This window comes from Haemorhous mexicanus, chromosome 6, assembly GCF_027477595.1.
Source record: "Haemorhous mexicanus isolate bHaeMex1 chromosome 6, bHaeMex1.pri, whole genome shotgun sequence".
In the NCBI taxonomy this organism is placed as follows: Eukaryota; Metazoa; Chordata; class Aves; order Passeriformes; family Fringillidae; genus Haemorhous; species Haemorhous mexicanus.
The window spans coordinates 63,701,347-63,829,048 of NC_082346.1; the positions used below are offsets into that span (position 1 = coordinate 63,701,347).

General features: G+C 47.5%; 1 protein-coding gene and 1 long non-coding RNA gene across 3 annotated transcripts; one reads left to right on the forward strand and one right to left on the reverse strand.

The window, feature by feature from the left end:
- Window positions 1-49,316: 49,316 nt before the first annotated feature.
- On the reverse strand, window positions 49,317-50,472 carry LOC132329471 (uncharacterized). Its single transcript, XR_009487073.1, has 2 exons — window positions 50,439-50,472; window positions 49,317-49,825 (listed from the first exon to the last, which is right to left on the reverse strand). It is a non-coding gene; the product is annotated as an uncharacterized LOC132329471 (long non-coding RNA).
- A 6,384-nt stretch (window positions 50,473-56,856) lies between these two features.
- On the forward strand, window positions 56,857-120,264 carry DDHD1 (DDHD domain containing 1). 2 transcript variants are annotated; one of them, XM_059850633.1, is made up of 13 exons: window positions 56,857-57,572; window positions 69,369-69,542; window positions 74,421-74,522; window positions 81,187-81,315; window positions 83,233-83,380; window positions 94,384-94,490; window positions 94,771-94,877; window positions 105,970-106,232; window positions 107,568-107,643; window positions 111,809-111,958; window positions 113,633-113,885; window positions 116,919-117,098; window positions 119,180-120,264. In XM_059850633.1, the coding sequence occupies exons 1-13, from the start codon at window positions 56,888-56,890 to the stop codon at window positions 119,359-119,361; spliced, it is 2,556 nt and encodes an 851-aa protein (XP_059706616.1). In that variant the 5' UTR covers window positions 56,857-56,887; the 3' UTR covers window positions 119,362-120,264. The 2 variants fall into 2 exon arrangements, with proteins under 2 accessions (XP_059706616.1, XP_059706617.1); XM_059850634.1 differs by lacking the exon at window positions 74,421-74,522 and having other exon boundaries at window positions 56,859-57,572.
- Window positions 120,265-127,702: the final 7,438 nt, after the last annotated feature.

Here is a 127,702-nt window from a genome sequence, read left to right on the forward strand (position 1 = left end):
CAAGCTCCCTTGGTAGCCCCACTGAAAGCCTTGTCTCTCTCCTCCTGCAGACCATGGCAAACAGACTGCTCCTGGCTGTGATTGTGCTGCTCATCTTCCCATTCCCACATTGCGTGGTGAACCGATTTCGTGGGGAAGTGCAGCAGCATGCAGAGGAGATGAAACCAGCCCCCCCAGAGCCACCTGAGCCCCCACAGAGTACCCCTGGCTGGGGACCCTGGCTCCTGGCTGTGTTGCAGCAGCTGAAGACATGCTGGGAAATTGCTCAGCCACCGCTACTGGTTTTGGGGTGGTGGCTGAGGCGCAGAAGGGCAGCCGCGAGGCAGAGAGCCGCAGCCCAGCGAGCTGAAGAAGAGGCCAGAAGGAGGAAGATGGTCATCGAGCAGAGAAGGCGCCTCCTTATAAAGAGATTCAAAGACATGGAGCAAATGCGCCTGACCATCATAGAACTGAACAAGCAAATGGCCAGGCTGATTCAAATGAATAGGGATACAAACAGGATGCTGAAGGTAGGCTGGGCAGGCTTTTGGAGGAGCACAGGCAGTGGCCTGGGTGAAGAAAAGCTTCCTGCTGGAGATGCTCCTTGGGCTGGCCAAGGCGAGCCGCACATCTTTGGGAGCAGCCAGCGCTCAGAGCTGCGCTTGCTGCCCAGCACAGCCCTGCGCTGGGGCAGAGGCTCAGGGCTCCTGCCACATCCTGCCCCTCTTCCCTCTGTCTCTAAACTATATCTATATTAACTATATCTTTTTTAACCCTTTTCCTTGCAGAGGGCTTGCATTTGCTCCAGGGCAGAGCCGTTTAAGAAAAATTGGCCGATTGAATGAAAATTGATATACTTTTTAAAATAGTTTAGAAGTATTTTCAGTATTTTAAATATTTTCCTTTTAAATAACTATTTTAGGCAATATTTTCCTATTTTAATAGAGAATTATAGTCAAGTAAAATATCATTATAATTGTAATAGAGGAATTGATAAGTAACAGAAGCAATTATTCTCTTTTTAAATTATTTAATAGTAAGCAAAATTATAGGAATTATACTAATTAAGCATAATTGATATATGCTAAATCCTTGCCTTAACATTATATTTCACATAGTCTTCCAGATAAAATAATTTTTTGTTGTAATATTAATATAAAAGTGTTTATACTTTGCAGTTAAGGTATAATTGACTATAATCACTATTCATTAATTTGAAGTTTAAAATTCGTTCTTGAGTTTTGAAAATGACCATGACTGCCCTCCTGTCCTGGGAGAGTGTCTTCCCTCTGGGAGCTGCAGTCAGCGCAAAGATCCAATAAAGGCGCTGCCTGAACAAACTCTGTGTCTGTGAGTGTCCAGAGTCACCTCCAAGGCCATCCAGTTCTACCCCTCTGCCATGGGCTGGGACACCTCTGGCTAGGCCACGTTGCTCCAAGGCCCATCCAGCCAGGACTGGAACACTTGCAGGGACGGGGCAGCCACAGCTGCTCTGAGCACCCTGCGCCAGGGCCTCAGAGCCCTCACGGCCAAGGCTTCCTTCCCCACAGCCCAGCTCAGCCTGCCCTGAGGCAGTGGGAAGCCATTGGCCCTGGCGCTGGCCCTCCAGGCCCTGGCCAACAGCCCCTCTGCTGGTCTCTGCTGGGCCTCGTGCAGGGACTGAAAGGCCGCAGGAAGGTGCCCCTGGAGAAGCCCTTGGAGAGCACTGGGGCCAGGAGTGCCACCGTGAGGGCAGCAAGCAGGGCCTGGCCTGGCCTGGCCGGCCGTGCAGGAGGGCACAGGGCGGGCGCTGAGGCCCTGCCAGCTGGAGCACATGGATGCGCTCCGACATGAGATTCCTGCACCTTGCTCTGCTGTTCCGGAACAGCACGAGTGGTCCATTTGGGCCACTTTTCTATAAAACAGATGACATTTTCTGCCAGAACCAGCAAATCTGTAGATTCTTGATCTCGAGGAGCCTGGTGGTAGTCTGGCTCCCGTTCCTTCTTAGTGATGCCCGAGAATGGGAACATTTCACAGAGCTCTTGGAGGGGCAGTGATATGGGAAGACTCAAGGAGGAAAACCTGAGCCACCTTCTCCTACTCCACTCAGAGAAACACAAGCGTCATCACAAAAGAAACTCAGGTCCTCTCATAGTGGATATTATGTATCATATTCAACATTGTCAGTTATATTCTTTTCCCTTCCACAGAAAAAGTCCCGGGTCCTTCTGCTGGCATTGTGAAGGGAGCCCCTGGGCCCATTCCCTCCCAGAGGGGCTGCACTTGCTGGGTGCCGGGGCTTTCATTGCTGGGCCCACTCAGAGCCCCTGAGCTGGGCTGGGGACCAAGGGCGGGGCTGGCCTAGCTGTGATGCCTCTGGCCCGTGTGACATCAGGGCGAGTGTGTCACAATGGGGGCAACTAGAAAAGGCCCCCGCAGGTGACGCTGGCCCAGTACAGCCTGGGCAAACGGTGAGTGTGCACGTGGGGGGGCCGGGCTGGGCCAGGGCGGGGGCACAAGCGCCTCAGCCGGGCCTGCAATGTCCCCCTGCATCCAGGTCCAGTCGCTCAGGCCAGCGCCTTGGCCACGGCATGGGGCTGCTGCTGGCCCACTGGGACAGGCCCTGCTGCCAGCCAGCTGCCTGGGGCCCTCTGCTTGCTGCCCTCACATCCCTGAGTCTCAGGGCCTCACTTCAGCCCCCACTAGCTCCCTTGGTCGTCCCACTGAAACTTTTGCCTCTCTCCTCCTGCAGACCATGGCGAACAGACTGCTCCTGGCTGTGGTTGTGCTGCTCATCTTCCCATTCCCACATTGCGTGGTGAATCGATTTCGTGGGGATGTGCAGCACCGTGTTGAGGAGGTGACACCAGCCCCCCCAGCGCCACCTGAGCCCCTACAGAGTACCCCTGGCTGGGGACCCTGGCTCCTGGCTGTCTTGCAGCAGCTGAAGACATGCTGGGAAATTGCTCAGCCGCTGATCCTGGCTTTGGGGTGGTGGCTGGGGCGCAGAAGGGCAGCTGCGAGGCAGAGAGCAGCAGCCCTGAGAGCTCAGGAAGAGGCCAGACGGAGGAAGATGGTCACTGAGCGGAGAAGGCGGCTCCTTAAAAAGAGATACCAAGAGATGGAGCAAATGCGCCGGACCATCATAGAGCTGAACAAGCAAATGGCCAGTTTGATTCGAATGAATAGGGATACAAACAGGATGCTGAAGGTAGGCTGGGCAGGCTTTTGGAGGAGCACAGGCAGTGGCCTGGGTGAAGAAAAGCTGCCTGCTGGAGATGCTCCTTGGGCTGGCCAAGGCGAGCCGCACATCTTTGGGAGCAGCCAGCGCACAGAGCTGCGCTTGCTGCCCAGCACAGCCCTGCACCCGGGCAGAGGCTCAGGGCTCCTGCCACACCCTGCCCCTCTTCCCTCTGTCCCCTCACTGTATCTATATTAACTGTTGCTATATTAATGTCTCTCTTTCCACTTTTCCATGCAGAAACAGCTTTGCATTTGATCGAAGGCTGAGCCATTTCAAGGAGGACCACGCCAACCTTGAGATTGATCCAAATCTATCAATACCTTAGCAATACTTTAAATATCTTACACATTGTTAAAAAAATCTTTTTTAAGAAGTTAATACCTGGATTGTAGAATAATATAGTTAGATATATAACAATTTAGTCAAATATCAGTATTATATAAGTAAGTATCAATTAAAAAATGACACTTAAGCTTTATATTATATAATTGTTATCATTCATCAAAATTTGCATTAATTTTATTTTTTTAAAAATTGAAGTCCGCAATTTTTTTATCTTAAGCAGTGAAATTTACAATATTTCATTAATAAAACACCAATTTATATAATTTTAATAAATACCAGTATAAGAGATAATTCCTTAGATGAGACTGACTACAATCACAATTTGTTAATTGAAAATGACAATGACTGCCCTCCTGTCTTGGGAGAGCGACTTCCCTCTGGGAGCTGCAGTCAGTGCAAAGATCCAATAAAGGCGGTGCCTGAACAAACTCTGTGTGTGTGAGTGTCCAGAGTCACCTCCAAGGCCATCCAGTTCTACCCCTCTGCCATGGGCTGGGACACCTCTGGCTAGGCCACGTTGCTCCAAGGCCCATCCAGCCAGGACTGGAACACTTGCAGGGACGGGGCAGCCACAGCTGCTCTGAGCACCCTGCGCCAGGGCCTCAGAGCCCTCACGGCCAAGGCTTCCTTCCCCACAGCCCAGCTCAGCCTGCCCTGAGGCAGTGGGAAGCCATTGGCCCTGGCGCTGGCCCTCCAGGCCCTGGCCAACAGCCCCTCTGCTGGTCTCTGCTGGGCCTCGTGCAGGGACTGAAAGGCCGCAGGAAGGTGCCCCTGGAGAAGCCCTTGGAGAGCGCTGGGGCCAGGAGTGCCACCGTGAGGGCAGCAAGCAGGGCCTGGCCTGGCCTGGCCGGCCGTGCAGGAGGGCACAGGGCGGGCGCTGAGGCCCTGCCAGCTGGAGCACATGGATGCGCTCCGACATGAGATTCCTGCACCTTGCTCTGCTGTTCCGGAACAGCACGAGTGGTCCATTTGGGCCACTTTTCTATAAAACAGATGACATTTTCTGCCAGAACCAGCAAATCTGTAGATTCTTGATCTCGAGGAGCCTGGTGGTAGTCTGGCTCCCGTTCCTTCTTAGTGATGCCCGAGAATGGGAACATTTCACAGAGCTCTTGGAGGGGCAGTGATATGGGAAGACTCAAGGAGGAAAACCTGAGCCACCTTCTCCTACTCCACTCAGAGAAACACAAGCGTCATCACAAAAGAAACTCAGGTCCTCTCATAGTGGATATTATGTATCATATTCAACATTGTCAGTTATATTCTTTTCCCTTCCACAGAAAAAGTCCCGGGTCCTTCTGCTGGCATTGTGAAGGGAGCCCCTGGGCCCATTCCCTCCCAGAGGGGCTGCACTTGCTGGGTGCCGGGGCTTTCATTGCTGGGCCCACTCAGAGCCCCTGAGCTGGGCTGGGGACCAAGGGCGGGGCTGGCCTAGCTGTGATGCCTCTGGCCCGTGTGACATCAGGGCGAGTGTGTCACAATGGGGGCAACTAGAAAAGGCCCCCGCAGGTGACGCTGGCCCAGTACAGCCTGGGCAAACGGTGAGTGTGCACGTGGGGGGGCCGGGCTGGGCCAGGGCGGGGGCACAAGCGCCTCAGCCGGGCCTGCAATGTCCCCCTGCATCCAGGTCCAGTCGCTCAGGCCAGCGCCTTGGCCACGGCATGGGGCTGCTGCTGGCCCACTGGGACAGGCCCTGCTGCCAGCCAGCTGCCTGGGGCCCTCTGCTTGCTGCCCTCACATCCCTGAGTCTCAGGGCCTCACTTCAGCCCCCACTAGCTCCCTTGGTCGTCCCACTGAAACTTTTGCCTCTCTCCTCCTGCAGACCATGGCGAACAGACTGCTCCTGGCTGTGGTTGTGCTGCTCATCTTCCCATTCCCACATTGCGTGGTGAACAGATTTCGTGGGGATGTGCAGCACCGTGTTGAGGAGGTGACACCAGCCCCCCCAGCGCCACCTGAGCCCCTACAGAGTACCCCTGGCTGGGGACCCTGGCTCCTGGCTGTCTTGCAGCAGCTGAAGACATGCTGGGAAATTGCTCAGCCGCTGATCCTGGCTTTGGGGTGGTGGCTGGGGCGCAGAAGGGCAGCTGCGAGGCAGAGAGCAGCAGCCCTGAGAGCTCAGGAAGAGGCCAGACGGAGGAAGATGGTCACTGAGCGGAGAAGGCGGCTCCTTAAAAAGAGATACCAAGAGATGGAGCAAATGCGCCGGACCATCATAGAGCTGAACAAGCAAATGGCCAGTTTGATTCGAATGAATAGGGATACAAACAGGATGCTGAAGGTAGGCTGGGCAGGCTTTTGGAGGAGCACAGGCAGTGGCCTGGGTGAAGAAAAGCTGCCTGCTGGAGATGCTCCTTGGGCTGGCCAAGGCGAGCCGCACATCTTTGGGAGCAGCCAGCGCACAGAGCTGCGCTTGCTGCCCAGCACAGCCCTGCACCCGGGCAGAGGCTCAGGGCTCCTGCCACACCCTGCCCCTCTTCCCTCTGTCCCCTCACTGTATCTATATTAACTGTTGCTATATTAATGTCTCTCTTTCCACTTTTCCATGCAGAAACAGCTTTGCATTTGATCGAAGGCTGAGCCATTTCAAGGAGGACCACGCCAACCTTGAGATTGATCCAAATCTATCAATACCTTAGCAATACTTTAAATATCTTACACATTGTTAAAAAAATCTTTTTTAAGAAGTTAATACCTGGATTGTAGAATAATATAGTTAGATATATAACAATTTAGTCAAATATCAGTATTATATAAGTAAGTATCAATTAAAAAATGACACTTACGCTTTATATTATATAATTGTTATCATTCATCAAAATTTGCATTAATTTTATTTTTTTAAAAATTGAAGTCCGCAATTTTTTTATCTTAAGCAGTGAAATTTACAATATTTCATTAATAAAACACCAATTTATATAATTTTAATAAATACCAGTATAAGAGATAATTCCTTAGATGAGACTGACTACAATCACAATTTGTTAATTGAAAATGACAATGACTGCCCTCCTGTCTTGGGAGAGCGACTTCCCTCTGGGAGCTGCAGTCAGTGCAAAGATCCAATAAAGGCGGTGCCTGAACAAACTCTGTGTCTGTGAGTGTCCAGAGTCACCTCCAAGGCCATCCAGTTCTACCCCTCTGCCATGGGCTGGGACACCTCTGGCTAGGCCACGTTGCTCCAAGGCCCATCCAGCCAGGACTGGAACACTTGCAGGGACGGGGCAGCCACAGCTGCTCTGAGCACCCTGCGCCAGGGCCTCAGAGCCCTCACGGCCAAGGCTTCCTTCCCCACAGCCCAGCTCAGCCTGCCCTGAGGCAGTGGGAAGCCATTGGCCCTGGCGCTGGCCCTCCAGGCCCTGGCCAACAGCCCCTCTGCTGGTCTCTGCTGGGCCTCGTGCAGGGACTGAAAGGCCGCAGGAAGGTGCCCCTGGAGAAGCCCTTGGAGAGCGCTGGGGCCAGGAGTGCCACCGTGAGGGCAGCAAGCAGGGCCTGGCCTGGCCTGGCCGGCCGTGCAGGAGGGCACAGGGCGGGCGCTGAGGCCCTGCCAGCTGGAGCACATGGATGCGCTCTGACATGAGATTCCTGCACCTTGCTCTGCTGTTCCGGAACAGCACGAGTGGTCCATTTGGGCCACTTTTCTATAAAACAGATGACATTTTCTGCCAGAACCAGCAAATCTGCAGATTCTTGATCTCGAGGAGCCTGGTGGTAGTCTTGCTACTGTTCCTTCTTAGTGATGCCCAATAATAGGAACATTTCACAGAGCTCTTGGAGGGGCAGTGATATGGGAAGACTCAAGGAGGAAAACCTGAGCCACCTTCTCCTACTCCACTCAGAGAAACACAAGCGTCATCACAAAAGAAACTCAGGTCCTCTCATAGTGGATATTGTGTATCATATTCAACATTGTCAGTTATATTCTTTTCCCTTCCACAGAAAAAGTCCCGGGTCCTTCTGCCGGCATTGTGAAGGGAGCCCCTGGGCCCATTCCCTCCCAGAGGGGCTGCACTTGCTGGGTGCCGGGGCTTTTGTTGCTGGGCCCACTCAGAGACCCTGAGCTGGGCTGGGGACCATGGGCGGGGCTGGCCCGGCTGTGATGCCTCTGGACCGTGTGACATCAGGGCGAGCGTGTCACAATGGGGGCAGCTGGAAAAGGCCCACGCAGGTGACGCTGGCCCAGTACAGCCTGGGCAAGCGGTGAGTGCGCACGTGGTGGGGAGGGGCTGGGCCAGGGTCGGGGCAAGAGCGCCGCAGCCGGGCCTGCATTGTCCCCCTGCATCCAGGGCCAGCCCCTCAGGCCAGCGCCTTGGCCACGGCATGGGGCTGCTGCTGGCCCACTGGGACAGGCCCTGCTGCCTGCCAGCTGCCTGGGGCCCACTGCTTCCTGCCCTCACATCCCTGAGTCTCTGGGCCTCACTTAAACCCCCACAAGCTCCCTTGGTAGCCCCACTGAAACCCTTGCCTCTCTCCTCCTGCAGACCATGGCGAACAGACTGCTCCTGGCTGTGGTTGTGCTGCTCATCTTCCCATTCCCACATTGCGTGGTGAACAGATTTCGTGGGGATGTGCAGCACCGTGTTGAGGAGGTGACACCAGCCCCCCCAGCGCCACCTGAGCCCCCACAGAGTACCCCTGGCTGGGGACCCTGGCTCCTGGCTGTCTTTCAGCAGCTGAAGACATGCTGGGAAATTGCTCAGCCGCTGATCCTGGCTTTGGGGTGGTGGCTGAGGCGCAGAAGGGCAGCAGCAAGGCAGAGAGCAGCAGCCCTGAGAGCTCAGGAAGAGGCCAGAAGGAGGAAGATGGTCACTGAGCGGAGAAGGCGGCTCCTTAAAAAGAGATACCAAGAGATGGAGCAAATGCGCCGGACCATCATCGAACTGAACAAGCAAATGGCCTGGCTGGTTCGAATGAGTAGGGATACAAACAGGATGCTGAAGGTAGGCTGGGCAGGCTTTTGGAGGAGCACAGGCAGTGGCCTGGGTGAAGAAAAGCTTCCTGCTGGAGATGCTCTTTGGGATGGCCAAGGCGAGCCGCACATCTTTGGGAGCAGCCAGCGCACAGAGCTGCGCTTGCTGCCCAGCACAGCCCTGCACCCGGGCAGAGGCTCAGGGCTCCTGACACACCCTGCCCCTCTACCCTCTGTCTCCTCACTGTATCTTTATTAACTGTTGCTATATTAATGTCTCTCTTTCCACTTTTCCATGCAGAAACAGCTTTGCATTTCATCGAAGGCTGAGCCATTTCAAGGATGACCACGCCAACCTTAAGATTGATTCAAGTTTTTAAATAGCTTAGCAATATTTTAAATATCCTTCGAATTTTTTAAAAAATATTTTTCAAGAAGTTAATACTGGGATTGTAGAATAATAGAGTTAGATATATAACAATTTCGTCAAATATCCATATTATATAAGTAAGTATTAATTAATTAATGACACTTAATCTTTACATTATATTATTATTATCATCCATCAAAATTTGCATTAATTTTCTTATTTTAAAAATTGAAGTCGGCAATTTTTTTATCTTAAGCAGTGAAATTTACAATATTTAATTAATAAAACACCAATTTAATAATTTTAATAAATACCAGTATATAAGATAATTCCTTAGATGAGACTGACTACAATCACAATTTGTTCATTGAAAATGACACTGACTGCCCTCCTGTCTTGGGAGAGTGACTTCCCTCTGGGAGCTGCAGTCAGCGCAAAGATCCAATAAAGGCAATGCCTGAACAAACGCTGTGTCTGTGAGTGTCCACGTTGGACTCAGGTGTCACCTGTGGGGAATTCCTCACAGAGAAGCACCACAGCAACCCCTTGGCCATGCAGAGGCTCCTTTCTTCCCCTCCAGCAGCTGTTTCTTTGCTGCTGTGATCCACCCTCTGCTCTGCGGCATGCCAAATGCTCGAAAACCAGGAGTGCCACCACTCACACTGTCACTTAGGTCCCTACAGAGTTCAGGAGACACCATGGCTATGTAGGGTGTGGAATACTGCAGCAGGCCATGACAGCAGGGACAGCAGGGACAGCAGGGACAGGGGGACACTGGACAGGAATCACAGCACGGCTGCCCTGGGACAGGCCCGACAGGCAGAAAGGACATGGGGCAGGCAGGAGTCCCCATCCTCTCTGCGCCCTCCTGAACACAGGGGCATAAGGGACTGGGGAAATGGGAACACAGCCGGACCCTCTCCTCTGGGAATATCCCACCTGCCCAGGGGCCCTGACAGAACGCAGGGGCTGAGGCTCTGCAAGGGGAACCCAAGGATGAGAAGCTGTAAGGCGCTTGACCTCATGTGATGATGTCGCTGACATTACATCAGGCCATACTGTGCACACAAACAGTGCCATGAAAGGGAAAACCAGATGAGTCCTTGCCTCAGCAGATCCCTTCTGAGGGAAAGGTGATCTTAAATACAGCACCAGGGAGCCCACTGTGCCCTGGACCACATGAATGCACATTGACTGGACATTCTTGTTCCTTGCCTTGGTGTTCCAGGACAACACCAGAACCTGAGTGGCCAGTTTGTGCTACGCTAATGCAAAGCATCTCAAACTGTCTGCCGGAACCACCTATCTGCTGCTTCTGGGTCTAGAGGAGCCAGGAGATGTCTGGCTACAGTTCCTCATTTCTGATATCCGATAATAGGAAGGTTTCACAAAGCTCTTGAAGGAGCTGCACCTCGGGGGACTCAAGCAGGAAAAATTGAGCCATGCTCCCCAACTCCAGTCCTTGAAAACGAGCGCCATCACAAAAGAATCTCTGTTGCTTGCATAATTGATATTATTGTTATACTCAACAGTATGGATGATGTTTGTTTCTCTTTGACAAGAGCTTGGGGGATCACCTTCCTGCTTTGTGAAGAGACCCCCTTGAGGCCATTCCCTCCCAGAGGGGCTGCACTTGCTGGGTGCCGGGCCTTTCATTGCTGGGCCCACTCAGAGCCCCTGAGCTGGGCTGGGGACCAAGGGCGGGGCTGGCCCGGCTGTCATGCCTCTGGCCCGTGTGACATCAGGGCGAGCGTGTCACAATGGGGGCAGCTGGAAAAGGCCCCCGCAGGTGACGCTGGCCCAGTACAGCCTGGGCAAGCGGTGAGTGTGCACGTGGCGGCACAGGGCTGAGCCAGGGCCGGGGCACAAGCGGTGCAGCCGGGCCTGCATTGTCCCCCTGCATCCAGGGCCAGCCCCTCAGGCTGCGCCCAGTCCAGGGCACGGGGCTGCTGCTGGCCCACTGGGACAGGCCCTGCTGCCTGCCAGCTGCCTGGGGCCCTCTGCTTCCTGCCCTCCCATCCCTGCACCTCAGGACCTCACTTCAGCCCCCACAAGCTCCCTTGGTAGCCCCACTGAAACCCTTGTCTCTCTCCTCCTGCAGACCATGGCGAACAGACTGCTCCTGGCTGTGATTGTGCTGCTCATCTTCCCGTTCCCACATTGCGTGGTGAACCGATTTCGTGGGGAAGTGCAGCAGCATGCAGAGGAGATGAAACCAGCCCCCCCAGAGCCACCTGAGCCCCCACAGAGTACCCCTGGCTGGGGACCCTGGCTCCTGGCTGTGTTGCAGCAGCTGAAGACATGCTGGGAAATTGCTCAGCCACCGCTACTGGTTTTGGGGTGGTGGCTGAGGCGCAGAAGGGCAGCCGCGAGGCAGAGAGCCGCAGCCCAGCGAGCTGAAGAAAAGGCCAGAAGGAGGAAGATGGTCATCGAGCAGAGAAGGCGCCTCCTTATAAAGAGATTCAAAGACATGGAGCAAATGCGCCGGACCATCATCGAACTGAACAAGCAAATGGCCAGTTTGATTCGAATGAATAGGGATACAAACAGGATGCTGAAGGTAGGCTGGGCAGGCTTTTGGAGGAGCACAGGCAGTGGCCTGGGTGAAGAAAAGCTTCCTGCTGGAGATGCTCCTTGGGCTGGCCAAGGCGAGCCGCACATCTTTGGGAGCAGCCAGCGCTCAGAGCTGCGCTTGCTGCCCAGCACAGCCCTGCGCTGGGGCAGAGGCTCAGGGCTCCTGCCACATCCTGCCCCTCTTCCCTCTGTCTCTAAACTATATCTATATTAACTATATCTTTTTTAACCCTTTTCCTTGCAGAGGGCTTGCATTTGCTCCAGGGCTGAGCCGTTTGAAGAAAAATTGGCCGATTGAATGAAAATTGATATACTTTTTAAAATAGTTTAGAAGTATTTTCAGTATTTTAAATATTTTCCTTTTAAATAACTATTTTAGGCAATATTTTCCTATTTTAATAGAGAATTATAGTCAAGTAAAATATCATTATAATTGTAATAGAGGAATTGATAAGTAACAGAAGCAATTATTCTCTTTTTAAATTATTTAATAGTAAGCAAAATTATAGGAATTATACTAATTAAGCATAATTGATATATGCTAAATCCTTGCCTTAACATTATATTTCACATAGTCTTCGCGATAAAATAATTTTTTGTTGTAATATTAATATAAAAGTGTTTATACTTTGCAGTTAAGGTATAATTGACTATAATTTCTATTCATTAATTTGAAGTTTAAAATTCGTTCTTGAGTTTTGAAAATGACCATGACTGCCCTCCTGTCTTGGGAGAGTGTCTTCCCTCTGGGAGCTGCAGTCAGCACAAAGATCCAATAAAGGCGGTGCTTGAACAAACTCTGTGTCTGTGAGTGTCCAGAGTCACCTCCAAGGCCATCCAGTTCTACCCCTCTGCCATGGGCTGGGACACCTCTGGCTAGGCCACGTTGCTCCAAGGCCCATCCAGCCAGGACTGGAACACTTGCAGGGACGGTGCAGCCACAGCTGCTCTGAGCACCCTGCGCCAGGGCCTCAGAGCCCTCACGGCCAAGGCTTCCTTCCCCACAGCCCAGCTCAGCCTGCCCTGAGGCAGTGGGAAGCCATTGGCCCTGGCGCTGGCCCTCCAGGCCCTGGCCAACAGCCCCTCTGCTGGTCTCTGCTGGGCCTCGTGCAGGGACTGAAAGGCCGCAGGAAGGTGCCCCTGGAGAAGCCCTTGGAGAGCGCTGGGGCCAGGAGTGCCACCGTGAGGGCAGCAAGCAGGGCCTGGCCTGGCCTGGCCGGCCGTGCGGGAGGGCACAGGGCGGGCGCTGAGGCCCTGCCAGCTGGAGCACATGGATGCGCTCTGACATGAGATTCCTGCACCTTGCTCAGCTGTTCCGGAAGAGCACGAGTGGTCCATTTGCGCCACTTTTCTATAAAACAGATGACATTTTCTGCCAGAACCAGCAATCTGCAGATTCTTGATCTAGAGGAGCCTGGTGGTAGTCTGGCTACCGTTCCTTCTTAGTGATGCCCGAGAATGGGAACATTTCACAGAGCTCTTGGAGGGGCAGGGTTATGGGAAGACTCAAGGAGGAAAACCTGAGCCAACCTCTCCTACGCCACTCAGAGAAACACAAGCGTCATCACAAAAGAAACTCAGGTCCTCTCATAGTGGATATTATGTATCATATTCAACATTGTCTGTTATATTCTTTTCCCTTCCACAGAAAAAGTCCCGGGTCTTTCTGCCGGCATTGTGAAGGGAGCCCCTGGGCCCATTCCCTCCCAGAGGGGCTGCACTTGCTGGGTGCCGGGGCTTTCGTTGCTGGGCCCACTCAGAGCCCCTGAGGTGAGCTGGGGACCAAGGGCGGGGCTGGCCCGGCTGTGATGCCTCTGGCCCGTGTGACATCAGGGCGAGCGTGTCACAATGGAGGCAGCTGGAAAAGGCCCCCTCAGGTGACGCTGGCCCAGTACAGCCTGGGCAAGCGGTGAGTGTGCACGTGGCGGGGTCGGGCTGGGCCAGGGCCGGGGCACAAGCGCAGCAGACGGGCCTGCATTGTCCCCCTGCATCCAGGGCCAGCCCCTCGGGCCGGCGCCCAGTCCAGGGCACGGGGCTGCTGCTGGCCCACTGGGACAGGCCCTGCTGCCTGCCAGCTGCCTGGGGCCCTCTGCTTCCTGCCCTCACATCCCTGAGTCTCTGGGCCTCACTTCAGCCCCCACAAGCTCCATTGGTAGCCCCACTGAAACCCTTGTCTCTCTCCTCCTGCAGACCATGGCGAACAGACTGCTCCTGGCTGTGGTTGTGCTGCTCATCTTCCCATTCCCACATTGCGTTGTGAATCGATTTCGTGGGGATGTGCAGCACCGTGTTGAGGAGGTGACACCAGCCCCCCCAGCGCCACCTGAGCCCCCACAGAGTACCCCTGGCTGGGGACCCTGGCTCCTGGCGGTCTTGCAACAGCTGAAGACATGCTGGGAAATTGCTCAGCCGCTGATCCTGGCTTTGGGGTGGTGGCTGAGGCGCAGAAGGGCAGCCGCGAGGCAGAGAGCAGCAGCCCTGAGAGCTCAGGAAGAGGCCAGAAGGAGGAAGATGGTCACTGAGCGGAGAAGGCGCCTCCATAAAAAGAGATACCAAGAGATGGAGCAAATGCGCCGGACCATCATAGAACTGAACAAGCAAATGGCCTGGCTGGTTCGAATGAGTAGGGATACAAACAGGATGCTGAAGGTAGGCTGGGCAGGCTTTTGGAGGAGCACAGGCAGTGGCCTGGGTGAAGAAAAGCTTCCTGCTGGAGATGCTCTTTGGGATGGCCAAGGCGAGCCGCACATCTTTGGGAGCAGCCAGCGCACAGAGCTGCGCTTGCTGCCCAGCACAGCCCTGCACCCGGGCAGAGGCTCAGGGCTCCTGCCACAACCTGCCCCGCTTCCCTGTGTCTATAAACTCTGTCTCTCTTAACAATATCTGTATTACTGTTTCTCTTTCCACTTTTTCATGCAGAAACAACTTCACATTTGATCAAGGACAGAGTGATTCGAAGGAGGATCAAGCCAGCATTGAGATTTCTTCCAACCTATCACTAGTTTAGCTCCATTTTTAATATCTTGAAAATTTTATTTAAAAATATTTTTCAGGGAAATAATCCTGTTAATATAGAATAACAATATAGTTAGATATAAAAACTATAGGAATAGGTATTAATATTATATTGACACTTATTTTTTATTATTATAAAATTATTTTCATTCATCCAAATTATATTAATATATTATTAAATAATATTGAAGTATGCTATATTTTGATCTTGAGCAGTGAATTATGCATCACTTCATTATAAATTATATAAATAATAATTTTAATAAATGCACGTATTTAAGGTAGTTGCTTAGGTGAGATTGACTACAATCACAATTTGTTAATTGAAAATGAAACTGACTGCCCTCCTGTCTTTCGAGAGTGACTTCCCTCTGCAGTCAGTGCAAAGATCCAATAAAGGCAATGCCTGAACAAACGCTGTGTCTGTGAGTGTCCACATTGGACTCAGGTGTCAGCTGTGGGGAATTCCTGACAGAGGGGCACCACAGCAACCCTTGGCCATGCAGAGGCTCCTTTCCTCCCCTCCAGCAGCTCTTCCTTTGCTGCTGTGATCCACCCTCTGCTCTGCAGGATGCCAAATGCTAGAAAACCAGGAGTGCCACCATTCAGACTGTCACTTAGGTCCCTGCAGAGCTCATGAGACACCATGGCTATGTAGGTTGTGGAACCCTGCAGTAGGCCATGACAGCAGGGACAGCAGGGACAGCAGGGACAGGGGGACACAGCACAGGAACCACAGCCAGGCTGCCCCGGAACAGGCCCAACAGGCAGACAGGACGTGGGGCAGGCAGCAGTCCCCATCCTCTCTGTGCCCTCCTGGACACAGGGACATAAGGGACTGGGGGAATGAAGAAACAGCTCACCCCTCTCCTCTGGGATTATCCCACCTGCCCAGGGTCCCTGAAAAAACGCAAGGGCTGTGGATCTGCAAGGGCAACACAATGATGAGGAGGATGATGCTGAGCTTATATCGGCCCACACTCTGCATGCAAACTGCTCCATGGAGGAGAAAACCAAACCAGAGGGGTCCTTGTCTCAGCAGATCCCTTCTGAGGGAAGTTGTTCTGTATTTCTGAGCATGGGTGTCCTGTGCAACATGGAGCATACCAAAGCACTTGGACACCAGATTCTCAGCCCTGCTCGAGCGTTCTGGCAAAACAGGAGCGGGCATTCCCTAATCACACGAGTGGAACTCTTGTGCAAAGCCACTCAGATTGTCTGCCAGAACCTTGCCTAAAGTTCATTATCTCTTTTATCCAATGAAGAGAAAATTTCTAAGAGACCTTGGAGGGGCTGGATCCAGCAATGGTGAAGCAAGATAAAAAAAGGCTAAACCACACTAAATCTGTCTAAGTGAAGCACCATGAGGAAAGCACATCTGGCGCTTTCATAGTTGATATTATGACACATATTCATCGTTACTGGTTTTATTTTTTCTCTTTGACAAGAGGTCAGCCGGGGCTTCTGCCTGCATTGTGAAGGGAGCCCCTGGGCAGTTCCCTCCCAGAGGGGCTGCACTTGCTGGGTGCCGGGCCTTTCATTGCTGGGCCCACTTAGAGCCCCTGAGCTGAGCTGGGGACCAAGGGCGGGGCTGGCCCGGCTGTGATGCCTCTGGCCCGTGTGACATCAGGGCGAGTGTGTCACAATGGAGGCAGCTGGAAAAGGCCCCCTCAGGTGACGCTGGCCCAGTACAGCCTGGGCAAGCGGTGAGTGTGCACGTGGGGGGGCCGGGCTGGGACAGGGTCGGGGCACAAGCGCCGCAGCTGGGCCTGCATTGTCCCCCTGCATCCAGGGCCAGCCCCTCAGGCCAGCACCTTGGCCAGGGCATGGGGCTGCTGCTGGCCCACTGGGACAGGCCCTGCTGCCTGCCAGCTGCCTGGGGCCCTCTGCTTCCTGCCCTCCCATCCCTGAGTCTCTGGGCCTCACTTCAGCCCCCACAAGCTCCCTTGGTAGCCCCACTGAAACCCTTGTCTCTCTCCTCCTGCAGACCATGGCGAACAGATTGCTCCTGGCTGTGGCCGTGCTGCTCATCTTCCCATTCCCACATTGCGTGGTGAACCGATTTCGTGGGGATGTGCAGCACCGTGTTGAGGAGGTGACAGCAGCCCCCCCAGCGCCACCTGAGCCCCCACAGAGTACCCCTGGCTGGGGACCCTGGCTCCTGGCGGTCTTGCAACAGCTGAAGACATGCTGGGAAATTGCTCAGCCGCTGATCCTGGCTTTGGAGTGGTGGCTGAGGCGCAGAAGGGCAGCCGCGAGGCAGAGAGCCGCAGCCCTGAGAGCTCAGGAAGAGGCCAGAAGGAGGAAGATGGTCATCGAGCAGAGAAGGCGCCTCCATAAAAAGAGATACCAAGAGATGGAGCAAATGCGCCGGACCATCATAGAACTGGAAAAGCAAATGGCCTGGCTCATTCGAATGAATAGGGATACAAACAGGATGCTGAAGGTAGGCTGGGCAGGCTTTTGGAGGAGCACAGGCAGTGGCCTGGGTGAAGAAAAGCTTCCTGCTGGAGATGCTCCTTGGGCTGGCCAAGGCGAGCTGCACATCTTTGGGAGCAGCCAGCGCTCAGAGCTGCGCTTGCTGCCCAGCACAGCCCTGCACCCAGGCAGAGGCTCAGGGCTCCTGCCAGAACCTGCCCTGCTTCCCTGTGTCTATAAACTCTGTCTCTATTAACAATATCTGTATTACTGTTTCTCTTTCCACTTTTTCATGCAGAAACAACTTCACATTTGATCAAGGACAGAGCGATTCGAAGGAGGATCGAGCCTGCCTTGAGATTTCTTCAAACCTATCACTCGTTTAGCCGCTTTTTTAATATCTTGAAAATTTTATTTAAAAATATTTTTCAGGGAAATAATCCTGTTAATATAGAATAACAATATAGTTAGATATCAAAACTATAAGAATAGGTATTAATTTTATATTGACACTTATTTTTTATTATTATATAATTATTTTCATTCATCCAAATTTGTATTAATATATTATTAAATAATATTGAAGTATGCTATATTTTTATCTTAAGCAGTGAATTATACATCACTTCATTATAAATTAAATAACTAATAATTTTAATAAATGCCCGTATATAAGATAGTTGCTTAGGTGAGATTGACTACAATCACAATTTGTTAATTGAAAATGACAATGACTGCCCTCCTGTCTTGGGAGAGTGACTTCCCTCTGGGAGCTGCAGTCAGTGCAAAGATCCAATAAAGGCACTGTCTGAACAAACGCCGTGCCTGTGAGTGTCCACGTTGGACTCACGTGTCACCTGTGGGCAATTCCTGACAGAGGGGCACCACAGCAACCCCTTGGCCATGCAGAGGCTCCTTTCCTCCCCTCCAGCAGCTCTCCCTTTGCTGCTGTGATCCACCCTCTGCTCTGCGGCATGCCAAATGCAAGAAAACAAGGAGTGCCACCACTCAGACTGTCACTTAGGTCCCTGCAGAGCTCAGGAGACACCATGGCTATGTAGGGTGTGGAACGCTGCAGTAGGCCATGACAGCAGGGACAGCAGGGACAGCAGGGACAGGGGGACACAGGACATGAATCGCAGCCAGGCTGCCCTGGGACAGGCCCGACAGGCAGAAAGAACATGGGGCAGGCAGGAGTCCCCATCCTCTCTGCGCCCTCCTGAACATACGGACATAAGGGACTGGGGGAATGGGAACACAGCCGGACCCTCTCCTCTGGGAATATCCCACCTGCCCAGGGGCTCTGACAGAACGCAGGGGCTGAGGCTCTGCAAGGGGAACCCAAGGATGAGAAGCTGTAAGGCGCTTGACCTCATGTGATGATGTCGCTGACATTACATCAGGCCATACTGTGCACACAAACAGTGCCATGAAAGGGAAAACCAGATGAGTCCTTGCCTCAGCAGATCCCTTCTGAGGGAAAGGTGATCTTAAATACAGCACCAGGGAGCCCACTGTGCCCTGGACCACATGAATGCACATTGACTGGACATTCTTGTTCCTTGCCTTGGTGTTCCAGGACAACACCAGAACCTGAGAGGCCAGTTTGTGCTACGCTAATGCAAAGCATCTCAAACTGTCTGCCGGAACCACCTATCTGCTGCTTCTGGGTCTAGAGGAGCCAGGAGATGTCTGGCTACAGTTCCTCGTTTCTGATATCCGATAATAGGAAGGTTTCACAAAGCTCTTGAAGGAGCTGCATCTCGGGGGACTCAAGCAGGAAAAACTGAGCCATGCTCCCCAACTCCAGTTCTTGAAAACGAGCGCCATCACAAAAGAATCTCTGTTGCTTGCATAATTGATATTATTGTTATACTCAACAGTATGGATGATGTTTGTTTCTCTTTGACAAGAGCTTGGGGGATCACCTTCCGGCTTTGTGAAGAGACGCCCTTGAGGCCATTCCCTCCCAGAGGGGCTGCACTTGCTGGGTGCCGGGCCTTTCATTGCTGGGCCCACTCAGAGCCCCTGAGCTGGGCTGGGGACCATGGGCGGGGCTGGCCCGGCTGTGATGCCTCTGGCCCGTGTGACATCAGGGCGAGCGTGTCACAATGGGGGCAGCTGGAAAAGGCCCCCTCAGGTAACACTGGCCCAGTACAGCCTGGGCAAGCGGTGAGTGCGCACGTGGCGGCACAGGGCTGGGCCAGGGCCGGGGCACAAGCGCCGCAGCCGGGCCTGCATTGTCCCCCTGCATCCAGGGCCAGCCCCTCAGGCTGCGCCCAATCCAGGGCACGGGGCTGCTGCTGGCCCACTGGGACAGGCCCTGCTGCCTGCCAGCTGCCTGGGGCCCTCTGCTTCCTGCCCTCACATCCCTGAGTCTCTGGGCCTCACTTCAGCCCCCACAAGCTCCCTTGGTAGCCCCACTGAAAGCCTTGTCTCTCTCCTCCTGCAGACCATGGCAAACAGACTGCTCCTGGCTGTGATTGTGCTGCTCATCTTCCCATTCCCACATTGCGTGGTGAACCGATTTCGTGGGGAAGTGCAGCAGCATGCAGAGGAGATGAAACCGGCCCCACCAGAGCCACCTGAGCCCCCACAGAGTAACCCTGGCTGGGGACCCTGGCTCCTGGCTTCCTTGCAGCAGCTGAAGACATGCTGGGAAATTGCTCAGCCACCGCTACTGGCTTTGGGGTGGTGGCTGAGGCGCAGAAGGGCAGCCGCGAGGCAGAGAGCCGCAGCCCAGCGAGCTGAAGAAAAGGCCAGAAGGAGGAAGATGGTCATCGAGCGGAGAAGGCGCCTCCTTATAAAGAGATACAAAGACATGGAGCAAATGCGCCGGACCATCATCGAACTGAACAAGCAAATGGCCTGGCTGGTTCGAATGAATAGGGATACAAACAGGATGCTGAAGGTAAGCTGGGCAGGCTTTTGGAGGAGCACAGGCAGTGGCCTGGGTGAAGAAAAGCTTCCTGCTGGAGATGCTCCTTGGGCTGGCCAAGGCGAGCCGCACATCTTTGGGAGCAGCCAGTGCACAGAGCTGCCCTTGCTGCCCAGCACAGCCCTGCACCCGGGCAGAGGCTCAGGGCTCCTGCCAAATCCTGCCCCTCTTACCTCTGTCTCTAAACTATATCTATATTAACTATATCTATTTTAACCCTTTTCCTTGCAGAGGGCTTGCATTTGCTCCAGGGCAGAGGTGTTTGAAGAAAAATTGGCCGATTGATTGAAAATTGATATACTTTTTAAAATAGTTTAGAAGTATTTTCAGTATTTTAAATATTTTCCTCTTAAATAACTATTTTAGGCAATATTTTCCTATTTTAATAGAGAATTATAGTCAAGTAAAATATCATTATAATTGTAATAGAGGAATTGATAAGTAACAGAAGCAATTATTCTCTTTTTAAATTATTTAATATTAAGCAAAATTATAGGAATTATACTAATTAAGCGTAATTGATATATGCTAAATCCTTGCCTTAACATTATATTTCACATAGTCTTCGTGATAAAATAATTTTTTGTTGTAATATTAATATAAAAGTGTTTACACTTTGCAGTTAAGGTATAATTGACTATAATCACTATTCATTAATTTGAAGTTTAAAATTCATTCTTGAGTTTTGAAAATGACCATGACTGCCCTCCTGTCCTGGGAGAGTGTCTTCCCTCTGGGAGCTGCAGTCAGCACAAAGATCCAATAAAGGCGGTGCTTGAACAAACTCTGTGTCTGTGAGTGTCCAGAGTCACCTCCAAGGCCATCCAGTTCTACCCCTCTGCCATGGGCTGGGACACCTCTGGCTAGGCCACGTTGCTCCAAGGCCCATCCAGCCAGGACTGGAACACTTGCAGGGACGGGGCAGCCACAGCTGCTCTGAGCACCCTGCGCCAGGGCCTCAGAGCCCTCACGGCCAAGGCTTCCTTCCCCACAGCCCAGCTCAGCCTGCCCTGAGGCAGTGGGAAGCCATTGGCCCTGGCGCTGGCCCTCCAGGCCCTGGCCAACAGCCCCTCTGCTGGTCTCTGCTGGGCCTCGTGCAGGGACTGAAAGGCCGCAGGAAGGTGCCCCTGGAGAAGCCCTTGGAGAGCGCTGGGGCCAGGAGTGCCACCGTGAGGGCAGCAAGCAGGGCCTGGCCTGGCCTGGCAGGCCGTGCGGGAGGGCACAGGGCGGGCGCTGAGGCCCTGCCAGCTGGAGCACATGGATGCGCTCTGACATGAGATTCCTGCACCTTGCTCAGCTGTTCCGGAACAGCACGAGTGGTCCATTTGCACCACTTTTCTATAAAACAGATGACATTTTCTGCCAGAACCAGCAATCTGCAGATTCTTGATCTAGAGGAGCCTGGTGGTAGTCTGGCTACCGTTCCTTCTTAGTGACGCCCGAGAATGGGAACATTTCACAGAGCTCTTGGAGGGGCAGGGTTATGGGAAGACTCAAGGAGGAAAACCTGAGCCACCCTCTCCTACGCCACTCAGAGAAACACAAGCGTCATCACAAAAGAAACTCAGGTCCTCTCATAGTGGATATTATGTATCATATTCAACATTGTCAGTTATATTCTTTTCCCTCCCACAGAAAAAGTCCCGGGTCTTTCTGCCGGCATTGTGAAGGGAGCCCCTGGGCCCATTCCCTCCCAGAGGGGCTGCACTTGCTGGGTGCCGGGGCTTTCATTGCTGGGCCCACTCAGAGCCCCTGAGCTGAGCTGGGGAGCAAGGGCGGGGCTGGCCCGGCTGTGATGCCTCTGGCCCGTGTGACATCAGGGCGAGTGTGTCACAATGGAGGCAGCTGGAAAAGGCCCACGCAGGTGACGCTGGCCCAGTACAGCCTGGGCAAGCGGTGAGTGTGCACGTGGGGGGGCCGGGCTGGGACAGGGTCGGGGCACAAGCGCCGCAGCTGGGCCTGCATTGTCCCCCTGCATCCAGGGCCAGCCCCTCAGGCCAGCACCTTGGCCAGGGCATGGGGCTGCTGCTGGCCCATTGGGACAGGCCCTGCTGCCAGCCAGCTGCCTGGGGCCCTCTGCTTCCTGCCCTCCCATCCCTGCGCCTCTGGGCCTCTCTTCAGCCCCCACAAACTCCATTGGTAGCCCCAGTGACACCCTTGTCTCTCTCCTCCTGCAGACCATGGAGAACAGACTGCTCCTGGCTGTGATTGTGCTGCTCATCTTCCCATTCCCACAAGGCGTGGTGAACCGATTTCGTGGGGATGGGCAGCACCATGCAGAGGAGGTGAAACCGGCCCCCCCAGAGCCACCTGAGCCCCCACAGAGTACCCCTGGCTGGGGACCCTGGCTCCTGGCTGTCTTTCAACAGCTGAAGACATGCTGGGAAATTGCTCAGCCACCGCTACTGGCTTTGGGGTGGTGGCTGAGGCGCAGAAGGGCAGCCGCGAGACAGAGAGCAGCAGCCCTGAGAGCTCAGGAAGAGGCCAGAAGGAGGAAGATGGTCACTGAGCGGAGAAGGCGCCTCCATAAAAAGAGATACCAAGAGATGGAGCAAATGCGCCGGACCATCATAGAACTGGAAAAGCAAATGGCCAGGCTCATTCGAATGAATAGGGATACAAACAGGATGCTGAAGGTAGGCTGGGCAGGCTTTTGGAGGAGCACAGGCAGTGGCCTGGGTGAAGAAAAGCTGCCTGCTGGAGATGCTCCTTGGGCTGGCCAAGGCGAGCCGCACATCTTTGGGAGCAGCCAGTGCACAGAGCTGCGCTTGCTGCCCAGCACAGCCCTGCACCCAGGCAGAGGCTCAGGGCTCCTGCCACATCCTGCCCCTCTTCCCTCTGTCTCCTCACTGTATCTATATTAACTGTATCTATATTAATGTCTCTCTTTCCACTTTTCCATGCAGAAACAGCTTTGCATTTCATCGAAGGCTGAGCCATTTCAAGGATGACCACGCCAACCTTGAGATTGTTTCCAGTTTTTAAATAGCTTAGCAAGATTTTAAATATCCTTCGAATTTTTTAAAAAATATTTTTCAAGAAGTTAATTCTGGGATTGTACAATAATAGAGTTAGATATATAACAATTTAGTCAAATATCTATATTATATAAGTAAGTATTAATTAATTAATGACACAATCTTTACATTATATTATTATTATCATTCATAAAAATTTGCATTAATTTTCTTATTTTAAAAATTGAAGTCGGCAATTTTTTTATCTTAAGCAGTGAAATTTACAATATTTAATTAATAAAACACCAATTTAACAATTTTAATAAATACCAGTATAAGAGATAATTCCTTAGATGAGACTGACTACAATCACAATTTGTTAATTGAAAATGACACTGACTGCCCTCCTGTCTTGGGAGAGTGACTTCCCTCTGGGAGCAGCAGTCAGTGCAAAGATCCAATAAAGGCAATGCCTGAACAAACGTTGTGTCTGTGAGTGTCCACATTGGACTCAGGTGTCAGCTGTGGGGAATTCCTCACAGAGAAGCACTACAGCAACCCTTGGCCATGCAGAGGCTCCTTTCTTCCCCTCCAGCAGCTCTTCCTTTGCTGCTGTGATCCACCCTCTGCTCTGTGGCATGCCAAATGCTAGAAAACCAGGAGTGCCACCACTCAGACTGTCACTTTGGTCCCTGCAAAGCTCAGGAGACACCATGGCTATGTAGGTTGTGGAACGCTGCAGCAGGCCATGACAGCAGGGACAGCAGGGACAGCAGGGACAGCAGGGACAGCAGGGACAGGGGGACCCTGGACCGGAATTACAGCCAGGCTGCCCTGGGACAGGCCCAACAGGCAGACAGGACGTGGGCCAGGCAGGAGTCCCCATCCTCTCTGTGCCCTCCTGAACACAGGGGCATAAGGGACTGGGGGAATGGGGACACAGCCGGACCCTCTCCTCTGGGAATATCCCACCTGCCCAGGAGCCTGACAGAATGCAGGGGCTGAGGCTCTGCATGGCAAACCCAGGGATGAGGAGGATGATGCTGAGCTTATATCGGCCCACACTCTGCATGCAAACTGCTCCATGGAGGAGAAAACCAAACCAGAGGGGTCCTTGTCTCAGCAGATCCCTTCTGAGGGAAGTTGTTCTGTATTTCTGCACATGGGTGTCCTGTGCAACATGGAGCACACCAGTGCACTTGGACACCAGATTCTCAGCCCTGCTCGAGCGTTCTTGGCAAAACAGGAGCGGGCATTCCCTAATAACACACGAGTGGAACTCTTGTGCAAAGCCACTCAGATTGTCTGCCAGAACCCTGCCTAAAGTTCCTTATCTCTTTTATCCAATGAAGAGAAAATTTCTGAGAGACCTTGGAGGGGCTGGATCCAGCAATAGTGAAGCAAGATAAAAAAAGGCTAAACCACACTGAATCGGTCTCAGAGAAGCACCATGAGGAAAGCACATCTGGCGCCTTCATAGTTCATATTATGCCACATATTCATCGTTACTGGTTTTATTTTTTCTCTTTGACAAGAGGTCAGCCGGGGCTTCTGCCTGCATTGTGAAGGGAGCCCCTGGGCAATTCCCTCCCAGAGGGGCTGCACTTGCTGGGTGCCGGGGCTTTCATTGCTGGGCCCACTTAGAGTCCCTGAGCTGAGGTGGGGACCAAGGGCGGGGCTGGCCCGGCTGTGATGCCTCTGGCCCGTGTGACATCAGGGCGAGCGTGTCACAATGGGGGCAACTAGAAAAGGCCCACGCAGGTAACGCTGGCCCAGCACAGCCTGAGAAGCGGTGAGTGTGCACGTGGCGGGGCCGAGCTGGGCCAGGGCCGGGGCACAAGCGCCGCAGCCAGGCCTGCATTGTCCCCCTGCATCCAGGGCCAGCCCCTCGGCCTGCGCCTGGTCCAGGGCATGGGGCTGCTGCTGGCCCACTGGGACAGGCCCTGCTGCCTGCCAGCTGCCTGGTGCCCTCTGCTTCCTGCCCTCCCATCCCTGAGTCTCTGGGCCTCTCTTCAGCCCCCACAAGCTCCCTTGGTAGCCCCACTGAAACCCTTGTCTCTCTCCTCCTGCAGACCATGGCGAACAGACTGCTCCTGGCTGTGATTGTGCTGCTCATCTTCCCATTCCCACAATGCGTGGTGAACCGATTTCGTGGGGATGTGCAGCACCATGTGGAGGCGGTGAAATCGGACCCCCCAGCGCCACCTGAGCCCACACAGAGTACCCCTGGCTGGGGACCCTGGCTCCTGGCTTCCTTGCAGCAGCTGAAGACATGCTGGGAAATTGCTCAGCCACCTCTACTGGCTTTGGGGTGGTGGCTGAGGCGCAGAAGGGCAGCCGCGAGACAGAGAGCAGCAGCCCAGCGAGCTGAAGAAGAGGCCAGAAGGAGGAAGATGGTCATCGAGCGGAGAAGGCGCCTCCTTATAAAGAGATTCAAAGACATGGAGCAAATGCGCCGGACCATCATCGAACTGAACAAGCAAATGGCCTGGCTGGTTCGAATGAATAGGGATACAAACAGGATGCTGAAGGTAAGCTGGGCAGGCTTTTGGAGGAGCACAGGCAGTGGCCTGGGTGAAGAAAAGCTTCCTGCTGGAGATGCTCCTTGGGCTGGCCAAGGCGAGCCGCACATCTTTGGGAGCAGCCAGCGCACAGAGCTGCGCTTGCTGCCCAGCACAGCCCTGCGCTGGGGCAGAGGCTCAGGGCTCCTGCCACATCCTGCCCCTCTTACCTCTGTCTCTAAACTATATCTATATTAACTATATCTATTTTAACCCTTTTCCTTGCAGAGGGCTTGCATTTGCTCCAGGGCAGAGGTGTTTGAAGAAAAATTGGCCGATTGATTGAAAATTGATATACTTTTTAAAATAGTTTAGAAGTATTTTCAGTATTTTAAATATTTTCCTCTTAAATAACTATTTTAGGCAATATTTTCCTATTTTAATAGAGAATTATAGTCAAGTAAAATATCATTATAATTGTAATAGAGGAATTGATAAGTAACAGAAGCAATTATTCTCTTTTTAAATTATTTAATATTAAGCAAAATTATAGGAATTATACTAATTAAGCATAATTGATATATGCTAAATCCTTGCCTTAACATTATATTTCACATAGTCTTCGTGATAAAATAATTTTTTGTTGTAATATTAATATAAAAGTGTTTATACTTTGCAGTTAAGGTATAATTGACTATAATCACTATTCATTAATTTGAAGTTTAAAATTCATTCTTGAGTTTTGAAAATGACCATGACTGCCCTCCTGTCCTGGGAGAGTGTCTTCCCTCTGGGAGCTGCAGTCAGCACAAAGATCCAATAAAGGCGGTGCTTGAACAAACTCTGTGTCTGTGAGTGTCCAGAGTCACCTCCAAGGCCATCCAGTTCTACCCCTCTGCCATGGGCTGGGACACCTCTGGCTAGGCCACGTTGCTCCAAGGCCCATCCAGCCAGGACTGGAACACTTGCAGGGACGGGGCAGCCACAGCTGCTCTGAGCACCCTGCGCCAGGGCCTCAGAGCCCTCACGGCCAAGGCTTCCTTCCCCACAGCCCAGCTCAGCCTGCCCTGAGGCAGTGGGAAGCCATTGGCCCTGGCGCTGGCCCTCCAGGCCCTGGCCAACAGCCCCTCTGCTGGTCTCTGCTGGGCCTCGTGCAGGGACTGAAAGGCCGCAGGAAGGTGCCCCTGGAGAAGCCCTTGGAGAGCGCTGGGGCCAGGAGTGCCACCGTGAGGGCAGCAAGCAGGGCCTGGCCTGGCCTGGCCGGCCGTGCGGGAGGGCACAGGGCAGGCGCTGAGGCCCTGCCAGCTGGAGCACATGGATGCGCTCTGACATGAGATTCCTGCACCTTGCTCAGCTGTTCCGGAACAGCACGAGTGGTCCATTTGCACCACTTTTCTATAAAACAGATGACATTTTCTGTCAGAACCATCAGTCTGCAGATTCTTGATCTAGAGGAGCCTGGTGGTAGTCTGGCTACCGTTCCTTCTTAGTGATGCCCGATAATAGGAACATTTCACAGAGCTCTTGGAGGGGCAGTGATATGGGAAGACACAAGGAGGAAAACCTGAGCCACCTTCTCCTACTCCACTCAGAGAAACACAAGCGTCATCACAAAAGAAACTCAGGTCCTCTCATAGTGGATATTATGTATCATATTCAACATTGTCTGTTATATTCTTTTCCCTTCCACAGAAAAAGTCCCAGGTCCTTCTGCGAGCTTTGTGAAGGGAGCCCCTGGGGCCCATTCCCTCCCAGAGGGGCTGCACTTGCTGGGTGCCGGGGCTTTCGTTGCTGGGCCCACTCAGAGACCCTGAGCTGAGGTGGGGACCAAGGGCGGGGCTGGCCCGGCTGTGATGCCTCTGGCCCGTGTGACATCAGGGGGAGCGTGTCACAATGGGGGCAACTAGAAAAGGCCCACGCAGGTGACGCTGGCCCAGCACAGCCTGGGCAAGCGGTGAGTGCGCACGTGGAGGGGTCGGGCTGGGCCAGGGCCGGGGCACAAGCACAGCAGCCCGGCCTGCATTGTCCCCCTGCATCCAGGGCCAGCTCCTCGGGGTGGCGCCTTGACTATGGCACAGGGCTGCTGCTGGCACACTGGGACAGGCCCTGCTGCCTGCCAGGTGCCTGGGGTCCTCTGCTTCCTGCCCTCCCATCCCTGCGCCTCTGGGCCTCACTTCAGCCCCCACAAGCTCACTTGGTAGCCCCACTGAAACCCTTGTCTCTCTCCTCCTGCAGACCATGGCGGACAGATTGCTGCTAGCTGTGATTGTGCTGCTCATCTTCCCGTTCCCACAATGCATGGTGAACAGATTTCGTGGGGATGGGCAGCACCATGCGGAGGAGGTGAAACCGGCCCCCCCAGCGCCACCTGAGCCCCCACAGAGTACCCCGGGCTGGGGTCCCTGGCTCCTCTCTGGCTTGCAACAGCTGAAGACATGCTGGGAAATTGCTCAGCCACCGCTACTGGCTTTGGGGTGGTGGCTGAGGCGCAGAAGGGCAGCCGCGAGGCAGAGAGCAGCAGCCCAGCGAGCTGAACAAAAGGCCAGAAGGAGGAAGATGGTCATCGAGCGAAGAAGGCGCCTCCTTATAAAGAGATTCAAAGACATGGAGCAAATGCGCCGGACCATCATAGAACTGGAAAAGCAAATGGCCAGGCTCATTCGAATGAATAGGGATACAAACAGGATGCTGAAGGTAAGCTGGGCAGGCTTTTGGAGGAGCACAGGCAGTGGCCTGGGTGAAGAAAAGCTTCCTGCTGGAGATGCTCCTTGGGCTGGCCAAGGCGAGCCGCACATCTTTGGGAGCAGCCAGCGCTCAGAGCTGCGCTTGCTGCCCAGCACAGCCCTGCACCCGGGCAGAGGCTCAGGGCTCCTGCCAGACACTGCCCCTCTTCCCTCTGTCTCTAAACTGTATCTATATTAACTGTATCTACATTAATGTCTCTCTTTCCTCTTTTCCATGCAGAAACAGCTTTGCATTTGATGGAGGACAGAGCCATTTGAAGGAGGATCAAGCCAAAATTGAGTTTCATTCAAACCTATCACTAGTTTTGCAATATTTTTTAATATCTTTAAAAGTTTGTTTAAAAATATTTTTGAAGAAATTAATACTGTTACTGTAGCATAACAATATAGTTAGATGGCAAAATTATATTAATGGATATTATTAAATATTCACACTTAAGCTTTAAAATATTTAATTATTATCATTCATCAAAATTTATATTATTTATATTATTAGATAATATTGAAGTATGCTATATTTTTATCTTAAGCAGTGAATTTTACATTTTTTCATTAGTAAATACATAACTATTTATAATTAATTATAAATACCAGTATATAACAAAGTTCCTTAGTTGAGATTGACTATAATCACAAGTTGTTAATTTAAAGGGCGCTGACTGCCCTCCTGTCTTGGGAGAGTGACTTCCCTCTGGGAGCTGCAGTCAGCGCAAAGATCCAATAAAGGCAATGCCTGAACAAACGCTGTGTCTGTGAGTGTCCACGTTGGACTCAGGTGTCAGCTGTGGGGAATTCCTGACAGAGGGGCACCACAGCACCCCTTGGCCATGCAGAGGCTCCTTTCTTCCCCTCCAGCAGCTCTTCCTTTGCTGCTGTGATCCACCCTCTGCTCTGCGGCATGCCAAATGCTAGAAAACCAGGAGTGCCACCACTCAGACTGTCACTTAGGTCCCTGCAGAGCTCAGGAGCCACCATGGCTGTGTAGGGTGTGGAACGCTACAGCAGGCCATGACAGCAGGGACAGCTGGGACAGCAGGGTCAGCAGGGACAGGGGGACACAGGACAGGAATCACAGCACGGCTGCCCTGGGACAGGCCCGACAGGCAGTCAGGACGCGGGGCAGGCAGGAGTCCCCATCCTCTCTGTGCCCTCCTGAACACAGGGACATAAGGGACTGGGGGAATGGGGACACAGCTGGCCCCTCTCCTCTGGGAATATCCCTCCTCTTCAGGGGCCCTGACAGAACACAGGGGCTGAGGCTCTGCAAGGGAAACCCAAGGATGATGAGGGAATTGCCAAGGTTACATCTGCCCCTACTCTGCACACAGACAGCTCCATCACAGCAAAAACCAGAGGGGTCCTTGCCACAGCAGATCTCTTCTCAGTGAAAGGTTTTTTTAATTCATGCACAGAGGTGTCCCTTCTGGACTTCTGCTGACATGTTTCTCCTGCTCTCAGTGCTGTGGTGTATCTACACATCAGATGCAATTAGGCAGAGAGCAGAGTCCAGGAGAGCTGAAGCAGAGGACCCGAGACCTCAAGCAGAGGCTTACAGTAGGAAGTATGAAAGAGAAGTGAAAGGAATTTTGCTAAATAATAACTAACTATATAGGGTGTAAATGTTTAGGTATAGGCCAGAAATTGGGCAGAAGGCCTAATTTCTAAATCAAACTTTAGGCAAGTTATTGAGAAAAAGACTACAAAAAAGAAGAAAACCATCTTTCCTTGTCGGTTTCTCAAATGTGCTCTTCCAGAATCTAGATTGTGCAAGTTCTTCCTGAAGTCAACCATACCTTCAGTGCTGAATTGCTTCTGATCCAAAGTTAAGCCAATTTGCACCCAGCCCTTCTGCTCCCTGAAGAGCAGAAAAACAATTGGGCAAAGGAAGGTGGAAGAGGGACCATGCTGCCACTCTTCTGAAAACTAGGAGAAGGTTTTTCTGGAGGAATCCCTGAGGTGAGCACACTCTATCTGTGCTCGCTCTAGTGACAGCAAACCAGCAACAAGCAAGTGTAACCTGAACAAAGCACCTTATCTCTGTGACACCTGGAAGGCGATTTTCGAGACATTATCACTGAGCAATACTTTGATCTACCAGGTGGGAGCAAAATGAAATGATGCCACTTGTTTTTCAAGAGACCTTCATTCCAAGCTCTCCTGGCCCACCCGAGCCCACCTGCAACATCCAGCTCTGTCTCAGATTCCCTTCCCAGCCAAGCAGCTGTGGAGCTGAAATCTACCTTGAAAAACAGCTGAAATAAACTCAAGCTGAAGAAGAAACTTTGTGGCAGACGGAGAGGTTTGGCCAGACAGCAGAGCCCTCTTCAGTCCAGTGATGGGTAGTGAAGAGCTGGGTGAACCAACGTGACCTTGCAGGCACTGGCAAGTTCCCAGCTGGGCCAAACTGGGGTTTATCTGGTATAAACTGGGTACAGCAGGCACCAGACAAATGCACCCAGTCATTGCAGCTCTCACTGTAGGTAGAAGAAAAGGATCAGTGAAAGCCAGAGCGTGGGAAATGCATCATATAATTACAGATAGCAATTCTTGGAAGAAGGATTTTTGCACGGAGAAATTTGGGGTGGGGAAGGAAAAAGAGGGAGGGAAGGGAGGGAACTCACACTCTAAAGCTAATAAATAAAAAATTTTTTTAAGTGATTTGGCAAAACACGTCATCATGTGACAAGGTAGTTTCTCTTGCAAACAGGTGCACCACAGTTTTAGAAATATTAAATCTTAAGAGGTTTGCATTGCACAATAGATGGCAGCCAGAAAGCATGTTGATGTTTTTTGGCAGTGTTTCAGATGTCATGGTATTTTTTTTTTCTTTAAAGCTTCCATCAGCAGGAGGCAAAGCCGTGCCAAGGAAAAGGAATCAAATCTGGATGCAGCAAGTCTCACATTCAGACAGAGGCTCCCTGCCAGATGCTACAGGGCCAAATCGGAAACAACCACACTGAGTTCATTATGAAAACTGCATAATCAAAAGCCTGCAAAAAGGCAAAAAAAAAATTAATCTATTTAATACTTAGCTAAATTCTCAACTGTTGAAACAGATTTGAAGAAAAATTCATCATAATCCCCTCTTCCTTTTGAGGAATTCCTCCCAGTTCATGAAATGTCCATGAGATGGCAGGAGTGCACTGTCCTCTGGAGGTCGAAGGCCCATCACAGTGGTGATGTTTCAACACCAAGAATTTCACTCTGCCTGTGGGCACTGCAGACAAAACACTGATTTATCTTTCTATTTATTGCTTATGGAAAGAGATAAGGAAGTGGCATCAATGGGCACATCTTCGTAGAAGAAATCGACTGGCCTGATTTCCTGAGGGTGAGAATGACTCTGTTTCACAGAAAGATTTGAATATTGGAAGGGACCTTGAATATTGGAAGGGACCTTAAAGCTTATCTCATTCCGAGTGAAAGGGGCATCTTCCACTAGCCCAGGTTGCTCCAAGCCCCATCCAGCCTGGCCTTTCACTCCTCTTGCTTTCAGCAGCCTCCTGCTTTGCTTGACAAACCCCTGCTCACTGCAGGTCCTGGGTCTACAAACTCATCCCATGCTGTGCACAGGAATTTGTGACCAGGCGCTTCAAAAAGTGCACTGAAAGAGTGTAATGAGAAAAGGACCCAGACATCTGACAGAAAGAAATCTGGAGGATGGGATTTAGAAATCACAGCCCTCATATTTATGGCTGGGGATGACTGTGGAAACAAACCCTCAGGGGTGTCCCAGTTTTCAGCTCTTTTTATGATCCTGAGTTCTCCACACAACTGGGGCACAGCTGTGAGCCTGCTCCTGGTCAGACGGGATCCATGGCAGCCCCAGTTCTGTGAGCTGGGCCAAGGGATGAGCTGGCAAGTTGTGCAAGTGCTTCCCTGAGCCAGGCTGCAGAAGCAACATCCCAACAAGAGATGGATGCTTGGGTCTGAAGAGACCTCAGCTGCCCCAGCAGCTTCAGGAGAGCAGGTTACATGATGGAGCTACTCTTTGCATGCTCCTGGTCTTAAGCCAGGACATCTTCCAAGTCTTTGTCCATACTGCCCAGACAGGAAAGCAAAAATAATCAGAATGGTTTGGGTCTAAAGAGATGTTAAAGATCACCTAGTTCTGACCCCACTTCCATGAAGCACTCCATCAGTCTCACACTGGATCCTCTCTAGCAGAGGGTAAAATTGGGATGTTACAGCCCACAGCTCTTCCCACTGATCCTCTCACTCCCTCTGCCCTGGAGGAGCAGAAGTGGAGCAGTTTTGCTGTGCTGGGAGCTCCCTGTGCACCTGTGAGCTCTCAGCTGCAGGCACTGCTGTGATGGAACAGGTCTGCCTCGTACTGAGCAGGAGAGGGGGGCTTAGGAGCTGCTGAGGGACACCCCAAAGTGTCGCTTGGTCTGTTTGTTTTAGCGCAGCAAAGGCTCATTCCCTTTCCAGTGTCCCATCCCACAGCAAGCCAGGCATTCCCAGTGACATCACTGGAGCCTGCAAACAGCTCTGCTGCAGGGAGACACTGCCCTCTGCAATGACCCAGGCATGATGTTGGTTAACTTTTCTCAATGCATCCTTTCAATTTCTTGTACATGTGGCACTTGGGGACATGGGTTAGTGGTGGCCTTGGCAGTGCTGGGGGGACTGTGGGACTAAACAATCTTAGAGGGATTTTCAAACTTAAATGATTCAATGATTTGTTACTTTCAAATTTTCAAAGCTTACCTGGCTTTCAGATTCTGCAGTTCACAATCCCTGATATGATCTATAAGGTTGCTTTCCTGTTTTTTAATTACCTCCTCCTGCATGGGACATCAAGTGGTATCCCAGCTCCTGGCTGCAAAAGCACTTTCACATCAAGACACACAGACCCAATGCATTCCATTGCACAAGTGAACCATCTCCAGAAGCTGAGGTTTGTCTGCATCCATGGGCAGCTGATGGCTATGGACAATGCTCTGAAAGTAGTGGGACAGGAACAGTATGAATCCATCAGTGTGAGACCTGATTAGGAAGAAATTCTTCCCTGTGAGGGTGGTGAGGCCCTGCCACAGGGTGCCCAATGAAGCTGTGGCTGCTCCATCCCTGGAAATGTTCAATGCCTAGCTGGAGGCACCTGGGATAGTGGGAGGTGTCCCTGACTATGGCAGAGGGTTGGAATGAGATGGTCTTTAAAGTCCCTTCCAACTCAAACCATCCCATGATTCTATGATCTGTCTTCTGAAAGCCCACAAAGCCCCAGGGACAGCAAAAGGATGTCACTGGGATACAGAAGCTTTGAAGATGAGGGGAGAATGGGATGGGACTTGTCCCTTCCTCCTGAGGACTGTACCATTCCCAGGGTTAGTGCCCCATTTCCAAACTACATGCAAATCCACGGGTCTTGGCATTCTTCTTGAGGGCTAATCTTAAACCCTCAGCCTAACTTGAATCACTGCTGCTCTCTCCAGTGTTTAAATAAATTATTAGAAAACCTCTCCCAAATAAATCCCATCCTAATGCCCTCTGATGTCAGAGAGAAGGTGCCTGGTAACGTAGCTGGTCCTTGGATCAGGCCTCAGAAAGGCAGCTGTAAAATATAAACCCACAGGCTCCTAAATTCATCTTTGCTTTAAATTGGTCTAAACTTTGTAAATTATTCACTATGGGTTAGGGAAAAGAGAATTGAACAGCCCTGATCTGGCTGTGTTCCCCTGTCCCATAAAATCAGCTTACACCCTTTGGAAGGAGGAAAGCTCACTAAAATTCACCCACAGCAGTGGCAGCTTCCATCCCACAAACCAAACTGTTTGAGAAGTGCAGAAATCATTGTGATGTTTCTCCACCTTTTTCCAGGGCTCATAACAATTTCTTCCTTGTTCTGCTCAGCATTCCCCCTGCAGCTCCTTCCTACCACCTGCCAACTGCCAAGAAATCCCTTCTGCTGTTGTGAGAAACATGACAGATCCTAGGAAATATCTCCTTGTGGCATGTGAAAGCAAGGGGGAAGAGGAGCAGGGATGTTTTCTTCTAGCAGGAGATATTATGGGCAACGTGGTCAACTTGGGGGGTACCAGGCTTTAGGGGCTGGGTCTGTCCTAGCTTGGGATGTGGGTAAATCATTCCATCTTCCTCTAGCTCCAGTTGTGCCAACCAGCACAATAACAGGGATTGCAAACTGAATACCATTCTCCTTTGTTCTTTAAGATGGTTCTGAAGTGGCAGGTGCTGTTACCTGGCTCAGCTGAAAAATTGCTCAGCTTTTGTCATGATTATCTACTCCCCAGCTGGGACAACAACAGCTCAGCAGGGAATTACAGAGCTGGATGGGAGTAAAGATGGGCAGTGATGGCTGAACACCGCGTGAAGATTTCCCACAGGCAGAAATATGGAAATTTTATCATGTTTTCCATTATGCAAAGGGCAGAATTCCTATGCAGCATTGGCATGTGCAGAACAGCTGGGGAAGGTGGGGATGGAGTGTACCAAGCTGTCACTTCTGGGGAAAGCAGCCAAGTGCATTGACACTCCTCACGTAGGCTGACTCCAAACCAAATGGCTTCACAGCAGGATTTCCAAATTACTACCTTGACTACTCCACGTGCTTCTTCCACAGTCTTAAAATCCACCTATGGAAGTGATCATTCCTTCCTTCTTCCAGGATGAATAATTTCTGTCCTAAAGCACCACTTTCCAGTTCACATTTCTCTGGTCTCTGTGAGGACTTTAACAAGGCTGAGAAACCTCAGGCCTCGCACTGCCTTCATCCAAGTGTTGTTCAACTGCTTGTGAATCCTCTGTCAAATCTTGGTGGGGCATCTCCACCAGAGCTTTGCAGAGCCCGATCCCAAGCAAATTGCAGGGATGAAGGACATCCAAGGGCCTGCTTAAACTGCTGCTGAAATGTGGCCACACATAATCAGCCATATAAAGTCCAGCTCCAGAAGAAATTGCAGGCAGGAGTGGTGGTGGCACGAGGTGGGCAGAGCGTCGGGCTCCAGGTCTCTGTTGAATTAGGTGTCAGAGCAGGCTGGAGCCTAACAGCAGTGTTAGACCAGATGTGCTGCTGTTTTCATATCAGCAGGGATTACTTTGCTTAAAACCATTTATTTGATACTGACTAATGGAGGAAGGCTCAGAGGAGCAGGGAAATGAAAGGGGTAATCAGATATTCCAGACCTCGGAGCACACATGCAAAATGTTCAAAGCCAGCACAGTGCAGGTGCGTATTCCCAAATGTGGGCTGGGTTGGCAGATGACTTGGTTTTCCAGAGGAGCTACTGTGTCTGCAAAGGACTTCCCAGGCTCTGGCTGCCATCTCGTGGTCATACCAGACATCTGCCTAATTTTTTTTCCTCCAAGTGCCGCCATTCATGGCTCAATAAATACTTTTCCAAGATTAGGAACGTCCAACATTTCAGGGAAATGTTTTCCCCAGGAAAGCCCTGGTGGGAAGTATTATATTCCCAAAATGCAGTGGGTTTGACCTTTTCACCACGCATTAGAGAGGATACTTTATTTTCCATTGTGAGGAAAATAGTGCTGTTTGGAAAAGGGAGACTTCAGGATGTTTGACATCCCTCCTCATCCTCGAAATCTCCAGGGAATTTCAAGCAGTGTTCAGCAACACTTTCAGGTTTGAATTTTGCTGCTGTGTCCCTCTGCTTCCTGATGGATTCCCTCTTGCCCACCCCCCAGGCAGGAGGGCTCTGGAGGGATTTAGGATCTGCAAAGCCAGTGGGCAGCCACAGCAGCCCCTCTGAGCTGCACTGGCTGTTTGTTGGCTCCTTCCTCTGAGCACTTGCTCCATCCCCGCTCCAGCAGCAGATCCCAGAGCCATCTGCAGCCCCAGGAAAACCAGAAGAGCTTTGAAGAAGATCAGAGGTGCATCTGCATGGAACAGCTTGCAGTATGGAGAGTCCCAGGGTGACATCCTGGCTTTGGGGAAGATGATGGGAGATTGGCTGTGTTTGCAGCAGGACCAAGATGATTTTTTTTTCCAGCCTTGTTCAGTGTGACTCAGAGTGTCAGCAGGACCTACAGCTGCTCTGGGCATAAAGCAAGGCACGTTCCAAAAGCTGCTCTGGTCCAGAAATTACCTAGTGTGAGTAAACACCACGTGGTACTCTGCTTCCTTGTCATGGAGTCACAGAATGGCTAGATTGCAAGGAACCTTTAAAATCCATCCCATTCCACCCCTGCCATGGCAGGGACACCTTCCACTATCCCAGTCGGCTCCAAGCCCTGTCCAACCTGGCCTGGAACATTTCCAGGGATCCAGGGACAGCCACAGCTTCTCTGGGCAATCTGTGCCAAGGCCTCACCACCCTCAGAGCCAAGAATTCCTTCTCAAAAGCCAAGCCAGGATCATGTCCTGGCAGGACCCCTGGAGCAGCTGTTGTTACAAAATGTTCATGGCTTGTTGTGCAAGGTCCTCGGATCAGAAAAGGCCACTTTCTTTTTTTACAGTATTCTTGTTCAGAGTAGATTTTGTGTCAAACCCTCACAGCATATGATAACAATAAAATCCAAACATTTTCCCCTGTAAAACTGGGATCTGAAAACAATAAAAATAATGGGACCTACTGGTTGAAATGAGGAAGTAAATATGTAAGGAGAGAAGAGGTCACTTAAACTGACTTCTAATGCCCCAGAGAGCTGGACTGGGTTAGATGTCTTCAGAACTGGGTCAAATTTCTTCACACAGAGGGTGGTTGGGCACTGAACAGGCTCCCCAGGGAAGTGGTCATAGCCCCAAAGCTGCCAGAGCTCCAGGAGCATTTGGACAACACTCAGGCACATGATGTGGCACTTGGGGTGCCCTGTGTGGGGCCAGGAGTTGGACTCGATGATCCCTGAGTGTCCCTTCCAAGTCAGGACATTCTGTTTTTCTAGGAAATTTCATTGTCCAGCTGATGGGGGCTGGAACAGGGCAAATAATGGGGTATTTTTTGTTGATTTTATTTTGGTATTTTGTGTGTAACCAAAATATACACCAAAAAATGAAATTTAAAAAAAAAAAAAAAAAGCCAGAGACTTGGTCCCATCAAAATTCACATCAGGTGCACCAGATATTCTGAGGTGAGCCCGATCATTGTTTCTCACAGGCTTCATAAGCCACCTTGTTTGTGCAGGAGTGATGCAAACTTCCTGTAATCTCCTTTGCATCTCACTGGCCAGCCAGTTCCTTCTTATCTCTTCTTATCCTTCTTACCTGCTTCCCAAGCAGATGAAATCATATTTCATGTGCTTTGCTCAACTCAGAGATAAGAATCACCAGTAAGAAAGGAGGTCAGATGCCAGGTAAGCAAGGTTTGCTGCAGGAATGGCTGAAAAAGCCCTCATGACACCACCAGTGAATTTGGCTTCAAGAAAATACCTGCAGGGGTGAGCTTCAAAACACAAAATATCAGCAAAAATATTTTGCAGGGCATTTCTGCCCTGTGAGTTTTTTGTTCTGCCATTGGTCTTGACCATGAGACCTCATCCTCTCCTGATTTCCAACTAATACAACAGCTCCAACAATTTCTGAGCTGCCCTCCTGCAGAGCTGAGGGGCTGATGAGCTGTGAGGAACCTCTTGGAAAGCAGCATCATGGACTCATTGGGATTGGAAAAGCCCTCTAACATCATGGAGTCCAACCATTCCCCCAGCACTGCCAAGGCCACCATTGACTCATGTCCCCAAGTGCCACATCCACATAGTTTTTAAATCCCTCCAGGGATGGGGACTCCACCACTGCCCTGCACATGCCCTTCCAATGCCTGACCACCCTTCCCATGAGGAAATTTTCCCTAATATCCAATTTAAACCTCCCCGGTGCAATTTGGGGTCTTTCCTCCTGTCCCTGTTCCCTGGGAGCACAGCCCTAACCCCCAGCTGTCCCCTCCTGGCAGGAGCTGTGCAGAGCCACAAGGTCCCCCCTGAGCCTCATTTTCTCCAGGCTGAGCCCCTTCCCAGCTCCCTCAGCCTCTCCTGGTGCTCCAGACCCTTCCCCAGCTCCATTACCTTCCTTGGACATGCTCCATCCCCTCAATGTCTTGTTCCAAGAGACCCAAAACTGCCCCCAGTGCTGGAGGTGCCTCAGCAGCACCAGCACAGTGGGAATATGTGGGTGCACATCCCATCAGCATGTTTGGCTTTGTGCATCTTGATTTTGGAGCTTGAACAGGTGGCAGAGGGAAAATCTGCCTTTTTCCATTCTCTGTCTGGACTTGGTGTGAAGGTTTAACCAAGCTCAACTCTCTTGCAGAGCTCTCCAGGTCCATGCCAAGGCTGGGCATTGCTGGGAACCTCGGCCCATTTCCCAGCAGGGTTGGGCAAAGACACTCATGTTTTCCAACACCAAAAATTGGTGGGGAATCTCCCCCTTTCTCTGGGCAAAATAGACTTTCCAGAGACACTGTAGTATTCAGCATGACCCCCATGGCAGGGAGAAATGATGAGGAGAACTCCATTGATATCAGAAGCCTAATTAATTACTTTATTGTACTATATTATTCTGTATTACATTACATCTAAACTGAATCTGCACAAGCACTCAACTGCCCAGAATCTCGTGACTGTCAGCTGACAGTCCTGACACACACACACCTGGATTCAACTGGTCACTGAATCAAAACACACCACAATCCAATTACCAATTCCCTTCAGCTAAACAATCTTCCACCACACATTCCACTTGTGAACAACACAGCAGCACCAAATGAGATAAGAATTGTTTTGATAACTCTTTTCTCTGCTTCTCTCAGGTTCAGAGACTGTGAATCCCACAAGACACAACCCAAGATTTTATTGTAAAACCACGGGTTTTACCATTTTATTGTAAACCCGTGTGATGGGGGCTGTATGAATGAAATTCCAGCCTGGAAAAGCTCAGGCTGCACATTCCCCATGCTGATTAATGAGCTCCCCCCACCATGATCCCAGTGCTGGCTCCTGCTGGCCAAGGCCACAGCCAGTTCACTGCACCAGCCCCTGGCAGGCAATTCCCTTCCTTTCCAAAGAGGTTTTTACAGCAAGCTTCATCTTGCCAGGTGCCACACACTCCCAGTTCCCAGGAATTTCAGAGGCAGCTCTCGGCAGCCTGCAGGGCTTGGCTCATGCCTTCTGAAGGAATGTTTCAGCATCTCTGGCACTTGGATTAACGGGTTCTGTGCTGCCAAAGCTGACTCCTCACACCTTTGATTAGACCAGCCTCAGTCTGATTAGTGTTGCCTAATAAAATAATTTCTATCTGTGATCATTGGCCTTCAAGAAATTCCACTTTTTGCACTGAAATACTTCTACATGCCTTTTGCAGAGCAAGGATTCAGCAATTCCAATTCCTCAGGACTACATTTTCAATGTATTTTATTTTCAGTGTATTTTATTTTACATTTTCAATGTATTTCATGCTGTACACGATGTCTTTAGGATGGATTACTTTAGGAAAAAACCTCCACAAAAAGAAGGGTTCCAATTGCTTGTATATTTATTTTCTTTCACTAAAGACTCAGACTCCTGCAGAGACAAAAGGCACATCTAAAAAGCTCAGATTTGTATGTGAGGCCCAGAAAAGTGGCAATATTTTCTAATTAGCCCTACTATTACAATTTCTATATGGATTTCTAAAGGCTGTAATATTTCCTGTTTCACTGAAGCTTCATGGCATGAAAAAAATCAGCATTTTACCAGCAGTGACGCAGGACTGTCTTTCCATGAGCACTTCTTTCTGCCAAAGGGCAGATGTGGAAATGAAAATGTGGAGATTGGATGGGGTAAAAGCAGTGTCTCATCATCAGAGGGTAAGTTTGAAAAGCCTGCTTTTAATGACTCTTGTAAGGAGCCACAGGGGATAGGAAGTTTAAAACTCTGGTCCCTCCATCACATCCTTTTAGACAATGTTGGATGTGCAGTGGCTGCAGATGGGTTCCAAATGCTTGGGATGGTCTTGCTGCAGAAAAACTAGCAAACTCCAATACCAAAAAACAAGAAATTAAATAAAACAAAAATAAAATAGACTCCCATGGCAGTTATTTAAACAGCTGGCAGCTTTTTATCAATCACTATTTATCTAGCATGGAAGTGCAGCCAGCTCAGCTGTACTGACACAGGTCTGAGCTTGCTTTTCATGGGGCAAGGACACAGTTCCAACCAAAACCAACCAAAGCTCCAGCCTGAGCTGGTTGGAAGGTCTCTGCATGCATCTCCTGCCTCCCCAGCACTAATGTTCTCCTCCTGCCTTTGCCTCAGCCCTTTCCTGCAGTGGTGTTTTCACCATGGTGATTTTTCCCTAATCCTTCTCTAAGAGGGGCCCTGAAGACAGATGTGAGAGGGAGAGCAGCTATTACTTGGCTTGGGGATACCTTCTGATCTGGGTTTACATCCAGACTCTGTCAGAGCCCCATGTGCCCTCCCACAGACCATTTGATCATTCAGTGTTTTGCTTTGCTCTCTGCCAATGTGTTTAAACATTTCCTTTTTCTTGATTTTTTTTCAGTTTCTCCTTGGAGTTTGCACACTTTGGGGAGCAAACATGGCTACACTTCTTTGTTTGGCCAGAGATTCTCTGTCTTGGTTAAGGCCTTTAAATTATACATAATTATATTTATTAAGAGCTATTAAAGCCTTCTGAACATTCTAGATATGTTATAATTTGAGCAGGTATATCTGGATCACCAGCTATACTGTTGCCAAAAAGAGGGATAAAAGAAGGATGTGAAATAACTAAAGATCACCTGACAAATCAGATTTGACACAAAAGCTATTTTAGATATTAAAGAAGAGTTAATCCAGGCTGAAATCAGGCCAGAAGGAAGCTGAATTTCCAAAATTTACTGCCTTGAGCCATCCTTGTGGTTGTGGTGGGTTGCTGTGGGGTTAAGGAGGAGTGGGCTGTGTGGGGATGGTTTGGGTGATCTGTGCTGCTCTGCAGCATCAAAGGGCTTGTTTTCAGGGTGGCTGTTCTTGCTCTTTGCACTTTCCTGTCCTTCTGGCCCCTGGCTCCAAGGATGGTCCCTGCCAGCCCCCAGGGGAGCCCTCCTTCCTCCAGGAGTGGGGGTGGGAGAGGGTTGGGTGCTTGTGGGGCAATCAATCCTTCCTCCATCAGGGGAGAGGGCTGGGTGCTTGTGGGGCAATCAATTCTTCCTCCAGCAGGGGAGAGGGCTGGGTGCTTGTGGGGCAATCAATTCTTCCTCCAGCAGGGGAGAGGGCTGGGTGCTTGTGGGGCAATCCTTCCTCCACCAGTTTCGTGCCTCCAGGGCGCTGGATGGGGAATGGCTGCAAAGGGCCAGCTCTGACTTTTGAAGTGGGTGTGGAGGGAAACCCACAGCTAGCTTGGGTGAAGGCAAAAGAAAAGACCCCCATGTCACCTTCCTATCCCTGGAAGTGTTTCAGGCCAGGATGGCTGGGGCTTGGAGCAGCCTGGGATAGTGCAAGGTGTCCCTGCCCATGGCAGGGGTTGGAATGAGATGGTTTTTCAAGGTCCCTTCCAGCCCAAACCATTCTGTGGTTCTTTGATTCTGTATTGCTAAGATTCTGTGATTCTCTCTTCAGGGTGCCTTAGGTACCAACAGCTGAGTAAAATAAAATAAAGCAAGAGAACACAGAAGCTCCTGGAGGGACTCCTGCTTCCCTGACTGAATCAAACCCTCAGAGAAGCTCACTGATGGATCCACCTCAAGCCAAAGCATCTTTCCACTCGAGCTCTATCAGGCACAGTGGTGACAATGAGATTCTCCTGTCTGCTGTGAGCAAAATGTTTCAAACTGAGCCAACAGAGTGGCTCCAGAGGGGATGAGCTTCTTGTCAGAGGATGAGGCCACCCCCAAAAGCAGGAGCAGCAGAGCTGTGGGGAGCATTTTGTTGATGATGAGCAGACACAGAGATGGTTTTTGTTCTCCGATACATCCATGAGCTGAACAATCCACAGGCCACAGAGAGAGGAAAAGCTGGATGTGAGGGAAAGGGATGCAGCATGGCCCTTGGGGAAAGTCACAAGGCAGAGGGATGTTTTCTCTAAGCATAATGTTTAGTTTGGATGAAATAAATGAGCTTGAGCAGACCAAGAAAATGAGGAAAAATTAATTGTCAAAGGCCTTTTGCACCTGTGCTTGCCATGAAGTGACCAATGAAGGAGGAGAGAATAAATAAAGTTTCCTTGTGTAACTGAGAGAGGATCCATGGAAAAAAGCCCAGATCCCTGCCTTTCCCCAGAGAGTCCTTGCAATAGGCTCTTCCTTTCTTTCTACAAAAAGATTTGGTGAAAGCAAGGTAAAGTAAAGAGTATCAATCAAAATCACTTCTTGATATCAACTGTCATTCATGATTTGCTGCTGGGGAAACAGAACCTTTCCCCATCTTTCAGCAGCCCTGAAACCTGACATATTTTTGCTAGCTTTGGCCTCTTTCCTGGGGTATTGCTTTTCCAGCATCCAAAACAGTTACAAGAGCTACAACAGTTGCAAAATGTGGATTCTTGGCTGGCTTTGCCTGGGCCTTCAGAAAGGAGAGAAGGGAAGCATATGGAATTGATGGAGAACTTAAAAAAATTCACAAGACTAGTAGCAATCCCAGAATTTGACAATGGTGGGGCTTAAAGCCCATCTTGTTCCAAGCCCCCACCATGGGCAGGGACACCTTCCACTATCCCAGGTGGCTCTAATCCCTGTCCAGCCTGGCCTTGGACACTTCCAGGGATCCAGGGGCAGCCACAGCTTCTCTGGGCACCCTGTGCCAGACCCTCCCCACCCTCACAGCCAAGAATTTCTTCCCAATCTCCCATCCATCCCTGCCCTCTGGCACTGGGAGCAATTCCCTGGGTCCTGTCACTCCATCCCTTGTCCCCAGTCCCTCTCCAGCTCTCCTGGAGCTGCTGGGAGAGGCTCTAAGATCTCCCTGGAGCCTTTTCCTCTCCTGGGATCAACAATCCCAGTTCTCCCAGCCTTTCTTTTATAGGAGAGGTGCTCCATCCTATTGTGTTTAGGTTGCCCCCAGATGAAGGAAGGAATGATGAATCTGACTCCATGTTCTCAGATGGCTGATCTATTTATTATTTCATGATACTATATTATATTAAAGAATGCTATACTAAACTATACTAAGGATACAGACAGAAGTCTAAAGAGATAATAATGAAAACTCCTGACTCTGGAAAGAGTCCCAGCCCTGATTGGCCATTGAGTCAAAACAATTCACAGAAAACCAATGAAACAATCACCTGTGGGTAAACAATCTCCAAACACATTCCACATGTGAGCACAACACAGGAGAAGCAAATGAGATAAGAATTGTTCTCCTTTTCTCTGAGGCTTCACAGCTTCCCAGGAGAAAAATCCTGGGTGAAGGGATTTTTCAGAAAATATGAATGTGACCCCATCCCTTTGGTCCTCCTTGGTGGACTCACTCCAAGATCTCTGTGTCCTTCCTGTACTGGGGACCCCAGAGCTGGACACAGCACTGCCCAGGAGGGGGGAAGGGCTCTCCTCGAGCAAGAGAAGTTGTGCCTCTCACTTTGAGCCACGTTCAGGTCACAGAAAAGCAGCAGAAAGGGCAGAACCTTGTGCTGGGTGACTCTTACTGGGCTCTGGCTCAGGCCTGAGGCAGTGAAAGGTCAAATCTTCTCTCCATTTCCTTGAGGAGCTGAGCAGAAAGTGATGGACAAACAGACCCTCTGCTCTGGGTTTTCTCTGCCCACAGAGCTCTACCTGCCCCGTATCCACCTTGTCTGACTCTGTTTTTCCTCCCCAAGCCACAGCCTGTCACCCTGGCTGCCCACTCAGGCCAGGAGGGCTGGGAATACACAATGTAATTTTGGTTTTATTCTCTCCCCATGCAGAACTGTTGATTTAAAATCAGTGTGAAAGGAGAGCGAGGCACAGGATACCATGGCCTGATGTCCATTTTTAGTTTTTTCTTATAGAAAAAAATCTTCTCTCCCTAAGTAAACTAAAAACCAAATTATTTTAAAAGTAATAAACAGACTAGAAATTTTACGTTTTGTTTCTTTACATTGTCAGTAAAAATAAAAACTTATACAGAGAGAAAAAAAGTATTCTAAAGAGTTTGTTTTAATTCCTATTACTTCTTTCTTGTAGTTCCTGTTAATAAAAGTTTCTTTATACCCTTTTAAAATTTTAAACCTACTTTACCTTTCCCCTAATCTTATCTCACAACAAGAAGTGAGTACACTAATAATTAACCAGCACTAAACCCACCCCACTAATTAATGCATTAGCTAGAAAATAAAAAAAAAAAAAAATCTCTACTTAACAGACCAAAACCACAACACCTGGATAAGGATGTTCACTTCACTAAACCTGTCCTTGCTGGTGCTGCTCATCAGGCTGATGGCAGTGCTGACACCAGCTCTGGATGTGACACCATGTCACCAGAACCTCCCTCCTGAAACACAAATCCCAGGTAACCACCCAGGGATAAAAGTCCCGTGGCACAAACAAAGCCTCAGATCAGGGTGTGAGATCAGGTGCAGTGAGAGTGACACCAAACACGTGCTCCTCCCTCACCCACCTGAAATTCCACACCTGCTCTGAGTCAATCTGAGAGGGCAGGTGCCTGTTTTCCTGAGCAAGCAGCTCTTTGGGGAGCAGGGCAATGATCATGGTTTGCAGACCCACCCTGCTGAACAAACATGATTATTGCCCTGCAGGGAGAGGGCTACTGTGACCTGGGACTAAAATAAACAACCAGCCTTTCCTTGGCAACCTTTGGGATACTTTGGGGTATGATTCAACCCACTGAAGAAGGGAGAATACTCTGAAAGGTTTTGGGCACTGCATTTGTGCCAGCCCAGGACCAGATCCACGGGCCAGGAGCAGGAAGAACTCAATCCTCTGAGTGGCCCCAACCCTGGCACTCAGACAGGAGGTGTTAGAAATACTTTGTATGTCAGTATCAATTATATAAATGAGAAATTCTGGGACTGTACATGGATGGAAGTGAATGCAAGTTGATGGGAAGCAAAAGGTTTGTTTCATGGTGAGATGATTGTCTGCCTCTGCAAAGAAACAGGGAGGAAATATCCTCAAATGGCCTTTTCCACAATCCAGGTCCTTGGAAGTTTTCCACCACAGTCAGGTTTCCTACCAGAGTCATATTTTCTACCCAGGAGGATTTTCCACATCAGATGTTTGTTCTTTCTCTCTCTTTTTTTATTTTTTTTTTTTCCCTTTTTGGTCCCTCTGTACCATATGAGCACAGACTGCCCCAATTCAGCCCATAGGATCTTGGAAAATGTGAAAGTTAAATGTATTTAACTGAAGGAGTTTGCCTCTCCTGACTTCCCTTGCCAGGTTCTTCACTACTTGCTAAAATAGAACTTCCACTATAAATAGAAAGGAGATCTCCTGCCTGCCCCACTGGCCTGGCTGAAGGAGCTCTTGGCCTTTAGTCCCTCTCAAAACTACAGCTCAATCCACCTTCCAGCTATGACATAAAAGAGGGAACCTCTTAACAGGGGAGGAGAATTAATAAATTGGCACTGGAGGCAGAACAAAGCAGCTGGAATATTCATCAAAGAGCAAGACTGGAGGGTCCTGTAGGAGTTGGAGGCTTCTGTAGGAGCTGGAGGCTTTTGATGGAAGCATTTCCATGTAACAAGTGAAATATTTATAGCTGGAATGTGGTCCCAGCCACCACCTGACAGTCCAGCAGCTCAGGAGAGATGACAGCACGGTGGCTTTGGCTGCACAACCCTCCTGCACGGTGGCACACAGGCAGGAAAAGGTCCCCCTCTAAAGCAGGAGTCACGAGGCCATTCCCTCGGGGCAGCGTGACAGTGTCAGATGATCCAGGGTCACTCACCTGCTGTCAGGTGACACCTCCCAGAGACTGCAACCTCTTCATCTCTGCAGATCCCTGCAGGCTTAAAGGGCTTCTCAATCAGGGGCTATTTCAGTCAGAATTTAAGTGATACCTGGCTGTATGTGAGGATTTCCAGTGCTGGTCTCATGCTGGGAGACATTTCCCTCAGTGCCTCCATGGAGGATGGGATGATGAGCATTGCTGCCATGCTTTCCTGGAACAGAGTGCCATGAGGGCTGGGTAATACATTTAATATCTCTCATGATTCATTGTGCATAACAGTCATGGCAGGCTTGAGCCAGAAATACTTCCAGTGAGTTGGGATTGACAATAATAAACCTTTGGGAAGGGAAAGGATGAACCCCAGAGAGAAGGTGAATTTTTAACCCTGCTGAAATCAGTGGAAAGTCTCACACCAGGGGCAGCAAAGCCAGGATTTCACACATGATCACGCCATCAGTGACCTCAAAGTCACTTCTAGTGCCAAGTGTTCCCAGGGTCCTGCAGCACCACTTTGGGGTGTTACTGTGAGACAAACCATTCGTGTGTGACCTTCCAGGCCTTGTGACTCCAGCCCTGAGGGCATTGAAATGTCATTTTTCCTCATCTGGCTCTCAAGATCCTCAGCTGTGAGCTCTGGCACAGCCCCACACCCCTACAAAACCCTCCTCACCCTGTCCCTGTGTATTCCAACCCTGTTCCAAGGGAATGAGGGAGGAATTTTTGTTTGTTCCTTTTTAAATCTCTGTGTGCAGGAGCTTTTCACAACTTGTAAGCGTGTCTTGTTCTTGGCTTCTCAGCCACTCATCAGACAGAGGGTTTTGTGCAGAATAAAAGGGGGTTTATTCTCCCTCGTGGTGCTTCCAGCTCTTGCTCTGTGAGTTGTGTCCTTTCAGATGCCCAACAAGCAACGTGTGTGGGAGAGACAGTGACCTCTTACTCTTTACTTCAGCATCTTCAGAAAGGAGCCAGCTTCCCATTTTCCCAAAGCTCTGGGATGGTTTCCTCTGGAGGATCTCAGTGCTTTGTCTCCTGGCTTAGTGGTTGGCACGGTGAAAATGCAGAGCCTTTGATTCCAGCCTTGATCCCTTCAAGTCCACAGGCAACACTGACTGGAACCCACTACCTCTCCCTTTGTCCCTAAAAAGCATCTGTGTCACCTTCATTTATTGTTCTTGGACCTACAAAATTAATTATTGTCCCCTTTGTGCCCAAACTCTCAGTATCTCCTCTGAAAATAAAAACAGCAAAAAGAAAGACAAAATGCAAAGAAATAAATTTACTCTCAGATTCTATTTTAAGGGCTTTGGCCAAAAGAAAGACCTGAAGAAAGTGAAGCTTTGAGGAATTTCTGCATCTTGTTTCAACGGGTTGAAAACACCAGAACCACCTTTTCTTCATTATTTTCATCCATCTATTCACCATCCCTTGCAAGGAAAATGAATCAGTGATAACAACTCCTCTAACACTGGCAACTGCCCCAATCCCAGGGCCAAGAACGGGTGACAAAGCTCTCCTGGAAGAGCAGTTTGCAAAGAAGGGACATAGCTTGGGAGTGAGATGGCATCACCTAACCTTGCTCACAGAGCAGCTGTTGGCAGCCTTGGACATGGGACACCTCAATGCTCTGTGAGCAGAAGTGGAGAGGTACCTGGGTTTGAAGGGTTTGAAGAACCTGAAGGAGGGGACCAGAGATGGACCAGGCTCTTCTCAGTGGTGCTGAACAGCAGGACAAGAGGCAACACCCAGAGAATGGAACACAACATTCCATCTGAATATGAGGAAGAATTTTATTGTGCAGTGGCCCAGCACTGAACAGGCTGCCCAGAAAGGCTCTGGAGTCTCCCTCACTGGAGATATCCAGGAGCCACCTGGACACAACCCTAAGAGGCTCTGGGGGGCCCTGCTTGAGCAGGGGGCTTGGACCAGCTGGTTTCCAGTGGTCTCATCCATCCTGAACCAGTCTGGGATTCTGTGACCCCAGACATGCATCTGTCACTGTCATATTTTCTGGAAAAATCCCTTTGCCAGGATTTCTTCTCCTGGGAAGCTGAGAAGCCTCAGAGAAAAATTAAAACAATAATTATCTCATTGGCTTCTCCTGTGTTTTGCTGCTTTGGAATGTGGTTGGAGATTGTTTATCCAACATGTAAATTATTTTTTCTTTATGACCAATCCCTGTCCAGCTGTATCAGGACTCTGAAGAGGTCACGAGTTTTTCATTAGTATCTTGTTAAGCCTCCTGTCTGTATCCTTTCTCTATTCCTTAGTATAGTTTAGTATAGCATTCTTTAATACAATATAAGTACATAAAATAATAAATTAGCCTTCTAAGAACATGGAATCAGATTCATCATTTCCTTCCTGCCATGGGGGACCCTGGAAATACCACATGCATCTGGATTGCAATCCCATTTATGGGGGAGGTATTTTAACCACCTCTGTGAGCCTGCCTGGCAACCAACTTTTCTGTAGCAATCCTCAGAAAAACCAGCTTTTCTGTAGCAATCCTCAGAAAAACCAACTTTTCTGTAGCAATCCTCAAGGGGTCTTGGCTAGAAGATTGAATGCAGCCTCACATTTGGAGCTTTTCTACCTTTCACATCTTTGTCCCCTTCTTTCCAGGGGGACAATGCAGGGCATTTTTTTTTTTTTTTTTTTTTTTTTTTTTTTAGGAAAAGAGGGAGCAATAATAATTCATGTCCCACATCTCTCTCACAGTATTATTTTCCAGGCTTACGGTCAGAAACTCTTCCTTTATCCCAACAACTTTGTCATGCTGGCCAGGTTACCTTACTCCAAGGACAAAATCCACACCCCTGGAGATCCAGGATGAGGTGAGGAGGAGCCTGGAGTGGTGGCTGAGCCCACAGCAGCAGCACATCTCCTGTTCCTTTGCCAGGAATCTCTCTGTGCCTGGCTTTCCATGAGCCTCACCTGCACAAAAGTGAACTCTTAACACCAGGATTTCTTCAGATCAAAGCTGAAAGGGTAAATATTTCTGTCAGGGATCATTGCTTTCTTCCTTTGTTTGCCCTAGAATGATGGAAGGGGGAAAAGAAGGAAGAAAAAGGGTGGATAATTGAACAAAGCTGCATTGAGAGAGACAGGATTTGATATCCCAGGAATGACCTCTCCCTGCCTCCTAATCCTTGTCTTTTGGAGCAAGGGGTATATTCTGCTGCTGCTTGGAGCAGGAGTAAGGGAATGTGGATCTGTGGCTTTGGAAGAACATTTCAGACCCAGCAAAAGGCACTTTGACCTTGGCATAAGAGCAGTGCCAATAGCGCTGGTGTTCAAGGAAAAAAAAATGTAAACAGGCAAGCCTCACATGTCTGGCAGCAGAGAAAACACTCACAAAGGGGATTTTTAAACCAGTTGACCAACATCCCTTCTAAACCAGCCACACAGTTAATGCTCCCTGTGCAGAAATTATCACACTGTACACAAAGATTTCTTGGAACTCTGCTTAATTTGATGAACAATATTTTAGCAGAGTCCAGTTACCAATGCTCTCTGTGTATCCAAATATATTTGGATAGCTGTGAATCAAAACAAAACAAAAGCAGAAGTGTTTGATAAATATTTCCTGCCTGTATTTGGGACAAAGTTGAATGCCATTTCCCTGTTATATAATGATGATGAAATGCTTCCTACCCAAGCAACTTTAAAAAAAACATCAAAAGCACAACTAACATTTTGAGTCTAGAGGACATGTGTGTCATCATTTGCAGAGCTGGCTCTTCAGATGGCTGTTCTCACACCAGGTGGGAATGTGAGAGTTCATGAACAGCCCAGGAGAGCTTTTCCAAGAAGAAAAACAGCACTGAGTCAATATTTGAAGAGCGTGACTCAGGTAAGTCCACAAAGTTTCAGGCTGGTTCATCCAGCCTCCCTCCTGGGCTGATGAAGTGGTTTGGAGCAGCTGAGAAGGAGATGGAGAGTGGGGATGTGATGGGACAGCAATCAGCAGTTTTCATGGCAAAGGGCTCCTGTCACAGAACAAACTTCATCTTGTTCCTTAATAAAATCACAAGCACAGTTGTTATCAGGAGTGGTGTTGGCTCAGTGCTGTGCAATACCCTGATTTGAGGGGAAAAAATGGACAAAATCAATGTGAGTGCATGACAAATGGTTTAAAAATAGCTAATGGAAAGATCTTAAAGTGGCTTGGAAATAAAGGATTCATCAATGAATAAAGGCTGTTTCTAATGGACTCATGCAAGCACTTTCATTTGTGCCATTCATTGTGCTCTATGTAGGAACTGCAGGAAAATAAAAGATGTTCCCATCATGAGAGAGTTTCAAACTGTAAATATTTCACTACTTAAAATTGCACTGGTCAGAGCAGTTTATTTGTAAATAAAATGCTGCAATGAGGAAAATTAGAAGAACGTGGTAAAATGAGTTCAGAGTCGTGGAATCACTAAGTTTGGAAAAGCCCTCTGGGATCACAGAGTCCAACCATTCCCCCAGCACTGCCAAGGTCACCACCCCTGTCCCCAAGTGCCACATCCACATGGATTTTAAATCCCTCCAGGGAGGAGTCCAAACTTTTTTTTCAAAAGTAACATTAAAAATTGGTGGATATTCAGAGATGATTTGCAGTGCATTACTCTTTCAGTTTTTCTCACTACTTTTCCTTTTCCTCTTGGACAAAGGGAGATCCTTAGGAGCTTCTCATGAACCTCCTTACCTCTTTCCCAGGAAATTCCCAACTGTATTAACTCTGCAGAGAGAAAACATTGATAAATAAAATAAAAATAAAAATTAATATAAAAATATAAATACATAAATATATGCATCTAGATATACATATAAATAAGTGAATTATAAATATATAGAGATGTAAATATATAAATATGGGTTGAAGTCTTCTATGAAGGTCTCATTATAAAAGGATTCCAGGATCCACCACTCTTTATCTTAGGATAGAATATCCTGAGTTGGAAGGGACCTCTATGGAAATTCACAGTGCTCTATAAATGACTTTTCAAAATAAAGGTAACTTGGCTTTAAGACTTCCTGATTTATTCCACTCAAAGGAAAATTTCCTCTTCTAATGGTAAATGAAATTTATACTTCTGGTCTTATTTTTCATTTAATGTAACTGTGCTGATGGAACCCAAGTCCCATGTCATGCCAGAAAGTTTCGAGCTCTTCCACATCTGTGAGCTCAGAGTTGCCAGAGGTAAAAATGGGAAAATAATCCATTTTTGAGCTCAAAAGAGAGAAGTCTGGGATTCCAATATCATTCATACCAGCCCAACCCAGCCAAGACCTCCCAAAATCAAAGTGAAATCCATCAGAAATATTGTATTTGCAGGGAGTGTCCCAACGAAGGCAGGAATGATGAATCTGACTCCATGTTCTCAGAAGGATAATTTATTACTGTATAATACTATTTTATATTAAAGAATACTAAACTATACTAAAGACTACAGAAGGGATACTGACAGAATGCTAAAAAGACAATGATGAAAACTCCTGACTCTCTCCAGAGCCCTGACACAGCTTGGCCCTGATTGGCCAAAGAGTGAAAACAACTCACAGCAGAATGCAATGGAACAATCACCTGTGGGTGAACAATCTCCAAACACATTCCACATCAGCACAACACAGGAGAAGCAAAGAGATGAAATAAGAATTGTTTTCCTTTTTCTCTGAGGCTTCTCAGCTTCCCAGGAGAAAATCCTGGGTGAAGGGATTTTTCCAGAAAATGTGAATGGTACAAGAAATCCTTCAGGAAGGGCTCCAGGCTCAGGAGTTCCCTTAATTCTGCCTTTGATAAACTGGTTTTGAGGTCATGTGTCCCCAAAGGTCTGCAAGGAAGAAAAGTCACATCAGAACTCTCCGTGCTGTGGTTGAGCTTGATGATGATGATGATGATGATGATGATGATGATGATGATTATTGTGAGGAACCTGTGGTGCTCAATTAAGTCTGTGATTCCTCATCCTGGAGAGGAGAAGGCTCCAGGGAGAGCTCAGAGCCCCTGGCAGGGCCTGAAGGGGCTCCAGGAGAGTTGGAGAGGAACTGGGGACAAGGGATGGAGGGACAGGACCCGGGGAATGGCTCCCAGTGCCAGAGGGCAGGGAAGGATGGGAGATTGGGAATTGGGAATTCCTGGCTGAGAGGGTGGGGAGGCCCTGGCACAGGGTGCCCAGAGCAGCTGTGGCTGCCCCTGGATCCCTGGAAGTGCCCAAGGCCAGCTTGGACAGGGCTTGGAGCAGCCTGGGATGGTGGAAGTTGTCCCTGCCCATGGCAGGGGGTGGAACAAAATGATTTTGAATTTCCCTCCCAACCCAAACCATTCCATGATCTGAAAGAATACATAAGACAGGTAAAGAACATTTGGAGAGCCCCTTGTTCATTTGGAAAAATCTTCCCTTGATCTCAGACAAGGAGAAAAAGGAAGGAGAATGTGAGTAGGATGACATGAAGGGTGAAAAACTTGTCAGAGGAGAAAATATGTTGAAATCACACTGGCATTGATGGAAATGGGGATAAAAAGTGAGAATCCCACAATCTGTGTCTAAAAATCAATCCACAACATAATGAAACATTCCCTTCTTCTTCTCCACTGTGGAGAAAAATCTGGGACAAGGCTGCAGGGTGAGGTTACCTCATGCAGCTCATTAGAAATGCAAAAGATAAGTTAAACAAGCAGATCATGTCCCAGTTGCTAAAACAATGGGGCCAAACGCCCTGGCACAGCCTCCTCCCCTGGCTTATGGCCTGTTCCTTGCTTGTCTCCTCTCTTTTCCCTCTTTCTCCATTTGGAAAGGTAGAAGAGGCATGCTCAGAGCTCCTTCACTTGAATTCTTCGCAATGTTCTTGGAGCTTTTAGGGTTGGAAGGCGCTGCTGATGCATCCAAGGATCCCTGTGCAGCGTTCAGCAGGATTTCAATGACTCAGGGAAACACCACGCCAGCAGTGAACATTTTTAAAAGCTTCACCTCCCCTTCCAGCCTGAACTCAATCTGGCCTCTCTCTGGGTTTTAACACACTCCATTAACAGGATTCCCCGGCTGAAAGAGAGCGTAGGAGGTGGAGCACAAGCCTATTTTGGGACATCCAGCACCATGCAATGCACAGAAGTCCCCTTGTCACTGCAGGCTGGAGACAAGCAGGATGTGTGGGAGAAGGGGGAATTAGGGAACACATGCTCTGTACCCTGCTTTTTTCTTTTTTTCCCCCCTCAACTGACAGTGGGGCTGTGAGAGGGGTTTTACTGAAATTCAGAAGGAGAATCACACACACAGATTTGAGGGGTGGGAGCACAAGGATGTACAGGACACTCACACACACATTTGCTGTCTGGTTTTTTATGTCTTTTCCACCATAAGCCAGCACAGGGTGATTCGAGGCAGAGGTGAATTCCAGCCACCCCCTTCCCCTGATCTTGCCCTAGAAAAGGTGTGCAGGTGTGGGAAGGTGGGGCTGGGGGTGCAATCAGTGCACAGCTACAGCCCCTGCCAGGCTCTTGGTCACAGCAACCCCATGGACTGCTCCAGGCTGGAGAGCTGCCCTCTGGAACGGGATCTGGAGGTGCTGGTGAGCATGAGCCAGAGTGTGCCCAGGTAGGCAGGAAAGCCAAGGGCACCTGGCTGGTACCTGGCACGGAGTGGCCACAGGAGCAGGGCAGTGCCTGTCCCCTGTGCTGGCACTGCTGAGGCACCTCCAGCCCTGGGGGCAGTTTTGGGTCTCTTGGAACAAGACACTGAGGGGCTGGAGAGTGTCCAGGAAAGGGAATGGAGCTGGGGAAGGGTCTGGAGCAGCAGGAGAGGCTGAGGGAGCTGGGAAGGGGCTCAGCCTGGAACAAAGGAGGCTCAGGGGGGACCTTGTGGCTCTGCACAGCTCCTGCCAGGAGGGGACAGCCGGGGGGTCAGGCTGTGCTCCCAGGGAACAGGGACAAGACAAGGAAAAATGGCTTCAAGTTGTGCCAGAGAAGGTTTAGGTTGGATATTAGGAGGAATTTCTTCACAGAAAGGCTTGTCAGGCATTGGAATGGTCTCTCCAGGGAGATGGTGGAGTCCCCATCCCTGGAGATGTCCAAGGAAGGACTGGACGTGGCTCTGGGCTGGGTGACAAAGTGGGGACTCAATGTCTCGGAGGCCTTTTCCATCCTAAATGATTCCATGGTTCTGTAGGGCATGTCTGGCTCGTGGGCACAGCCTGGCCACGCTGTGATATGTGTGTGTGTGGGGACATGTCACTGTCATATTTTCTGAAAAATCCCTTTGCCCAGGATTTTTCTCCTGGGAAGCTGAGAAACCTCAGAGAAAAAGAAAAATAATAATTATCTCATTTGCTTCTCCTGTGTTTTGCTGCTTTGGAATGTGTTTGGACATTGTTTATCCAACAGGTGGTAAACAATGAATACAATTGTTTACAATTGTAAATGTACAATGTAAACATGTACATGTTTAAATGTACAAATGTTTACAATTGTTTTAAACCAATTGTTTCATTGGTTTCTGCTGTGAATTATTTTGACTTAATGGCCAACTGGGGCCAAGCTGTGTCAGACTCTGAAGAGAGTCAGGAGTTTTCATTCTTATGTTTTTAGCCTTCTGTCTGTATCCTTTCTGCATTCTTTAGTATAGTTTAGTTTAGTATTCTTTAATATAATATAGATCATAAAATAATAAATTATCCTTCTGAGAACACGGAGTCAGATTCATCATTCCTTCCACATCGGGGGTCCCTGAAAATACCACAGGGACATTGCACACCCAGAGGGGACACTGCACACCCAGGGCTGACAGAGGTGCAGCCATCAGCTCCCTGCCCATCCAGATGTCCCCAAGCCAGCAGTTTCACTCTGCCCTCCTCCCTCCTGGGCATGTTGCAAAAAGTGGGGGGTGTCCCATAAACAGGTGACCCCACCCCAGTAAGCCAGGGTGTGTTTCTGGGAGTCTCTCCTTGCCACACCAGCCCTCAGCCCATGGGAAAGGGATCTGGGGGGGAGCTGGCACCTGGGGCTGGTCCATGGCTGCCCCTCACCGGCTGGGGGGTGTGTGTTGGGGTGGGGAGCTGTCCCACACAGGTGTAAATCCTGGGAACCCTCCCTCACCCTTTAGGGCTGCCAGGTGTTTTATCACACAGATAAGCATTTCAACACCCCCTCCTGCTGATTACCAGGTGTGGACTGGGGGTGGAAGCAACTTTCTCTCACACACACAAAAACAAGCACAGGTGAACCCCACCTTCTTCAGTTTTGGGGTGCATAGCGAGAATTTGGAGGAGTGGGGCTTCTCTCCCACCAGGGTGACTGCAGGTTGCTGACCCTGTGCTCCCGGGCAGGGTGACAGTAGGATGAGTTTTGGGGGTGTCAGGAACCCCACAAGGCAGCAGGATGAGTTTTGGGGGCACCAGGAGCCCCACAAGGCACCAGGATGAGTTTCAGGGGTGTCAGGAACCCCACAAGGCAGCAGGGTGGGATTTTGGGGTGTCACACACACAGGGTGTGGTTTGGGGTCAGTCATGGAGCAACAACCCCATGGGCTGTGTCTGAGGGTGTCACACACAGGGACAGGGACACAGGCTGTGTCTGAGGGTGTCACAGAGTTTTACACTCTCTGAGCACATCTCAGTGTCACGTGTTGTCACACACAGGGTGTGATTTTCTGTGTCTGCAGATGTCACACTCTCAGTGTCACGCATTGGTTTGTGGGTGTCACACAGTGTCACACTCTGTGCCACACCGTCACATGCTATGTCACACACTCTCAGTGTCACACACTGTCACATGGTGTCTCTGTCACACAATGCCTTACGCTATGTCACATGCTGTCACATTGTTCTGTCACACTCACTGCTACATGCTATGTCACACACTCAGTGTCACTGTCACCACTCTCAGAGTCACACACTGTGTCTGAGCATGTCACACAGTGTCACACACTGTCTCTGTCACACTGTTTTACATGCTATCTCACACACTCAGTGTCACCTGCTGTGCGTGCAATGCACTCTCAGTGTCACAGTGTCACATGCTGTGTCACACACTCTCGGTGTCACATGCTGTCTCTGTGACAGATTCCTTGTCACACTCTCAGTGTCACATGCTATGTCACACACAGTGTCAGAGGCTGTCACATTCTCAGTGTCACACACTATGTCCCACTCACATTGTCCCACACTCTCAGTGTCACCCACTGTCCATGTCACACACTCAGTGTCCCACTCAACTCATTGTCACTGTCAGTGTCCCTGCCATGTGTCCATGTCACACACTCTGTGTCACACACTATGTCCCACTCACATTGTCCCACACTCTTTGTGTCACCCGCTGTCCATGTCACACACACTGTGTCCCACACTCTGTGTCCTACACAGTGTCCCACACTCAGTGTCACCCGCTGTCCGTGCCACACGCTCAGTGTCCCACACTCTCAGTGTCCCACACTACCCCCCACGCTCAGTGTCCCACACCGTGTCCCACACTCTCAGTGTCACTCTCTGTGTCCCACACAGTGTCCCCTACTCTCGCTGTCCATGTCACTCTCAGTGTCCCACACTACACCCCACGCTCCCAGTGTCCCACAGTGTCCCACACTCTCAGTGTCACCCGCTGTCCGTGACACACGCTGTCACCTGCTGTCCATGTCACTCTCAGTGTCCCACACTGTGTCCCACACTCTCAGTGTCACTCTGTGTTCCACACTACACCCCACACTCTCCGTGTCACCTGCTGTCCGTGTCACTCTCAGTGTCCCACACTACACCCCACGCTCTCAGTGTCCCACACTCTCAGTGTCACCCGCTGTCCGTGTCACACGCTCAGTGTCCCAAGCTCAGCGTCCCACACTCTCAGTGTCACTCTCTCAGTGTCACTCTCTCAGTGTCCCACACTACCCCCCACGCTCGGTGTCCCACACAGTGTCCCCTACTCTGGCTTTCCCCGCCGTGTCCCCGTTCCGTTCCGTTCCGTGCCCGCCCCGCCGCCGCTCCGCCCCCGCCCGCGTCGCGCCGCGCGTGACGAAGCGGCGCCGCCCCCGCCCGCTCGGAGCCGGCGGCGGCTGCGGCAGCGCGGCCGGGCCGGGCCGGGGCGCGGAGCGGGAGCGGAGCGGGGCGGGCGCGGGGCGGGAGCGGGCGGGGCGAGGCCAGGCGGCCCCGCCGGGCAGGGCGCGCTGCGGCATGGATTACCCTGAGCCCGGCTCGCCGCAGGGCGCTCGGCACCTGCCCGGCCAAGCCGGCGGCTTCGGCGGCAGCGGCGGCGGCTACGAGCGGCCGAGCCGCGGCGAGGAGGAGGAAGCGGAGGAGGAGGAGGAGGAGGCGGCTGCCCGCGCCCGCCCGCCCCGCCGCCCGCAGCCGCTCCGCGCCGCGCTCTCCACCTCCTCCTCCGAGGGCGACCCCGAGCCGGCGGCGCCGCGGCGGGAGCGCAGCCTCAGCGACGAGGCCGCCGCCGGAGACTTCGACTCGGCCGAGTCCGGCGCGTCTCTGCGGTACTCGACGGGCACGGGCGGCGAGGGCAGCGAGGGCGAGGGCACGGGGCTGGGCAGCAGCGACAGCGGCGGCAGCGGCTTCTCGCTGGCGGCCACCGCGCTGCCCGAGAGGCGGCGGCCGGGCGGCGGCCGGCCCCGCTATGAGGTGGTGCGGGAGCTGGGCGCCGAGGAGGTGCGCTGGTTCTACCGCGAGGACCGCAAGACCTGGAAGCCCTTCATCGGCTACGACTCGCTGCGCATCGAGCTGGCCTTCCGCGCCCTGGGCGGCAGCGGCAGCGGCGCGGGGGAGCCGGCGGCCGTGGAGCCGGTGTGCGTGAGGAGCGGGCTCTACGAGGTGGACGTGGCCAGCGCCGAGAGCTACCCCGTCTATTGGAACCGTGAGTGCCGCCGTGCCGGCCGGGGGGAGGCAGAGAGGGGGGGGTGGCCTCAGTGCCCCGTGATCCCCGGGAGGGATTCTGGGCATCCCCCGTGAGCACGGAGCCTGCGCTGGGTGACCCCGCCGCGGGGACACGGCCGGGACACCGGGTGACACATCGGGCGGCCTTTGGTGCCCCGGCCGCGCTCGATGCCGGTGTGTTCCTGCATAAGGGATTCAGGGTAAATTATCCAGGGAGAGAGGACCCGCTCTGCGCATCTCCGGCCGATCCCTGAGCGAGGAGGAGTGGGAATTCCCCTTCCGAAGCTCAGGGACACTTGTGAGAGAAAAGACTTGGGCACCCCTGAGAGAGGGGACTCTGGGCCATGCTCCTCCCCGAGGATGAGCGGTACCCCCCAGTCAGCGTGTTCTGAGCACATCAGCCACCTCCAGCAGCACAGGGAGCCGAGCATCTTTCCCCTTCTCACCTCCCGCTGCACACAAACATGAAGGACACGATCTGGGGCATGCACACCTGGCACCAGAGACTTGGAAAAGGGAGGTCTGGGCATCTGCTCGTTTCTTGGCGTGTGTGGAAAGTGGCAGAGAACCTTCCCATGCTCTGGTTTTCCTAAGCAGAGGGTGAGTGAGGGTGGGTATTTGCCTTCAGCGCTCTCCCAATTCCCTCCCTGCACACTTTTCCTCCAGAAGGAGCAGAGTAGAAACATCAGTTGTTTGTCCAACTCCCTCCTCCCCACAGACGTGTCTTTGATGCCTCATCTTCAGTGAGGAATGATGGAAGCAAGGGTTGTCCCTTTGTGACCCTTCTCCTCTCCACTAGGGAAATGATGATCTTGTGCTTTGTATTTCATTTCTCATCACCTGCCCTCTGGGAGGAGGCATGAAGTGGGATTTTTCCTTCCTCTTGGAGGAATTGCAACAGGCATCTCATACACACATAGTCCTTAATTCCTACCCTTCCAATAAAGGGAAATTTGTTTCACCTCCTCAGCTTCAAAATGAGGTGGGAATGCACCCTTCCCCTTGCATTTGCGTGTCCTTTGCTGGAGGACAGGAGATCTTGTGGAGCAGAAGTGAAGGAGGGGCAGAGACCCCAGATCCCTGCACTTTTTCCCTGGTGGTAAGGGCTCAGGGGTCTTGCTGGACAAGTGAACTCCTGTTTTCCTGAGGCTGACAAGCTGTGCTCACCTGCTGGTCCTGAGGATTTGCTTTCCAACTGCATTCCCTCAAGGACAAGGGAGATGTAGTGGAGTAGAGAGAGCTGCAGAGGAGCTGAGCATGTCCTGGCATGGGCTTGGCAGAGGGGCAGGGAGGTTTCTCTCATCTTGAGACTCAGATGAGGGTCTCAGGGGAGCAGCAGAGCTGTTTCAGAGATGAAAACCAGGGCTTTGTGTTGTCTTCCCTCTTTATTTATCAGCCTCTTTACAGGAGGGAGCTCCATAAATGACAATACAGTTCACTTGTAGGACGGTTTGTCTTTCAAATCATCACCCCAGCAGGCAGACAGTGAGCAGAGGTCTCAGCCCACACAAGTTCTGAGCTAGAGGAGCCTGGGCACAGCTTCTTGAGCAGAAACTGGAGCTGCTGCTCCCTGTCACCACGCTGAAGCCCCTTGCTGTTGGCACTGGCTGCAGCTGCCACATGGTTCCTGGGAAGAGAAGATGCAGGACAGCCAGGGGAGGAGGAATCTGCTGTAAGGGAGAGAGGGGAAGGAGTGAGCAGAGCTGTCAGGTGAGGCAGGATTGCTCCTGGTAATGGGAGCAAGAGGCTGCACTCATCAGCAGCTTAAAGGTTTAATTTCTTGACACCGTGCCTTGTCCATTTTGGAAGCTGATTCAGTCTCATTAATCCTGAGGAGCAGATGTGTCAGATGACAGCATGGGCTGTGCAGAGACAATTTCTGGTGCTGGGAAGGAGAGATTTCCAGAGGTTAGCACCAGAGGCAGGGAGGAATAAAGTCCTGGGCCTGAGCAGACTAATGACAGGGAGGATTTCTAGCCCTCAGAAAGCTGATTAAGGGGAGTGCTCAAGTCTTTTCTTATTAGCAGGTCCAGTCCTTTGCAAGGCTGAGATCAACTTTTGGTCTTTCAAGGGGCTTCTGGTGCCTTCTGGTTTAACTTCCTCACTGCACATTTCCTTTTCTCTATTCCCTGTGAGTGCCTTTCTCCCATGCTTCCTGACTGCAGCATGCAGATCTGAGGAAACAGCAAGGTCAGATCCCAGGATTCAGTCTTATCTGTGCCTTTGAAGGCCTTGGTGGAGCCATAATTCCCACATTATTCCCCTTTGGTAGCATGTGTGTAATTCTGGATCCAATGGGTGGCTGCTGCCCTGACGTGGATGTGTCAAACCAGCTGTGAGTAAGGCAGGAGAATCCTCCTCTCTGACCACACAAGCATGAGGTATAATGAGTACAACTGCCTTAAAATGTGCTGAGGTGCCTGTTGGAGAGTACAGAAACTACTGGCTGGTTTTGCTGATTCATGGTTCAGCTCAGAGCAAAGGTCAAAAGCTTTTCTCTTTGTTTTTTTTGCCCTTTTTCCTGTATGTGCTGGACTCCAGGGGAGGCTGCTCTCACACAGCCACCACACACAACTGAGCAGTTGCTTCCTCAACTGCAATTCCTGGGGCATCACAGTGCCAGGGAAATGTTGGTTATAGCTTGGCATGTGCTGGAATATTTATTTTTATATCTGCATTTTAAGCTGGCTGTAGGATTCATTGGTAATATCAGCCTGAGTTACAATTTGAGCAGATTAATTACTGAGAATTTCATCCTTACCTTGTGACCTCTGGGATTTATTTAATTAGTGCTGTAGAACCAGCAAAAATGGTTCAAGAGGATGAAAATTATTAATGTAGGCTTTCAGATAAGTCAGTAATTTGGAGCAGGGCTGTTTCTTGTTTTCTGTGGAGATGACAAGAGTGATATTTTATACAAGGGTCTTCTGTTTAAATCCTAAATTACCCAGCCCTTTTCAGCCCTCCCAGTTGAAGAGGGCTGCTTTACAACCCTTTTGCTCGGGAGTTTGTCAGTGGAGTTTTCAAAGTCCTGTGTGAGTTTGTTACATCTGTGGTCTGTGAATTTTTGGGTGACTCTCCCCTGTTTTCTGGCTTGTGGGTTTGTCCCATGCAACCCTTGTCCTGTCAGGTATTTGCTTTTTCCAGGCTTTTTTTCATGGGTACATTGTAAAGTTGCCTGTATTTATTTAAATTATTCCACTCCAAGACAAAGGTTTGGTAAGGTTGGAAATTTTTTGGGGTTTTTTTGTAATGTATATTTTTTACCTAACAGTTGCTGAAGACTATGAAATAAAAAGCCTATTTTTGTATTTAGAAACAAATTTGTTCACTAGAACCATCCCTGAGTGAAGATGTACTGTTACAACAGATATTTTACTGACTTTAATCTGGAAATACCCGTGAATACAGAGTGGACCACTGGGTCTTAAAATTAAGATCTCTCTGCTCAGGCTTTAATTGGGCTGCTTTAAAAAAACATTTTAGCTGCCTTCTTGATCAAGATGAAAACTAAGAGAAGGAAATCAGGAGTTTATCATTGTTTGTGACTTTTATTTGGCTTAGTCTGGTTTTAGCAGTGCTTTTAGGCATTTTACAGCACACTTTGAACGTTGGTTTTGGTGTGTTGGACAGTCTTTGAACTTGGTTGATAACGATTTCCTTTCTATAAAGAATCTTTTTGATTGAAGGCTGAAGTCCTGAATAAAATTTTATGGCTTTTTTTTATCTCTAGGTGTGTAATCCTTTGGCAGATAAAACACTGACAGTTTACTTTGTAAAGGTGAAACGTTGCTTTCACTACTCAAAATCTTTCTGGGTTCCTTTTTGTGTCTGTTTTTACTGTGCCATCATTTCAAAAACGTCTTGTAGCTTAAATTTGGGCCAATTCCTTCCTGACCAAAAGGCTTGGAAGTGTTCCAGGCCAGGCTGGACTGGGCTTGGAGCACCCTGGGCCAGTGGAAGGTGTCCCTGCCATGGCAGGGGTGGGATTTAAGGTTCTTTCCACCCCAAACCACTCTGGGATTCTGTGACCTAACACACCTAGATGAAATAGCTTCCAGATTTGCAGTGTTCCATGTAAATCACGTTTGTTTGTGTGTATTTTCAGGGTTTTTTGTGGCCTCTCAGCAGAGAGAGCTTGAGACTTTTGAGATGTTTTCACTAGGCCAGGGTTGAGGTGGCAGCATTGGGATGTGTCTCTGAGAGCAAGTTTCTTCCCTGAGCTCAGCTTTTATGTTTTATTTAAGCATATTGAAGCAAAACTCATCTGTGGTCTTTCTCCTTTAAATGGGACCAGAATAATTCTCCAGTGGAAGGCTCAGCTCCAGCAGAGTAGCCAAGGAAGGACATGGCTTGGGAGGTTGTGCTTGTCCTTTGATGTGGTCCAGCACTTCTCCTGCTGGATTTGGTCCACAATGACAAAGGCAGAGGTGTGGGGAATATTTGGATTACAAGTTGTGGGTGAGAGATGTTTTCTGCTGTAACTGTGGCAGCAGGAAATGTTTGTGGCATGAGGAGGAGGAGTTCTGTCTGCTCTGACTTCATTCAGGCTTGACCATGGGTTGGACAGTGCTGAGATCAGAGGAATAGGCTGGGATTAAATTTGGAGGTGACAGAGTTGAATTAAGGACCAGAGACAAGTGAATTTTTGTGTGTGTGATGCTCTTTTAAGGAAAAAACAACACTGAAAGCACCAACCAACCCCTTGTCCAGAGCTCTTGGAGGAGCACAAGGATGTGTGGGAGCTGTTCCAGTTAGTGAGCAGAAGGCCAAGATGGAAAAAAAATCTGCAAAAGAGCAAGAAATTAAAATAAGAAGCAGGAGGAAGAAATTAAAATAAGAAGCAGAAGCAGTTCTCAGAGAATCTGTAAGGTTGAAAACAGTGAGGGAGTGGTTTGAGTGTTGGCCAGAGAAAAGGTCACTGGTGTGATGGGATCTGTGTGAGGGGCTGGGGAGGAGAAACTGCACAGATAATAAATGTTGAGAATAGCAGGATTAGTGAGCACATGAACACGAGGTTCAGGTGGGATCCCAGGCAGTGAAATTTACACTGAAAGAAACTAAAAGTGTTGCCAAGAGAAGCTGTGGCTGCCCCTGGATCCCTGGAAGTGCCCAAGGCCAGGCTGGACAGGGCTTGGAGCAGCCTAGGACAGTGGAAGGTGTCCCTGCCATGGCAGGGGGTGGAACAGAATGATTTTGAGTTTCCCTCCCAACCCAAACATTTTGTGATTCTGTGTTTTGGGATGATTTACAGTTGATGACTTGGATCACATTCCTGACTTTTTGTGGGGTTCCTTCTGTGTTTGACTGGAAGCAGCCTCACAGAGCAGCTTTTCATTCCTCATTGCTGGATTCATAGTGTGAAACAATTAAAAACAATTCAGGGAAAAACACTTTTAGGCTGTTGCTGGAATACTTCAGGCAGTCTTGGTAAATCAGAGGCAATTCCATGTTTGCAGCAGAGAAGAAACATCTATTCCTGCCTCTGGGATCCAGCAGTGTAGCCAACCCTGAGGCTCACAGGTTGAGCTGCTCTGGAAGGAAAATCCCACCTGTGCCAGTGGGACTGAAACTCAAATGTAATTTGCACCTGGAATTTACAAATTGCTTCAATGGAGCAACTGGGATTTATTGGATGAACCAGCAAAATGATGATTTTTACTGCTCAGGGAGTGAAATCTCTGTTCAGCTCAGTCAGAGGCTCTGTGTCCCTCTGAAGCTTTGTGAGGCTTCAGCCTTGAACTCCTCTGCAGGACTTTTCCTTCTGGCAGAGCAGGACAGGTCCCACCTGGCTGTGGTTGAACAAAGGGTGGTCACCAGGCTGGGATCAAACAAATGGTTCCTTTTATTTAAGAGTCAGTCACCTGCTGTGCTCTGAAATAAAGTGGAGGAGAGCTAGAAAGGTGTGCAATGTTAAGCTTTTTTTTTTTTTAAGAAGAAAAAGGTTTAAGTGTGTTATGTTAGGTAGCAAACATGAAATAATGCAATTTTAGTTTGGGGCTGTTTTATTACAACATCACCATCCTCACAGACAAGAATTTCTTGCACATATCTAACCTAAATTCCAGTTCTTTCTGTTTGAACTCATATCTCCTTGTCCTATCCCTAAAGTTCCTGATGAAATATACCCAGAACATGATTTTAGGCTTGATATAATAGGAATGGATAACAAATTTTTTAAAAATTCTCTAGCAGCACCCTTGATGTTATTCTGGAATATATTTTATGTATTTATTTATTTAGATAGGCACTGCCACAGGTTGCCCAGAGAAGTGTGGGTGCCCCATCTCTGGAAGTGTTTCAGGCCAGGTCCTTGGTAAATGTATGAGCCCTTCATTATTTAACTGAATTTTATTTTTAGATGTCACATTTGCAGCCCCAAAGTTGCCTTCAGCTTGTGCAGATATTATTCTCACATGCTGCAAATTGTTTGCCACTGTAGGAAGAAGGAAATCAAATTTAAGGAAATGTTACAGCACCAAAAAAGCAGGGATCTAAAATTACTACACTGAAAAACATCTCAAGCTGGTGGTGTTTTATAAGCTTGGGTTTCTTGCCTCACTTCTTGGTTTTGGGCTTGGAGAGCTGGGAGTTGTCAATTTGAGCAAAGCACCAGCTTTAATTTAAATTTCTGAGCCTCTGAATATTCTATTAACCTTTTAGATCTCATTTGTGGGTAACTCATCATGAGTGCCTTGGGGCTGATGGCTGCAGAGTGCCAGGAGTGCCTGGGCTTGGCCAGCAGGGAGTTCTTCTCTCTGAATTGTCTCACTTTGGTCACAGTTTTGTGCTCCTGAATCAAGGCAGGTGAAAAAGGCTCCTTTGAGCTGTGCAAAATTGAAATTGAAGGCTGTGCCCTGTCCAGCAATGTGGTGGCAGGGAATGAAGGATGGAATTGATGTGTTAGAAGGGAAATTAAGGCAAATTCAGCTCAGTTATGACTTTATTGTGATGGATCAGCCAGGTTTTTATTCCACTTTCTATTAGATCTGATCACACAGTTTTAAACATCTTCATGAAAGAGGAGTAGCTGAGTTATACACAAACACTACACACACATGCTGTAGTTTAAATGTTGCCTAGAGTTTTTATTTTAACATAATTCTCGTTGTTCAGAGGATTTTGGTGATTATCATAATGCAAATCACTCCTGTTCTTATCACACCATTAATTACAGCACTTGTATTCTTTTATTCTTTGGATTTTCAGGGGGAAAAAAAGACCCATTTGTGCAAAAAGAAATAAATCCTTGGTTGCAGAGTAAATCTCTTAAACTGATTTCCTCTAAAAGTGGTAAAATACGTGTGACTAATTAAAATCAAGTGGTTTTCATCTACTTTAAATCTCCACCATTCAGATTTATTTAGAAATTCTTTTATAAATAAACCATGGAAGTGTATAACCAGTCAAATATGTTGATATCTTTCAGTCTGAAGCACTGCCAGCTGCAGATTATATGGTGTAAGACTTAAGGCAGTAAAGAAATCGAGGCAAATCCTTTCCTAGGGATTGAGATTGCAGGGATAAGGATAAATAACAGTTCATGGTATAGATTTGGAATTCTGTATTGACAAAAAATAAGTTAAAGTACAGCATGATGTAATTCCAGTGTCTTTAACTCTTCCATAAAACAAAACTGAAAGAATTTAGTTTAAGCTTTGTGAAATATCTGAGTATGCAAGACATGAATGAATTTATTGAAGGTGGGGATAAGTGAGGGCTAGAAAATTGGTGAAATTGGGTGCTGAAATGGCAATTCTGGTTCATCACTTTTTAATGCTCTTTACTGTCATGAGTTTGCATCAAGTCTTCTGGACTAAACCTGGGAGTTTTTCAGTGACAGCCCCCGTGCAGGATTCAGCAGAGGAGCTGTGGTCAGGAGCCTCTTGCCCAGGGTCACAGATGTCACTGAAAAATCTCTTGTGTGAAATCATTTCCCCACCCCACCCAGAGTATTCCATGGAATTACCACTGATGCACCTCCCTGTCTTCACTGACTGAAGTCTCACTTGCTTTGGGAGCTGGTGGCCTTTAGAAATTTGGTTGTTGGTTTTCTCAGCTTTTACAGAGATGGGGGAACTGAGAGGTGTTTAAAGATTTTATTCCATTATCAGTCTTGATAAAGAGTGAGACACAAGAGATGTAAAACTTCACACTGTTTTATCAGAAGGTAACTTATTTCTTGGTCACAATACCTTATAAATGTTTTTCAGCCTATTATCTTTTGCTACAAAATGCTGCTATTACTTCTGATGCCAATCACCTGGATTTCTATCCCACGTGGTCTTGCTGCAATGCATCTTCCACAGTTCTAATTCTCTAAAATATCTGCTCTTTTTGCATGGCCATTATTTTGGAACTTGTTTCTCGTTCAATCTCTCAACAAATTGTCATAGAATTGGAGGTTGGCAGAGAGTCCTGGGATGGTTTGGGTTGGAAGGGACCTTAAATGCCATCCAGTTCCACCCCTGCCATGGCAGGGACACCTTCCTCTATCCCAGGTGGCTCCAAGCCCCAAAGTCCAGCCTGGCCTTGGGCACTGCCAGGGATCCAGAGGCAGCCACAGCTGCTCTGGGCACCCTGTGCACTAATTTCTCCCTAATATTCCCTCCTAATCTTCCCTTTTTTAGTTTAAAGCCATTCCCTGGGTCCTGTCCCTCCATCCCTTGTCCCCAGTCCCTCTCCAGCTCTCCTGGAGCCCCTTCAGGCCCTGCCAGGGGCTCTGAGCTCTCCCTGGATTTTCTCCTCTCCAGGTGAGCACCCCCAGCTCTCCCAGCCTGGCTCCACTGGGAATGTGGTTTTGTGTGCTGTGATCCCAGATTTGATGCTCTCAGTTCTGCAGGGCTCTGTTCAGGGTTCTGGGAGCCAAACTGTGCTGCTGATGGCAGGAAATGTCATTTTCTGCCTTCCTCCTCCCTTCCAGGTGGTTTTCTCTTGAGGTTTTCCTGTAGCTCAGGGTTCAAACCTGCCCCCCCAGCTCGTGATGGGAAATAAAAGCAGTTTGTGGTTCAGGCTGGTTTGGCTGCTCTCAGAGTGTGCAACTGCTTAAAGGATGGAATGGGGGGGAAAAAAAAAGGTAATTCCTTGTTCCCCCCAAAATCCCACAGAGGTGGAAAACAGAACTGCCCTTACTCAGGTTTTTCAAACCTCCTTAATTGTGTTTGGATCTAAAAATAATTTATATTTGCATCTGAACAGCCTTTCCAAAGCCAAATATCATCTTTATTCCCAAAGTGTTCGGCAGAGATTTTATGTGAAAATTTTTCTCATTTCAAACAACATTTCCTGGCTGAGCCTTTCTGGGAAGGGCTCAGGTTGTGTTTGAGAGCTGTTGTTGAGTGCTCTGGACTGCTCTTGTAAGGAACCACTCTGGGAAAGTTTCTCTCGGGCAAAAAGAGCCTGAAAATATTTATTTTAATACTTGATGGTTAGACTTTTAGAAATCTGTAGGTGGAAATTCCCATGTGAAAAACTTGAAGCCCTTCAAAACTGAAAAAGAGGTGCCTTGTATTCACTTCGTTTGGAGTACAAAATAGTATTCATATGATTATTATTTAAAAAAAAAAATATTTCTGCCTGTGGATTTAGTGAATGGAGCCTCACCAGACTGCTTAGTCAAGAATTAAGGAATTGCTCACAGATTTTCCCAGTGGGGATTAACATCTGACACAGCCCTGTCACTGCTGCAGCCACAATGGGAGCCTTTCTCTCCCCCCACATTTCATTTCTTCCTACAGACACAGCTTTGTTTGGCAGGGCAGCCTGACTATATCTGTGTGCCCTGAAAAATGTGGATTTCTGACAGGTGTAAAATGTCTGGGAATACAGCAAAGGTTAAGGAAAGAGGCTGGTGTGGTTAACTTTCAGTTCATGAAAAATAAATATTCATCTTTCACCCTCCATTGATGGGGTGTAGACTCCAAAATTAATCTAAATTTTCATGAAATATTGAATTTCCTGTGCAACATGCAAGCCCTGCTGACTTGTGCATTTTACAGCCACTCACAAGTTTGGTTTTTCTGATATTTTCAAGGATTAATTTCCTTTAAATTAATTTGAAATTTCCTTGCTCCTTGGGGAGATTATTTTGAGGTGATTTTCCTTTTGTTTTTGTGGCTTGTGCATTCTGAGGTCTGAGGGATGAAAAATTCAGAGGGGTTGAGAGGTTCTGAGTGAATTTGGGAGGTGTTTGCAATTCTCTGTCACATTCTCACCTGGCAGCACTTGGTGTGGAAGTGACTTAGTGACTCTGCAGTGGAGGCAGCACAGAACCAGGAGGTTTTGGGACCTGGGCTTGTGCTCACAGAGCTTTGGGGCCAGACCAAAACCCCTGCCCGTGGCTGGGTCACCTTCCCCAGCTGTGCTGACAGATCAGAGAGATCCCTCCAGTGCTCAGTCACTCTGAAAACTATTGTTCCATGTGTAATTTTCACCTGAATTTTATTTACTGTGTGTTTGCATCTATAGTTTCTTTTCCAATTTCTCCTTACCAGCTTTTTTTCTACCCTGTTCCAGGTCAGAGCAGATCTTGGAGCAGTGAAGCCTTTTTTTTCTTTCCCTTCATCTCCTTTTCTTTTTTTTTTAATGCCCATTTTTGTGGTTGAGTTCTTATGTGCTTTGTAGAGCTAAATCTTTGTGGTCAGTGTAGCACACACAGGATGTTTGCAAAAATATATATATATATATATATATATATATATTTATTTATTTATTTATTTATTTATATTTATATATATTTATATACACACACATATATATGTGTGTGTATATATTTATATATACACACATATATATGTGTGTGTGTATATGTATAAATGTTTATATGTATAAATGTATATATATATATAAAATATGTATAAATGTATATATGTGTGTATATATTAATATATGTGTGTATATGTATATAAATATATTAAAATATATAAAATATATATTTATATACATGCATATATGTGTCTAGGTGTATATATATATATATATATATATATATATATATATATATATATACACACACACACATGTACACTCCCAGTGTGCACTGGAGGTCACTGGTCCCACTGCTCTGTGCTCTCAGCAGACCCACATCTGTGCTAATCCCATAAAAACCTGGATTTGGGATCTTTGAGCCTTGTGGGTCACTGAATTTCTCCTTGATTTTCCAGATTCAGGAGGAGGAATTCAGAGCTGAGTTACAATGGATGTCACTGTCCTGGGTATAAGAGGGGAATTTTTGCTCCCTGTAGTAAATGTGGGCAACAATGAAGCACAGTTTGATATAGAATAAGCACCAAGTTATATTTTTTTTAAGAGATTTCTCTTCTGCCACATGCACAGCAAATGCTGAGCCCCCACTTTCCTCGTTTAGAAACTGAAACTGAAAGGAGAACAGCAGTAACCAAAACCAGCCCTCAGTAAAACATTGATTTTAATTTTTTAAAAAAAATTGTATTTTTAAATACCACCATTTATGCTAATTGATGTGTAATTTGGGTTGTTGGAAGTGCCCTGGCAGTGTCCCAGGCTGGGCAGGGTTTGGAGCAACCTGGGACAGTGGAAGGTTCCCTGCCATGGCAGGGGTGGCACTGGGTGCATTTTAAAGTCTCTTCCAACCCAAACCATTCTGGAATTCTGTTCTTCTGTCCATCTCTCCCATCCTCACTCACAGCTGGGAAACCTCATTCGCTCAGGTTTGCAGATTACACTACATTTCCTGCACTCAGTTTGTGACTTGTTGCATTAAAAAACCTCTCTTTTTTTTGTATTTTTATTTTTTTAGAGACTGAAAAGATCCCTGTCATGCGTGGACAGTGGTTTATTGATGGCACTTGGCAACCTCTGGAAGAGGAGGAAAGTAATTTAATAGAGCAGGAGCATCTCAACCGCTTCAAAGGCCAGCAGCTGCAGGAGAGCTTTGATATGGAAATATCCAAACCTGTTGATGGGAAGGAGGGTAAGATTGTTTAGATCACTATAATACATTTTTTTGGACACTTGAGGTCTGCTTTTCCTAAGGAAGAATGTGATCTGCTGTGGTTTTTCATCCTGTAAATTGGGGGATTTTGTTTGTTCTCCCGTTTTCCAGTGTGGGATTTCCTGCTGCAGCACGTTTGGGGAATGCTGTAAAAATTAAAATGATGGAGAAACATCTTGTTCCCATTGTGTTTCATATCTTCTAATTGTCTTTGAAATCTCATTTCAAACTAAAATCTCTTGATGGGACAAGAGGAGTCAGTGTCCAAAGGCAAACTGGCTGATTGCTCTCTGCAATCCCTGATTCTCTCAGCATCCCTCATTCTGCCCTAAAGGGATTGGGATCATTTTTACAAGTCACATTCCATTTTCCATTTTGATTCAGGCTGGATTTATCAGTTTTCAGCTGCAGTAAATCTTGGGCATTCATTCTGTTGGGGAAGTCCTTACATTTTAATGAGCAGGCTGAGGATGTTCAGGTTGCTGAGAATCTTGGTGTGCTGCATGGGACATTTTCAAAATTACTGAAATTACTGGTCTGTTATTTCATGTACACAGTTGAGATTGCTCAGAGCAGGTGTTGCACAGCAAAAATTCAGTATTTTTGCCCTTCACACTTTTGGCTGTCTCTTGCTTGAACAATCTACAAACCACAGAGGGCCCTCCAGATATCTCAGCAGGGATTTGGTTGTGTTATTCTCTACAAGGAAACTTTATTTTTGAAGTGGAGCTTTGTGCAGAGCAGTTACACAGTGTGGGAATGGCTCTGTTTTGGCCATGACTTCTTATGTGTGGCCACACAAGTGAAGCCTTGTTCCTAAATTGGAAGCCCAGCAATACTCAGGGTAGTTCTGTAATCACTGTAAGGAAAACCAAAGTGCCATTTGTTGATTTAGGGAGCTTTTTCAGCATTACAAAGAGTTTCTAACTCCACTTTAAAACTAGTGAGGACTTTATGAAATTTTTTTTTCTTATTTGTGCTACTTTAAAAGATCTTTTCACCTGGCTGAGGCTGCAGAACAATTTTCTGCTGGAGCAGCTCTGTCCCAAAGGTGCATGAAGTGCTGTGAGCCCTGAGCCAGAGTTCTGTGCCTGTACAAACATCCTTCTGGAAGGCACTTTACCTGCATTTCTGATTTATTGGCCCAGAGGCACAAAGCTGAGGGCTGTTAGTGGCAGGGATTTATGGAAAAGCAAATCTTTGTGGTTCCTGAGTGCTCCCAGCCCTTGGTAGTTTAATTTTTGAGGGAAGGCTGCAGTGGTTCTTACAGTGGATTCTCCTTGTAGAGTAAATAAGAGAGATCAGGGTTGGGATTTTATCAGATGAAGTCTGGACTATGGGACAGAAATTTTCAAGTTTGATGTTGGATGGACTGGGGAGAGTGATGAGAAAGATATGATCACTGATATTGATGGAAATGTAAAAGATCAGAAAAAGAAACTCCAAATTCAAGTGCCAGTGCCTTTTCTAAAGCCAAAGTTAGAAAAGAACAAAGGCAAAACCAAAAAGCAAACCCCAAAAAAACCCAAACAAAACCCCAAGCTATGTATGGCATCACTTCGGTGGTATATGTCAAGTCACCAGCAGGTTTCAACAGGGTTTTTTGTTAATAATAGGAGAGTGGCAGGACAATTACAGCTGCCAGGGTGTGAAAAGTGGTTTTGTCATTCTAATTTGCCTCTCAATACCTCTTGGATCCTCTGGCATCCACAAATGCCATCTGCAGTGGCACTGGGAGAAGCTCTGCAACTGGTGAAATAAACAAAATTAGCTGAATTCAGTTTATACATTTCTTAAATGCTCCATTTTGTTGCAATTGCATCCTGTATGCAGCAGGTTTTGGTGCCATCAGGGTTTACAGGTACCTGTTGTTTATGATCAGTGAAAGTTGGGATAAATCTGGAAATATCCATTGGGAAGCATTGGGATCCCAGTGCTGTGATAAAACCTTGTGAGGGATGAAAAACTGGCCAGGTCCTCTGATTCCTCAGCAAATTAATACCAGGTGCTGTAACAGCCCCTTTATACCAAGGATTACTCCAGTGATTAAATTGATTAATGGTATTAAATTTATTAATTCTGATTAATTTATGAATCCTGGACTGCAGCGTGTTAACAAGGAAATCACCAAGCTTCATCCAGGGGCTTTTGGTGGTGATAGGAGGGACAAATGGCCCATTGTTAAACTGTTAATCCAACAAACCTTCCTCTGAAGGTGCAGAATTATTCAGGAGGGGAGTCTCCAACCTGCAGCCTACCAATAACATAATGCCCATGCTGACATTTGTGTTATTCTTGACCAAAAAAAAATTTGTTGTGTTTTTGGGAGCAGAAGGGATCAGAAAGCACAGATGACAGGGAGTGATTCCCCAGGCTCTGTTTTCCATGGGGCAGCCTGGAGATCATTCCTTTGCCCTTTGCTGAGCAATCTGTACTTTGCATTTTGATTTTCATCCTCACAAACCATTTAATTTCGTGCCTTGCAAAATGAGCTTGGTTTGTGGTGCCTGATGCCAGTGACTCCTCTTGGTGCCTGATCCCCTTCAGTGCAGCAGATAAATTATTGTTTTAATGGCAGGGTGCAGAACTGGGGCACTTTTTGATCCAAAGGAGCTTGGCCAGCAGGTCAGGGGAGGGGATTGTCCCCCCCTGCTCTGCTGAGACCCCTCTGGAGTTCTGTGTCCTGCTCTGGAGCCAGGCTGGGAGAGCTGGGGGTGCTCACCTGGAGAGGAGAGAGCTCCAGGAGAGCTCAGAGCCCCTTCCAGAGCCTAAAGGAACTCCAGGAGAGCTGCAGAGGGACACCTATGTGGCAGTAAATTATTTTAAATTTTACAGAGTGACAGAAGATTTAGAAACTGCCTTTTCTTCATGCTGAGGCAGACAGTGAGTTTCAGCACCTATCTGAAGTAGCCCATCAGAGGAAAAGCATTTTCCAGGGATTTCTGGCATGTCCAGGCTGTTGTCAGATAAAACAAGAGCAGTTCAGTTCCTGCCATCCATTGCTCCATGACCTTTTTCAGATATATTCATTTAGTGATGATGGAGTGAAGCTGAAAGCTTTATTTATGGGATAGGAAGGTAGAGGAACGTGGGTTTTGTTGAGGGAGTGACAAAACTATTTTTTGTTCCTTTAAAAAGGAACTAAGTCTAGAAGTTTCTCTCCTCAATGAGGTGAAAAGACATCTCAGAGGACCTGGGGGACTTCACCTCAAACTTAAGGAGAGACAATTGGACAGGAGCCAAAAGGTCCCACCTGGGCAATTTACTAGAAAAAGAAGAGAACAAAGAAACAAATCACTTTTGTGAGGTGTTTCACCAGGGGCAGGAGGACCTCTTGCACCTGGCTGGGTTTTTCTCTGTAAAGAGTTTTGTTATTTTGCCTTTTTATTAAAACCTTTTTGCTTCCAACACTCCCACAGAAGCCATCCTGCTGATTTTATGCCTTCTGAGGTAGCTGAGCTATCTTGGGTGTGAAATAGATCTCCAAGAGCTTGTGAGACCTGGCTCAAAAAGACTCATATTTCAGGAAGGTGGGACAGGAGCAGGTACAGCTCTTTGGATTTGCACAGAGAGATGCTCAAAATTCAGCTGGAAATCCCCCAAGCAACCTGATTCAAACCTGAAATTGGATCTGACTTTGAAGTTGATCCTGATCTGTGAAGAGGATTGGAGCAGGTGAACCCCAGCAGTGCCTCTGCCAAAAAATAGTCTGTGATTCCATGACAGACATACAGAAATACAAAATCCTGTCAGTTAGAATTAATATTCCAGTGCATTGATTTTGAGAGAGCAGAACTCTGTTGGGTTTTTTCTTACAGAATTTCAGTTTGTGGTCAAGGCCACAAAACCTCTAAAAATTGTATTTGGAAAAGCTGATAATTTTTTTTAGGTCTTAGCTTTCAAGTAGTATTTTCTGACTGTATAAAAAATTCATATAGATTTTTGGCACAGCTAAGTTAACCTTTAGATGGGAAATTCGTGTTGATAGAATTGGAGACTTGTGCAGGTCAGGAGGGATCTCTGGGGATGCTCAAATCCAACCTCCCTGCTCTGATGAGAGCAGCTTGCTCAGGATGTTTCCTGTGGGATTTTCAGTCTCTCCAAGAACAGACTCCACAGCCTCTCTGAGCAGCCTGTTCAGTATTTTACCACCCTCACCATGAAAAGCAATTTTTCTTCTTCTTTCCTTGAGTTTCCTGTGTTGATTCTTCCTGAGGGAAGTAAAAAGCCACTACAATACTGCAAATTAAATTATTCTGTGGAATCCCCAGTGCTGCAGCTCTGAGGATTTCTTTTGATTTTCCTCCCTCCCAGAGAAGTGATGTGCAGCAATAAATACATTTCATTGCACTGAGAGCTGTGGGGACACCTGGGGCAGATGACACATGTGTGGGATGTCACTTTGCTGGATCAGGGAGTGCTGAGACCTTGCAGAACAGGGCAAGAGCAGGAGATTTTGTCTAATCTCACTTTTAACCATCCTCCTGCTCTTTTTGGGGGGTAAAAACCCCAGAGCTGAGCTGAAAATGGAGGTTTTTAGTGTGCATTTAGGCAGGGTCAGTGTGTTCTACCCTGTACCAAGGAGGGTGGCTCTGGTGGCACCATGTCCCACTGCCTCTGATGCCTTTGGCTCTGTTGTGATACCATAACTGGTGGTGAAGAGTGAAAAAATTGAGTTTGGGACCTGACACTTCTACAAAATCTGTTGGTTTTTTTAATTATATATATATACATTTTAGTTCTTTCTAGAAAATGTGACTTCTTTTTCTTTTTGTCCTAAAAATGGTGATGCTAATGAAAAAAAAATGACACCCCTTTTAAAAATTTTACTTTGAAGCTCAGTGTTTTTACTTTTAGTTCTCTACTACCTCCCTCCCTTCTCCCTCCCTTCTTTGTTCAAATGGAGAGGATATAAGGAGAAATCAGATGCTGCATGTCTTAAGAGAAAGCATTCCCAAGGTACAGTAATTGGAGATTTCTTTTTTTTTTATTTTTTTGTAGTGCTCCTGGCTTAGGAAGCTTTAAATTCTAGTTTGCTTGTCTCAGTTAAATGTTAGATTTACATGCTTCAGTTTTTTTGAGCTGTATCCATGGAATTTCCTTCCAAGGGGAAGGAAAAAGCATCCTAAAGCTTAGAGGAAAAGTAGAAGTGTTGTGAGTCCTAGAGAGAAGTAGATGCTCATAGTGTCATGCAGTAATTCTTATTAGAATTGTTTGTGGCTGATGAAAACTGTGAACATTTGTTTCTTGCACTTTTTGGTGTGATTTGGCTTTTTCAATAAATAAAAGGGATTTTTTTAGGATTGCAGCAGGCCTGGGATGAGATTAATTCTGGAACAGAGGGTTCCTTCCAGATAGTGTTTTGTTTGCTGCTTTCCTTTGGATAATAATCCTTAATTTTAAGTTATAATTCATTTTTGCTGCAGCTTTGGAATGGAATGAGTCCCTGGCCATGGGCTGGAAAAGGGGAAGCTGTGTGGATTATAGCTCAGGGCTGCTGAGCTGCAGAAACCAGCCCTGACCTTTGCAGCAGCTGATGTCCTGCAAATTTATTTCACAAAGTGAGGGGAGATCTTACAGGAGCCATTAATGATTGCAGAAAGCTCCAAAGTTCTTGTCACTGGGCTCTCTCTGCCTCCACTAAAGCCAGGAGTGATTAAACTTTCACTGACTTCTAAACCCTTTAATTTAAAATGTAAATGCACGTGGTAGCTTTGGAGTTGTTCTTGTCATACCTTGTATTCTTGTAGCTCCTGGGGATGTTGTGAACTCTGGAGAATTTATTTTAACATGCATAAATGTTTGCCTTTTGACTTCCTTTAAATATTGTTTTTATGTGATTGGGCCCAAATGGAAAATGCCAGAAATCAAAATGTTTTGCAGTAAACATTTTCCTGCCCCTTCTCACACAAGGAACCCAAGTCTGTTAAAGGTGAACCAGGGTAATTCAAGCAATAAGAAAGGACTTCTGCCTTTGCTTTTGTAAATTGAAATTCTCAAATTATGTTGTGCATTTTTTTTTCCTCTCAGATCATGCTCAGTTGTGGTAATGAATGTGCTCAAATTTAAAAAAAATTGAAATCAGGTGGTTGTGTGACAAATAGTGACAGTGATGAATTGAGAGGTGGTGAAGTGCAATGCAAAAGTGACAGCCATGTGAGACATTTTTAATTAAGAGCAATGGCCTTTTTAATGGCTTTTTAAAAAAAATAAATAAGAAAAGGTTTTTAAATCTACAGTTTTATGTAGCAGAACCTGAGATTCATTTCAGAAGGAACAACAGCAGCCAAATTATGTTCTCAGCTCCCTGTACCATGTGTCAGCCTTTTGTGTGGCACCTGCTGCTTGCAAGACAGATTAATTTAAAAATCCTTGGAGGGAGAAAAAAAAGCAGGCAGGAGAGGTTTTGAGACAGTCTGTATCCCTCCTCTGGTCTCTATCCTGGCTGGAATGACAGTGCCTTTGTCCTTGGAGGCAGTGTCAGCCCTGAGCACTTCAAGGATGCTTTTCCCTGGATTGATTTTGATTTGAGCACCATCAGACTCTGGGGAGAAAAGATCCACCCCGTGCTTTGCTCTTGGCAGGTGGATGAAAGCATCAAGTAGAAAGCAGGTATTTATTTTATTTATTAAACACCTTAAAAAGGTGTTTAATTGTGAGCAGGGGGGCCCAGGAGGTGCTCAGCTCCTCAGGCTGGGAGGATGTTTCCATGTGCACATCCCTGCCGTGGGCAAAGCACAGTGCAGGGTTTCTGCTCCTGAGTCAAAAGCCTCATTGAGATCAGGTTCTGCAAGGCTTTAGGATTATCTGCTCTGTGTTTTATGGTTCATTTTTCAGATTTCAACTTTTTAGGGGGGTTTTTCCCCTCAGGGTTCGTCTCTCTTGGTGAAACTGGATTTTGTTTGATAGCTACCACTGATTTCTTCAGCTGAAAGAAATCCTTTCCTGATCCCATCTTCCATCTCCAGCAGGGCTGAGCTTTTCACATGCTCACACTGTAGGAGTCTACCTTGGTGGGTGCTCCTGAAAAATGTTTCATTTCTAAGTTCTGGCTACAAAAGAACTCAAAATTTGGCCTCATCTTCAAGGACTTGGCCTTGAATCCCTGACTAAAATCCCAGAAGGGGTTGGGCTGGAAGGGACCTTAAATCCATCTCATTCCACACCTTCCAGGTCCCAGGCTGCTCCAAACCCCATCCAACCTGGCTTTGGACACTTCCAGGGATCCAGGGACAGCCACAGCTTCTCTGGGCAACCTCAGGGCCTCCCCACCCTGAGTGAGGAATTTCTTCCCTAAATCTAATCTAAATCTCTCTTCCTTTAGTTTTAAATCCTTCCTTCTTGTCCTCTCTTTATCTCTCCATGCAAAAAGTTGTTCCCCCTCTTTTAAAATCCCCTCCAAGTTCTTGGAGGCTGCTGCAAGGTCTCCCCAGAGCCTTCTCTTCTCCAGAAAAGTGTGCAGGGGTTTTCTGCAGGGCTTTTCTGCATCTGGGGAAGATGCACCTGCAGAGGGATGTCTGTGGGAATGCTGTCAGTGCCAGGGAAGTGCCACGTGGGAACAAATCCATGAGAGGTCAGGGCCAGAGGGAGATTTCTGACCCTGTGGATTTATGGCAGAGATGTCCTGGACAGTCAGATCTCAGTGAAGCTCAGCACCATCCCAGCCTGGTACCCTGCAGAGACCCCTCAGGTGTGGAATTTGTGCTCCTGGAGGATGCAGAGGGATGAGCAAGAGGAGATTCCCCTGTGCCTGTCCTGCTGCCTCATCTGCATTCTGCACCTGGGCTCCCTCAGCCAGGCTGTGACACGCCCTGGTGGCTCTCTGACATCTGGGACACCCCCAGCTGCCACTCTGAGCCCCTCTGGAGCTTCACAGGACAGTCCTTCTGTCAATCCTGTCCTCTCCTCACCCTCAGGAAACATCACTTTCTCTTCCTCAGGCTCAGCTCCAAACCAGCAGTGTCAGTCTGTCAAATCCCAGGCCTGCAAAGCACACTTGGAATATTTTATTTTTTTAGGATGTTTCTTTCCAGGCTGCTGTCAAATCCTCCCCAAAGACACATTTCTGTGTTTCCTGTCTCACTATGAACACCCCCTGAGGCTGTCAGCAGCAGAAACTCCTCTTGGTTGAACTCTCAAGGGTTTTAATAATCTTTTCACTGTGAAATAATCACAGAATCAAATCCCAGAAATATTTAGGTTGGAAGGGGCCTTAAAGCCCATCTCATTCCAGCCTCCTGCCATGGACAGGGACACCTCCCACTAGTCCAGGTTGCTCCAAGCCCCTTCCAGCCTGAGGCAAAGGGTTTGTGGACATCACATCCAGGCTTTGAGGATGAACAGACATCACAGGGTTTATAGAAATTAAAAATAAAGAATATTACCAAAGATTTTTTGGGGGGAAAAAAAAGGCAAAAAATGCTCCAAAGTAAAACAGGGAATGTGTTGGTAAGCAAAACTTTCTGAGAGAATCAAAATGAATGTAAATATGTCAGTTAAAATTGCAAAATGTATTACCTTACTGGCAACCTGTAGATTTTCTGGAAAGCTTTGTCCATATCCCCCTTCTGGTTCCTGCCACTTCTAAAAAACTCCTGATATTCTGTGGCTAAAGGAAAATTGGGAAGCAAGGACCAGCACATGAATGTTTTGTTTTGTTCTGTTTCTGTGTGGAAAGGAAGAGTTCCAAGGGTTTCCAAGTGCTGTAAGAAATTGATCTGAGCTTGAGCAGGTTTGGTCCTGCTGAAGGTCACTGCCACTTTCAGGTGGTGTTTTGTTAACAGTCCACCACATTTTTAAGGCTGTCTTTTGAAAGTGCTACTAAATATGCAGAGAAATGGTGCTGAATATTCCCTGGAATCCCAGGATGGTTTGGGTTGGAAGGGTCCTTAAAGCTTATCCAGAGCCACCTCTGCCATGGCAGGGACACCTCCCACTGTCCACCCTGGTCTTGGGCACTTCCAGGGACAGCCACAGCTTCTCTGAGCACCCTGTGCCAGGGCCTGCCCACCCTCACAGGGAAGAATTTCTTCCCAATATCCAACCTAAACCTACTCTTCTCCAGTTAAAAGCCATTCCCTGGGTCCTGTCCCTCCATCCCTTGTCCCCAGACCCTCTCCAGCTCTCCTGGAGCCCCTTTAGCTCTGGAAGGAGCTCTGTGTCAAGTTTTACCTTTTTTTTTTTTTTTCTCCAGGATCAGGATTAAATGCTCAAGATGATATTTCTTGTTGGGACTCAGATGTTTATCAGTTCTGATCTCTGTCACAGTCTCACAAACCCTGAGTTCTGCAGCACTTCACTCTAACTAACTAAAAATGGAGCCCCATCTCTCTCTCTATGAGACCTTTTAGGGATAAACTGTCCAATTAAGAAATGACACCTCAATTATTTTTACTTTTAACCCAATAACCAACAACCATGGCTGCCATGGGGACTTTTTTATCCAATTACACAAAACCACCCAAACCCATGGAGAAGGTGAAGAAGAAGGAGCAGCCTCCACCCTAAAACCTCCATCTTGTTTTATACCTATTACTGTATTCTAAACCCCAAACTCTGAGTTTCCCACCCTGTGATGTCACACATTTCTATTCAAACCCCACACCCACAATCCCAGTTCTGTCATTCCATTCTGGAAGCTTCTCCACAGCCTCAGGTCAATGCAGTGTTCTGTTGGGGGTCAGAGCCTCAGCACAGAAAGTCTGAAATTCTCAGCATCCAGAGCTCCAACAGCTCTGAGCTCTCCCTGGATCCTTTTCTTTTCCAGCTCTCTGCTGGTGACATTTCTCTGGATGCAGCCCTGGGCACCTTTGGCCTGCAGACACACATGGCTGGGTCCTGTTGATCTTCTCATCCACCAGCACCCCCAGATCCTCCTCCTTGGGGCTGCTCTCAATCCATTCTCCCTCCAGCCTGAATTTGTGCTTGGGATTGTCCTGACCCAGCTGCAGAACCTCACACTTGGCCCTGCTGAGCATAATTTGAAATACTTTGGTGCTTCCACATCTTGTTGTTGATGTTGATGTTCCTTCCACATCCATGAACAGCATAAAAGTGAGGAATTAGTTCCTCCCAAGTGGGAAGGATTAATGCAGGGTAGGGAAAAGCTGCTTGTTCCTTTATGTTCTTCCAATAGAGAGGTGGGCTCGATTCCAGAAGGAATTTGAGCATCACTCCACCACAAACTGCTGGTTGTCCAGAGATTCAACCATGTCTCTTCCTCTTCTTTTTTTTGGATGTTGAACACAACGCCCTCCAAAGGCATCAAACTTCCACCCTTCCTCTGCCAGCTTCCCCAGGATCATTCTCTCAGAGGGCTTTTGCAGAATGCAGATGGAACAATTCCTGAGCACCTCCTGGCCAGACCATCTCTGCTCTTCAAAGCCAGGCTTATTTCTTTCCTCTTCCTGCTCTGCCAGTGGAAAACAACGATGTAATTCCAGTTATTTTGGTGAATCAGTTGTTTACCACAACACAAGGGCTAATCCTCTCTTAATCCCCGTGTTCCTTACAGATTTTGTTTTTCATCAGTCTGTGTCAAGTCTGTCTTCTTTGGCAAAGAAACAAAAAATTTTGCTGGAGGAAGGTCACAACATCTGGCTGAGCCTGGCTGGTTTGTGCTGTAGCAGAGTTAAAATTGGAGATTGTGATGGCTCAGGCTTTCTCAGAATGTTTTTAGAAGAGTATAAAAAATTCATTTGGGTGATTCAAGGAGGAGACAGGTTAGAGCTCTTCTTGCTATGGAAAAACAACCCCAAAACAGCCCCTCTGGGTGTTTTCCATGACTTTGGACTTCCCAGCAAGAGCAGTGACAGATAAATCACCATTTCTTTGGTCACTGGGCTATTGCTGTTGTCAGCTCTGCAAATTCTGTGCATCCCATGTTCGAAGGGATCTCAGCAGCAAATTTTGGTGAAATCCAAATTATTGTAACCCAGCTGTGGCACTGCTTGGTTCCTGCAAGCCTCAAGCCTGAGATGATTTTGGTTTGCATCACAACGTGCCTGTTGTTTAAGCCTGACAGTCAGGCTGTGTGTCATGAGGTCGGGCTCAGAGCTCAATCAGTTCCAAATCTGGAAAAACACAATCAGTGCACAGCAAAACCCCAACCACCAGAGCTCTTAGTGGCTTTTCAAAGAGCTACATTCTGTTCTGTGCCAGAAATTGCCCATTCAGAGGCTCACTGAGCTGCATTTCCAGCTCTGAGATATTTCTGAAAGGGGAGAAATGCAAGGGAGCCTCTGTGTTAGAGCAGAGTGTGGGAGAGGGGGCTGAAATTCCACATTTTAGTGGTGAAAATACCTGGGGCAGCCACCTGCTCATCACACCCACCTCTAGTGCTTCAGGATCCATTACCCTGCCCCTTTTAAGGGAATATTTTGGGTACTTCCCACCCCAAAATGAGGGTAGGAGGGGAATTTTGTGAAGTGTCCTCACAGGTGGTCTTCAAACTGCTGCTTGTCCTGCTCAGGTTAAACCCAGCTGTAAAAATTCCTCAAGGTAAGAAATAACACAAATTTAGGCATAATGACCTGTGTGAAAATCACTCTTCTTTCTGTTTTTGTTGTTTTTTTTTTCCCTCTTCCCCACCTAAATTCAATTTATTTATTCCTTTTTGCTGCAGCCATTCATAGTCTAAAGCTGAGCCGTAACCATGTGGACTGGCACAGTGTGGATGAGGTGTATCTGTACAGTGATGCCACAACATCCAAAATTGCAAGGACTGTCACACAAAAGTTGGGGTTTTCCAAAGGTAAATCTCCCCCAGACTTTGTAAAGAATATTTTAAATGCCAGCATTTGAATTTTGTTGCTTAAACTCCAAAAGGATATTTCAGGTTTTAATATGAGTAGCCCACTTTGGCCATTGTATTTTTTTACTTTGTATGAGTATTCAGAGTCCTTAGCTTGTGTAAATAATTGTAATGTGAATATTTTTAAAATTTTATTCTATTTGGATGTTAATATTTTAAAATTTTATTTTATTTACATTACATATTTGATTTATTATATTTCAATTTTATGCCATATTTTGATGGGTTTGGATGCAGCAGTTAGCACTACATAACAAATACATGAAAATGTTACAGTGGCAGAGTCCAGAAGCTAAAATTAGAATTAAATTAGAATTCAATGTAAAATTAGGATTATTCCTGTAATAAAATAAGGATTGCAGTTCCTTTTGCAACCCTAATTTTACTGCTGGGTACTTAGATATTGTAATGCTTTCTTTAAATCCATGACCATACCTTCCCTCTCCCCACCTCCATCCAGCCTTTTTTTCTGTTCATGAACTGACAGGAAAGGCTATTTACACAGAAATTATTTCCAGCAGAAATTCAGGCTTGTTTAAACTCGACACTCCCAGTCAGGCAGCAAAGCTGTGATGGCTGGAAGAGAGGGGGGAGTCTCTCAAGGGAAAAGCAGATTATTGCCAGCCTAGAAAATGGGAATTTGTCCTGTACAGGACACCAGAACAAGAACCTGCACCTCTGGTTTGGTCCTTGAAGAGACCAGGTCACAGGTGTGACTTTATTCTGCATCCTCTGCCCTGTAATTAATGCCCTCTTATCCCCCATGACTCCTGGGTGAACACTTAATTAATGTTTCCTTAAAGAATAATATCATTTAGTGCTTCAGTTCCAGAAGAAATGAATTAATTTATCCAGAACACCATTGGGATCATGTGTAATAAATAATGAGATCTGTCCCAAACAATTTGTGGGGGAGAAATATCAAAGAGAAACTCTCTTGGTAAACAAAACCTGTCCTGGGTAAAAAATGCCCTCAGTGGGTTTGGGGTGTTTTCCTCCTCTTTAAAACCAAAATAAGCTGTTAGTTCCAGTTTTTGAGGCCAGCACTGGTGCCTGGTGTGGTCCCCTGAGTGTCACTAGAGGGGGATGGAGGCACATTGTGCCCATGGGTTCCTCAGCACAGCAGGGAGAAAATGCCCACATTTACCCTGGGGAATTGGGTTTGGGTTTGGTCACTGAGCTGAAGAACAAGGGAGGAATTTCAGGTTGGATCAGCTCTAAATAATGCAATTTTTCCCTATCAAAATGATAAATTTTAAAGGTTTTCAACCAGCTCTTTTAATTGGGGTGGATCAAGTGACAACACTTAATCACTTATGTGGCCAGGTCATTTCCATGCTGTGGGAGTAAGGTGGGGACAGCAGGAATGTCATTGATTGAGACACCCAGGAAAGGGTTCTGTGCTGTAAAAGTGGGTGCACAGTTACACAACTGTTTTCTGAAGAGTTCTTCAAAACATACCTAAAATTAAGTCCCTTTGCAGTGGAAATGGCTATTGATATCACCTGGCTGCTCAAATCTTTCAGGGCTTTAAAAGTGCCTATATTTAAAAATACAGGCACTTTTATTATGGCAGAATGTACTAATTGGAGGGGTTTTATTTGCCATCAGAATCCTGGAATTCCTTGGTTTGTCATAAGGCAGAGTGTTGGCTTTAAAATAAATCCCTTTGGGATGTCTTTGTACTGTACACACTCACATATTTAAAAATAGATGCTAATCCTTGAATTTTATGATTCTCTATTATATAATCTGATTTTCAACGTGTTGGCCTGAGAAAATCCAAGCTCCTGTCAGCAGAGGAGAGCATTGCACCTGGCAGGATGTCACTGATGTGGGATAATGTTCTTTCTGCAGCTTCAAGCAGTGGGACAAGGCTACACAGGGGTTATGTAGAAGAAGCCACGTTAGAAGACAAGCCACCCCAGACCAGCCACATTGTGTTTGTTGTGCATGGCATTGGGCAGAAAATGGACCAAGGAAGGATCATCAAAAACACAGCCATGTGAGTGCTTTGGAGTGTTTGAAGCAGCCTTAATGGGAGTGACAGCAGAGCCTTTGGTTTGGGGTGAATCTTTCCCTGTTTTCCTTCTCTTCTCCTGAGTCATTAATCTTTGTGCTGTGGGGTTTTTTGTTAATTGGGATGTGTGGATTTAGGGAGAGCAGCTGTGAGCCAGAAGAGCAAAGATTTATTCTGATTTTATCACCAGCACTTGTGACTTTTGGGGAAATGGTGAAGAGGATGTAGCCTCAAGTTGTACCAGGGGAGGTTCAGCTTGGACATCAGCAGGAATTTCTCCATGAAATGGTTGTTAAGCATTGGAAGGGGCTGCCCAGGGAGGTTTGTGTTTGCTGGGAATGTCCCCACGAAGGCAGGAATGATGAATGTGACTCCATGTTCTCAGAAGGCTAATTTATTACTGTATAATACTATATTAAAGAACACAGAAAAGATATTTACTCAATGCTAAAAAGTTAATAATGAAAACTCCTGACTCTTTCCAGAGTCTTGACACAGCTTGGCCCCAATTGGCCAAAGAGTGAAAACAACTCCCAGCAGAATGCAATGGAACAATCTCCAAACACATTCCACATGAGCACAACACAGGAGAAGCAAATGAGATGAGAATTGTTTTCCTTTTCTCTGAGACTTCTCAGCTTCCCTGGAGACAATTTCTTCACCCAGGATTTGTTTCAGAGAATGTGAATGCCACACAGGGAGGTTTGGAGTGCCCATCCCTGGAGGTGTCCAAGGAGGTGGCACTCAGTGCTCTGGGCTGGTGACAAGGTGGGGATTGGACTTGCTGACCTTGGAGGTCTTTTCCAGCCTGAAGGATTCTGTGTGAAATCCTGGCTGCTGTGGTTGGTGGCTTTGCTGAGCAGGGGGAGGTTCCTCATGTGGGGAATGTTGTTCCTCAGTGGTACCTGGGTGAATTCAGTGTGTAACAACTGGGAAGGAACTGAGCAGAACATTTTTGATTAAGTGGCATGGGGAAGTTAATTTTGGAGTGGAATCTCTCAGAGCTGGGTGTTGGGATAGTGGGCAAGCAAATTGCATCCTGTAAAAGAGGGGGAATGGGGAGACACAGGAATGTTGTCCTTCCTAGCAGGACAGGATGGATGAAGCTGTTGCTGTGGGACTGCTCATGGAGTTCTGTGCACAGAGCCTGGCTGAAAAGCAAAATGTGACCAAAAAAGCTGTGGAATCTCTTCACTTAATGTCTTTTGGTTTGCAGATGGCTCCTGGGAATGATTTTTCCCAGAGCTGTGGCTGCTCCATTCCTGGGAGTGTTCAAGGCCAAGTTGAGGCCCTGGTTTAGTGGGTGGCATCCTCCTTCATGCCAGGGGTTCATGATCTCTAAGTCCTTTCCAACCCAAAGCAATCTGTGGTTTTATGCACCTGAAAAGATGGTTCTGAATCTTAGAAAAATGATCCAGTCCTGATGGCAGCTGTGTGAGGGACAAGGTGGCACTGAGGAATCCCTCATTAGGTGGAAGAGGAGGCTGAAAAGGTGTTAATTACAGATCTGGATGGTTCAATAGGTGTGTCCCAAACAGCTCCAGGTTCCCTCAGCACTGACAAACCCAGCTGGGATTGCTGGGATTTTGTGGTGGGAGCTTTGTCACCCTCCCTTTGTCACTCTGGTCAGTGCTTGTGTGCTCTGTGCCATCGTGTCATCAGCCTCTTGTGTCCCCACAGCTCTTGGTGCCACTCCAGCCTCCTCTGGGGTGACAGGGTAAACCTTTTGATGTCACTTGTGTGTCATTTGTCACCTCAAAGCACCAACCTGCAGCTCCCCACCCCCTTTCCTGCCACTTCACTGCTCTGTTAGTCAGGTTTGAGAGCCAGCAATCCAAAGCTGAGAGAAAAAGGATCCGCAGCCCTTGGCTCAGAGTTAGTCACCAAAAGAAATGTAAAATCTTCCATTTTTGTGGGATGGAATTACACAGAATGCAGATAGCCTCAGTATAAGCTGCTGCTTTAACAGTGACCAGAAATAAAGCTTCAGCCTTGGAATCATTAAATTTTTCTGCTTTCTCTTTCTCCCTCCTCCATTTCCACAGATACAGGGTTTATATGGGTGGATTAACTTCAGCTCAGGTCACAGTGCAGAAATGTTCATTCCATAAGTCCTGCTCTAATTGGCAGCACAGCATATGAAATACTTCCTCAAAAAGGGCCACAAGACTTTGTGTGCTTCAGTAAATCTCACTCAAGTCCTCAAGAAATACCAGACAGCATTGCATAGCCTTTTAAAATGCTAATTATTGGCATAAATTGTGCGTTCTGCACAAAATTTGCAAATTAAAGCATCATTTTAGATTGAAATATCTTTATTTTTTCTTTTCCTTTTTCTTTTTTTTTTCCAAATAACAACTTAAAACTTATCAGTGAGGAACATCCCATATGTTGCAGGGAGAGATTTCAGGAGGAATGTCTGCCAAGCTCTCACAAGCCATCCTGGCACTTTCTGTTAGCACCTTCATCCATGATATTTGTGTTTGGTTTTTGGGGTGGTTTTTTACAAGCTTTTCCATTCGGGACACACTGGTGCCTTTTGAAAAAAAAAAATTAATAAGGAAAAGTATTTTTTGACAATTCACTCTTTCAAATCAAAACTAAGGAGAGAAGATGTCAGTGGGTTTTTTTTTTTTTTTTTGCCTTTTAAATGCACAATTTTTTAGTAAGAAATCTGCAGTTGGACCCCACCAGAGCTCATTTGACACATTCTGTCCTCAGGTTACCACCTTGAGAAGAAGCTGGTGCAGCTCCCAGGATGCTGCTGCATCATTAGGCAGATCCTGCTGGTTACAGAGCTGAAAACAGACCCCTTGTCCAGGGAAATTCCAAATTATCTGTGCTAATTTCATTAAGGACTGGAGCTCAACCTCCTCATTAGCCTGGCTGGATGCTGTGGTTGCAGGGTGTCCTGTGAGTGGGTAAATGGAAAAGATGCATCTTAGGGATGCTTGGATGAGCAGGTCTGTGGTGGATGTGACATAATTTTGTTTTTTCTCTGTGTAGTTAAACACATTTATTATCTAAATGTAGCACAGCAGCTGGTGCAACAAGCTGCTCCTGTCAGCTCTGATATTCCCTGGGAGCTTGTCTGGGAAGAGACAGTCCCTCCTCCAGGATGGAACAGAGATTCAGCTGCCCCAGCAGGAGCTGTGAGCTGTGTTGGTACCCCAGGGATGGTTCTTTAGGAGAGAAGGCTTTATCATCTGCATTTCTGCCTAATACCAAGCAAGGTATTATGACAGAATGTACTTAATTGGAGGGGTTTTATTTGCCATCAGAATCCTGGAATTCCTTGGTTTGTGATAAGGCCGAGTGTTGGCTTTAAAATAAATCCCTTTGGGATGTCTTTGTACTGTACACACTCACATATTGTTATTTGGAATGTATTTTTTCCCCATGGAAGTTGATCTGTGGTTTTGTTGAATTTGTGGGTGAATGGGAGGGAGAGATGTTGTTGCACGTTTTGAGTGTTGGTTCTACCACCCAAACCCGTGAAGAGGAAGGTGAAGAAGGACTAGCTTCTGTCTTTAAACTTAAACTTAAAACTTCTGTCTTGTTTTATATATATTTCTATATTCTAAAACTTTAAATTTTTCACCTTGTGTTATCACACACTTCTGTTCAAACTGCACACTCATCACTTTAGTGCTGTTAATTAATTTTGGAAGCCTTTTCCACGGCCTCAGGTCAATGCAGTGTTCTCTTGGGGGTCAGAGCCTGTCAGCCCAGAAAGTCTGAAATTCTCAGCACCCAGGACTCCCAACTCATTGGAGTCCTGGATATATACTCATTATCTGAGTATAATTTAGAATCATGGAATGGTTTGGGTTGGAAGGGACTTTAAAACTCATCTCATTCCTTTGGCAGGGACACCTCCCACTGTCCCAGGCTGCTCCAAGCCTTGTCCAGCCTGGCCTTGGGCACTGCCAGGGATCCAGGGGCACCTACAGCTGCTCTGGGAATTCTCTCCCAGCCTCTCCCCACCCTCCCAGCAAGGAATTCCCAATCCCCAATCTCCCATCCATCCCTGCCCTCTGGCACTGGGAGCCATTCCCTGGCTCCTGTCCCTCCATCCCTTGTCCCCAGTGCCTCTCCAGCTCTCCCTTCAGTGTCACATTTGTGGCACCCCAGAGCCTTCTCTTCTCCAGGGGTACAATCCCAGCTCTCCCAGCCTTTCCTCACAGGAGAGCTGCTCCATCCCTCTGATCATCTTGGTGGCCTCCTCTGCCCATCTGGGAATGTTCTTCTCCATGTCCCCAGCCTCCTTTGCAAAGCTCCTGGTGTTTCCTGTTGAAGGTCAAACCTTTCACCTGCCTTAGGCAGGGTTCAGACCTTTAGGCTGGACTAAATTTCATCATCTCCTGTGCTTGGGGAATGAGTGAAGTGACCCTGCTGTGCTTTTCCAGAGCAGCTGCAGTGTTGTGTCACTTCTGGGCTGCTCTCAGCCTGAAGCTGGGCTCTGCCTCTGTCTGAATCTCCTGTTTGGACTCCAGAATCACATTTGTCTGTGCTGTTCTTCACAGCCCAAAAATTGCTGTCTGCACAAGCACCAGCATCTTGGCCTAATCACCAACTGCATTTTTATTGCAAGTCCCATTAGAAAGCATTTTAATTGTGGATTATCATTAGGATAATTACTTTGGAATAGCTATTTTGGTACATTTCCATTGCTATGCAAGCCCGGGCAGAGCCTCTCAGAAGCCTTTCACTGCATTAATGTGTGCTGCTAGAATCTCAAATGAAGATTTTCCTATAAAATCTTTTCTATAATTTTAGCTCTTCAGGTATTTGGTAGCTTTATGTTCCATTTAAATCCTTGCATTGCATTAAATACACATTCAATGCTTGTTTTTCATCCTTTGGTGCAGGTTTTAATTCTGAATTAAGCACCCAGCTGGTAAATATTGGCTTACAGGTTTCAACTCGAGCCTGTCTTGCAAGAGAAGTTCAGGCCAAGAGGTAAAAGGTGACAGGGCATGAAATGCTTTTGGAGCAGTTTGTTTTGTGTGTCTTTATTACCTAGCACATGGCTGGCTGTTGGGCAGGAGCTGTAGCAGCCTGCTCAGGATTTGGGTGTATTCCCAGGGCTGTTTCCATTCCCAGCCTCCCTCCATCCCTTGTTTCTGTCCTTTCCCTGCCCACTCCATCCCAGCTGTAAGCTGGATCACTCCAGCTGGTGTAAAAAAGTGGGATTGCATCTGTGTCCTGGTCTGGAAAGCCAGATGCCTGCTAAAGAAGGCAGGAGCCTCCCCTGAAATGGAAAATGCAAACCCTCCCCACCCCTCCCAATTGCTATGAATTTTAAATTAAGGGGCTCCCAGGCAAAAAATATGGGAGCAGGAATAACAGTTCTTTAATAGGGAAAAAAAAAAAGGATAAAATAAAACAATGCAATGCACTAGAACAGCACTGACAGAGTCAGAACTCAACCTCACACCCTGTTGGTCAGGGTGTTGGTAGCAGTCCAGTTGGAAAAGTGGCTGCAGCCCTCCTGAAGTGTCAGGTGTGGTTCTGTTGGAGCAGGGGGTCCTGTAGAAAAGGGTGTATTCTTCCTCTGCAGATCCATGGAAGAAGAAGCAGGTGCTGTTCCTCTGGGGAATCCAGTGGGAAGCCGTGCTGGTGTGTCAGAATCTCCAGATTATATCTGGGTAGCAATGCTTGGCTCCTCCCTCTGGGCAGAGCATCTCACAGTGGGATGTTACAGTTCTTATCAGCCATGCAGGGACACTCAACAGCCTGTTATCAGCAGGTGTCCCCTGCCAGGGAGGAGTGATTGTGATCAGGGAGAGAGATAAGGAGAGATGAGGAGAATTGTCCACTTGACACCAGACAGCTGCCATACAGATGGGAATAGAATACATCTTGCCTTGCAGTCTGGAACAGTCTGGAAGATGGGAGTGGGTAGTGTGAGCTGGAGGGGACAGGGAGTGCCTGCAGTGCTCTGTCCCTGCAGGGCAAGGTCCTGCCCTTTGGGAAGCAGTGCTAGAGGAGAGTCTGGAGCACCTGCACCTCCCAGGATTGTCCCAGGATCCTGTGAGCAACCAACAAAGCAGCTTCAGTGCCTCTGATGGTGCAAAATTCTTCTATTCTTCAAAAGGATGGAGTGTGGATCCCAGCTGTGCTTCCTTTGTTTGCATCCTGGAGTTTCCATCTCTCCTCTGGAGCAGGATGAGTCTGTGTGTGTCATGGAGCAGCAATTTCCACAGCAGTTTTCTGAGAGCAGCAGTGGCAGAACATGACTTGAGTCTTGAGTTGCTCTTTGAAACCTGCCTGTAGGGAGAGTGGAGTTGGCATTTCTGCAGCTGAGCTTTGGGAACAGCCTCTCCCTCCCATTTCCTCATCTCTCAGCACAGCTCCACTTTCACTGCTCACTTCAGCTTAGCAAACTGAGCCCAGGCCAGCCCTGAATTTCCTCAATAAAGTGATATTATTTCCTCAAGGAGGCAGTGAGTGCTGCCCTCCCTTTGAGGGAACTCCAGGGGGGTGAGGGCAGTTGGGAGTGGTTTAGAGCATCATTCCCCAGTTCTGTGACCAAACTCCAGGAATGGATCCTCATGGCTTTGCAGGGAAGAGTCAGAGTTGAATGGGTTTTTTCAGGTAACATCCCATAGCTCTGTCTCTTGGAATCATGGGATAAAGGGTTGTGGCTTTAAACTGACACAAAGGGAAGGTTTAGATGAAATATCAGGAGGAAATTCCTCACTGTGAGGATGGTGAGGCCCTGGAACTGAGGAAGAGGCTGCCCAGGTGGCTGCCCCTGGATCCCTGCAGTGTCCAAGGCCAGGCTGGACAGGGTTTGGAGCACCCTGGGATGGTGGAAGGTCCCTGCATGGGAGGAGGTGGAGCTGGATGAGCTTTAAGGTCCCTTCCAACCCAAACCATTCTGGAATTCAGTGATTTTATGAAATCAGGAGTTCAGAGTAAGAAGCTGGCACATTTAAGGCTTAAAGATCATTCCCTGTTTCTCTCTCATGGATCATCTGACTGAGGAAAGTCTGCAAAGATAACTTGACATTAAAATGAGTAGTTTCTTCAAGCTTTCAGCATTTTGCTCTCTTAACTTCAGCATTATTCTGCAAAATTTGGGAAGCAGCTGAAGCTAACTCAGTTTGCATCTCCCCTGTTTTTAATGGAGTATTTGTAAATCCTACACTGAACTAGTAGCATGAGATTAAAAACAACCCCTCAGTAATAATTCTAAATATGTTAACATACCTCTGCAATATCCTCAATTTAAACAAGGATGTATATCTGTCAAAATGTGGGTTTGTTATTTATTATTTTAATCAGGGAAAGGCAGCCAGGCACATTTTATTCATGGTTTATTTCAAAGTACCTATTTTCAGGCAATTACTTCTTGCATGGAAAATAGCAATATGTCAGAATATTTTCTAAGGTGTGCATTGCATCTGTGCATGAGTGGGTTTTCCTCTTAGAAAAACCATAAATTAGAGTTGTTTCCTTGTGTTTCAATGCATAGCTTCAAGTAATTGTTGCTCTGGGGTCACTATTTCAACATGTATTTTATCAGGTGAGTTCTCTGCCTGTTTAGATGAGGATTTATGACTTCAGTTGGTGTTAATTTAACAAGTGAGTAGAAGGATTTGCCATCTAATAAAATTTTTAAAAGAAATTTATTTTGAAGAGCCAGAAGAAGAAAAAAAAAAAATAACCTCATCTTTATAGCAGAGCAGATGAGCAGGGGGTTTGCATGTGTCTGTAGCTGCATTGCCTGGAAATTACTCCCAATTTTCTGCAGAACTTCTGTCAAACTGCTGCTCAGAATCAGTGGGGGATGTGGTGCAGTGCCACTGGATGTGTTGCACTGGGAATTTCAATGATTCCTGGGAGCAGGAGATGGATGCTGGGAGATAATGAGAGGGTGTAAGTGCAGCTCTGACAGCCTGTGACACTCGTGGGGTGACAGGTGACAAAAATGGCTTGAAACAGCCTTTGTGCACTTGGACCAGGATGAGGTACAAGGGCTCTGGGGAGAGCTCAGAGCCCAAAGGGGCTCCAGGAGAGCTGGAGAGGGACTGGGGACAAGGGAGGGAGGGACAGGACCCAGGGAATGGCTCCCACTGCCCGAGGGCAGGGATGGATGGGAGATTGGGAACTGGGAATTGTGCCCTGTGAAGGTTTAAGGTTGCCCAGAGCAGCTGTGGCTGGCCCTGGATCCCTGGCAGTGCCCAAGGCCAGGTTGGACAAGGCTTGGAGCAGCCTGGGGCAGTGGAGGGTGTTCCTGCCATGGCAGGGGTGGCACTGGATGAGTTTTAAAATCCCTTCCAAACCAAACCCTTCTGGGATTTCACAAATTGGGGCTGTTGTGCTGGACCACAGCTGTAAAATCAGCCTTTACATTTCCAAATTTCTGGATGAGGACACAAAGCCAGCTCAGGTTTTAAAAGGAGAGACCTGAAGCTTTTCTCAAAAGGTTTGGCAGAATTGCAAGGCCACATTATTTTCTCCAAATTCCTGTCTCCTGCTTTGACTTCTATTTAAAAACTCTCTGAGTCAGTTTGTGAGCAGCTTTAATAAGGACTGGACCCTTTCAAACAGCAAAAAGCTCTGTAGTTGTTGTATTTAAAGGTTTAGAGATGTCCAATAGCTGTTCCTCCACAATATTTCCAGATTCTACTGATAATAATCAATAATGTGGATGTTTTTCCTGCTCTAATAGGAACAGGTCATTTCCCATTTCCTTCACCTCAAGTAGTTGTTGTGGTATAAAATTTTGTGCTTTGTTCAGACAATATTTCTGTGCTTTTTACTGCTTTAAATCTGAGCAGATTTAATTTGCTGCTTGGCTAATTTCCTCCTAAATTTTACTGTCACTGAATTCCTCTTTGCTGGTGTCAAGCTTTAACCCCAGCCTGCAGCTGCAGTGGGATGGGGAGGAGAGCTGGGAAGAGGTAAAACCCATGGGTTGAGATGAGAACTGTTTCATAATTAACATAATAAGAATAATGATGATAATAATAGTAATAATAATAGTAGTAATAATAGTAATAGTAATAGTAGTAGTAGCAATAATAATAATAATAATAACAATAATAATAATAATATCCAGAAATAAGTCTGGGTCTGGCCATATACCCCCCCAATTTCTTGTGCAGCTCCTTGTTGACAGAGCATGAGACATTGAAAAAAATCCCTGATTTAGGGAGGAGCACAACCAAAACAACCAAAATATCAACATTATCCTCATCCTAAATCCAAATCAAGCTGTACCAACTACCAGGAAGGAAATCAACTTTATCCCAGCCAAAACCACCTCCTTCATGCAGAGAAAGTGAAGCTGACTTGGCAGTCCCAAGGAGCTGTGGGCATTTTCAAAAATCTCCTTTATTTTGCTCACTCAGAGACTCCAGGAATGTTCATCTATTCACTGGAATTTTATCTTCTTTATAACCCAGGATTTCCATGCTGCAGTTGGCCTCTCACATGTCCTATTTTGTGTGGGGGTGACAGGGAGGGTTTTGTGCCTGGCAAGGACGGCTCAGCTCAGGCCTTAAATCAACCCTGATTTCAGCAGATCCTCCTGCTGAATTTTTTTTCCCCCTTATCATGGGAAGGATATTCTGTTTTATTTAAACCTTTTCCATCTCTTTGGACAAGAATCCAGAAGATGAGGAGTGCAGTCACACCAGGCTTTAAAAATAGAGATGCTGAGCAGTTGCATTTCTTGGCTGTTTGCACAATCCTTCAGTGACAGCTTTGGAAAAAAGGATGGACAGGATGCTACTTCCCTTTCCCCCTTTTTTTTCTTTCTTCCCTCCTTTTTTCCTCCCTTTTCCCCCTTTTTTTCTCCCTTTCCCCCTTTTTTTTCTCCCTTTCCCCCTTTTTTTTCTCCCTTTCCCCCTTTTTTTTCTCCCTTTCCCCCTTTTTTCCGTCCCTTTCCCCCTTTTTTCCTCCCTTCCCCCCTTTTTTACTTCCCCTGCTTTTTTCCCTTTCCCCTTTTTCTTTCCCTTGTTTTTTTTCTTCCCCCTTTTTTACTTTCCCTGCTTTTCTTCCTTTCCCCTTTTTTACTTTCCCTGCTTTTTTTCCTTTCCCTTTTTTCCTTCCTCCTTTTTTCCTCACTATCCCCTTTTTTCCTCACTTTCCCCTTTTTTCCTCACTTTCCCCTTTTTTCCTCACTTTCCCCTTTTTTCCTCACTATCCCCTTTTTTCCTCACTTTCCCCTTTTTTCCTCACTTTCCCCCTTTTTCCTCACTTTCCCCTTTTTTCCTCACTTTCCCCTTTTTTCCTCACTTTCCCCTTTTTTCCTCACTTTCCCCTTTTTTCCTCACTTTCCCCTTTTTTCCTCACTTTCCCCTTTTTTCCTCACTTCCTCGTTTTTTTCCCTTCCCCCTTTTCTTCCTCCCCCTTTTTCTTCCTCCCCCTTTTTCTTCCTTCCCCTTTTTCTTCCTCCCCCTTTTCTCCCCTTTTAAGTTTTTCTCATCCCTTGAGAGAGGTGCAGCAATGTTCATGTTCAGATATGCTGTAAAAATGAAAAGTCTTTTAAAAGCTTCTCCATCTGCTCCTGCAAGTTAAAACACTCACAAGTGATCTTGTTTCTCACCCTTGGAGCTCTCAAGCCTTCCAATACAGTATGTAAAATTAAAATAAAAATATGGCTTGAAAGAGCAGAGTTTTAAGAGTTTTCTCTAAGTGTTTAAAAGCACAGAGAATCAGTGGATTCTAGATTTCAAAGCAGAGGTGAAATTCTTAATTTTCTATTTTCTGATTTTCTAATTCTTTTCTAATTTTCTAATCCTTACCTTTCCCATTCAGCCCCAAAGCCACCAGAATTAACAGAAACCTTTGAACTGAATTTAGGTGGATGATGTTAAGCCCCTCCTGTGATACATTCAGCCTCTTTTGAGCATGCAATACACAGAATTTTTTTCATTCTATGAGAGTTTAAGCATTTCATAATAAAAGCTTGAAATTGAGGGAATTACAAGAGTAGTCTGTACAGGAAAACATTCATTTCTTTGTTGTAGGATGCGAGATACAGCAAGAAAAGTGGAAGAAAAGTATTTTTCCAACCTTGCAACCCACGTGGAATTCCTTCCAGTGGAGTGGAGATCAAAGCTGACCCTCGATGGAGGTACTGGACTCAGTTCTTCTGCTGTTCCAGCAGCTGCAGAAATCTCATCTGTGCTCTCACTTGTGCTTTTTCTTTGGTTTTGTTTGCACAACTTTGAACATTCCCGTCCCTGGCAGTGCCCAAGGCCTGGTTGGACACTGGGGCTTGGAGCAACCTGGGATGGTGGAAGGTGTCCCTGCCCATGAATGACCTTTAAGGTCCCTTCCAACCCAAACCATCTCATGATTCTGTTGGATCATTCTCCTGGATGTAATTTAATTCCCTTTTTTTATTTCCCCAGACACTGTGGACTCCATAACTCCGGACAAAGTGCGGGGCTTGCGGGACATGCTCAACAGCAGTGCCATGGACATCATGTACTACACCAGCCCTCTCTACAGGGATGAGGTGAGTGAGGAAAACTGGAGGTTATGTCAGTTCACTAGAGCAGGGCATAGAGGATGAAAAAATCTCGATTTGGGAATGTCAGGGAGGTTCCCCTCTAAGGAAAACCTTTGTAAAAGGTGTCAACACTTTGTGGGTGTGTCACAAGGGAAAATAAAAGGGAAAGGAGAAGAGATATTGTAGAATTGTAGAAAATGTTTTGGGGTGGTTTTTTTGTTTGTTTTTTCCAAACTTTCATATCCTTTCCTGCCTTCTCAGAATAGGGTTTTACCAGAGTTATCCATATAGGATTTTTGGATAGCTCAGGATTGCCCAGCACATGGAGCAGCTGGAGCAGTTCTTGTCCCAGGTGTTGCTAGTGATTCATCCTGAGCTATCTCACTTCTCCTGAAGAACAGAGGAGAAGAAAGACAGCAAAAAGTACAATTCATGTCATTTATTCAGAGCAGAAATGTCTAAAATGGTTCTGTATGAACAGCTGACAACCAGGAAAGGGTTTAATGTTCTTCCTAATTTCTGTATATCTAGATGTCCATAGAGCTGAGATTCTTTTTACCTCTGACAAAATCCATGGGTATTTGTCACTTCATTTCTGCTGTTCCTGAGGACAGAGGGGATGGCAAACATGCCTAGTCTGAATGCATTTGTGTGCACTTGCCTTGCAGGGACACCAAAATGATCCCCAGTTTCTCAGTTTATTAGGAGGCTCTTCCTATCCTGGGTGCTCCCATCCCACCTTGAGCCATCTGTGTAGCTCTTGAGTGACCCCATTAACCAGAGCAGAAACCCAGGAATAGGATCATCAATTATAGTGGTCTGTAAATAATGATAAGCCTTGAATAAATGATAATAACCTGGATAAATGAAGCATCCCATAAAACATGGACAGTGCTTCACCCCAGCAGCACCCCTTGTGTTTCACACTTACTGGGAAAGCCCTGTGGGGCTGTTTTAGGATTAATTTCTGTAGGAATTGCAGGTTTTGTCTGTGTTTGCTGTGTTATCTATGGAGTAGTGTTAATCCTTTTGCAGCCTTGGTGCCCTGAGCATGGTTAGACTGGGGTAAGGTGAGACTTTAAAGTCTTACCTGGATATTTAATGTCAAATTAGGTGTGTTTAAGTCCTTTAGACTGGCAGCACAATTTTCAAACCAAAATCTGTACCTCCCTTCCTGCTCAGCAATGCAGAATTCATTGATCAGGGCTCTCCACTGTCTCTCAGCTTTCCCTGCCTGTTGTGTACCTGAAGCCAACACAAATTTTTGTGGCAAGCCATGGAAATTTCTCTGGCAGCTTGAAAACAGATATTTTTTAACTGCATTAGAGGCTTGGCATGTCTGTGGACATCTTATGGGAAATGGATTAAAGTTCAGGTGTACTGGCCAGCAGAGCATGAAAATTTAATTCATTGCTCAGTAGAATTGCAGTTTTACAGGTTTATCACCATCCCCTGGGTGTGAGAACTGACACAGAAGGACTGTGCTTAGATCTGATTACAAAATACCAAGTTGGTTTTATTCATCAAATCAAATTAATTTCCTTGAAACGTTTGCAGCACTACACTCAAATTACTCTTCCTTATCCCATTTTATTTTCTGTGACCTGACTTTGCAGAGTTTAACACAGCAGTGTCAGGTGGAGCATTCTTCTGGATGGTTTTCCCACCTTCAGTGTGTTTTTCTTGTGGCACTTTGCTCCTTCCAGCTCAGAAATGAGCCTTGGCTTTGGGGATTCACACATGGCTCAGAATTCATGGCCCTGCTCACTGCTTTATCCCCCCAACACAATTCTTTGTGTACCCTGGGCACTCCCAGTGCTTTCCACCCAGAAATCCTCCAAGGATCTCTAAAGGAGATTGTTTTATTCAACTTCCCTTTGCCTCTGGGAAATAAACTGAGGAATGTGGTGAAGAGTGAAGCTGCCATTCAGCTGATGGCTCTCAGAATCCCAGCCTGGTTTGGGTTGGAAGGGATCTGAAAAATCATCTCATTGCACCCCCTGCCATGGCAGGGACACCTTCCACTGTCCCAGGTGGCTCCAAGCTCCATCTAGCCTGGCCTTGGACACTTCCAGGGGCAGCCACAGCTGCTCTGGGCAACCTTCAGCCAGCACAGGGCACAATTCCCAATCTCCCATCCATCCCAGCCCTCTGGCAGTGGGAGCCATTCCCTGGGTCCTGTCCCTCCATCCCTTGTCCCCAGTCCCTCTCCAGCTCTCCTGGAGCCCCTTCAGGCCCTGCCAGGGGCTCTGAGCTCTCCCTGGAGCCTTCTCCTCTCCAGGTGAGCACCCCCAGCTCTCCCAGCCTGGCTCCAGCCCTTGGAGCAGCTCCGTGGCTCCTCTGGACACTTTCCAGCAGCTTCTCCAGCTGCTGGGAGCCCCAGAGCTGGCAGAGCATTCCAAGTGACCTCCAGTGACCAGGTCACTCCTGTGCCATGGGCAGGGACAGAATCCTCTTCCTGCTCCCCTCAATGCCAGGGGGGCAGCCCCAGACCCTGCTGGCATTTTGGGCTGTGAGCACCCAGGGCACAAGGCTGGGATGTGGCATTTTGGGGTCCCCCATTGTGGGGAGGAAAGGTAAATCTGACTCCATGTTCTTAGAAGGCTGATTTATTATTTTATGGTATTATATTCTACTAAAGAATACTATACTAAAACTATACTAAAGGACAGAGAAAGGATACAGACAGAAGGCTTAACAAGATACTCATGAAAAACCTGTGACTCTCACCAGAGTCCCAACACAGCTGGCTGTGGTTGGCCATTAAATAAAAACAATTCACATGTTGGATAAACAATCTCCAACAACATTCCAAAGCAGCAAAACACAGGAGAAGCAAATCAGATAATATTGTTTTCCTTGTTCTCTGAGGCTTCTCAGCTTCCCATGTGAGAAATCCTGGGCAAAGAGGATTTCTCAGAAAATATGATGGTGACACTTGGATGGGAATTTTCTTTCCCCTTTCAGGGATTTTCCCCACTTAGAAGTATCACAATTTCTTCTTTAAGGCTCCTGAGCATACTTTAAGCAGTTCATAAAGGGGTTTGCAAGTGGCAGCCCTTCTCTCCTCCCAGGGGAAGGTGTCACTGTCACTTGGTGTCCCAGGAGAGCACAGAGCTGTCCCAGGGCACTGCATTGCCCATTTGAGCCCCCCAGAGCATGGTGGGTGACCCAATCTCTGATTTCAGGTATTGTTTCTTCTCCAGTGGGGCAGGAGAATATCCAAAAGGTGCCTCTGACTGCTGGCATGTGATGTGATACCAGGCAGGCATTCATAATTCAGCACAGCCTCCTGAACATCCCAGTCAGATTCAGCTGGGCTGGTTTGGTGGCATGAGAATTCTGCTGTGATTTGTACCAAATCCCTCTTTAAACATTCCCCAGATGTAAGAACAAGCAATAAATTGATATTCTGATGCACACAGGCCTGTTTCTAAATGAACAGCCATTTCCCATTCTGCCCCTGACCTTGCTGGTCCATCTGTGGTAACATAATCTTGGGTTTTGGTGTCCTCAGTGGGGGACTTGGTTTCAGATCTGTGTCACTGTAGCTTCATATTTCTTTAATAATACATGCTTGCAGCAGAGATTAGAAAGACTAATTGTTGCATAGTAAATGCAGAGTTGTCACTTTCATTATACTGCTAAGTGCTTTTTTTTTTACTGATCTTCCCTGCACTTACTTGCAGGCTCATTGTAATTCTGTGAATTATTGATATATGGCTTGGCAGAAAATGCCTTTAGTGCAGGATAAATGTAATTTACACCCATCATCCCAAGATTTCTAAGGATTTAGTGCAAATATTTCACTATGAAAGTGAAGAAACTTCACTGTCCACCTAAGAATCATGGAATAGTTTATGTTGGAAGGGAAATTAGGGATAATCTCATTCCAACTAGAACAGCTTGCTCAGAGTCCTGACCTTGGACTGGCTTCATGGTTTGCCCTTATACACATATTTAAAAGGAGAATTAATGACTAGGCTCTTGAAACTGGGGACAAGTGTTAGCTTTGACCAGAGCTTTCATCCCTTTGGGTTGTTTTGCAGTGGAAATCCCATTCTCTTGTGCACCCCTTTCAGCAGTAAAAGGCAGCTGGTTCAGGTGTGTTTGAAAACAAGATGGGAAGCAGGGAATTTTAAGCTGAGACTATTTCAGGACTGGTTTTGCATATCTTGTTGAACCTAATAGTGAAGGAGCTGCTTGGCTGGTTTAATTAATGGCTGGTTTAATTAATTTGATTGCCCTTGAATGTGTTGTCAGCTTTATAAAGTCATTGGTTAGTGGCTGTGCCTGAACCTAAACTTGAGCACAGTGACTTGTTAGAAATGGGTTGGACTCAGCTTTTCAGCAGCAAGAGGGGTCCTGGGAGGGAGGCTCAGGCAGATCCACAGATCCTTTTTTGTGCCATCCCTGAGACAGAGCCCTTCCCATCTGTTCCCACAGCCACAGCTCATTCTGGCCTCTCATCTGTTGTTGTGACACTCCTCTGGCATCCACCAGTGATTCCATCAGGGAATGTGACAACTGTTGTCTCCTTGGGGGTCAGCAGCCTCACCAGCTCTGCTGGCACCTTCTCCTGGGCCACGTGGAGCAAAAACTCCTCATCTTTGCTTTCCCAGCCCTTCCCAATCCCCCTCTTGAGCTGCAGCTCCTCCCTTGGCTTTCAGGGAGCCTCTTCCCCCTCCAGCTGGCTCACACTCCAGGTGCCTGCTGGCTGAATTTCCAACCAGTTTGCACTTTCTCCTGAAGTTCTCTTGACATTTGGGAAGAGCTGCTTGACTGTTCCTCAGATCTCCTTCACTTTCCTTCCCCACAAAGCCTGCAGAAACAGTCCTGCTCTTCAGGCTGGAGAGGGTGCACAGGTCAGGTGTGCTGCACTCCCTTTCCAGAGGTACCTGTCTCTTGTTTTTATTTTTCTTCAAACTGTTGATGTGGGAAGATTGTTTAGTGGGTGAGGATCCTGTGGGGACAGCACAGAGAAAAGAGCAGCACTCAAGCTCTGTGTTACTGCTGTGCTCAGGTGCCAGCAGGGGTTTTCTGCTCCCTGTTTTCTTGAAAAAAAATCATTTCTTGGATATTGAGAGGAAAATGTCATTTTGTACACTGGTAATTTTGGTGTGCATTGAAAAGCCCCTTCAATCCCAACAATCTGCCCCTAAAATGGAGCAGGGGATGGAGTTCTGGATCTTCTTGGTGTGGGTCCAGGGGCTGTTTATCCACACACACTCATCCCGATTTCCTTCTGCTTTGCCAGGAACATGCTATCCATGCTTATTTATGCTGTGTCTTCAAGGCTGCTTTTCCTCAGAGGAGGGTGAACAGCTGTATGGGATGCTGGTGCTGGAATTTAGAGGTTGAACAGCTGTTTGGGATGCTGGTGCTGGAATTTAGAGGTTGAACAGCTGTTTGGGATGCTGGAATTTAGAGGTTGAACAGCTGTTTGGGATGCTGGTGGTGGAAATTAGAAGTTTGGATTTTTCCAGCCCAGCACAGGATGCTGTTAATGCTCTGCACAAAAGGGAGGCAGCTCTGGATGTCTCACTCTTTCCACAGTTTCTTGTTCCCATCATGATCCAGCAGTTCAGGAGGTGATAAAAGACATGATTCTGCTGCCCTTTCTATCAGTGTTCTTCAGCCTGAGGTGACAGGGACATGTCACCTGACTCCCCATCTGTACAAAACCCAGGCCTGTGCCAATTCAGGATTCCTGAATGCATGGGATAGGCTGTTATTTTTTGATTTCTTGGAAGCCATGTGCCAGCCAGGCACAGAACTGGGAAAGCAGAGGGCATTTTTGGCCTCATCAAGTCCAGCCTCCTGCTCCTTGGTCAGCTCTCTGGTTTTTGGCTTCCCCCTGGAATTGCATGGCCCTCAAGCCATCTCCCCATGGATGTGCATTCCTTACTCTGCCTTGAGTTTGGTTTCTGAAGGGCAGAGAGCTTCTAACCTCAGTTCATCTGAATGTGAGCTGCTGCCTTCTGAGCAACTTGATCCTGCAGGCTTGAGTTTCCTGCAAGGAGGATTTATATGCAAAACTTCAGCAGACAGAGAGATAATCTCAGAATGGATTGGGTTGGAAGGGATCTTAAAGCCCATCTCATTCCAAACCCCAAACCATGGGCAGGGACACCTTCCACTAGCCCAGGTTGCTCCAACCTGGCCTTGGACACTCCCAGGGATCCAGGGGCAGCCACAGCTGCTCTGGGTACCCTGTGCCAGGGCCTCCCCACCCTCCCAGCCAGCAATCTCCTCCCAGTATCCCATCTATATTCCCCTCTCTCAGTGGGAAACCCTTCCCCCTTGTCCTTTCACTCCAGGCCCTTTCTTTGAAATATTTCAGTGTCCTCAGGCTGATGCTAAATGAGCCAGCTGGGAGGATGGGATTTGGTACAGCTTTTCTGGAAGAACTGGGAATTGTTCCCTTTGTTACAGTGTTTGATCTGCTCAGAAACAGACAGGTAAAGGTGCTGCTTCTCCCTGCTCCCTCTGGAGGAGCAGAGCAGCTGACAGGGAAAAACACCAGCTCAGTCCACTGCTGCCTCACTGATTCTTCTGGGAGGTATTTGAGCTTGTTTAGTCTGTGGGAGAAGCCTCAGGAGGTGGTGAAATGGGTTGGCCTGATGCCTCAGGTTTAGCTTTTCTATTTTTCACACTCTGTGCTGCTTTAGTGTGTGGGTCTGGGCTTCATATTATGGGATGGTGAGCTCTGTGCACAGAGCAGGGAGACAAAACAATTCCTGCTCCAGCTGGGCACCAAGGACAAATGAGCCAAATCTCAGACCAGGAGCACAAACCCCGTGGGCTGGAGAGAGAAAAACAAGCAGGGTGGGAGTGCCTGGGCTAAAGCTGGGCTGGGACAATGAACTGCAAGGTGCAAATGGAGCAGAGCTGATCCCAGGGACAGACCCCGTGCCCGGCCGTGCATTTTGGGGCCATTTTGGGTCATCTTGGGTGCAGCCCTGGCTGGGCTCTGGTGCTGCCCAAGGTGCATCCATGGAGGAGATCCTTGGAATCAATCCCTGCTTTATTCTGGGACTCCATCCAGCCTCTGCTCTGGGGCAGCCTGCACAAGGCATCAGTTTCTGGTGACCCCAGTGGGACCAAACCCACAACCCCTGGTTTAGGGAACCTAAGGAATCTCCAGGCTTTTTGTAAGGAAAGTTCCATGGAGACCTGGGATGGAAAAACAGCTCCCACTGTCCCTAAAATGAGCTGGGAACTGGGAGGGAGGATGGAAGAGGGGAGCTGCAAAGGGAGAGAGGAGTCTGGTCATGCTGCACTCCACTGCTCCCACCATTCCTGGGATTTTTTGGGGTGATTCCTGCAGAACCAGCAGGTGCTTCCCAAGCACAATAGATCCCATGGAGCAGCAGGTGCTGAGGTTTGGGGCTGGCAGGGAAAGCAGTGGGGAAAGGGCTGATTTCAGCAGGAATTCCTTGGATGGAGCTGCAGTGGGAGCAGGAGAAGCTTTCAGCAATCTCAGGATGAGGCACCCAATATCTGTAACCCAACCATGAGGTGCAGACATGGAGCAGCCACTTGGATGTCCTGGGTTTGGGAGGCTGAGGAGTTGTTTTGTTTTTTGGTTGTGTTTTTTTTTTTTTTTTATTTAACCTTTAATTAAGACCCTTTAGAGGGAGTTGAAAGACAAACTGTGCATAAAAAGATCAGCTCTTAAAAAATTTATTACAGTGATGCCATTTCAGAGAGAAAATTTGATAGGCAGTCATATTTTTCATGTTTAAATCCAGTGATAAAAATTCACTGATTTTAGGCAATGGAAAGCCACTTAGTGGTTTTAGAAGTATTTTTGCATGGATTTTTAGGCCATATCAAGCTGTAACTACCAAAGATTTGAAAGCAGTTCATGTTGCAGTTACTGGACTAAAACCCTGTTCAAACTTTCCTTTCACAAGTTGGAATATTTTATGCTTTTTAAGACTAAGAAAGCAAATCAGGATTAAATCATAGACTGGCTTGGATTGGAAGGGACCTTAACCATCATCCCCCAATAAATATTACCTCAACTTCATATACTGCTTAACCAAGCAGGTTTTAAGCTGGAGCTTTAAATGAATATTCATTTTCTTTTCAGTTCCTTTTATTTTTCTCCTTTTTTTTTCCCTTACTCTGCACACAAAGGTTCAGTTTCTAATCTTAGGACTGGCACAGGACTGTTGGCAGGACACCAACCTGCATAAGTGCTCACTGCAGGTGGAGGGCTCCTGGTTTTGGCAGAGCAGCAAACCAGACCATTCCCAGTGCCTGGAAATCTGGAGCCTTTCCCAGGGCAGATCCACTCCACACTTTCCTGGGGGATCTGGAGTTTAGGAGTGATCTCCATCAGATGATTTGGTTGAATTCAGTGCTTGGATTCTGGTCTGCAAAATTGTAAATGTGCACCTGTTTGGAAATCCTTTTCTTAGTTATGTCCGTGTTTGTGCTGAACTTCCCAGTAACAGAAGTTTTTAAGGAGGAGCAGGATTAAAAACAGGGCTGGACTCAGTTTCCAACCAGGGTTTTCCAATAAATACTCTGTTTTATGATTGCAAGATCAGATCTTTATAATGGAAATGCCATTATGCCAGAAGATTATTTACCTATTCCTGGCAGGAATCCCCAAACACTTTGATTTCAACTGATTCTTGCTGTTTGTTCTGGGTTTTAATCAAAACCTTTTTAAATGGAGAGAATACCAGCCAGCCACAGCTCATCCTGATTGACATTTTCAGCTCCAGCTCCTGAAACCTCTGCCTGTTCACGTGTGGAATTTTGTGCCCAGACTCTGTGTACACCCAAATGGAAGGAGAGGCAGCATCACAGTCAGAAATCCTTGAAAATGGGTGTTGTGCTACTCCTTTCTCCAAACTGCTGCAGGGCTCTGGTAATCACCTCCCAGTGCTCCAGGCACAGGGCTTGTTGTGTGGATTCTCACTCAGTGAAATGTGTATCAAACACTGGCACTTCTGGTGCCATTCATATTTATATTCAGTAATGACTCAGGCTCTTGAAAAATCATGCTGAAATTATATGTTCCATGGCTTTAATTTCCTCTTGCTAACAAGGGAATGATTTGCACTCTCTTGTTTGTCCTCCTCCCTGCCACAGCCTGGAAGCATTGCTCAGTTTCCATGCTGAGTTTCACAGGCAAAGCTGGGGTTTTTTTGTTTGTTTTTGTTTTGTTTGGAGGTGTTGGGTTTTTTGGGGTTTTTTTGTTTGTTTTTGTTGTTGGGTTTCTTTGGTTTTTTGGGTGTTTTTTGGTTTTTTGTTTTTATGGGTTTTTTTGGGTGTTTTTCTTTGTTTGTTTGGGTGGTTTTGTTGGGTTTTTTTGTTTGGGTGTTTTTGGGGGTTTTTTGGGTTTTGTTCTTGTTGTTGTTTTTTGTTGGCCAGTTCCCAAATCTCATGGTTTCCAGTGTCTCTCTCTAAAATACTTCTTGGGAAGCTGTACCTTTTTATCCTACAGTGTAGGATCTGGAGCAGATAAGCTTCTCAAAGACTCCATGAACATAGGATCAACATTTATTTATTTGTTTGCTTGTTTGGGGTTTTATTTATTTATTTATTGTTGTAGTACTACAGGATTAGTCTGTGATGTTTAAGAACTGTATTGCACTTCTGCTTTCCCTCAAAAATCCCTCCTGATAACTTAGAACCAGAAAACTGTTTTTTTAAGCATTGTTTATACCAAATGTTCAAATTTTGCCTCTGTTTGTCTCTTTTTTGCCTTTTTTTCCTCTTACCTGAGATGAGGCTTTTCAATTTTCAGCAGCATCCTTTCATTCTGATTCCTTGGGAATCATTTCCAGCAGGTGCAGGTGTAGGAAGGGAAGGAGAGGAGGGAGCTGCCTCTCCTTTCAGCCAGGCTCTGGGGAGGAGAATGAAAGCCTTGATGAGTTCAGGCCTGTTTTACTGAGACCCAAAAGCAATTTGAGGATATTTTCCCAGAGCCCATCCAGGCTCTCACTGCAGTGTCTGAGCACATCCATTTGAGTGGATTTCTCTCTTCCCAGTCCCCTGTTCCTCACAGGGATGAAGGGAGAAGGGGGGATGAGCTGTTTAGTAGGCTGATGCCAAGGTTGTGGCAGAGATGTGAGTTTGATGCCTCAGGTTTAGTTTTTCTATTTTTCAGATTCTGTGCTGCTTTAGTGTGTGGGGCTGGGCTTCATATTATGGGATGATGAGCTCTGTGCACAGAGCAGGGAGACAAAACAATTCCTGCTCCAGCTGGGCACCAAGGACAAATGATCCAAATCTCAGCCCAGGAGCACAAACCCCGTGGGCTGGAGAGAGAAAAACAAGCAGGGTGGGAGTGCCTGGGCTAAAGCTGGGCTGGGACAATGAACTGCAAGGTGCAAATGGAGCAGAGCTGATCCCAGGGAGAGACCCCGTGCCCGGCCGTGCATTTTGGGGCCATTTTGGGTCATCTTGGGTGCAGCCCTGGCTGGGCTCTGGTGCTGCCCCAGGTGGATCCATGGAGGAGATCCTTGGAATAAATCCCTGCTTTGTTCTGGGACTCCATCCAACCTCTGCTCTGGGGCAGCCTGCACAAGGCATCAAGTTGATTCCAGGTTAAGTGTGGCTCAGGCTCCTTCCATCCTCCTTAAATTAAAAAAAGGGCTGAACCTCTTGCTATAAGAGGAATGCTCTTCTGCTCAGTGCTGTTGAAAATGGAATAGAATCCAGCAAGAAGGGAAGTACCACTGTGCCAACAATCACTGGTGTGCCAGTGAAAACCAGGTGTGCTCACCTCAGTGTTCTGTTCAGTACTTCAAGCACAGCTTGAAGTGTTTGAAGTGTTGAAGTGTTTCATTTATTGAAGTGTTTATTTCAATTTGATACCTTGGGCAGTGCACTGTAGCAGTTTTAGGGTCACCACGTGTCCTCTGTGGTGGCTGCTGGTGGCTCTGGGGGGGAAGGTTGAGCCTCTGGAGCCAGTGACCATCAGCCAGGCAGTTGCTGCTGGCCTTGGGATTGAGCTCATCATCCCAGCCTGATTTAACAGGAGTGGGTCAGTGTGGGATGGGAACATTCCTGAACATCAGCTGGAGCAACAAGATGTGGATACTGAACCCTCTGTCCTCACCCTCTTGCACAGCTGGTGAAGGGGCTGCAGCAGGAGCTGAACCGGCTCTACTCCCTCTTCTGCTCGCGGAACCCCGAGTTCGAGGAGAAGGGAGGGAAGGTCTCCATCGTGTCCCACTCCCTGGGCTGTGTCATCACCTACGACATCATGACTGGCTGGAATCCAGTCAGGCTCTATGAGCAGCTGCTGCAGAAGGAGGAGGAGGAGCTGGAGGAGAGTTGGATGAGCTACGAGGAGCGGCGTTTGCTGGAGGAACTTTACATAACCAAACAACGGTAATGCCCCCACTCCCAGGGATCAGGGGAGATAACCACAGCCCTGGGGAGCACCCTCTGGGTGTTTCCAGAGCCCTCCAGGGCTGCTATCTTTGGTGTTCTTCTGCTGGGGCTGGGTGATAAATGCTAAAAACACAGCACTGGGAGCTCTGAATCTGCACAGGCTCATGGAGCGGTTTGGGTTGGAAGGGACCTTCAAGATCATCCAGCTCCAACCCCCTGCCATGAGCAGGGACACCTTCCACCATCCCAGGTTGCTCCCAAGTCTCATCCAACCTGGCCTTGGACACTTCCAGGGCTTGGGGTACTGTGGTGTTGTGAGATACCCATTGGAGAATCTAAAATTAGCATCCTCAGTCGTTCCAGTGGGAGATGACAAATGATGAATCACAGGTTTTTGGTTCCTGCTTGAAACCAGTCTGAGTGTTGGTGGTACTTGGGAAGCATTAATTTAGCAGCATCCCTGCTGTGGTGGCAGTCAGGATGTGCCTCACTAGGGATGGGTGCAGGATGTCTCTGTCAGCTGCAGGGCTGGACTCAGCACAGGATTTCTGAGAAAAGGGAAGTTTAGAAACCTAATGAAGTGTTGCAGTGATAGGATGACCCTTCAGGCATGTCACAAACATATAATCAGGGAGAAATGGCCATTTTCACACTCCAGCTCCTTAGGCATCCCCTGAAGGGCTTCCACAGAATCCCAAGTGTCATTTGACACTGGCACTTCTGCACAGAGTGAGTGGCTGTCCCTTCAGTGTGAAATGATGGAAAATAGACTGCTGACATCCTGTAACCTCTGGAATTCACTGGGACTGGGAACAGTTTTACCCATCCATGTGTGTGCTTTACGTTGTAGCTGCTTTTTTAATTCAGGCCAACTAGAAAAGCAGGTGAACAACCTTTTTTTCATGGGAGTTGAAAGGGTGGGACACCATCCAGAAATTCCACCTCCATACAGAACTCCATAATGCCCAGACCATTTCCTGTGGCTTTGTTGTTGTTTGGGGGGGTTTAAAACAAAATAAAGCAGGTGATTTGGCTGCAGAATCACCAAGGAAACAGGAGGTGAGTCAGCTAATCCTGAGGAAAGAGGGTGGGCAGATGCTTGGGGTGGTGAACAGGGGAATTGTCATGTGTTGATTGATTCCTTCTGTGGCCAGAGAATCAGGATTTGACAGACATTGATTCTTAATCAGCTGAGCTGCTCCAGGAAATACTGACCCCATCCCTCTCTCTTCCCAGCAGACAAAACTGTTGGACCCCACAGGAATGCCTGTTGGATCAGAGAGGTTAAAGCTGCATTTTTTATTGGATCTCAGAAAGATCTCTATTTTCTAGGTTGAGAGAGATAGAAGAGAGGTTACATGAGTTAAAGGCATGCACCATATCAAAACCACCTGTCTTAAAATTTAAGGTATGTATATTTAAGAGGTTTCTACTGACTTTTTCTGCTTGCTGTAAAAATACACCTGCAGTGTGAGTAATTCTGCTTACTTTGATTTTTTTCTCATGTCCCTAGATGTGATTTTGGCAGAACAATTTGGATGTTGGATGAAGTGTGTGTACATATATGTAAAAATGTAGTTGTATTCACAGATTATTGTTATTTATTGCAATTCTGTCTTTGTAATAAATGTTGAGCAACCTGGTCTAGTAGTGGGAGGTGTCCCTGCCCATGGCAGGGGGTTGGAATGAGCTGAGCTTTAAAAGGTCCCTTCCAACCCAAACCATTCTGGGATTCTGTTATATATGTTTATATGAAATTATATGTAAATATAAATGTAAATATATTGATTATAAGTACCTTTACTAAATAAACCTAGTTATTATACACACACAGTTCTGTGGGAAGGTAAAAACCATTTGGCAGATTACATCAATCACATATTTTAAAGAGTTTCACTTCTACTCCATTGAATAATCCATCTTCCTTGGGGACTCCTTCTAACATGTCACATCTCTGAGCAAATCTGATTGAATTTCCTCCAGGAGTGGATTTTCCTTCCAAATTATTCTGCTCTGGCAGTTAGCACACTTTCAATCTCATGGAGCAGACTGCTTGCTAATCAGCTGTACAAATTGCAAGAATTCCTTATCTTTGGGAAAAGGCAGTTTCCAGCTCCTGGGTGGGATGTGCAACACTTTCTACTTGCTCAACTCTGTCTTGAAGTATTAAACCATAAAAATGTGACATGATAGATGAGAATTACATGGATTATTGTTTCTTAACTTGCCATTTTTCTTTCCTTATGAGTTCAGAAGGGCTCCTGGATGCCAAGGTCAATGTTAAGCCATAAAAAAGAGGAAACCAGCCATAATTCATGTTGTCACAGTCTTCTCCTTTTCATCAGTGCTTGAAAGCATGTGTCAGGCTGTTATCTCTGCCATCAAGGAAGCTGCAGTCAGGCTGGTCCTCCCCCAGCTCTGGGAAGGATTATTCTTCACTCACTTGATTTTAAACTGAAGGGTTTTTGGACAGGTTTTTGCTTTTTAGATGGAGAGGGGGAAAGAAAGGGGGAAGAAACTTTAGATAAAGAGGACTTTATCTACCTAAATTGATGAGATAGATCTGTAATCTTCCAGCAGCATTTCCACTGCACTTCATCCTTTTTCTTGCCCTTCCTGACAGGGAGGTGTTATTTTCTGTGGGGCCTCACACTGGTGACTCCCATGGCTTGAGGCAGAGCTCCAGAGGGAGAAGCTTTCCATGGAAATGATGGCAAGGGAGGATTTCAGCAGAGTGGCTGGAATGGGATTGCTCATCAGCAGACCAGTCCAGCTCACTGAGGGTGACTGGTTTGTTGAAAGAGAACAGCCTTGTTCAGAAGCCAACCACCCATCCCTTGGCTCTTCATGGACTGAAAAAAAATTAGGGTTCCCAGGATGGGACAGAGTCACTGGTGCCACATGAAGGAGAGTTGTGTTTGATGTTGAGCAAGCACAAAGTTGCTTTTGGCAAGACAAATGCAAGAGGCAATACAGCAGTTTGCTTGGTTCGTGCTTAATATTAGAGAAAATGAAATTGTTGACACCACAGGGAGGAAAAACCCCACAAAACATGAAGAGATGGGGTGTGCTGTACTCTAATAAAATATTGGACAAGCCACCAGAGTGGGAACTTGATGGGGAGGGATCTTAGTCCTTATCTCTGCTTCTCCTCAGGCGTGATAATGGAATTACCTGCTGGACCAACAGGAGCAGTGGGAGTTAAAAGCAGAGCCAACACCCCCTTGTAAATTTAAGATTTAGAATCACAGCCTTCTCCCCACCAGCCTTGGAGGAGGAGTTGGAGTTAAAGGGTGAAGGGCTGAAGAACATGGGACCATGGGGAGTGGTGTGACACCACCCCCTTCATGCCTCTGGTGTGTGAAAATTGGGAATTCTTTATTGTAGGATGAATTTCAGTCATGGTGGGTGAGAGGAGAGCAGGATGTACCTCAGTTGCTCCTTAGGGCTGCCATGGAAATCCATTTAAATCTGGCCTTGCAATGTCCTGGCCCAAAAGACTTCAGGGTTCCTCAGCACTTCTCACTCAGCCAGGGCTGCAGAAACTCCTCTGGAGGAAGGTCCAGCCTGTACCTCCTGTGCTTTGTGCCCAGCACAAAAGGGCTCTGTTGACTCATTCAGCTTTTTTTCCTGCACTCAATTATGAAAATACTGCAGTGCTAACTTGAATGGATGACTGCTTGGCTCAGCTCCTGCTTAAAATACAAATAAATTCATTAAGTCTTCTGTTTGTGAATCAGAACCAGGAGAGGAGTTCTCTCAAAGGTCATTTCATAAACACATCTCCTGTGTTCTTAACATTTACAGGAAAATGCCTCACTCCTGATTGCAGGAGAAACAACCAAAATTAATAAATATTTTCTAGAAAGATTTTGATCTTCTATTCCCAGTAAGTTTTATAATACAGCAGCCTGATCTTCAGCTACCTTGCAACAGCACTGACAGTCTAAGGGCTGCAGTTTAAAGGATTTTGGGGTTAAGAATCATAGAATTAAGGTTGGAAAAGGCCTGTCCACTACTAAACCATGTCCCCAAGTGCCACATCCACATTAAATCCCCACAGGGATGGGGACTCCAGCACTGTTTATCAATAGAAGTGATGGGACAACAGTGGGACAAAAGCCACACACCTTGTAACCACTGAAACCAGTTACCTTCTGAGGGTTTTCCCAGTCTCTTTGGAGTGTCCTCTGCTGAGTGCAAGCTGGCAGGCACTGTCTGATTCTTCCCTAAAGCAGAAAAACCATAACTGTGCCCTTCAGATGCTTGACACAGGAATATCAGGTGGACAGGGTTAAAGGTTACTTATTCAATTTAAAGGATTGCACTGGGAATGTCTCTTTCTGTTGTGTTTGAAGGTGGAAAAGCTTTTTGTCCATGCTGCCAAAACACAAGATGTGTGTAAAACTTGGGCTGAGGAAAGGAAAGGAGCTTTGCACCAAGTGCCAGTTTTAATGACAGAGCAGTGCTGTGCTGCATGAGACATGGAATAACCATGCTGAAGGTCTAGCTTTTTGTTTTCCATCAAGTTGGGACTTCTTTTGGGAGGAAGAGGGGTGGTACCAGTGCCAAGACTGAGGAGGAGGAATGTTCTGTGCAGCACTGGAATCCAAGAGATGAAAGGGAGCATTATTCCTATGCCCTCATTCCATGTGCTGGCATACAGGGAAGGCACGTGGCATTCCAAGGATCCTCCACGTGCATTTAGCAAGAATTCAGCAATTTCTCTTGCTGCCTGAGCATCTGACAATGGTAAAATTAACTTTTCAAGTAAGAAAATAAAGGTTGAAAGGTTATTTTGACTTATGGAAATGTCTTTTACCACTGAGTTTTCCATTTGATGGTTTTAGGAGGCGATGTCTGAGGGTTGGTAGTGAGGGGTCAGAGTTGAATGTTGACCTCAGGTTGGTTGTAATGACCCCAAAATGCAGGTTCAGTGACTTCTCAGATGTGGCAGCTCAGATTTACTCAGTTGGTGTTGGAGGCAGGACTTGAGAGCGAGGTCACAGCAACTTTGGGTGACATCAGAGTGTCCCAGTGGGCTGTGCCTGCTCCTGGGACATGGTGGCACTGGGGACAAGCACTGTTCTGTTCACTTAGCACAGCTGTGTGTAACAAGAAAATCATGGAGAACTTGGTTAGGATAAGAATGAGGAGGTCTGGCAGGTTTGGGAAGCTCCAGGAGAAATCAGACTCATTTCAGAGAATTCACAGAATCACTGGGCTGGAAGAGCCCTTCAAGATCATCGAGTCCAACCCAGCCCCAACACCTCAATTAAACCTTGGCACCCAGTTTTCCTTTAGTGTCTCCCAAACTCTTCTTGCTCTGTCCTTTCCAGTGCTGGTGGACCTCTCTGATTTCAAATATCCAACTTGATTTTTGCTTTTAGCACCCCAACATGCAGCCAGGGGCAGTTTAACCCTCATTTATTGATGTTAGGGTGTTCTTCCTTGTTTGGACCAACCAAGACTTTGAGTCCCTCCATTGAAACCAAGAAATGGAGACAGAAACCAAATCCAGTGTTAGGAAACATCCTTTCCATCCTTATAACATGGATGAAATCTCTCCCCAGGTTGAGAATTTCTTCTGTATGGGATCCCCCCTGGCCGTGTTCCTGGCCCTGCGTGGGATCCGTCCTGGCACCAGTGGCAGCCAGGACCACATCCTGCCCAGATCCATCTGCAACCGCTTGTTGAACATCTTCCACCCAACTGATCCAGTGGTGAGTCCTTCATTGACCTCTCAAACCTCTGCCCTGCCAGGTTTAAGCTCTGGGATAACGTGGGATCTTCAGAGTGCGTGTGAATCAACACAAGTATGTTCCAGCAGAGGATTATTTGTTCATGGTTGTTATACAGAGGATTGGAACTGCAGAATTACATTTCCTTTAAATAATTGCTGTAAATAACATATATTTTGCTTCTCTTTTCATGGTAATAAGCATAAGATTTGGGATTATTCTGATTTTTTTTCCCAGAGAAATAATTCTTTTTCAGACAAGGATTTTGTGTTTAACTTCCTGGCTTCCATTAAAATATCATCTGTCCAAAGATATTTTTGCTGTTAAAAAAGGCTTCACAAGCAGTTTACAAGATAATATAGAAAAGCAGAGACTGATTTCTTTTTTTCCCAAAGGATCTCACAAGTAAAAGTTTGTTGATAGTATTTGGGAGAGGATTATTGGTGTAGCTTTGCCTTTTCCTTATTCCACAGCAGCCAGTGTTGGCTGTTACCAAATCAGTTACTGGACCTTTGATCTTCATCCCCTTGGTAACTTCTCTGATGCAAATTGGATTTGGAACTTCATCTACAACAGCAATTTGGGGATACTTTCCTATTTAAAGTAGCTGAATTTAAATATATTTAGACTTCAGTCGAAACATGGTCACGTTCAGCTCCAGCTACTCCAGAATTTTCCTGGATTATCAGGGACAATTGGCTCCACTCTGCAAATAGTAACTTCACTTGGTTGTAAAATAAAGAAATGCAAGATGCTTTTCTACATCTAAGTGGTCAAAGATAAATAAATAATCAATGGGAAAATATTTTTTAAATAAACATAACTCATGGTTTGCACAGGGGTCGACAAAGAGCCATCAAACAAAATGTTTACGTAGCCAGTTCCTGTTTATTGTGTTAGAATCAGCTTAACTTTTCATGAAGTTTGTTCTCTCAGTGAAACCATCTGTTAGTAACAACATGTAGTACAAGTGTTGTAGTGCAGGTGTTGCAGAGATATGCAAAAGTGAGCTCACAAGCAACTGTGCAGCTGATTAAGCTTCCAGGCTGTGAAACTGAGGTAGTTTCTGGGGTCCCTGTCGAAGGAAGGAAATTGATGAATCTGACTCCATGTTCTTAGAAGGCTAATTTATTATTTTATTATCCTATATTATGTTAAAGAATGCTATGCTAAACTGTACTGAAGAATAGAGAAAGGATACAGACAGAAGGCTACAAAGAATGATAATGGAAACTCGAGACTCCTTCCAGAGTCCCGACACAGCTGGCTGTGATTGGTCATTAAGTCAAAACAATTCCCATGAAACTAATCAAACGTGCACCTGTTGGATAAACAATGTCCAAACACATTCCAAAGCAGCAAAACACAGGAGAAGCAAATCAAGATAATTATTGTTTTAATTTCTCTCCGAGGCTTCTCAGCTTCCCAGGAGAGAAGTCCTGGCGAAGGGATTTTTCAGAAAATACGGCAGTGATAGTGAAACTAAAAGTGAACTACACTGTAACCCCATCACTGTGCCACCTCCTAGGCATTGTTTAGGAGAGTTATTCTGGATTTGAGGTTGGAGGGAGCTCTGAATGGGAAGGAAAACTGATTTTTTTTTTTTCCCCAGTTTGGATTCCCAGGATTGACCTTTACTCCAAATTCCCTTTCCAGGCCTACAGATTAGAACCCTTAATCCTGAAACACTACAGCAACATCTCACCTGTGCAGATCCACTGGTACAACACAGCCAACCCCCTCCCCTACGAGCACATGAAGCCAAGTTTTCTCAACCCCAGCAAAGAAGCTACCTCAGCCCCGGAGAGCGAGAGCGCCTCGGCGGCGCCCAGCCCCACCACGTCCCCGGTCATGGTGCGGCGCCACTACGGGGAGTCCATCACCAACATTGGCAAAGCCAGCATTCTGGGTAATGAATGTGCCCTCTGCCCCTGGGCTGGGAGGGGAGAGGCAGCATTTTGGGTAGCTGCTGGTTCTCAGCTTCTTTTTCTGCCTCTGTTGAGGTCAGGGTGGAAGGGGTTTGGGTTGGTATTTGTGTTCAGGCTTGGATGTTTGTTATTTCTTATCTGTGTTACAAGTGGTGAGTTCTGCAGCATTCTACTGACAAGCTGCAAACTGGCTCACTGTCTTTCTCTATAAGGTTTCTTAAGGCTAAACTATCCAATTAAGAAATGACACCTGAATTATTTTCACTGTTAACCCAATAACTAATTGCTCAATCAGTCTGCATTGCGAACTTTTCTGTCCAATTACAAAATACCACCCAAACCCATGGAGAAGAAGGTGAAGAAGAAAGACCAACTCCCACCCTAAAACCTCCATCTTACTTTATATATATTACTATTCTAAAACCTTAAATGCTAAATTTTCCACCCTGTGATATCACACACTTCTAATCAAACTCCACACCCATAATCCCAGTGCTATCAATCCATTTTGGAAGCTTCTCCACAGCCTCAGGTCAGTGCAGTGTTCTCTTGGGGGTCAGGGCCTGGCAGCACAAAAAGTCTGAAATTCTCAGCACCCAGGGCTCCAACAGGTCATGTGCCCTCTGTCCCTGGGGTGGGAGGGGAGAGTCAACATTTTGGGTAGTTGCTGGTTCTCAGCTTCTTTTTCTGTCTCTGTTGAGGTCGGGATTGAAGGGACTTGGGTTGGTATTTCATATTCAGGCTTGGATGTTTATTATCTCTTATCTGTGTTACAAGTGGTGAGTTCTGCAGCATTCTGCTAACAAGCTGTAAAATGGCTAACTTTTTATACAAGGTCTTTTAAGGCTAAACTATCCAATTAAGAAGTGACACCTGAATTATTTTCACTTTTAACCCAATAACCAACAACTATGGCTGCAATGGGGACTTTTTTGTTGAATTACACAAAACCACCCAAACCCATTAAGAAGTTAAAGGACCAACCTCCACCCTAAAACCTCCATCTTGCTTTATACCTATTGCTATATTCTAAAACCCCAAACTCTAAGTTTTTCCACCCTGTGGTATCACACACTTCTATTCAAACCCCACACCCACAATCCCAGTGCTGTCATTCCATTTTGGAAGCTTCTCCACAGCCTCAGGTCAGTGCAGTGTTCTCTTGAGGGTCAGGGCCTGGCAGCACAGAAAGTCTGGAATTCTCAGCATCCAGGGTTCCAGCAGGTCATGTCCCCTCTGTCCCTGGGTTGGGATGGGAGATCCATGGGGAGCTTCTGTGCTCCCAGGGGTTGGGGTGCAGTTGTAAGGAAACTCAGCTCTGGAGATGGGATGGGAGCTGGGGGTGTTCACCTGGAGAAGAGAAGGATCCAGGGAAACCTTGGAGCTCCTGCCAGTGCCTCAAGGGGCTCCAGGAGAGCTGGAGAGGGACTTAGGATAAAGGATGAAGGGACAGGACACAGGGAATGGCTTCTACTGCCAGAGGGCAGGGATGGATGGGAGATTGGGAAGGAATTCTCTGGGAGGATGGGAAGGCCCTGAGTTTTTCCAGAGAAGCTGTGGCTGCCCCTGGATCCCTGGAAGTGTCCAAGGCCAGGTTGGACAGGGCTTGGAGCAGCCTGGGATGGTGGAAGGTGTCCCTGCCATGGCAGGGAATTGAAACTGGATGAACTTTAAGGTCCCTTCCAACCCAAACCATTCTATGATTCTATCCCTATCCCTTGCACAAAATCAGAAAGTGGCTGAGGTTGGAAGTGACCTCTGGAGATCTTCTACTCCAACCCCCAGAATCCCTGCTGGCAGAGGATGGGTTCAGTGAGTTCTGTAGGTGTCTGGCTTGGTTTAATCCCAGCTGACATGTACTTTGAAATAAAAACCAGTTGATGTGCATTGGAGTCAGAGCCTGAGGCAGATGATTTAGTTCATGCTATTGCTGCCTTATTTTTGTCAGCCTTATTGAAGTAACATCACAGTGATTTAACAATTTCCACTCTGCTTTATGGGGAAAAAATTAAATTAAAGCTTGTCTTCTGATTCCATTTTCTGGTATTGGCCAGTAGCAGAAAAATCACACCATGTAACCTATCACAGTTACCTTTAACTCATGATTCTACTATAGGAAATTCAGGCTGGTTAATATAAAGTCTGCTCCTCTATGGTTTTCTGAGTCAAAATAAGCCCTGATTTAAGTGAGCTTAAATTCCCTTCACTGGAGCTTTTGCTTGATCATGCACTTGCAGTTTTTGTTGACTCAAGGCTTTTCTTCAGCTCTCTGTGTGGGATTTGGGAGAAGCCTAGTGCCAGGAGTCCTCCCAATCAAATAAGAATATAAAAGCAGTTTTTCCTCAAGTAGAAATATGTGGTATTTCAGAGCAGAGTGCCTTTTTTGGGGAGTTACTATGGAAACTTTAATGTCTTGTCCATGAGGTGGCAGCAGAGTCGGGATAAAACAGGACAAAACTGCTCTTAACTTTTATATCCCTCTTCCTCAGCAACCCAAATAGTCCTTTTAAAGGATGATGTAACATTTTTAAGGGTCTGTTAGGGCAGTGGACCTGAGAGAATTATAAGAGAAATAATAAGAATATAATAATAATAATAAGAGAAATGTCTTAAATGTTCTGTCGGGATTTTTAGGTGCAGAAGGCACCAATGTTGTTAGAAAGCATTTTTGTCTTAGTCTTAGAATTTATGAAAGAGGAATCACAGCACATCCTTCAAAGTACCAGATTTCTCTCTGCAGATGTGTTTCATGCAGCTTTTTTTCCCCCCCTAAACACAGCTTCCAAATTACAGCTTTTGCTGTAATGAGATGAGTTTGGGCATAAACAGAGCCCACTCCAGCCAGATGTTCCCACCCTAGGAAATCACCAGGAGTGTTTCCCATCCCTCAGCTCTAATTAAGGAGTGCTGCACGGGCTTTAATTTGCAGGGGCTTTAATTTGCAGGGGCTTTAATTAATTTGCAGTTTGATTGATGCATCCTGGGTGGTTTTTTCCCCTCTGTGCTGGATGCAGGAGCTGCGAGCATCGGGAAGGGCCTCGGTGGGATGCTCTTCTCCAGGTTTGGCAGGTCCAGTGCCACCCCCCAGACCATGGAGACAGGAAAAGATGGATCTGAGGGGGATGAGAAGAAGGCCACGACTGTTGGGACCCCACCTCTGCCACACAGCAGCTCGGGATTCCTCGAACCCACAGGTGAGTGGTGCCCACCCTGTGGATCCAGGGAGACAAGAGTGGGATGGGGGGCTGGGAATGCCATAACTGCACATGACAGGGTTTGCTCTTGTGGGTTTGCCATAAAGTAATAAATGTTGAATATCAAGGCCAGCTTGGACAGGGCTTGGAGCAGCCTGGGGTAGTGGAAGGTGTCCCTGGCCATGGCAGGGGTGGAATGAGATGATTTTTAAAGTCCCTTCCAACCCAAACCATTCTGGGATTTTGTGAATCTGTTCGTGAGTTGGGTTGGAAGGGACCTTAAAGCTCATCCCATCCCACCCCTGCCATGGCAGGGATATCTTCCACTATCCCAGGCTGCTCCAAGCCCTGTGCAGCCTGGCCTTGGACACTTCTAGGGATCCAGAGGCTTCTCTGGGCACCCTGTGCCAGGGCCTCCCCACCCTCACAGCCAAGAATTTCTCCCCACTATACAGTCTAACCCTGCCCTCTGACAGTTTAAACCCTTTTTTCCACCTAAGCTCCCAATTCCCCCATATATTTCCCATTCTGAAGCAGTCTGGATTTTAGGACACATATGACATGAAACAGAAGCTGCCCTTGTCCTGATCTGAACTGCTCAGGACAGAAAGTGCAATTTTAGCAGCTGGGTTTTTGGAAAAGCAAAGGTCCTTCCTCTCAGGAAATTCATCCTTGGGTTTATTTCTGAGCTCCCCCTTGGCACTGCTGCAGGACACACAGGGGTTTTTTTGCAATTGAGGGAGTCACAAGTGTCCTGTGACAGCATTCCCATGATGGATTGCTGTCTGTTCATACTAATTGCACCAGATAACCTGTCTGAGTCAGTGTTTGAGGGCAGGAAACTTTGGGTTAGACGTGAGGGAGGTGGAGAAGCAGGACAGGGAACGTCACAGAGCTGCCAGGGGGGTCATTTTGAGGGGGGGTGGCACAGAGAGCTTCCTGCATGGATCCCACATCCCTCCCTGCTGGAAACCCATCCCTGCTCCATAGAAGGAGAGCGTGGAGCAGGGCTGGGAGCTGAATGATGCAATCCCCACCAAAGGCTCTGCTCTCAGAGGGCTCTGCTGGGGTTTGGCTCCCGCCCAAGCTCCCGTAACAGCCTCTCCGAGTGGCCTTCCTGCACAGCCACTGGGGTTTTTTTGGATAAACTCTCCTTCTTGGAAATGACTCTGCTTGTCTGCTGCTGTTCCAAGGCTCTGGCTGCCTGTCCTTGCTGCAAAGAGGGGAGATGCTCCTGGGGCAGCAGGGAGATCTGGGCCGTGTCTGCCGGCGCTCGTGCGATGCTCCCCTGTCTGTGCTCCTCCAGCCAAGAATTAAAATTCCTCCAAACTGCCTTTGATAAATGGCTGCATTTTTGACTCAGTCTGGGCCTTTGGCTTTTGTAGCTCAGCAAGCTTTTAGGTTTTTTGTCTTTTTTTATTTTATTTCTGACAGCTGAAGTGCCTTAGCAATAGGTTAACGTTGGCCGAGTTCAAATGCAGTGGTAATTGCTTTGAATGTGGCATTAATCAAAGCAGCCATTGAAATAAAAGGGTAACTGCTGAAATATGCTTGGAAAAATCAGGATATTAAAAGGGCAGAGCTGTGGAGGGATGACTTTGCAGGAAGGGCTTGTAGTATTGGGTGTAGTCTCCTTGTAGAGACACTAAAAATGCAAGAAATTCATTTATTTCCAGAAGTTTCCTAGTGGGGCCTCAGCATTTGCTGGATATTTCTCTGTAGTTATCATGACAAGTATAAATAAATATATTTATAGAGTTACTATAAGGAAAACAGCTGCATGAAAAAAAACTGTCTTTTCCCAAGTTGAGAATCACAGAATCATTCAGAAAAGACCTCTAAGAACAGGATTAGTTTCCTTTTTTTTGCTTTTTTTTTTCCTAACTGAACACAGCTTCACTCTTAGGTTTGTGCTAAATGCAGGAGGTGTGCATTAAAATGTATTTCTATATTATTAAATCTTGATTCAGTTGAGTGCCCTGTGAAATGCAAACACAGGGAGATTGATTGTGTTGTTTGTCCAGAATCAGAAGCCAAAACACTCCACATCCCTCTTGTTCCTTTTCTTGTTCATTTCCCAGTGGAGCTGGAGCACAGGATCGACTTTGAGCTCAGGGAAGGTCTGGTGGAGAGCAGATACTGGTCTGCAGTCACATCCCACACTGCTTACTGGTCATCTCTGGATATTGCCCTTTTCCTCCTCACCTTCATGTACAAGCAAGACCAAGAAGAGACTGACAAATCCAATTTAGACACTCTTTGAATTCTGGACTGAGGACAGGAGAGGAAACTTGGAAGACCAATGGCACAAAGCAGATGTTTGACTGCAGAGCTGCAGGACCTGTGGCATGGAGGTTTCAGGTTTAAGTGCATGTTTGGGGGGTTTTCCTATTTCTAAAGAGGAGAGGTTATTTGTATTTCAAAGCACTTTATAGTTTTCAACGTTTTGCAGTGCTGAATTAGACCTGAAAGGATTCCAAATTCCTGTCAACACGGACTGTACAAAGAGCCAAGACAGCATTGTAGCATCCCATGAGCAGTTGTGCTTGGGTGACATCCTTGTTAATGACCATAATTGCTGTTTAGTTCATTAAAATATTAAAAAAAAAAATTAGTGGGTTAAAGAAAAAAAAAAAACAACAACAAACCAAACCTAAATTGATTTTCATTAACAAAAAAAAAAAAAAGTACATGTTCAGTACAAACCTAAACCTGCCATGTGCTGATGTTTTATGTACCTGTGAATTACAAGCAGTGGTGTCATTTTTCCAGGACTTTATTCAGCTCCACATCCAATTATCCCCACATTGGAAGCCCATTCTGACTGCTGGCTTCTGAGGTCCTATCCTATGTGACACATTTAGAAACTAATGCTGAACAGAAGAAAAAAAAAAAGAAAAAAAAACAGCATGAGGCAAATATTTGAAATACTGTAATTATAATTTATTATTCTCTCTAATCGTTTCATTTTATTCCAGTGTATAAAACATTACTTTTTTACTGATTTCTTTTGACATAATTTAAGAACCACATTTATTTTCTACAGTGTTAAGACTTTTTCTCAGAAATACATATCTTTGTACTACTATTCAAATGAATATATGGACACTGTGGCACACTTTAAGTATTTTTTCATTAAAAATAAATATTTGTGGTTTCACACAAATGCCATCAGTCACGTTCTTCTCAGAGGTAAGTGCCTTTGCTTTTTCAGGTTCCAAGTGTGTCTCAGGCACATGAGATTGGTTTGCAGAGGACCCAGCTGTCCTTTGTTTACCATAATTAAATCCATACATGTGTGTGTTTGTATGAAAACATATGGATGTGTGTATTTATGTGCAGGGGGAGGGAGGCACCATAAAATAAACTTGGTGAGGCCCGAGAATACCAACATTTAGATTAGGTTTGTATCTGAAACTGATTCAGAAGTCAAGAGGGAAGTGTTGGGATGAAAGGGAATAATCTCCAAATGAAACACCAGAGGGTCATTGCTGAGATTTTAGAGCAGCGTGGAAGGCTCTGGAGCAGGAGTGTTGGATGTTTGCCCTCAGAGCTGCCTCTGCCTGAGGTATTTGTGATCTGGATGGCACATGTGGGAGCTGCAGAGCCTAAACTTCAGTTAAAATAGCAAAATATTGTAAAATTGCAAAAAACTCGGGCTGTGCTGTTGGTGAGTGAATTGTTGTGTTCTCAGTGTAAACAGATGTGGCAACATCAGCCCAGAACAGTGGCTGGAGCTGTGGAAAGCCCAGAGTTCCCTGCCTGGGGAGAGAGGGTGGCTCTTCTCCCAAATTCTATTTATTTGGGCTGCTCCTTCCCTGAAAGAATTGGGAGTTTGGATTCTCTGCTGCAGTTAGGGATTTGGGAATAATTCTGAACAAAGAAAAAGGGAAGGGAGGAGTGGAGGGGAATGGGAAAATGACACAAACAGCACTGCAGTGAACCAATATCCAGCATTCAGCTGGTGGAGGGGACCTTGCTTCAGTGTGGAGCTGTGAAAAATTCCATCTGGCCTCAGAGAGTTGGAGCTCTCCTGCCTGACCTGTTTACCCTGGTGGATGAGCAATCCCAGGAAAGGAAAATAACCCCCTGAGAGGAGGAAGCCTCTGCTCCAGCAAACAGCCTCGTGTTTACAGGACTGGCCTCTCCAGATAAGTTGTTTAATCAACTCCTCCTAATGAGGACAACTTAAACACAAAAAGGAGAATCTCCTTTCATATTTAGGACGTGCAAAACGTTCCCAAATGTGCATGGTTGGTGTTTCAGGGCTCTGAGCTGGGTTGTGGTGCTGCTGCCTTCTCCCTTTCCACCGCTGGATCCACCCTGGATCCTTTTTTAAGGGCTGTAAACAAAAGGGGTTAATTCCTGCCATTCTTGTGGTCTGTGGAAAGCCTGCTGTAGTCCAGGACATGTTTCAGATTTATGGAATAGCTGTTCCCCTGGCCTCAGGACGTGCTGGGACTTGCTGCCTGCTCTCCATATAAGGGAGGAGATCCGACTTTTAGGTGCGTGCCCCTTGGAAAATCAGGGAGAAGGCAGAGCTGAGGAGTAAATCTCTCTGCTGGGAGGAGAAGGGATAGTGAGAGCCAATACCTGATCACCCCTTTGTGTTTTTCCTGAGTTGATGGATGTGTTTATTTGTGATTCTGCCCTAATTAGCAACTTCCTGGACCACCAACTAATCTCCCAAGCTGAATTCCGAATATGAAACACACCTTGAAAGAATCAATGGAGACTCATTCTAAATTGTATGCAGAGATGTTAAACAGCCTTTCATCTTTTTAATCCTCCAAAAATCCCCCTCATCCTGCTGCAGAGGTGAAATCCTCTTTGCAGAGCAGATGCTGAAGGTGGTGGAAGGGTTGCCCCATTCGTGTTGCTGGTGCAGCACAGAATTCAAGTAGGGTCACGTCTGCTGCTCCAAACTCTGGTCAGATGCTCTGTGTCATCATATGGAGCTGGAATGTCCTGGCTCCCAATTACTGACTTGTTTTCTTCTGCAAGGACAATGTTGAGCTTTCCAAGCTGTGTTGCCTGGTGGTTTTTCCTGAGAAACCAAGATAAGGGCAGTGTTCCTCACTGCTGTCAGTCTTCTGCCTGATACTGACCTGTTTTCCAAACTTGGCCTTGAGGTCTTTGTCCAACTTTGTTGCTTACAATGGTTTTGCTACAAGGTCATTTTTGCAGATAATGAGCATGAATTTTATTCTTTTTCTTAATTCTGGCCCTTTGCTCCTAATTATTCTGTGCTGGTTCTGCTGCAGCTTCCTCTCCATTTGCATTCACTCCCTCCCTGCTTCAGTGCCAGAGTTTCTGGAGTCAGACACCCTTTGCTTTATTTCACCATGGACAGTCTGGCTGGCCAACTTCAATTATTTTATCTCCTTTCCTAATTAGTATTATCAGGCTGAGCTGAAGCATATTTCACGTTCCCATATTTATATTTTGCCTGGTTGCCACCTGTTTTTCCTGGTTTCCTGCTCTCCTGGTGCTCCTTTCCCACGTGCTTGGCTCTTGAGCTGACTCTGCTCTACCTGAATTGTTGGGAATTGATTTTTATTTCCCCAAGCTGAGTTCATGAATCACTGTGTCAACTGTTTGCCCTGAGTTAGTTAATGTATATTTGTGTGCCCTCTGCCAGGCGAGTTTATTTGGAATTCCTTGTTCCCTGTTTTTCTGTTATTAGCTTGGAGATGAGATCTCTGCTTCCACACACCTTTTTTCTGCTGAATTGGGACTGCAGGTGGTGGACCTGTACAGGGTCACCTCCCCAGGCTCTGCCAAACATCTTCAGTCACCATCAGAAAGCTTTTACACACTGAGGCCCAGTTTGAGCTGTATTTAATAATAATTTTCCTCCATCTCTCTTGGTTTGGCTTTTCCCTCCCTCTTTTTTTTTTTTTTGTGCTTGTGTCTCTTCCCCACTGCACTCCAACCTGTTCTGCAGTGCTGGGATTTCATTCCTGCTGGATTCCTGCCTGCTGGAATCACCATTTGTTTTGTGCTTGTCTGGGCATCCTCAAGACTTTTAGGGGAAATCTTGGAACCTGTTTGACCCCCAAGAGGGGGTCCCCAGGAGTTGTGCTGAAAGCTCAGCACCAGCAGATCCCCTCTGGATGTGTTCAGCTCCCAGGATGGCTTTGCAATGTTCTCTCTCTGTGTTTGTGTCGCTCTGGCTGCTGCTCTCAGCTCAGCCCCAGCACTGACAAAGCACTTTCTGTCCTTGTCAATGAATTTTGGCACTCCAGCCAGCACTGGGGCTGGGCTGGGCTCTCCCAAGGCTGACTCCCTGCTCCTCATGTTTCTCCTGCATCCCTGGGGACCCATTTGACCCCCACTTTGTTATAGAAATCCAAAGTTTTGTGTTTCCCTGCGTGCCTTTGCAGAAGCTCCAGAGCTGCCAGCCCAGCTCAGAGCGTGTCAACACTTCTCCTCTTCCAAGAGAGCTCCCAAACCAGGGAGGGAAATACCTGGAAAAGTTTCAGGTCACCCTGGGGGTCAGTGCTCTCTGGTGCCACTGGGAAGCAAATTCCAGCATCAGCCTTTTCCCCTCTCTTCCTCTGCAGCTCTCCAGCAAACCTCGGCCACTCCTTCCCCTTTGGGAGTGAGAATCTCCCTGCAAAAACGAGCTGGCCCAGGAGCCCTCTCTGGTGGTTTTGAAATCCTTGATGATTTATCCAAAAAGAGAGGGGTTTCATTTGATGGTTCTGGGAGCATCTGCCACGGATTAACTCCTCTCTTTGTTTCCTAAATAAAATACCAGTTCTTGCTGCCCATTCCCTGGGGCCTCACTGATTGTGGGCATGGACACAGAATCCCAGAATGGTTTGGGAAGGGACCTTAAAGATGATTCCAACCCCCAGTGGGGCTGAGATGGGAGAGGGGAAGTCCAAACTTCTCCAGCACACTCGAGCTCCAAGAACCCCACATCCAGTTTGTTGTTCTTGCTCATTTTATGGCTCTTCCAGCATCTCCAGAAAGTCAGGATCTCATCTCAGTCCCAGACTGTGCTCTCAAAGGGCAGCTCTGTCTCCCCATTTCACTGCTCCATTCTGGTTTTCTGTTCCTCTTCCTCTGCCTGCAAAGCTCAGACTGGCTGGAAACCAAACCCATGGGAAGAGGAAAAGGAGAGCAAATCTGCTGACCTGGGATTTGGGGTCTCTTTCACCTGCTGGTGTCTCTCACACCTTCCCAAAGCTAAAAATGAGATCGTGCTGCCACCAGAGAATCCCAGCATGGATTGGGTTGGAAAGAATCTTTAAGCCCATCTCATTCCACCCCTGCCATGGCAGAGACACCTTTCACTGTCCCAGGCTGCTCCAAGCCCTGTCCAGCCTGGCCTTGGGCACTGCCATGGATCCAGGGGCAGCCAGATGTTCTCTGGGGGCCTCCCACCCTCACAGCTGAGAATTTCTCCCCAATATCCAAACCAAACCTCCTCTTGTGGCTTGGAGCAGCCCCAATCCCTGCCCTCTGTCACTGTCAGTCCAGCTGGGCAGGAACAGCCCCCCCTGCTCTCAGGACAGGGGTTTCCTGTTGGAAATGCAAAATGGCAAAAAAACCTCTGAAAGATGAGAGGAGCCAAAACATGCACAGATGTTTTATCTTCCCACCTTTCCATCCCACTCCTGCTGTGCTGAGCTGAAAGTCCAAATGAGGAACATCCATACTTTGAGTCTTACAATGCCAATGTCCTGCTCTGATGACTTTCCAGGATGTTTATGACTGCAGGATTTGTCAGAAATGGTCACATTCTTAATTGCTTTAAAGTGACCAGTACTGAAGTTTAAAAATAACTTTGATGTACTTTCAGCTTTGCTAGAAGCACTTTCAGTATGGAAATTTAAGAGTAATTTGCAAAGAGGGACAGACCACTTCCAAAACAAACTCCACTTTCTAGGACAAAGGGGAAGGGGTTTAAACTAAAAGAGGAGAGATTTAGATTGGATATTGGAAAGGAATTATTGGCTGGGAGGGTGGGCAGGCCCTGGCACAGGGTGCCCAGAGCAGCTGGGGCTGCTCCTGGATCCCTGGAAGTGCCCAAGGCCAGGCTGGACAGGGCTGGGAGCACCCAGGGACAGTGGAAGGTGTTCCTGCCATGGCAGGGGTGGCACTGGATGGTTTTTAGGGTCCCTTCCAACCCCAACCATTCTGCAATTCTTTGATTCCATTTTCCAGTTGCTTCCTTACAGCCCTTTGTTCCAGCAATCTCCCCACTACATTCCAACAGCTTTTTCCCAAATAGTTTCACAGCTTCTGGGCTCTGTGCTTTGGACAAGGTGAGATCCTGTTGGAAAAGCAATCCTTAAGGCTCTGGGATGTAGCCCTGAGTGCTCTGCAGGGAGGGCTCACACTGAGACAGCAGCTGAGTATTTTGTGTTTCCAAAGCCCCTTCAGATGGGATGGTTCTGTCTCTTGGCAAACTCCTTGGGAATTCTCCTTTTTGCCTTCCAGGCTGCCCCTCCTCGCATGCAAACAGTGGTGGGGGGGGGGTTATTTTTGTATAAAACTGAGGTATTAAAAACCAGCAGGAGCTAGGGAGGGAGGTGAGGCTGCTTTGTGGTGGCTGCAGGAAAGGGAAGAGGGCAGAAATGTTCCTCGCAGCGCCGCGTGTTCCGCTGTCACGGATCCTCCTTGGAGACACCACATCTGCCCGGGGAGGGGAGGAGGGGGAGGCAGCCCAGGCAGGAGAGGAGCTGATTAAATCAAGGAGAAGTTTGGCAGCGCTGGGGAACAGCCTGATGTGGATCAGGCAGCACGTGTGCAGCACATGTCAGAGCTTGATGCTCCCAGCCAGAGACGCGGGCACAAGCGGAGGGCAGGGAGCAGGGGGGGAGCTCAGCTCTGCCCACAGCACCCTCTCACTCACTGAATCCCAGCCTGGTTTGGCTTGGAAGGGACCTGAAAGCCCATCCAGTTCCACCCCCTGCCATGGCAAGGGCACCTTCCACTGTCCCAGGCTGCTCCAAGCCCTGTCTAGCCTGGCCTTGGGCAATTCCAGAGATCCAGGGGCAGCCACAGCTGCTCTGGGCACCCTGTGCCAGGGCCTGCCCACCCTCCTAGGGAAGAATCTCTTCTCAATATTTATTCTAAACCACTCTCTTGTTGTTCAAAACCATCAACCTTTGTCCCACCAATTATTCTTCTGTTATTCTACTCACCCTGAGCACACCAGAGCAAAGGAACTCACCCAAATCGTGGCTATCCCAAGGCTTGTCCTGGTGGGATTTAACTCCTCCAGTGACCACACTCAGGCCAAGCATGGTTCTGCATGTCCTGTGTGCTTGGATGGGATCTCCCTGAGCCCACAGCACAATCTGTGTCCAGGGAACTGCTGGGCTCTGCTCCCAGGGAACAGGGACAGGGCAAGAGGAAACAGCCTCAAGTTGCCCCAGGGGAGGTTTAGGTTGGATATTGGGGAAAATTTCCTCACAGAAAGGTTTGTCCAGCCCTGGCACAGCTGCCCAGAGCAGTGGTGGGGTCTCCATCCCTGGAGGGATTTAAAAGCCATGGGGATGTGACACTTGGGGACAGGGGACAGAGGTGGCCTCAGCAGTGCTGGGGGAATGGTTGCACTTGACCTTAGAGGGGTTTTCCAACCTAAACAATTCCATGGTTCTGAGCCTGTCCCAGCCCTGCTGCACCATCTCTGGCCCATTTTCAGGAGCAGCTGATTCCTATCCCAGAGCCACCTAAAGCCAGGCACTGATGGATGGCTGAGGTCAGGAGGGGCTGATGTGGCAGCTCCCACCCAGCATCCCCAGGCTGCTTTCTAGGGATTATTCACTTCCCTTCCCCAGTCCTGGGGCTCCCTGAGAGTTACAGCTCTGACATCTGCAGCCACAAGGGAAAAAAAAAAAAAAATTGAGGTTTCACTGCTTCTTCCTGCAGTGAATTTCAATTCTGAGTGGACTCAGCCTGGGAATGCCTGGGAAATCTGCAGCCCTGAGCCCTGCAATGCATCCCCAAAGGAAAGCAGAGCCATATGGATTTTGCAGCAAACATTTTGCCAGTTTCTAGTTCTCCTTCATAATCCTGATGGCATTCTTGGCCTCCTTGGGTTCAGGATTTATGGGGACATGTTCCCAGCCTGGTGGGGGAAGCGGGAGCTCTGGCTGCAAGCTGTTCCTGGGTCTGGACCAGGCTGCTCCTGGGTTTGTGCTGTGCCCTCAGGAGAAGCTGTGTGTGGAATCTGAGCAGGGATGGATTTATTTTGTGCATCAGTTACATCTGCAGCACTCACTTGTTACTCCACAGCCAAAGCTGGGTTTAAATCAGGCCTTTTAAAGCCTAAAACCTGCTGCAAAATTTCCCCCCTCCAAACAATTTAGTTAATTAACCAGCTAACTCAGCTCTGGCTGGCTCTCCCTGCAAATACCCCGTCCTCAACAAGATTTTTCCTTAGATTTGGATGAAATGCAATGATTGAGTCATGATTTTTTTCCCTGGCTCAGTTGCTGGAGCAGGGAATGTTGTTCACAATACTGGCTGTTACCATATGCTTTTTTCATCAACTTAAAGGGTGCAACTTTCTTTTTTGCTTCCCCCTCCACTGACTCACTCCCCAAATATGTTTCTGGTTAGGATGCCTCATGACTTCTTCC

Coding starts and splice junctions, on each gene's coding strand:
- DDHD1 (XM_059850633.1), top strand. CDS start 56,888: ATGGATTACCCTGAGCCCGGCTCGCCGCAGGGCGCTCGGCACCTGCCC. Junction 94,878..105,969: donor GCCCTCTCTACAGGGATGAG/GTGAGTGAGGAA, acceptor CCTCTTGCACAG/CTGGTGAAGGGGCTGCAGCA. Junction 113,886..116,918: donor TGGCAAAGCCAGCATTCTGG/GTAATGAATGTG, acceptor TGCTGGATGCAG/GAGCTGCGAGCATCGGGAAG.